Genomic DNA, 143,384 nt, shown 5'->3' on the forward strand with positions numbered 1-143,384 from the left:
AGGCGGTTGTAGACTGGGGAGGTATGTCACCAAGATCACCATGTTCGTCTCCCCGTATGAGTTCTAGACAAGAGAAGGGGAGGGGGTTGTAGAATTTTTATTGATAGAATGGCCTTTTCCCATTAAAAAAAATCTACATTCTGGAACGGTCATTTGGTAGGCTGGTACATCTTCAAATGTCTCCTACAGAATGTTTGATAATGTTGTCACGGAACTCTCCAGCAGTCGCTGTGTCGATCAAATGCTTCCAACTTTTCCGGGAAACAATTCTGTTGGTGACGTATATTCATGTCCACAGCGGGAGATCCTAGGAGCACATACCCCAAACGGTTTATATGACTCAGATCTATTGAAACAATGAGGGACACTGCACTGAGGCGTGTTGAAAAGACCAGAGCCTCAGCCAACGCAGGGAGTTTGACCCCAGAAACGGTTTATTGGAAGGTTGACACGTCATCACTTAACAACCGAATAGCAAAATCCAATGGGAGCCAGGAGGTTACCTCGCTACACTAAAGGCACTTCTATCCATTCACCGTCTGCGGGATGAGTTCTATGATGGATGGGAGGGTTGGGAGGGGGGGAGAATACCATAATTATAGATGCTTTAGGGTTCATTGGCTACTGAGCACATGGACCCTTAAAAAACTGGATTGGATTTTGCTCTTGGCTCTTTGTTAAGTCATGGGTGTGTGTGAAGTTTCCCATAATGCATCTGTCCTGCGTTAGCGCCAGAGGACCTGCCACGGCCTGTTCTTTCTCATTGATGCAACGCAGAGCTGAATAAACCTCTCCTAACTTCACAATATAAGCATTTTAAATGTGCCCGAGTGTACTTCCTGTTTGGCAGCGTTTGCTCATATCAATAGCGAACAAGGAAACTATAAAATAAGGAAGGGTCATCACGTCCTTGTGTAGCGTGTGAACGCACATTGGTGCCAAGTGTGGAAACTTTCAGTTCGGCCGACATTGAGTTGAATTGGATCTCCTTGTTTATGATCTGCCATTTAACCTTGGATGTCAGAATCACTTGCAATTGGTTGCCTTGTTAACTAGCTAACTTTTGATATATTGGTTGATGTATATTTCCTCAGATAGCTTGTATATTTTGAATTTCAATAGATTTTAATAAAAATGTGTAATAGAACTGTCACCAAAGTCTGGCACCAAGCAGAGCATAGAACACTAGTATTCTGACGTGATGACCCTTCCTTCTATTATAGTTTCCTTGATAGCTAACAGGAAATAAACTTTGGACCCAAGCTGTTAAATGTGTGGTGTATTGTGTCTCTAATGATCGACAGTGTAGCAGTTGCGCATCGCTGCATGCAGTGCATGTAGTCATAGTGGGAATAAAACGAAGGCACCAAGGTGAGATAACGAGGGACACTTCTGGACAAAGAAGAGGACTTTTGTATAGATTAATTATCACGGTTCTATAACAGAAACATAACAGAGATAATGAGAACCTCTGGTCAGCGACTAGAGGGATGTGAACGCAGGAATCTAGTGTTTGACTGGAGGATCACTGGGCTAAAGGCTAAATCAGGTTGACGGAAGTGTTCCCACTGACACAATGAGTGCTGTGTAAGACTACGTTCACATGGCAAGCTTTAGTACTCAATTCAGATTTATTGCTCATTATTTGTATTTATTTTTAATGTGGCCAATATCAGATTCCAGTCTGAACTGGTCACGCTCCTGAACTGAGCAGCATACGCAAATTAACAATAATAATGGACGTAAACATGGAGGACACTGAAGTCACAGTTTATGGTTTAATTTATAAGTTGAAATGCAGTGGAGGCCAGCTAATTAAAAGAAATCAGACCTGTATCTGATTTAGGATCACATATGAAAGTGGTCCAAATCAGAATTGAAAAGATCAGATTCCATGTAATTTGTACTGTTCACTGTTGTAAAAAAAACTGATCTGATTTGGACCACTTTTGCCTGCAGTGTGAATGTAGCCTAAATGTACATGCTAAGTTTAAACGATGCATGTTGATCTCAAGAAGAAGAGCTTCCGTATTCCTCTCTGCAGTCCTGTTTAATTTATATTCTGTTTATAATCTACTTTGTAATTATAAACATTATTAAACATCCTGAAACAGAATGAAAGGGAAGTATTTTTTTCATTTTCAAAATGTTAAATGTTCCATGTTTTGTATCTTTTCAACGATTTTACTCTTACCTTGAATCTATGGAACGTGTTTATGAAGATTTAGTTTTTGGTCTAAATCAAATTTTAGTTATTTATTTCCAAGAACATCTTCCCTGATTGGCTACCCCACACAAAAAAGTAAAAAAAGAATAATAATTTAAAAAACCGTTTACAAACTGGCCAGTAAATTAGACAGCAAATTGATTAGTCAAAGTGAATTGATTGTTTATGGTAAATGGACTGCATTTATAAAGCGGCTTTTATCCAAAGCGCTTTACAACTTGTTCCTCACATTCACCCATTCACTCACCCATTTACACACAGACAGCAGAGATGCCAACCTGTGCCTGGGGAGCAGTTAGGGGTTAATTTCCTTCCGATTACCAGTCGCTCTTGACCAAGGTACTGCCTGGCATTAATTTACAACTGGAGTTGGCCCCCGGGAACGGACTGTATGACTGCCCCACTGCTCCTAAATAGTTAGGATGGGTCAAATGCATATAATAGGACTAGTTTTCCCAAGGAGATGAATAAAGGTTCAAATTTACTTGACTTAAAGGGGAACTATTTTACTATTTCTTTCACTATTTGGGCACTTTTACACAATTCCTGTGAGTCTATGGAACACCTCTGTAATATATATATTTTTTTTATTCATTGTTTTGTATTTCTAATCAAGTCCTCAAAAACAGCATTTTTCTACCTCAAGATCTTAAGCCGTTTTGAGCCTGGGCAGCAGAACTGTGTGCAGCTCATCTTGTATCTCAACATTATCATGCAGCGGTGTCTTTCTGACATCACAAATCATCACATTTTCAAATGACTCAGTTCAGTGAGGGTGAATATTGTGAGAGGAGAATTGGAAGAATGCGCCAATATGAGAATTTTGAGACATAGATCATATTAATATAAGTTCACATAGCTAGGAAACAATGTTAAACACTCAAAAAGGCCATTTATAAGATAATTCCCCTTTAAGGCGAGACACCCCGGTGAATATGCAAAAAAAATATTTGAATATAGATATCACTACCTTTCCCAGTTTGTTATGTACATAACAACTAAGAAAAAATGTATTGCAAGTTTTCTGAGATCTTATGTGTATATTATGCAAAATAGGCGTTACCTGATTAAATATGCACTAATTTGCATATGACGTTTGGGTATAAATACCAACATTGGATGATGCCAGATTAAAGAAAAAAAAAATCCATTATGTTGACACATAACACAGTGAACTTTGTCCAGAGGGGATTGTGGATATGTCTTTTTATCATCCCATAAATCAGGAAATGCTGTCTACAGTCATAAAAAAAATCTATTTTCGCCCGGTTTTTGGTCTAAATGTAATATAAATCAGGCTATGAATGATATATCAACAAACCCCTCTGGACAAAGATGCAGGGTATATATAGGAAGAAATGTGGAAAGTATGGTGTGTGTAGGTGCTATGGAAATGGTAAATTTATACCCAAGTGTGTAAGAAAAACGCATAAAAACTCATTTTTGGGAAAACGCCTTCAAAGTTCTGTATCGTAAAATGCCATACTTTTTTTTTTAAACAGCTATTTACAAACACAATACCTAATCAAACCATTAGTAATAGACAACCTAAACACATGCCTGATAAGTGAATAACATAATAATAATGTTATTGGACTGAACAGAACTACACACAGGCTACAAGTGTAGTACCCCCTAATAGGCAAAACATATATTTGAATAGATATCACTATGAAACTTTCCCAGTTTGTTATGTACATATAAACTAAGAAAAAATATATTGCAAGTTTTCAGAATTGTATGTTTATATATGCAAATGAGGCACTTCCCCATTAAATATGTGCACATTTATGAATGCAATCAGGCAAAATTAAGTAAAATAAACAACTAAATGTGTGTTATTGACGTTTTATTGTCACTAGTTTCATAGAAGACATGTTTAGGAAGAAAATATAACAAAATCTCAAAATCAACCAAAAAAATTATATTTGCCTATTCACCTGGGGTGTCTCGCCTTAACTGTTACAGGAAATGTGATGCGCGTCAGCAGCGTCGGAACACGTCGGACTGTCGGAGCGGACAGAGACGTGCTGTTCAGACAGAGACACGCTGTTCAGACAGAGACTCTCCGCTCAAAGAGCCACTCTGTCCTTACGGTGGTGCGTGAATGACGTTGAGGTTTAAACACACATGAAGGAAGCCACACATCATGAATATACATGATACGCACACAGTAAATGTTACAAGTCAACCTGTGACTAATTAGAGGCGGTCAACGTGCTTATTTTTCATTAGATTTCTTCAGGCCTGTTGAAACGTTCACCACCATGCCTCTGCTCACTTGTTAATGTTAACACACACTTAATTTACGAATAAACAATAAAAGAAAAAATCAGCTAAGACAAGTCACACACAGTGGGTTGAATATCATACTTTTAAATGCAGCAAAAGAAGAAAGAACCTTCAACTTCAGACTCAGTTGGAGGGCATTCAAGGTGTTGGGACGCATCAAAGGTAAAGGCAGTTTTTCAGAGCAAACTGGAGGAATCCTAAGAACCAACCACCAGTCATTTGAACGTGTAGAATAGGTTCCAAGATTCCATTCCAACAGTGTTGTGATGTAAGAGGGAAGATTACCAATAAGGGCTTTAAAAATATAATTCCAATGATAGTTATGCCTTTCAACCAGAGAAGGCCATCCAACCTTTTCATAAAGGTTGGTATGTATTACTGTCACCAGTAATACATATGAGGGGTTATAGACCAAGTCCAGAGGTTTAACACACACACCAAACACAGGACCAATACACACTCACCTGATATAATAATAATAAACTGGACTTTTTGTCTTTATTTATCATGCAGTGACACACACATGCGATGGGCGGCACACACAGTAACACTTACGCAATCTTTTGCGCTTGACCCCCAAGGGCAGCCGGGAGTAGATAGGGCTGCGGCGTGGGCCGCGCCTCGGGGACCAATCCAAGTGCTCCTGTCCGTTTTCGTCAGGGATGCGATCTGTTGTGCATGTTTTCCCATGTGCAGTGGTGTGTGTGTGTGTGTAAGATAAGAAGATAAGATGATCCTTTATTAATCCCCTTGGGGAAATGCAGGTGTCAAAGCAGCATGGGGGGGGGGGGGGGGGTACAGAGCTTCACAGTCCGATAGATAGATATTAGGGATGTCCGATATTATCGGCCTACCGATATTGGCATTCAAATGTGATATCGGAAAATATCGGTATCGGTTTAAATTTTTTATTTTATTTTTTACATTTCTATAACCTTTATTTAACCAGGCAAGCAAGTAAGAACAAATTCTGATTTAATTTATTGTCAAAAGTATGCATAATGTTAATTCCACAACAAGAGATTTTTGGTGGGGGGGGAAACCCTGCATATATCGGTATCGGTTGATATCGGTATCGGAAATTAAGAGTTGGACAATATCGGTATATCGGTATCGGTAAAAAAGCCAATATCGAGCATCCCTAATAGATATATATAGATACAATATAAGTACAAAATGTGTGTGAGTATGTGTGTGTATTTGATTTGATTTGATTTGATTTTATTAGGGATCCCCATTAGCTGGTGCGATAGCAACCAGCTAGTCTTCCTGGGGTCCACACACAAAAAAACATACGAAAACAATCACTATTGCAAAAAACAAAATTATTAAAAGTCAGTACACACAATGCATAATGAACCTACTGTAACAATTAATATAGCTAAAATTACATTAGTGTAAAACAAAAACAAAAAATTACTTTACAGTGTTAAAAACAATTTAAAAACAATTTAAGATTCTTTTTAAAAGTGAATCTACTGTAAATGCAGCAGAGGTTCCGAGGCAGGCCATTCCAAAGAGTTAATGCTCTAAAAATAAAAGATCTCCCCAAAGCGCTGGTTCTAGGACCTGGCAATTCAAGCTGCCCACTACTGGATCCTCTAGTGTAATGCTCGTGCACAGTATTACTAAAAACAATCTGATTATGTATAAAAACAGGAGTTTTACTGCTCATGACCAACTTGAACAGCACAACAGTATATTAAAAGACAATCTATTTTCAACGTTAAGCCAAGAGAGGCGGGCATGCATACGGCTCACATTAGACCTTAGTGAGCAGCCCAGTACCAACCGTGCTGCCCTGTTCTGGACCACCTGGAGCTTCCTGAGGTCACCACTGGCAGCAGATGACCACATCGCAGAGCAATAGTCAAGATGACATAAAACTAAACTTTGCACTATCTGACATAAAAGGGGACGGGCAACAAAAGAAGCACATTTCCTGGAAATACCAATTGCTCTTCCCATTTTTAAAACAATATAATTAATATGCTGAGACCAAGACAGAGTGCAATCCAGCATCACTCCAAGGAGTTTAGTACTTTCAACTTGTTGAACTGCTGAATTACACAAGTTTAAATGAAGCTTTGGATTTGTAGATAACCTGTGCCTTGTTCCCAGCACAAGACATTTAGTCTTGGAGATATTAAGGACAAGTCTATTACATACTACCCAGTCATGCACAACTTTAAGTTCTCTACTCAAAACTTCATTAAGTACATTGCATGATGGTGCAGCGTAATACAATGTTGAATCATCTGCATAAAGAACTGTTGTAGCACATTTGGTAGCCCAAGATAGGTCATTAGTAAATACAGAGAAGAGCAAAGGTCCTAGGCAACTTCCTTGCGGCACGCCACACTCTAGACCTCTGCTACTGGACAGGCTGCCATTTAGATACACCTTCTGTGATCTAGAGGACAAATAACTTAGTATCCACTTTAAAGCAGAAGAGTTAAAACCATAACATTTAAGTTTATCAACTTAATCAGGAGACATTCCCAGTCAATGTGGAGACATTCCCAGTATAATACGTTACTATATAGCTAAGCCATATATACTGTGTGTGTGTGTGTATATATATATATATATATATATATATATATATATATATATATATATATATATATATATATATTGTATATTATTAATATAATTTATACCATATTATATTTATAGCTATATATAGTCAGTTAATTTCCTCATAGGGGCGTGTTTGTCACAGATGAATGAGAACAGTTTCATAAAATAATTGTAAGGTTGTTAGTTCAGTCACATTATCCCATTGTATCTTGTTCAAGTCTTCAACAAACACATTTTCAATGATTGTACATTCTCTTGTATATAACTTTAGGCCCAGCTTTTGGCACCTTCGTTTTCCTTGCTACTGCAATGATGTTGTGATCACTAAAGCCTACTGGCACAGATACTATTTTTTAACACATCTCCACAGAGTTTGTGAAAATGTGATCAATGCAAGTTGAAGATCTTCCTGTGCACCAGATGTTAACTCTGGTTGGTGCATTCACAATCTGTGATAGATTGCAAACATTGGCCACATCACTTAATTTCTTGTTAATACCGGTATACATGTTTTGAGAACCAGTCAATATTAAGGTATCCAACTAAATATATTTCTCCGTCAATATCAGTGACTGTTTGTAGCATCTTGCATATATCTTCAAGGTACTGTATGTTTGAGCCCGGTGGTCTGTAGCAGCAGCCTATAAGAATTGGTTTAACCCTCGAGTCACCCTTGTCGCAGTTCTGGTCAAAAAGCCTGTTTTTTGTTTGTTTTTTGTTTTACATGTGTTTGTGGATAGCGTTGGCTAGATTTTATGTATATGCCAAAAAAGTTGCTCAGTGTCACATCTTGGATTCACATTACAATAATCCATGTTTTTTTCTTTTTTTTTTAACAATTACTGCACATGAACAACAAGTGTCAAACCTTTCACCCTAGTCGCATAACTGGACAGGTTAGAGTTAGGGTTAGGGTAACCCTAGGGTAACCCTACAAGATACAAGAGTTTTATTTGTCACGGCATACAGGTATACAGTGAAATGCGGGGGGTCTTGCCCGCAACGATGTGCATAATACAATAGTAATAATATATAATAAGAATCCAACCAATAGAGCGACATTGTGCAATAAACAAGTAAACAAAGTAGGGCATATCGGTATCTGTACATGAGTTATTTACAGAGCATGGTAGGACATGCTAGGTCCTGTGGTAGTGCAGTACACTGTTAGCTACGGATGAAATGGTTAAAATCATGAAAATGAATAAATATTCGATATGTATGGTGAGGACTGAAGTTAATGATATTCATGAAAGAAAATTGGAAAAATACATGAAAAATATATGTTTTACTGAGATCACAGTTTCGGTCACTAGGGAGACAGGTAGTGTTTTTTTTTAAGGTTGACTCGAGGGTTAAGGTGAGGTAGATGAACCTGTAGCCATAGCATTTCCACACCAGGTGCACTTAGATCTATTCGTACTTTGACAGGTATATGTTCTTGAATATAAAAAGCAACACCTCCTCCATGCTTATTTCTATCAAGCCTGTATAAATTACACCCATGTATTCCAACTTGATTGTCATCTATTGATGTGTCTCAGATAGAGCTGTAACATGTAAAGCATTTTCAAATAGGACAGAACTCAGTTCTTGTACCTTGTTTTTTAGACTACAAATATTTAGATGGGCAATTCTTAGTCCCTTCTTCGGTAGTTGTAAAGTCATTATGGCACGTTCTCAATACAACCTAATGATACAGTCAATACATGGGTTGATTTCCATGTCTTCTAGGATGGATGATCTCTCTTCGGTCTTGAACCATGTGGAAAGCCCACTTGATCAGGGGCAGGGACCCCCAGAGTTGACTGGGTTGGCACTCTGTTCCTCTGATGTCGCCTGGGGCTTACGGAGTGCCCCTCCTGTCACACCATTTTCACCTGCTGGTGGGCTGCTGGCCATCTCTAGATGTTAGACTTTCTTTTGGCAATGGGAGTGGGTTTCTTCATTGAGCGCTTATCCTGATCATAAGGACACAAGTATATTGTGTTTTATTATAAATTAAAATATAAAGAGCTCAGTCAATGAAATAGAGAATTAAATCTTGTCTCCATCCTCATAACTTATTCTCATGTCTTATTCTCATGATTTATTCTCATGATTTATACTCATGTCTCCATCCTCATGTGTTATTCTCATGTCTTATTCCCATGCCGTATTCTTGGTGCTGGGGCTACTTGTTTGTTTGTGTCTGGCTCACATACTGGGCCTTTAATCCAGTAGAGATTATGTTCTATCTCTTTATTGATGTCCTTAGAAGCTTATTGCACATCTGTTATATTTGAATATGTGTGATATGATCTGCCAACTCAAATAATGCATTTAAAATGTGTGTTTGCATGCGTGTGGGTGCATTCTTCGAGCTATCTCAAACTAAGCAACAGCTGTGATTGGAGGATGGTTTTGCATCATACTACAAAATGGTTTGTGTAGCTATTTTTCAGGGTTACAAATGTGAATGATTTGTATTTAGTTATTATTTTAGTTATATTTTGGAGACTTAATTTGATAAGAATATAGGACAGGCATATACGCATTGTGCTTCTGTGAGGGCTGTGGGTGTGTGTGTGTGGGTCACGAGCAGATAACAGGGACTCCTAAAGTTATCCGTGAAACGAACAACCACTAGACTGCTTACGCAGATATTTTAGGAGAGGGAAAAAATTAAACAACACAAAACATCCTTTACAGGTGGAAGTCTCAAAGAGAGAAATTAAGAAAATAAATCAAGTCCAAAAAACAGGACTACTCTCGATAAAGAGGTATAGTATAAAAGTAAATAAGCCACAAGGGCACCTCCTAATAACGGAGTTTATATTGAAAAAAGTTAAACAATAAACCTCCACTAAGGGAGTTTTTGTATAGAATAAAGCAAGTAGCCTAAACTAAGAATGCCTACCATAAAAGCTAAACTCTGAATCAGAGATCAGACTAAACTTCAATATAATGAGCGTGACCAAAAGAACAGCCAACACTAGGAAATGAATTAGCAGTTGACACTGCGAGATCCAAATGTAAATAGACTCAAGGCATGGCCATAGGCACAGGTGCACTGGATCAGGTGCAATCAAGCCCACACACCTGCCGACCCATGAGGCAATCAACCACAGGGACCAGGGATTGACAGCTATCCCTCACAGAAAGGTGAAATAAAGCAAAAATAGACAGCTGTCCCTCACAGAAAGGTGAAATAAAGCAAAACCATGACAGCTTCAGCCTGTACCTTTTCAGTCACTGCCAGAATCAAAGAAGACCTCAAAGACCTTATTTACAGTCTGCACAGTATTGTTAGATATCAGTGTTTTCAGCCTGTAATCAACTCGTCACCTGTGGTTCCGTGAAGTTTCTGCGTTGTGTTTTTTTTTTTTTTTAATGATGGTTATCTTACTTGGAAATCGACCTCCCCCATACTGGCTGTAACACTGTTTCACCCCGTTAATGCATCCTCCGTACAAAGAATTAACTCGAAAACGTTGTCTCTTTCCTTGATGTTGATGTTTATTCCATAAACATAGACTCGTACAAGATGGAAAACGTTCTGAAAGTCTTTGAAAAGTCTATGCCTTCCCTGTTAGTCGAAGCTAGCTGTCTCGTGGCTCCGGAGGGTGGAGGGGCCTCCCATCCCCCACCCTCCAGCTACTGCAGTCTCTCTGTCAACCTGTCTACACATTTTCCTCGTCTCCTAGTCTGCCTCAAACCGGAAGAACTCACAGCTATAACGTCTTTCCCCTAGCAACGGCGGCCATCCCCGTAGCCACGCCCTTTATCTCGTTACTAAGTGACACAACGCCAGCCAGTGTTCTGCCCTACCCCCCCCCCCCCCCCCCATCTGGAGAGTCTGTGTGGTTCCAGAATGTTGATATAAAGCGCCTCTGTAGATGACCCTGGACAATGTCTTATCTTTGAGGCTTGGGAGCTCAGCTGATAGAGGCCCCTGTCTGCGCCGTCTGACTGGAGACACACACATACATACATGGCAGCTGTCCTCAGCGTTTATAGTTATAATATCTAATATCTATAGGTTATTTACATTATATACACATATGAAAAACAAGTGCTATCTCTCAGTCTGGAATGATGTGCATATTGTGTGTGATGACTGAATAAAGTTGCTGCTGCTGCTGCTGCTGCTGCTGATGCTACTGCTACTGCTACTACTACTACTATTACTACTACTACTACTGCTACTACTACTACTACTACTACTACTACTACTACTACTACTACTACTACTACTACTACTACTACTACTACAGTGCTATTCTGCCCTCATCATGCACCTCCCCATGTGATCCACCCTGGATGCCTACCACCAGCCAACATCTTATCAGCTCCCTCTCCAACTTCACCCCAGCATCGGAATACACCATCTCAGAACTCATCCGTAAAGCCAAAACCACCACCTGCTTTGAGGACATCAGGAGCTGGATGAGCATAAACTTCTTGAAGTTAAATGGCAGCAAAACTGAGGCCCTGGTCATGGGCTCCAAATCCACCCTCACCAAATCACAAAACACTCCAGTTCCTAACATCACCATCGACGGCTTCCCTGTACCCTTCTCCCCCCAAGTTAATTAAAAGCCTCTGTGTCATTCTGGACAGCTCCCTCTCCTTTGCACCACACATCAAAAACATCACCCGGTCTGCTTTCTTTCACCTTCGAAATATCTCCAGACTCATCTCTGTCCCAATCAAACACTGAAACCCTGGTCCACTCATTCGTCACATCCCGGATCGATTACTGAAAGACTCTCCTCACTGGACTTCCCTCCAAACTCCTCAACAGACTCCAAATTATCCAAAACTCTGCTGCCAGGATCATCACCCGCACCAACTCATCCGACCACATCACCCCCGTCCTCATTCAATTACACTGGCTCCCTGTGCACTACCGGATCGACTTCAAAAACCTCCTACTCACCTTCAAAGCCCTCCACAATCTAGCCTCCATCTACATCACTGACCTCCAAGAATACACCCCCTCCCACACCCTCCGCTCATCCTCTACTGGACTCCTATCCATCCCCAGCTCACGCCTCAGCACCATGGGTGCTCGAGCTTTCAGCTGCTCGGCTCCCAGACTCTGGAACTCCCTGACCCCACATGTCCGACAGTCTGACTCCCTATCATCATTTAAATCACAACTGAAAACCCACCTGTAAACTTAAACTTTTTTTGTGATCTACTTTTTCTCCCATTTTCAATTTTTCTCCCATCCCAATTTCGTATTGTCCAATTCTACCCTCCCCTGTCTCGAACACTGTTAGGCCATGCCTCCCACTGGCCGGCTGAAATGTGGACGAAGCCTTGCATCACGTGTCCCCCCCGGTACACGAGGAGGCAGCCGTCGCATCTTTTCACCTGCACAGCGCGATCTCTCAGCGGCGAGGGTCTGCGTGGGAGGGACACGCCGCCCACGTTGCTTCCTGATTCTGCTGCGCAGACGCACCAACCGACATGTAGGAGTCGCTGTACACAACGTCCGATCCCCACCCACCAGCTTCCCACCCCTAACACTGTCAATTGTGTTAGTATGAACGACCAGCCAAGCTGGTAGCAATGCCGAGAGCTGGGCTCGAACCCAGCATCTCCTGTATTAGTGGCGAGCGCCTTGCCCACTGCGCCACTTAGCCGCCCTGTAAACTTAAACTTATAAACTTGCAAGTGTCACTGTTCTATACCCCCTGCTGTTTGTTTGTTTTGTTATTTTAACTTCACTGTTTTATACTTCCTGTTGTTTTTATGATCTGTAAGGTGACCTTGGGTGTCATGAAAGGCGCCACCAAATCAAATGTATTATTATTATTCTCTACAGTCTTCTATTATTCTACGGCATACATAGTGCTTTTGTAGACAGGCAGGTGATATTTGACCGGTGACCTTGATGAGGAAAAACGGGACAGTAATGTAATACAGTCTTCAAGTTATTATTATTATTAAATTATTATTATTAAGTTCAACCCCAGGCTGAGAGACTTGGGAGGCTGAATAGAAGAGGCTGAATAATACTGTGAATTACTCTGGTCAGGCAGTCAGTGGCCGAGGGGAACACAGAGTGAATGAAACACTACCGCCTGTCTCCCCCTCTGTGAAGCAGACCTCTCTCACTCTCCTTCCACTATCTCTGGGATGGACAATGTCCATGTGATGATGAGTCAGGGCCATTTCATCATCCTAACCTCTGCTCAGAAGTCTACCCTCTTCTCCTGGACCAAGTCCCCTTCTCTCCTGGACCATGCCCTCTCCTCTCTAGCCTTCTAATACATTCTGCCACTTCGCACTCTAAAAACGCATCTCTTCACCTTAGCCTTCTAATACATTCTGCCACCTTACACTCATTACATCCGTATTGTGAATTAGATTAGATTAGATTAGATTAGTATGTATGTATGTCATACAACATATTGTCATTATACAGCACAAGTACAGCACAAGTAAAATAAGTTTGGCATCCAACCAAAGTGCAAATGTAGCAGTAAAGTGCAACAGCAATATATACAATGTACAGGTGGTTATATACAAATTAGTACTACTGAGTGTAGTGCTAATCAGATGTTAAAGTTTCAAGTTTCTTTATTAGTTGTCATACAGAAGTACAGAATACTTTTATACAAAATGCTTCTTTCTGTTACGCTCCAGACTGTGCTAGACAAAAATAGATAAGTATAAAATAAAATAAGTATAGCAAGTATAAAATAGAAGTCATGTACATATGCACAAGTGTTCAGTATGTACATATGTACAATGTTCAATGCAGAGTAGAAGTAACCGAGTTACCATACAATATACTATACAATATACTAATATACAATATACTATATAGTGCAAAGCAGAAATGGGATGAGGTACAATTTAGGTACAATTTACAGTAAGGTGTAATGAGGTATGGGTTGTAGTGCAAATTCTTTACCAATAAATATAAAGTGTGTTTAGGTGTTCTAAAGTGTGTAAAGTGGGTGCTGCAGTGAGTTGTTTGTTTAAGTAAGTGTGTGCGTGTGGATGTGTGTGCTGTGAGTGCATTTGTTACATAGTGTTATTGTTCGTTGAGCATCCTGATGGCCTGGGGATAGAAGCTTCTTCTGAGTCTTTCTGTGCTTGCCATGAGACTCCGGTATCGCTTGCCTGACCGCAGCAGTTCAAAGAGGCAGTTGTTTGGGTGGCTGGAGTCTTTGATAATTCTCTTAGCCTTACCCATGCACCGCTTGTTGTAAATGTATGTACAGAGTTGTATTATATAAATAGAGACAGTATGACTACTACTGGCCAGCAGCGCGTAACTAGTAAGATATGTACAGATATAGTAAGGGACTATGTGCAGGTAAGTACAGACAGGTGAGGATAGGTATATATGCAGTGAGAATACATATGGTATATATTTTTTTTTGATCCACTTTTTCTCCCATTTTTTCTATATTTTCTCCCATCCCAATTTCGTATCATCCAATTCAACCCTCCCCTGTCACGAACGCTGTTTCTTGCCTCCCACAAGCCGGCTGCAATGTGGACTAAGTCATACATAGCACAAGTCCCCTCCGGTACTTGAGGTAACAGCAGTCGCATCTTTTCACCTGCGCAGCTCGATCTCTCAGTGTCGAGGAGTAACGCGTGGGAGGCTCACGCTGCCCCCGACACTTCCTGATTCTACTGCGCAGGCGCACCAACCGACTTGTAGGAGTCGCTTGTTCACAACGCCCGATCCCCACCCTTCAGTTTCCCTCCCCGTAATACGGCCAATGTGTATTACTGCGGACGACCAGCTAAACTGAAAACAATGTGGAGAGCTGGATTCGAACATGCGAATCCTAGCGTCTCCACACTGGTGGCGAGTGCCTTGCCCACTACACCACCTAGCCGCCCCACATATGGTATATAATAATAATAATAATAATAATAATAATAATAATAATAATAATAATAATAATAATAATAATAATAATAATAATAATAATAATAATAATAATACATTCAATTTGTAGTGCACTCTACATCTGGAAACCAAATATCAGAGTGCTACAGGGTAAAACATAGGCTTTAAAAACATAGGCAATTAAAAAACAAGGCATACAATTTTTTTTTAAAGGGATAAAACACACAAAGGCATGTATAAAAAGGTTAAAACTAAGAGAAGGCTTTTGTGAAGAGAGGTGACGTTTTTAGTCCTCTTTTAAAAGAAACAGTGGTCTGTGGTGCTCTCAGGTAGGCAGGGAGGGCTTAAAGAACAGAGAGCTTAATGAATTTTACTGTAGGTTTGAGAAAGAGGTCCCCCCCGCCCTCTTCCTTCACCCACTCAGCCACAACCTCCATCCCCCCACCCCAGTGCCCCCCCCCCCCCCCCCCCACCCCCACACCCCCCCCCCCTCCCCTCTCTCTGTCAGTGTGAGAGAGGTGAAACGGCTGTTTTCTAGTCAGAATCCCCGGAAGGCGGCCGGCCCGGACTCTGTCTCCCCCTCTGCCCCTCTGCACTGTGCTGACCAGCTCGCACCGGTGTTTACCACCATTTTTAATGCCTCGCTGGAGCTGTGTCACGTCCCAGCATGCTTCAAGGCCTCAACCATCATCCCCGTCCCCAAGAAGGCCAAGGTCACGGGCCTTAATGACTACAGACCTGTCGCCCTGACCTCTGTGGTCATGAAGGTCCTGGAGCACTTTGTCCTGGCCTACCTGAAGCTCATTACTGATCCTGTGCTGGACCCGCTGCAGTTCGCGTACAGAGCCAACAGATCCACAGAGGATGCTGTGAACATGGCTCTGCACTACACGCTGGAACATCTGGACTGCGCGGGCAACTATGTCAGGATCCTGTATGTGGACTTCAGCTCGGCCTTCAACATTTCAACAATTCTGAGGACAACAGCAGAGAGGGTAGGATCTTTTAACTGAATAATACTGTGTACATCATTTTGAAGTGTGTGACTAAATTGTGTTGTGGAAATTGTTTGTAATTAGTTTCACCCAGCTGACAGAAACTGGAGGTGTGGCCTTTGTGCATGTAGTTAAGTGGGCACTTGTAACAGTTTTTCTGCTTAAATACCAGCTTTTTCTCTGTTGGATTCATTCTGAGGACAACAGCAGAGAGGGTAGGATCTTTTAACTGAATAATACTGTGTACATCATTTTGAAGTGTGTGACTAAATTGTGTTGTGGAAATTGTTTGTAATTAGTTTCACCCAGCTGAGAAACTGGAGGTGTGGCCTTTTGCTGCAGGTGTCACTCATCAGTAATTAGTGATAGTGATTTAAAGACTTGCTGGCGTAGCGTCAGCGAAGCGTCGAGAAACGAAGAGGGACAAAGAGGAGGAGTTTTCCTGGAGTTATCCGCCGAGGGATCCACCGATCCACCCAGTGCTAAGTACACCCTACTATCCCGCTTCCTCCCTACCCCCTTCAACTTCCTCCTACCACTCTTGACACCACAATGTGCCTCATACCTATATCCACAATCTGCTCCTCAAGAACAGAATCAACCCATCCACGCCAGTTTGCTAGCAACCCGGCTAATCTCTCCTACCCTCCTACAGCCACTAATACACCTGTCACAGTACAGGGAGGCTTATGGAATTGTCAATCAGCAGTCAAGAAAGCTGACTTCATTACTGCCTACGCCATAGTCTAAATCTGCAGCTCCTGGCTCTAACTGAGACCTGGATAACCCCCAATAACTCGTCAACACCTGCAGCATTATCTACAAACTACAACTTCACTCACACACCTCGACCCTCCAGACGGGGTGGAGGCACTGGCCTCATGACATCTCCTTCATGGGCTACAAACCTAACGCAACTCCCAGAACTGTCACTCTCCTCCCTCGAATATCATGCAGTATCTGTCTCTAATCCTTTCAATCTCACCATTGTTACACTCTATCGTCCTCCAGGTCCCCTCGATCACTTCACAGATGAGCTGGACATGCTTCTAAGCTCCTTACCGGAAGATGGTACCCCGCTCCTTCTATTGGGCGACTTCAACCTGCCTGACTCATCTCAGTCGGTCCCAGTGGTCTCCCTCCTACAACAATTTGACCTGACTCCCACTGCCATGCCTCCCACCCACAAAGCAGGCAACTCCTTGGATCTCATATTTTCCCGTAACTCCAGCATAATTAACACCACGGTAACTCCCCTACATGTATCTGACCATTCCTTCATATCCTTCTCACTAACTCTCATGCTTAACCGAAAAGTCTTCACCCCAACTCAAACCGTCTCACTCAGACGCAACCTGCCCTCCCTATCCCCCTCCACCCTCTCCTCTGACATAATATCCGCTCTACCTTTGAGTGACACCTTCTCTGCTCTCCCCACAGAGATGGCAGCCTCCACCCTCCTCTCAGCCCTTGCAACCTCCTTCGACAAGCTCTGTCCCCTCGTTGAGAAACCTGCCCGCCGTTCCACACCCAGTCCATGGCTGACGGATGCAGTGAGAGAACAAAGACAGGTCCTGAGAGCGGCTGAGAGGAAGTATAGAAAGTCACGCCTCACTGCTGACATCGACACATATCACAACCTCTTGTTAACATTCTCCAAAACCATTACTAATGCCAAAGCTTCTTTCTTTCACCATAGGATCGAGGCCTCTGCCAAGAATCTTCGCAAACTGCATGCTACCATGTCCTCCCTCCTCACTCCCCCCCCCCCACCTCCTCCTCCCTCATCTTTTTCTGCCGAAGACTTTGCGATCTTCTTTGAGGAAAAAGTGGAGAACATCCGCAGCTCCTTCTCCCAACCCCCACCCATTCCAAACGCTGAATCGAGAACCTCATCCTTCACTCTGTCATCTTTCTCTCCCATTACAGAAGCCGAGACCCTGACACTGGTAACGTCGAACCGTCCGACTACATGCCAGCTGGACCAGCTACCCTCCCCACTCCTCCAGACCATAGCACCGGACATCCTCCCATTCCTAACTGCAACCATCAACTCCTCACTCAACTCGGGGGTGGTCCCCACCTCCCTAAAACAAGCCAGAGTCACGCCCCTCATAAAAAAAACAACCCTGAACCCCACCGTCATAGCCAACTATCGTCCTGTCTCTCTTCTCTCCTTCCTTTCTAAAACACTTGAACGTGCTGTATCCAACCAACTTACTGCTTATCTCTTACAGAATGACCTCCTAGACCCCAATCAGTCTGGCTTCCGGACTGGCCACTCCACAGAAACGGCCCTCATTGCGGTCACAGAGGCACTTCACTTAGCAAAAGCGAAAGGCCTCTCCTCTGTCCTGATTCTCCTAGATCTATCTGCAGCCTTCGACACAGTCAACCATCAGATCCTCCTCGCGGCCCTCGCAGGAATGGGAGTGGCTGGATCTGCGCTGACATGGCTGACATCATACCTCAATGACCGCTCCTACCAAGTGTCATGGAGAGGGACTCTGTCGGCCACCCGCCCCCTCCGGATGGGTGTCCCCCAGGGCTCGGTCCTAGGACCCCTTCTCTTCTCCCTCTACACTAAATCACTGGGTAACATTATCACGTCTCATGGCTTCTCATATCATTGTTATGCCGATGATACTCAACTCTTCCTCTCCTTCCCTCCCTCAGATATCCACGTCTCTGAGCGGATCTCGGCCTGTCTGTCCGACATCTCCGCCTGGATGACGACCAACCACCTCAAACTGAACCTAAGCAAAACAGAATTGCTCCACCTGCCGGCCAAATCCTCCCCCCTGACCGACCTCTCCATCACAGTCGAGAATGCAGCTGTGACCGCGTCGCCGACCGCCAAGAATCTTGGTGTTGTCCTCGACGACCAGTTGAACTTCTCTGCTCACATCGCAGCGACAACCAGAACCTGCAGATTCCTCCTGAGCAACGTCAGAAGGATACGCCCCTTCCTGACAAAAGAAGCCACCCAACTCCTCGTCCAATCAACAGTCATCTCCCGCCTCGACTACTGCAACGCACTGCTAGCTGGCCTCCCGGCCACTGCCACCAAGCCTCTTCAACTCATTCAAAGCGCAGCGGCCCGCCTGATCTCAAACCTACCGAAGTCGGCCCATGTCACCCCACTTCTTAGGGACCTGCACTGGCTCCCCATTGCTGCACGTATCCGCTTCAAGGCCCTCGACCTAGCATACCGTGCGGCAAAGGGAACCGCTCCCGCCTACCTCCGGTCAATGGTCTCTAACTACACACCCTCAAGACCCCTACGCTCTGCATCTTCTGGCCGCCTCAGATCTACTCCTATCCAAGCTCCCGGAGGGTCATCAAAGAGAAGCCGCCTATTCTCAGTCCTTGCCCCACAATGGTGGAATGAACTACCCATCCCAGTTAGGACAGCCGAATCCCGTCCAATCTTTCGCCGTCGACTAAAGACTCACTTCTTCAACCATTATCTGAAATGATAATAAAAAAAAAAAAAAAAAGATCTAACCCCGACTAACCTTACTGTCATGGACTTGTCCTAATAAACTAACCTACACTGTAACACGCAACACTTTGATGAACATTGTTACTCAGCTGATAGAGTTATACCCTTCTTGCTGTCTTGTCGCACAGAACTTGTAAGTCGCTTTGGATAAAAGCGTCAGCTAAATGACTAAATGTAAATGTAAATGTAAACACCATCCTTCCACCCATCCTGGAGCACCAGCTATCCCTGCTGCAGGTGCCGGCCTCCACTCGCAGGTGGATTACCGACTTCCGGTCCAACAGGTCTCAGCGGGTGAGGCTGGGGAAGAGCATTTGCAGCTCTAGGTTCACCAGCACCGGTTCCCCGCAGGGCTGCGTCCTGTCCCCACTACTGTTCTCCCTGTACACCAACAGCTGTGCCTCTCTCCACCCCTCGGTCGAACTCCTGAAATTCGCTGACGACACCACCCTGGTGGGTTTCATCTCCAGGGGGGACGAGTCGGCCTATAGGAGGGAGATCGAGAGGCTGCAGAGCTGGTGCAGCTGCAACAACCTGGAGCTCAATGCTCAAAAGAGATGGAGATGGTAGTGGACTTCAGGAGGAAAGCAGCCCTGCCCGCTCCCATCATACTGGGAGGCACTCAGGTGGCCTCCGTGGAGTCATGCCGATTCCTTGGCATGACCATCTCCCGGGATTTGAAATGGGAGCTCAACATCACAGGCCTGCTCAAAAAGGCCCAGGGGAGGATGTTCTTCCTCCGGCAGTTGAAGAAATACAAACTGCCGAGGACCATGATGGCCCAATTCTACACGGCCATCATTGAGTCCATCCTCACCCACTCCATCATCTCCTGGTTCCCCGCTGCAGCGGCAAAAGATCTCGCCAAGCTGCAGCGGGTGATTCGCTCCGCGGAGAGGGTGATCGGCTGTCCCCTGCCCTCCCTCAGGTCCCTGCACGACTCCAGGGCGCTGAAGAGGGGCGAGGAAGATCATGGCCGACCCCTCCCACCCCGGTCACAGCCTCTTCACCCTGCTCCCCTCTGGGAGAAGGCTGAGGATCCCAAAGGTGGTGAAAGCTCATCACAGACTGAGCTTCTTCCCCTCAGCCGCCAGGCTGATCAATGCCTCAGGTCCCCCCCCCCCCCCCCTCTGTCCCCCCCCCCCATCCCCCCTCTGCCCCCAACAAGTGACACTGGCACAATGACACTGACTGCACTGCACTAGTCCTTACTGGAACTCTGCACTCTACACTTTATATATATATTTGTATTTAAATTGATTAATCCCCCACTGCACTGTTTTTTGTCCTGTGTCTGTGTTGGTGTTTGTCATTTACTGTGAAAAAAGAAAGGAAAAAACGCATACACTGTAACCGCTGAAACAATTACCAATGTGTTTTTATACAAATGGCTTAATAAAGGAATCTGAATCTGAATCTGAATTCCACAGGCAAGGAGCAGCCGAGCAGAAGGCCCGGTCGCCCATGGTGCGGAGCTTGGTCCTGGGGGGAAGGAGGCGGTTTGTGTTGGCGGAGCGAAGGTTACGAGTGGAGGGTTCTGGGGTGAGGAGATCTTTGAGGTAGGGGGGGGAGGGGGGCATTTCCGTGGATTCACTGATGGGTCAGAAGGGATATTTTGTATTCAGTCCGGGTGGTGATGGGGAGCCAGTGAAGTGAGGGGAGGATGGGTGTGATGTGGTCATGTTTACGCACTCTCATCAGGATCCTAGCAGCGCTGTTCTGGATGTATTGGAGCCTCTGGAGGTTCTTGCTAGGAATCCTGGTGAGAAGTGTGTTACAGTAATCCAGCCTGGAGGAGACAAAGGCGTGGACATGTTTTTCAGCATCTGAGAAGGTGAGTGTGGGACGGATTTTGGAAATGTTCCTGAGGTGGAAAAAGGAGGTTTTGCATAGGTGTTTGATGTGGGCCTCAAAGTTTAGGTGAGGGTACATTTTCACACCCAGGTTGGTGACGGTGGATGAGAGGGGAAGGTCATGGCCGCAGAAGGAGATGCTGGTTATGGGGGAAGATTGGACCTGGTGGGGGATGCCAATTAGGATGGCTTCGGTTTTTGAGCTGTTTAGTTGTAGGAAATTTGATTTAATCCACGACTTTATCTCCTCCAGGCAGGAAGTGCGGGTGGATGATGGGGATGATGATGGCAGGGCTGCAGATGATGGGGATGATGATGGCAGGGCTGCAGATCATGGGGATGGTGATGGCAGGGCTGCAGAGGGGGGTGAGTCAGTTTTAAGGTACAGTTGTGTGTCATCAGCGTAGCAATGGAAAGAGATTCCATGCTGGCTGATGACACAGCCGAGGGGGAGCAGGTAGAGGGTAAAGAGGACGGGCCGAGGCCGGATCCTTGGGGGACACCACAGGTGACAGGGAGGTGACATATACAGCATTATAGTACATTCTATCATACAGAGCTATGAGTTATGTGCAGGTGTACAAGCAAGTATATGAGGGGTTATATGCAGGTATATTCAGACAAATATGGGTGTATATATATATATATTCGGTAATATAAATATATAAATGTAAATATGCGGTATATTCAGCACTGTGGTACATGCTATCATACAGAGTATAATGGGTAGACAGTGAAAGCAGTAGGTAGGTATAAATTGAGTATAGGCAACAGAGTACAGATTTGTACAGTATGGGTAACAGAGCCTAGGGTGTAGGCAATGGAGTCAGAGTTCAGAGTTTATAGTGGGGGGGCTGTCAATGTGGCAGAGATCTATTTTATTGTTGTGTTTTTTATTAGATGCATTGTTTTTACCATTTTTCTTATTCTCTGCACTACTTTCATTCTATTTCTACTGCATATTACGTCTGCATTTTATGTCTATTTGTATGTCTATTTTTACTGCTGTGTAGCACTTTGGGCAATTCTTGTATGAAAGGTGCTACAAATAAAGTATATTGTTATTATTATCTACTCAGATTCAGAATACTTTAACTCATTCACGGCCAGCCGTTTAAGCCATCCTTGTACTCAATGGGCCACCGCTGTAAGAGATAGGGATTTTCACTGTGCGTCGGAGTGTTTGCAGGGCTATATCTATATTATATAGCTATGGAGACAATACTATGGCTCATTTGACATTAACTATCCATCGTTCAACATGTGGAAAATTATAAATGTTTTCATGTATACGTTCGCGTGTTATACCGTGGTGAATATTGTATAGTTTCAGAGTGATCCTGGCAAATTCCTGGTAACTGTGCTTGTTACGACCCTGGCTCAAAGGCACGCAACCTATGTGCAAACCAACACCAAAACCCCGTGCTCTAACTCAAAATGCTACTATATCAAAGAACTATTAGTGTAAACCAAAGGACAAGGACTGGAAGAACGTGACAGCTCTTCCTCTAAGCACAGACACTGCATGTGTGTTACCAGGGCTGGTTTTAAAGCTCCCAGCAGGTAACCAATCAGCACTAATTAGCTAATTGGCAGCCCTCAACCTGCATGCACAGTGACACAGGAGTGATCAGGCTCCTGGTACATAACAGTGCTATGGAGCGATATGTGAATTTTGCTAAAAGCGGTGGCGTTGCTCGCCTGGGCACGTTACTATTTCCAAATCAAAGGTATATAATAGGTATTATGTTTCATCATGAATGCATGAAAGGGGGGGGGGTCATTTTTTGATGCTTTGATCGTCAGCAACGGCATACGTTTTGGAGTATGTTACATATGATCCTTGCGATCGATATGAAATCATTGTTGGATCAAAGTAGGCTTGATGTCATATAGTCCTTACCTTTACTAGGAGGTATCCCAAAAAGAATATTCCAATTGTCTGAAGGGCAATTTCCAGTATTGATGTCGATCGGGTCCCTGACATGAAGTGGCACAAGATATGCCTCAAATGTGCTGAACGCGTTTCGAAGTGGTCGGATAAAGCGATTTACTTGGCTTGATCTAAATTCTCCGTCCGGACCATATATAATGTAACACACAGTGTTAAGGTTTCAAAGGGTGGGCGATACTGCCACCTAGCAGGATGCGACCGGTATTACACTCTAGGGATCTCAGAATGATTTCCTATGGTAACACCGAGGTCCGTGACATTGCATAGAATAAAAAAATTGAATAAAAGAAAAAACGATCGAAAACCCGACTATACTCGGGTATGGTGCTCAACCGCTGGCGAGATAACCCGACTTTACTCGGGTCTGGTGCCCAATGAGTTAATAGCCATATTATGTTTACAAAAAACACCTAGGATGGCGGCTAAGTGGCGCAGTGGGCAAGGCGCTCGCCACTAACGCAGGAGATGCTGGGTTCGAGCCCAGCTCTCGGCGTTGCTTCCGGCTTGGCTGGTCGTTCATACTAATACAATTGGCAGTATTAGGGGGTGGGAAAGCCGGTGGGTGGGGATCGGACGTTGTGGACAGCAACTCCTACAGGTCGGTTGGTGCACCTGTACAGCAGAATCAGGAAGCAACGGGGGCAGCGCCGCTGAGAGATCGCGCTGTACAGGTGAAAAGATGTGACAGCTGCCTCCTCGTGTAATGGAGGGGACACGTGATGCAAGGCTTGGTCCTCACTGCAGCCGACCAGTGGGCGGCATGGTCTAACAACGTTCGAGACAGGGGAGGGTAGAATTGGATAATACGAAATTGGGATGGGAGAAAAATTTAAAATGGGGAGAAAAAGTAGATATAAAAAATAAAAAAAACACCTAGGAACTTTTTTCACAGATAAAAATGAATGCAAAACAGGACAAAACAGTGATACAACGAGACAAGACAATAAAGTGCAATGGCTAAAGATCTGGTAAAATAGAGTTTACAGATCCAACCCCAGCAGCTCCCCATAGCGGGGGTGGGGGGTGGATCAGGGGGACATATGACTCATTTACCAGATGAGCTGCTGAGGGGAAGAAACTGAGTCTGTGGCAGGTTTTCAGTGTCTTGGGCAGCCGTAGCCGTCTGCCGTGGGGAAGCATGGTGAAAAGGTTGTGACCCGGGTGGGCGGGGTCTGCCATGATCTTCCTAGCCCTCCTCAAGGCCATGGTAGAATGTAGGGACTCGAGGGAGGGAAGGGAGAAGCCGATCACCCTCTCCGCCGAACGCATCACCTGCTGCAGCTTGGCCTTGTCCCTGACCGTGGCCGCAGGAAACCAGGTGATGATGGAGAGGGTGAGGATGGACTCGATGATGGAGGTGTAGAACGGAGCCATCATGGTCCTCGGCAGCCTGAACTGTTGCACAAAAACATTTGCACAAATCGAGGGCTTGGCGCAAAAGGGGCGTAAGTGACACCTCGGTCAAAAATGAGTTTTATTATAATAATAATAATAATAATAATAATAATAATAATAATAATAATAATAATAATAATAATAATAATAATAATAATAATAATAATAATATAATCTATCAAATGGTAAAAGGATGAGTTCACTATCATTTAACCTTTTCAAATAAAGGCCGAAAACATAAAGGCGTAAGTGGAAACCTTCAATTGAGTTTGGCGTATGTCTTTGCTCTCCTGTAAAATTCTGAAAATGTCACTTACGCCCCTTTTGCGCCAAGCCCTCGAAATACAGTCTGGATATATGATATAGCTTCATCAGATGGGCTGTGGAAGCACCGGTTTTCTGTCACCCACACTCCCAACCCACAACCTCCACTATAACTGTGAAAGGAAATACCTTGGCTAGGCTTAAAAGAGACCTGAGAGAGATGCTGAGTGGGACCAGGGAGAGACTGCAGAGTGGGACCAGGGAGAGACTACACAGTGCGACCAGTGAGAGACTGCAGAGTGTGACCAGGGAGAGACTGCAGAGTGGGACCAGGGAGAGACTGCAGAATGGGACCAGGGAGAGACTGCAGAGTGGGACCAGGGAGAGACTGCAGAGTGGGACCGGTGCTTGCTGGCAGAGGCCAGGGTGGATGCAGATGAGACTCCAGAGACAGCATGGCACAGAGCCATCCTGACTGGCTGTCCAGGTAAGGGAGGGGGGGCAGAGCCCAGCTGTTACAATGGGAGGTCTGTCTGGTATGGTTGGTTTGACCGGAGCAACAAAACTCTCCCTGTGCCCATGAAGGTCCCATAGTCCAGAGCAGGTTACCAGCCAGACAAACAGGATGTCAGTCTGTACTGTAGGTGCACTGTTTCTCAGTTTCCCATCTGAGATGAACTCTCTCTCTCTCTCTCTCTCTCTCTCTCTCTCTCTCTCTCTCTCTCCTCTCTCTCTCTCTCTCTCTCTCTCTCTCTCTCTCTCTCTCTCTCTCTCTCTCTCTCTCTCTCTCTCTCTCTCTCTCTCTCTCTCTCTCTCTCTCTCTCTCTCTCTCTCTCTCTCTCTCTCTCTCTCTCTCTCTCTCTCTCTCTCTCTCTCTCTCTCCTCTCTCTCTCTCTCCTCTCTCTCTCTCTCTCTCTATTGACATGGGAAACAATAGGTTTACAATGCACAAAGGCCAAACAAAACAATCAAACAGATAAATCAAAAGAAATCAATACATTACAGAAGGAATTTCTTGTATGATTGACAGTCTTTATGGTGGTTGTATTCCGTTGGATGTCCTTTTCTTGTCACAGCAGCTCACAAATCTTGCTGCTGTGTTTGCACATTGTTGTATTTCTCCCAGTAGGTACTAGGTATGGGAGTTCTGAGTTATTTTCCATGTTTTTCAAAGTCTCTTTGGGTGTTTGCAATTTGTGGTAAGTATATGTCTCTGATGTCTTGGTATAGTGGGCAGGTTGTTAAGAAGTGTAGCTCAGTTATATAGCATATTGGTTCATGCTCCGCTCACTAATGGAATGTTCCCCTATATCATATATGATTTTGAAAAGCTTTCAGCAACCATGCACCACATCCGTCCGCCCACGCCCCACATCCGCACATGAATATAAAGCGAGGGGCATGGCCGCACTCCTGCTCCTTCCCTTCTTTCAACACACGAAGTCCGTGACATGCACCTTCTTCAGCTGTTATTGAAATTAGTTAGTTAGTTAGTTAGTCATTTATGTTGCTGTCTTTTTCTTTTTGCCTTTAAAGAAAAAGTTAAGACTGTCATGGTTTTTGCCTTATTCATCTCTCTGTGAGGGATAGCTGTCAATCCCTGTTCCCTGTGGTTAATTGCCATGTGGAGTCTATTTAAGTTTGGAGATCGCAGTGTCAACTGCTTTTTCATTTCCTAGTGTTGGTTGTCCTTTTGGTCACGCTCATTATATTGAAGTGTAGTCTGATCTCTGATTCAGAATTGAGCTTTATGGTAGTCATTCTTATTTTAGGCTACTCACGTGATTCTACACATAAACTCCCTTAGTGGAGGTTTATTGTTTTACTTTTTCAAATATAAACTGTTAGGAGGTATCCTTGTGGCTTATTTACTTTTATACTATACCTCTTTATTGAGAGTAGTCCTGTTTTTTGGGACATGATTTATTTTCTTAATTACTCACTTTGAGATTTCCACCTGTAAAGGTTGTTTTCTGTTGTTTAATTTTTCCCCTCCTCCTAAAATATCTGCGTAAGCAGTCTAGTGGTTGTCCGTGTCACGGGATAACTTTAAGAGTCCCTGTTATCTGCTCATGATCCACACACACACACACACACACACACATGCCCTCACAGAATGAAAGGTAGGGGAGCAACCTTTTCTGTTGGGATGGTTTGTCTCCCCGGTGTGCCAGTAGCGGAGTCAACTCTCTGGTAGAGGCCGGGTTTGACCCAGGCTCCCGCGAGTATGCCCCCGCATGTTTATGATATCTGCCCAATTGTGTCAAACTCTTTCTCTGTAACCCTGCGGGATTAATAAATTGGCAGGGTCAGGGTTCGTGGTGAAGTCAGTTCACTGGCGGAGTCGGTTCATGGCCCCACGAGATTATGACATTGTGCACGGCATACCGAACACCCTTTCCGCCGGGATACTGTTCTTGCAGTTCTGCTCTTGTTACCTGTCCGGCCTGGATTATGGGATCAACCTCCTTGGAGTGTTGTCTCCCCGGTATGTCAGCTGACCCCCACCAGATTGTGGGGGGGAAGCCTCCTCGGAGAGCTTCGGAGTCCTCCCCTCCTCCCAGGGAGTGTCAGAGCAGCTTTTTTTTTATCCCGACCCCTCAGAATACCTCACAGGTAGCATCGGGGTCTAACGACCCCGACCCCACGAGGTGTGGGGGCTGTGACGCGGGCTTTTTGTTTTCACGTACGTTCCCTGGTAGCGTGCAGGGTACGGGACCCGGGTAGTCGCAGGCCCTTCTGTCCCACGGTCTGCTCACCCTGTGCGTTTGTTGGGTGCTGTTCCCTCTTCGCACAGTCGGTGTCCTGTCCCCCTCCCGCCCCTCACTAGGACCAGGACCCTCCCCGGTATTCTGATGGTTGTAGGGGGCCTCAGCGGGTACATTTGTCGAGCTATTGGAGCTCTGCTCTGTTCTTATTCCATATTCCATTATCTTTGTCTCTCTCTCCCCCTTTCTTTCTCCCCTCTCTCTTTCTCTCTCTATCTCTCTCTCCCTCTCTTTCTCCCTCATTCACACACCAACAGCGGAGGTGACTATGCAAGGTGCCAACCTATATACTGCTGTATATTTAAGCAATAATACACGAGAACCAGTGGTATGTCATGAATATTGCCACGGCTGTGAAGCGCCCGCAGCCACGAGAGCTTCGCAACGCAAACGAATGACGTAGTGTAATTTAACGTACCCGTTAACTATAAACGAGTGGATAGATATAGAGGACGGGCCTACATCTAACGGTATTCATAAAAACAGCATTATTAGACATGCCAATCCAACGAAAGATGAGCTGGACGCACTGGAGAAAACATTTTTCAGACTTTTTCCAACTTTCACTTGCATTAGACTCCTCATTATCTATCCACTTGTTTATAGTTAACGGGTACGTTAAATCAAACGTAATGTTGTCCACGGAGTAGGTCATGTTGACACAGTTTCCGTTTGATGAATGGCAGTTGAAACTTTCTACAACATTCTAAAGCCAGCGCAGTGGTATATTCATGGTGATTTAACCGTGAGTGTATCATGAATATACTCACGGCTTAGAACGCTCTCGACCAATCACAATGCGTGGTCGGACCTACCGGTTGTATAAACCGTATATACATTTATATTTACTGCATATATATATATATATATATATATATATATATATACAGTATATATACATATCTGTCTGAATATACCTGCATATAATACTTTTTACATACCTGTATACTATATCTACATCTGTACATATCCCTTACCTACTCTTACAAGTTATACCACTGGCCAGTATTACTTGTTACTACCATAGTGTGTTTAGTATTTATACCTGTATCACTGTACATAATAATACTATAACATTGTACATACATCTGATTATCATTATTACTCAGTAGTACTCATTTATATACTCCAGTTTAATCACCTGTACATTGTATATTACTATCGCACTTTACCGTTACATTTGCACTCTGGTTGGATGCCAACTTCTTTGCGTTGTACTGTACTTGTACTGTATGATGACAATACATTTGAATCTAATCTAATCTAATCCAATAATGCTGGCAACGGCATCATCAATCATAATCTATTTGAGTAATCAAATCAACTCAATTATCATCAAGTTATAATGTGAACTGTCTAGAGTCTAGACTTCCTCACTTGGGATTGTACATACACGCACGCAAACACACACACACACACACACACACACACACACACACACACACACACACACACACACACACACACACACACACACACACACACACACACACACACACACACACACACACACACACACACACACACACACACACACACACACACACACACACACACACACACACACACACACATTTAGAATATTTTATTTATGTCCACATAAAAACAAGGTTTAAAGGACACAAATATTAACAGTGCACTTGTACATTGTGGGATTATTCGGATACAATCGTGCCACAGTGGCAATCAAAGTTACAGACTCACACGGATGATGAACCTGACAATCAACACACAGCTCATGGGTACAGATAGCAGCGTCTTCTCCAAATTGCCCGGCTGCCAATAATTGCTGACACTGAGCAATATTTAGCTAATTGTTTGGCTTTTCTCTTCGGAAGACCGGCCAACTGAAGGCCTCTAACACCCAATTTATGGGGCATGACCCAGGCTTCCAAATATGAAGACTAAAAGTTTACAGTTGTAGCCGAGTTGTGAAATGGTATGGTCTAACAGTTGATATTTTAACATTTTGGTTGTAAATGCTTCCTCTAGACTGTAGTCAAACGTGCAACCAACTTCCAGGATGAGAACCTCTCTGTTATTCTCATTAACAATAACACACACACACACACACACACACACACACACACACAGTGAGTCTAATCAGTGGATTGTCAATCTGGTGTTGCACTGCCCCCTACTGCCGGCAGCTACACATTGCATTCAACTCAACTTAATCATAACATTTATATAGAATTAGATCAATATAAAATTACTATAGTTCTACCAATCCAAACTAAATATCAACATTCTTTGACAAATGTCTCAAAAAAGAAAACAAATACAATCCTTTATCAAAAGATAACATTACTAAATGTCCTTGTTCGTATGCCACCAGAAAAAAGGTGTTTTCAGTTTGTATTATACATGATGTAGAATGGTATAAAGGATGTATAGTGGTATAAAGGATGTAGAGTGGTATACAAGATGTAGAGTGGTATAAATTATATAGTGGTATAAAGGATGTAGAGTGGTATACAAGATGTAGAGTGGTATAAATTATGTAGAGTGGTATAAATGATATAGTGGTATAAAGGATGTAGAGTGGTATAAATGATATAGTGGTATAAAGGATGTAGAGTGGTATAAAGGATGTAGAGTGGTATAAATGATATAGTGGTATAAAGGATGTAGAGTGGTATAAATGATGTAGAGTTATAAAGGATGTAGAGTTATAAAGGATGTAGAGTTATACATGATGTAGAGTGGTATAAATGATGTAGAGTTATAAAGGATGTAGAGTTATAAAGGATGTAGAGTTATACATGATGTAGAGTGGTATAAAGGATGTAGAGTTATAAAGGATGTAGAGTTATAAAGGATGTAGAGTGGTATAAAGGATGTAGAGTTATAAATGATGTAGAGTGGTATAAAGGATGTAGAGTTATAAATGATGTAGAGTGGTATAAAGGATGTAGAGTGGTATAAAGGATGTAGAGTTATAAAGGATGTAGAGTGGTATAAAGGATGTATAGTTATAAAGGATGTAGAGTGGTATAAAGGATGTAGAGTTATAAATGATGTAGAGTGGTATAAAGGATGTAGAGTTATAAATGATGTAGAGTGGTATAAATGATGTAGAGTGGTATACATGATGTAGAGTGGTATAAAGGATGTAGAGTGGTATAAAGGATGTAGAGTTATAAAGGATGTAGAGTGGTATAAATGATGTAGAGTGGTATAAATTATGTAGATTTATAAAGGATGTAGAGTGGTATAAAGGATGTAGAGTTATAAATGATGTAGAGTGGTATAAATGATGTAGAGTGGTATACATGATGTAGAGTGGTATAAAGGATGTAGAGTGGTATAAAGGATGTAGAGTTATAAAGGATGTAGAGTGGTATAAATGATGTAGAGTGGTATAAATTATGTAGATTTATAAAGGATGTAGAGTGGTATAAAGGATGTAGAGTGGTATAAAGGATGTAGAGTTATAAAGGATGTAGAGTGGTATAAAGGATGTAGAGTGGTATAAATGATGTAGATTTATAAAGGATGTAGAGTGGTATAAATGATGTAGAGTGGTATAAATGATGTAGATTTATAAAGGATGTAGAGTGGTATAAATGATGTAGAGTGGTATAAATGATGTAGATTTATAAAGGATGTAGAGTTATAAATGATGATGTAGAGTGGTATAAAGGATGTAGAGTTATAAATGATGTAGAGTGGTATAAAGGATGTAGAGTTATAAATGATGTAGAGTGGTATAAAGGATGTAGAGTTATAAATTATGTAGAGTGGTATAAATGATGTAGAGTGGTATAAAGGATGTAGAGTGGTATAAATGATGTAGAGTTATAAAGGATGTAGAGTGGTATAAAGGATGTAGAGTTATAAATTATGTAGAGTGGTATAAATGATGTAGAGTGGTATAAAGGATGTAGAGTTATAAATGATGTAGAGTGGTATAAATGATATAGAGTGGTATAAAGGATGTAGAGGTATAAATGATGTAGTTATAAAGGATGTAGAGTGGTATAAAGGATGTAGAGGTATAAATGATGTAGGTATAAAGGATGTAGAGTGGTATAAAGTATGTAGAGTGGTATAAAGGATGTAGAGTTATAAATGATGTAGAGTTATAAAGGATGTAGAGTTATAAATGATGTAGAGTGGTATAAATGATGTAGAGTGGTATAAAGTATGTAGAGTGGTATAAAGGATGTAGAGTGGTATAAAGGATGTAGTGGTATAAATGATGTAGAGTTATAAAGGATGTAGAGTTATAAATGATGTAGAGTGGTATAAATGATGTAGAGTGGTATAAAGGATGTAGAGTGGTATAAAGGATGTAGAGTGGTATAAATGATGTAGAGTGGTATAAAGGATGTAGAGTGGTATAAATGATGTAGAGTGGTATAAATAATGTAGAGTGGTATAAATAATGTAAAGTGGTATACAGGATGTAGAGTTATAAAGGATGTAGAGTGGTATAAATGATGTAAAGTGGTATAAAGGATGTAGAGTTATAAATTATGTAGAGTGGTATAAAGGATGTAGAGTTATAAAGGATGTAGAGTGGTATAAAGGATGTAGAGTTATAAATGATGTAGAGTGTTATAAAGGATGTAGAGTTATAAATTATGTGGTTATAAAGGATGTAGAGTTATAAAGGATGTAGAGTGGTATAAAGGATGTAGAGTTATAAAGGATGTAGAGTGGTATAAATGATGTAGAGTGGTATAAATTATGTAGAATGGTATAAAGGATGTAGAGTGGTATAAATGATGTAGAGTGGTATAAATGATGTAGAGTGGTATAAATGATGTAAAGTGGTATACAGGATGTAGAGTTATAAAGGATGTAGAGTGGTATAAAGGATGTAGAGTGGTATAAATGATGTAAAGTGGTATAAAGGATGTAGAGTTATAAATGATGTAGAGTGGTATAAAGGATGTAGAGTTATAAAGGATGTAGAGTGGTATAAAGGATGTATAGTTATAAATGATGTAGAGCGTTATAAAGGATGTAGAGTTATAAATTATGTAGAGTGGTATAAATGATATAGAGTGGTATAAAGGATGTAGAGGTATAAATGATGTAGTTATAAAGGATGTAGAGTGGTATAAAGGATGTAGAGGTATAAATGATGTAGAGTGGTATAAATGATGTAGAGTGGTATAAAGGATGTAGAGTTATAAATGATGTAGAGTGGTATAAATGATATAGAGTGGTATAAAGGATGTAGAGGTATAAATGATGTAGTTATAAAGGATGTAGAGTGGTATAAAGGATGTAGAGGTATAAATGATGTAGGTATAAAGGATGTAGAGTGGTATAAAGTATGTAGAGTGGTATAAAGGATGTAGAGTTATAAATGATGTAGAGTTATAAAGGATGTAGAGTTATAAATGATGTAGAGTGGTATAAATGATGTAGAGTGGTATAAAGTATGTAGAGTGGTATAAAGGATGTAGAGTGGTATAAAGGATGTAGTGGTATAAATGATGTAGAGTTATAAAGGATGTAGAGTTATAAATGATGTAGAGTGGTATAAATGATGTAGAGTGGTATAAAGGATGTAGAGTGGTATAAAGGATGTAGAGTGGTATAAATTATGTAGAGTGGTATAAATGATGTAGAGTGGTATAAATGATGTAGAGTTATAAAGGATGTAGAGTGGTATAAATGATGTAAAGTGGTATAAAGGATGTAGAGTTATAAATTATGTAGAGTGGTATAAAGGATGTAGAGTGGTATAAATGATGTAGAGTGGTATAAATAATGTAGAGTGGTATAAATGATGTAAAGTGGTATACAGGATGTAGAGTTATAAAGGATGTAGAGTGGTATAAATGATGTAAAGTGGTATAAAGGATGTAGAGTTATAAATTATGTAGAGTGGTATAAAGGATGTAGAGTTATAAAGGATGTAGAGTGGTATAAAGGATGTAGAGTTATAAATGATGTAGAGTGTTATAAAGGATGTAGAGTTATAAATTATGTGGTTATAAAGGATGTAGAGTGGTATAAAGGATGTAGAGTTATAAAGGATGTAGAGTGGTATAAATGATGTAGAGTGGTATAAATGATGTAGAATGGTATAAAGGATGTAGAGTGGTATAAATGATGTAGAGTGGTATAAATGATGTAGAGTGGTATAAATGATGTAAAGTGGTATACAGGATGTAGAGTTATAAAGGATGTAGAGTGGTATAAAGGATGTAGAGTGGTATAAATGATGTAAAGTGGTATAAAGGATGTAGAGTTATAAATGATGTAGAGTGGTATAAAGGATGTAGAGTTATAAAGGATGTAGAGTGGTATAAAGGATGTAGAGTTATAAATGATGTAGAGCGTTATAAAGGATGTAGAGTTATAAATTATGTAGTTATAAAGGATGTAGAATGGTATAAAGGATGTATCCAGCAGTACTTCCAATGAACACATTGTAAAACCATCAACTATTTTAAACTATTTTGGTGCGATTTCAACCATAAAGCTGATGAGCCAAAGATGGCAGTAATTGCTTCATTCCACTATAGATGCTAGAGGCAGCTAGTATCAATGTAGCAGGCTAACCTGTAGTAACCAGTCAAAATGTTGATGGCAAGAACAGAAAATCCATGTTGGTAATTGCATTTCCTTCTTCCTAAATAAAACAACTTCAGTGTGTGAAAGTTTGAGTGAGTACCACACTGTAGTTTAGGAGCTACATTGTAAGTTTCATGTCAAGACCTCGATGCAGGAAGTTGTGTTTTTGCCCCCATCTGTCTGTTTGTCTGTCTGTGAACAAGACATCTCAAAAAGTACCGTAAAGGCCGGATTGCCACAATTTGTGGTGAACATTCAAGACCACTAATGGAAAACACCTATTGATTTTGGTGATGACCATGACCTTTTACACTAGTGCCACCATCAGGCCATAGAAAGCTATGGCCAGATTGCTATGAAATGTTCTGTGTAGCAGCCAGGGACCAACATCTTTAATGTGTTATTTTTGTAGTTGATAGGCCATCTGACCACCACATCTAATTGAATTTTGGATAAATGCCTGCAGAACAGAATGTGATGCGCTACTTGAACACGTCGTCCTATTTGCACCAAGCTTGACAAATGTATTTGTTCTACTACAGCGAGGAGCCCTGTGACGTTTTGAGTAATTTGACCTCATGGTGGCGCTATTCTCATGGAACAAAAAACATCAACTCAAACAGCTTGTCTGATAATGATGGCATTTGAAATAAAAATCTCTTGAAATTGGGATGGGTAAACTTAGAGTAGCTGCGCTATACCGTACTAATGCCTTGTCTCCATTGGCTATGTTTAGCCTGGCTGGGGCTAGCCACGGTCTAGCACGGTATGGTATGGTTGTGTTTGTGTCTCCATTATCTATGTTCAGCCTGGCTGTGGCTAGCCATGGTCTAGCATGGTATGATATGTTTGGGTTTGTGTCTCCATTTCTTGTAAACTCTCCGGTTGCTAGGCAACCTTTCACAGCACGGCAAAACCCTGGCTAGTGGAGACAAGGCAATAGATTGCACCACCCGTTGTTATTATCTGACTGGAGACAATTAGCTTGCAGCCAGGTCTATTGTTTTGGCAGCAGATTAACAAGGAACACCATTTGTTAATCAACTCTACAGAATGTAATCTCATAGCACCTCCCTGCATCAACAACCATGAAAAGCAGGACAAAGGAATGAACTTTTGTCTGGATTCACACCTAATATTTATAATATGTATAATATTATCTGTGTATCAGAGACCTCTCCTAGTGGTGTCAAAGACAACATTATCTTCAGATGTTTCTTCTTCCTGTTTCTTTGTCCACTTAGGCCTCAGGGTCAAAGGGTGAGGAGGTAATGCAGTGTGAAGCCCAGAGGTCGTCCTATAAGGGCTTCATCCTATAATTCAGTGGTTCCCAAACTTTTTCAATCAGGCCCCAATTGGGTAGTTGGAAATATTTTCGAGCCCTACATAATCTGGTCCCCACCACAGGGGTGTAAAGTACTTGAGTAATTGTACTTTGTTACAATACTTAAGTACTGTTTTGGGGGATTTGTACTTTACTCGAGTATTATTAGGTTTGTATACTTTGTACTTTTACTCCATTACATTTCAGAAAAAAAAATACTTTTTACTCCTTACATTTAAAATGCAGACCTACAAAGTACAAAGTACAAAGTACAAATCTCGCAGGTCCAACCATTTTAATTAGTATATTTGAATTGTTTATCTGGCCAAACTAACGTTAATGTTATTAATCCAGGTAAACAGCCAATCAAATCCCCATCAATGGAAAATGAACCCGCCCATACCCATGCTGATTGGTCCTTGAAAGCGGGGATCTTTGATTAAACACCTGCTATCAGAAGAATAGACAGTCAGAGTGACAAGCCATAGAAGATGGCAACAATGAGTGATGAAGAGGACGAAACGGTCGGCAACGGCGTGGATGGACAAGACGAGCATCCATGGCCCTATCTACATAAAAAATACATAGTTCAAGGACTCCAACCTTATAGTGTTGTTGAGTTGCTATCATTCAAAAACCTGATAAATGGTTTGCGACCAAGCACTAACGTCATTACGAGGCCCACTGTCCGCTCGAAGATCAGCAAAGCTGCTCAAACCATGAAAGAGAGTCACTGCTGCTATGAGTGAAGCTGAATGGATCACGACAACAACAGATTGCTGGACAGCCCGACAAAGAAGTTTCATTGGGGTAACCGCTCACTGGATCGACACTGAAAGCTTTGAAAGGTGTTCTGCTGCACTTGCCTGCAGAAGACTGAAGGGCTCCCATACTTTCAATGTTTTGGCCAGTGCCTTAAACGACATCCACTTGGAGTACAAAATCCGCATTATGCTGTGGTTAATATTGTGATATTATTCAGGGTACTCCAGTATTCTGTCTTTAATATTGTGATATTATTCAGGATATACTCCAGTATTCTGTCTTTAATATTGTGATATTATTCAGGGTACTCTAGTATTCTGCATTTAATATTGTGATATTATTCAGGGTACTCCAGTATTCTGCCTTTAATATTGTGATATTATTCAGGGTACTCCACTATTCTGCCTTTAATATTGTGATATTATTCAGAGATATACTCCAGTATTCTGTCTTTAATATTGTGATATTATTCAGGGTATACTCCAGTATTCTGCTTTTAATATTGTGATATTATTCAGGGTATACTCCAGTATTCTGTCTTTAATATTGTGATATTATTCAGGGTACTCTACTATTCTGCTTTTAATATTGTGATATTATTCAGGATAATCCAGTATGCTGTGGTTAATATTGTGATATTATTCAGGATACACCATTCTGTTTTTAATATTGTCATATTATTCAGGATACTACAGTATGCGGTCTTTAATATTGTGATATTATTCATGCTGTGATGTGAATGCCGTCCATGTTAGTTTACCTTCAATGGAGAAGTGCATTAAATAATTTTAATGCAAAAAAAAGTGTCCTGTTCTTTCATTTCAGCATTGTCTATCGCAGATTATACAACGGCATGCAAATTTCTCGATTCTGATTGGCTGAAACAGTCATTTTACACGTCTTTATTGGCAACAATCCACGCTGCTGGCCCAGGACCCGCCCACAACCGACCCACATCACATCACTCCGCCGGATCACAAGAAGGTGGCCAATAATATTTACAAATGGATATGTTAATGGCGACTAAACGACTAAATATGAAGCGATTCTGTCAAGGGGAATGTGTTAGCCCTTTAAACAATGTTGGATGATGTAATTGATGGGTCTTGAGGCAATCTAGAACAAAAGAAAAATCGCGGTTTGATTGATAGATTAATTGATTGATTTAAATTTCTACTTCCTTCTTGCTACTGACTGCAGCGTTCTCTCTCACTGTCCGACGCTGGCGTACCCACAAACACACACACACACATACACACACACACACACACACACACACACACACACACATACACACACACACGCACACACACACTGTGACACACACACACACACACACACACGCACACACACACACACACACTCCTGTCTGCAACAGCGGGGGAGTCAGACTGAGAGAGAAGCAGCGCTGTTTTAAGTGAGCATGGTCTATTGAATTGATTGATTGGTTGATTGCTAATTTTATTACTGTACCCCTGGTTTCCAACTGGTTAAGTTTAGGCTAAAAGAAATAAATAAAAAAATAGGGCGAAGAAAACGTTTTTTTCCTATGCATTCCCTTAACAATTGTGTGTATTGAGCCGTACTGTATTGTACCCATTCTGCATCTGGTAATAAAATTTTCAATCAATCATTCCAATAATACACAGTTGGATGTGTTAGTTGGTTGGATGCACTTCAAGCTGCTTCCACATGAGGCAACTTCTCTCAATCATTCCAATAATACACAGTTGGATGTGTTAGTTTGGTTGGATGCACTTCAAGCTGCTTCCACATGGAGTTGTGGGAACTACTTTTTCTGGCGGATGGTTTTTTCAATAAATCTTCGATTAATGTGTGTTTATTGTATAGAAATAAGGTTGGATGAATCTGGCAGTTGTATAAAAGCTTTACACCACGTGCAGTCGTGATTTGTGACCAATAAACCATGCCTAGGGGGGTCTAACGACCCTCGGCTGCGCCTCGGGCCTAACAACCACCCCTAGGCATGGTTTATTGGTCACAAACCACTCCTGCGTGTGATGTAATGCTTAAACACATTCCATTGTGGTTGTGGGCAGAGTGTATGCTTGGTTTCATTCCAGCCTTGCCTAAACACCAGCTGATGATTTCACTAATTGGCTCACCTCTTCAACTAACTCACCTGGTGCAATGTATATAGTTAAAATGAAAGTTGGCCCACGATGGAATGAGTTTGAGACCCCTGGTCTATCCCTTTCCAAAAAAGAAAAATTTACTTGTACATTTAAAAGTAGGACTTTTTTTTGTTACTTTTACTCAAGTGTGTTTTTAGCCAGATACTTTGACTTTTACTTGAGTCAGATTTTGAGACAGTACCCATACTTTCACTTAAGTATAATTTCTGGGTACTTTTTACACCCGTAGGCTAGAATAGATGTTTGGCTACAAGCATGCCATTTCCTCTACTACTAACAAGACAAGATTAACATAACAAGACACAAAGTGAAGAAAATGAACAAAAGCTTGGCAAATTATCCTGTGCCACTGTGAAATAATTAGGCCTAATTAAGAATGTAGTTGTAGGCCTACAGTAGGCTACTTCCCATTCAAATAATAATAATTTGCCTGCAGTACTTCCCTGAATAGGCTAGTAGATTTATTTACATTCAAATAATAACTGCAGTACTTCCCTGAGTAGTATATTTCATTAAATTAAAATAATAGAAACTTAAATAATATGAATCAAGATTAGGCCTACTAATAACTACTGCAGGTTGCAAATAAATCACTTTTCATATTCCCATTCTAGCCTACATTCAGTGACTTGTGTGTGCTTGCTTTCCCTTGCAATTGCAAATCTTAGTAGGGTAGTTGTTTTGAGATTGCCACTCTCAAAAGTTGTAGCTGGAGTACTTGTGGGCTCTGCTGCTTGTCTTTTAGCTGTTACCAGAAACGTCTCCTTTTTTGTTCGATTCCTCTCACAAATTCCTCTCATGCAGGCTAGCGTAACGTTACATCTCACTCTCTCTTCGATTCCCATTCATTCACTCATTCAATTGGACAATATCTAACTAGCCTGCCCTGAGACACAAACTTACAATGCTTTTACAAAACGTTTTCAGTTTTGGTAGGCTAAATTTAAAAAGATCCGCGCCCCACCGGCAGTACCTCCACGCCCCACTAAGGGGTCACGCCCCCACACTTTGGGAACCACTGCTATAAGCTCTTCTCATCAGTGTCTTTGTGATATCCAATTGATGGTATTAATATGTATATATTTGTTTAACCTTTATTTACGCAGGTAAAGGTATGTAGGTTCTCTGAGCACAGATGCTCTTTTTCAGCAATGCCCTGCTTCACATTCACACAGTTCCATTCACACTTGAGAGCTGCCCCCAGTACAACCACATTCTGACACTGTTGACCACTAGGAGCTTCCCAGTACAACCACAGTCTGACACGGTTGACACTAGATACCGGTAGTTGAAAAGCCAATCAAATCATATGACTCCCAGATCCAATCAAATAATAAATAAATTAGCCTCGAAGGCGAGAACAGCCACAGCTATAATAACTGATTGAATTGATTGATTGATTGAAAACTTGAATTAACATATTGCAGAATGGGTACAGTACAGTACAGCTCAATACACACAATTGTTAAGGGGATGCAGACTAGAGAAAGACTTTCGTCTTGTTTACATCAGGGTCCCCCATTTTCAATTCATAATGACATTTATGACATACACAACATTCAGATATACAGATATAATAATCTAATCATCTAATCTAATCATGACATTTATGTCATACATGACATCAGACCAGGCTGCAGAAACAAATTAGTGGGGGGGCATAAAATGTTCTCGGGGGGGCACAATGGTTTTTCAACACCGGTTCCCTTTTATACGTTTCAGCTGGGACAACCGCTGTGGCTTGCTTGGCGCTGCCCACGGTGCTGAACTAAACAGCAGAGAGGCAATTGAAAAATCTAATTTCTCTCTATCTTAAGAACATTCACTTATACAAAAACAGACTGAACGGATATATATAACAGACCTGCTGGGGCAGCGGACTGAGAGCAGGGGACACAAACAGGCTGGATAAGATGGTCAGGAAGGCCAGTAGCGTGGTTGGGGTGGAGCTGGACTCTAGCGAGGGTGGCGGAGAGGAGGAACCTTGCTAAGCTCCAGGCCATCAGGGAAAACCCCTCCCACCCACTATACACAGACTTGGCTGACAGGAGGAGCATGTTATAGGCTCACACTACCTAAATGCAGCACTGAACGGCACAGGAAGTCCTTCATTCCGACAGCCATCAGACTATACAATGCATCACTGTGCCTCACTGCATCACTGAGCACAGAGTGACAGTTACCATCTTCCTGGACTCTTACTTTTTAAACAGCACTGTGCAATATTACATCTACTGTAGACTTCATTATATTTTTACTGTATTCATTTACTATATCTTTTATTCTATTTTTATTCTATTTCATTTTATTCTATTCTTAGGCCATTTGTTTTGTTATTCTTATTCGTGACTTGTTCTGTCTAAATGTTTAATGTTGAGTGATTTGCAGTGTCAAATTTCCCTCAGGATAATACATTTCTATTCTATTCTATTCTATATCTTTGAAAAGTCTACACTTCTGAATTCACTGACAAACTGAACTGAACTGACAAAAATAAGGTGCATAAAAAATCAAACAAAATTCCTCCACAGGCTACTCACCATCATTAGTAGAACGGCAAGCGGCGTTTGGGGACAGAGTGACATCTTCTTAAAACACTGCCCACTCATTCCTGAACTTTTTTGTTAAAGGGGAACTATCTTATAAATGGCCTTTTTCAGTGTTTAGCATTGTTTCCTAGCTATGTGGACTTATATTAATAGGATCTATTTCTCTAATTCTCATATTGGCCCATTCTTCCAATTCTCCTCTCACAATATTCACCCTCACTGAACTGAGTCATCTGAAAATTTGCATATCTGTGATGTCAGAGATTTCTCAGCTGCATAATAATGTGGCAGTTGATGTGGCAGTTGGCACCAGGCCACACAGTGGTTGGAGCCCAGCCTCAAAACGGCTTAAGATCTTGAGGTAGAAAAATGCTGTTTTTGAGTACTTGATTAGAAATACAAAACAATGAATACATTTAAAAAATAAAAAAAATAAAACTTACAGAGGTGTTCCATAGACTCACAGGAATTGTGTAAAATTGCCCTAATAGTGAAAGAAATAGTAAAATAGTTCCCCTTTAAGTCCTTCTCAAATGCCAATTGAATTAAATTGGCCTTGCGTCGATGAAGCATACTAAGGCGATGTTCTGTAAAGACGTTCTTGAGGGTAGAAAACGAATTCTCGGGGAGCTCCAGTAGCTCACCGCGTACCTCGAGCGCTATTTCGGCGCCGGGGACAACCGTGCTCGTCACGGATCTGGGGTTAGCAAGTTCGATTCCCGGACTGCAGCCGTATCTTTCTCAGAGTGTCTTCCCCCCATCTGTACCCATTCAAACCTGTTTCTGTCGGTCATTCTTGACCAGAGAAAAATGCGATAAATGCAAAAAAGAGCCAGCGGAATGGCCAAAGTTTAAAAAAAAAAGAAAACGAATTCTCACAGAGTGCCGTGCTAGCTTCAGTAGTGTTGTTGTTGACATCAGTGCCCACTAGGGCTGTCCCCGACTAAGGATTTGGATAGTTGACTTTGATTGACAAAAAAAATAAAAAGGGGGGTTCAGACATTTACAGGGGCCAGTTTCGAATTGCAGCCTCTCGTAGGTGCTCTTTGAGAGCGGTTTTGAAGGTGGGTAGGGATTCAAATTTTTTTACGGCTGTGGGTAGGGCGTTCCACATTGATGTGGCATAATTACAGAATGTGTTTAGTCCCTTGTTTGAGCCAAATCTGGGTTGGACATGATTTGTGGAACTCCCTCGGGTGTTGTGGTCGTGGTATTCACTGACCTTTGGGAAGTATTTACATGTACATGGGTACCTGGGTGGTGTAGTGTATCTTGTAGACCAGGCCCATTGCAAGTTGCTGTACTCTGTCGTCTACTCTAAGCCATCCTAGGTTGTCAAAATGGGCAGGGGTGAGGTGGGTTCTAGGAGTAAGGTCAAACTGGCTACCAACAGCCAACAGTTGGATGTGAAATGTACCAACAGAGTTTATTCAGGGGGAAAAGCCATTGTGTGATTCTGCATCCAGAATCACTCTTCTCCAGTTGTAGTAAGGTATAGGTCAACCTGTCTGAATCAGTGGAGCATTCATTCACGGTTCAAAACACAAAACATGCGAGCAGGGAAGAACGTTACTTAGCGTTGGGAGGGGTAGTAGAGGTGATTCTCAAACCAAGGAGTCACGCTGGTTTCTGCTTTGTAGTGGTTGAGTTGGAGAAAGTTGGAACGGTGTTGTAGACGCTGGAAGAACTGGGACAGGTGATGTGAAGAGCTGCAGAAAGAAATACTATACCTAGTGTTATGCCCAAGAAAGAGACCACTCTTGATACACAGCAAACAAAAAGAGCCATGAGGGCTATGCTAGTGCTAACAAGCAGGCTGACACACTCAATGGCCTGTAGGTTGTAGTTCAACATGCAACAGTTACTATACGCTAAGTGGGCTGTCTAGGGCAGGGGGATAGAACTGCTTCGGAACCACCCTTTCACCACTAATGGAGCACCTTGGGGGACGGTGCACCCCAAGTTGGGTAAAAAAGGGGAGTGGGAAGGTGAGGTACAAACATGGGGCAGTAGGTGGGTTGAAGATAATGGATGTCAGCCTGCAGGTGGTGAAGAACCCAACGGTGTAGATAGCAGGTGAAACGGACACTGAATTATTGTGTTTTTGTTGATATAGACCTGTTCGCTGTATACAAACATACCATTTGATTTGATTTTATTTTATTAGGGATCCCCATTAGCTGGTGCGATAGCAACCAGCTAGTCTTCCTGGGGTCCACACACAAAAAAACACAAAAACAATCACTATTGCAAAAAACAAAATTATTAAAAGTCAGTACACACAATGCATAATGAACCTACTGTAACAATTAATATAGCTAAAATTACATTAGTGTAAAACAAAAACAAAAAATTACTTTACAGTGTTAAAAACAATTTAAGATTCTTTTTAAAAGTGAATCTACTGTAAATGCAGCAGAGGTTCCGAGGCAGGCCATTCCACAGAGTTAATGCTCTAAAAATAAAAGATCTCCCCAAAGCGCTGGTTCTAGGACCTGGGCCTAACAAAAATAATAGTTGGTTTCAGGTTGGTTGTCAGTTTGGCCATGGGTAGGTAGGGAATTTATTTTATTTTATTTTTTTATTTTATTCTTTCCCACGGCGACTATGGATAGGGAATTTCTTTATTTAATTAAAATGTTCACAACAACATGGATGCATGTACTCTGCCAGCATGTTTAATATCCATAATATTAAATGTTTGACTAAGATTTCTATGAAACTTTATTCTAAAAAAAAAAAAAAAAAAAAAAAAAAAATCGGATTTTTTTTTTTTTTTTTTTTATATATAATTTTTTTTTTAAAACTCATAAAATATATTGGGTCGCACCTAAATCGGCAGGGTCGGTCGGCAACCTGAAACCAACCATTATTTTTGTTAGGCCCTGGCAATTCAAGCTGCCCACTACTGGAACCTCTAGTGTAATGCTTGTGCACAGTATTACTAAAAACAATCTGATTATGTATAAAAACAGGAGTTTTACTGCTCATGACCAACTTGAACAGCACAAGTATATTAAAAGACAATCTATTTTCAACGTTAAGCCAAGAGAGGCGGGCATGCATACGGCTCACATTAGACCTTAGTGAGCAGCCCAGTACCAACCGTGCTGCCCTGTTCTGGACCACCTGGAGCTTCCTGAGGTCACCACTGGCAGCAGATGACCACATCGCAGAGCAATAGTCAAGATGACATAAAACTAAACTTTGCACTATCTGACATAAAAGGGGACGGGCAACAAAAGAAGCACATTTCCTGGAAATACCAATTGCTCTTCCCATTTTTAAAACAATATAATTAATATGCTGAGACCAAGACAGAGTGCAATCCAGCATCACTCCAAGGAGTTTAGTACTTTCAACTTGTTGAACTGCTGAATTACCATGTTCGAGCCAATCAGCAATACCAACTCATGTCATGTGACTAAGTTGCCTCAGACCTGCGCGAGCTGCTGTGCTAAAAGTTGTTTCAAACTAAAACAGCTGGATGTCATTTAGCCAAATCAGCATGGCTGTGAGTGTGAGTCTTTCACCTTTTACATATCTAGCTTTGGCATGGATTGATTGTTTAGATCGCTACTATTCGCTAGCATGGCTAGCAAATATTGTAGTCTGCCCCTGATGTTCCTTTCTGCTCCGGTGATGCGCGCACACACTGAGTCTCATTAGTTTGCGTTACCAAGCTTGTTGATAGCCTACTCCATTTTAAATTCCATAGCAATGAGACATCTTTAGGAGAAAAAAAATCTACGCCAAGTTCACTGAAATGGGTATAAAATACCCTAGAATTGTCTGTATTCATCCTAGAATTTTCCCGACGGTGCAACCTTCTGTATAAAAGCAATAATACACTCGAAGCTGTGGTATGTCAATATTGCCACGGCATCAGCATCGGCGGCCGAGGGATCGGCTATATTAGATGGGCACGCCCTGAAAAACCGTTGCCATCTAGCTGTGTCTAGCACGCTCTCCGGTTACTCCCCCCCGCTACACTACGGGACTCAAGGCTCTGATTTGTCCCCTTTGGCTGCGGGCCGCGTTCTTCCAGTGAAGCGCAAGCGGCCCCACATATCGCTTCTCATGGAGACAGGGGCTGACACCCAGTTGCTAGCTAGGCCTGGGTCTGTCTATGAGAATGCTGTGCTGTCAGGAGGCTCCCACGCCACACGTCCTGCATCTGTGTTTGGTGAGCCTGGTGTTGTATCTGTCGACGGAGCAGGGTTCCCAGGAGGTCGCATCGTGGGTTCCCCCAGCCCCGCCCTCGCCAGGCCGGGTATTACGTTAGTGCCTCCCCCGGCCGGACGTCCGGCGGTGGTCAGTCAGGCACTCGTAATTTGGGTGGTAGTAATATCACTACAGGGCTACGATGTGTAGGGACTCACCCTATCGGGCAGTGTGGGGACCACACACCATGCATGTCCAGCTGCAGAGCAGGCTGTCCCCAGCAAGCTAAGCCGGGAAGATGCTCAGCGAACCGGCGCCAGTTGGCGGCGGGGGCGCTTTGGGATTTTTACCACGTATGGCTACAGTAGTGCCATATGTCGGTGTGGATGGAGAGAACGCTGAGGGCGGGGCTTGTGTTACAGTTTGCACACCCCCGCCCTCCGTTTTGGGTTTGGTACGGACTCTATTGTCAGACTCCGCGGCAGTGACAGCCCTGGCCGAAGAGATTCGTTCTCTGGTGGCGAAGCAGGCCATCATCGTGGTCCCATGGGAGGACGTGATGAGTGGCGTTTACTCCCGATATTCTCTGGTGGGGGGGGGGGGGGGGGGGGGTGTCAGACCCATACTGGACCTGTCCCATGGAAGGTCCAGAATGTGACCGTCAACCACCTATTAAGCGCTGTCAGAGTGGGAGACTGGTTCACCTCCATAGACCTGAAGGATGCGTATTTCACATCCCGATATTCCCTCCTAGGACATACCTACGCTTCCTATTCAGGGCTTAGCGTACGAGTACCAGAGGCTGCCGTTCGGCTACTCTCTGGCTCCTCGCATCTTCACCAAGTGCGTGGAGACCGTGCTGGGGCCTCTGCGTCGTCAGGGGATACGAATTTATTCTACCCTAGACGACGTTCTGGTCCTCAGCCGGTCAGAGGAGATCACCAGGTCTCATACCAGGCAGGTGGTGGAATTCCTCACCAGCCTGGGTTTTGCTGTAAACTGGAAGAAGAGTACTCCTCTTCCCAGTCAACGGGTGGAGTACTTGGGCTTAATTCTAAGCTCAAGGTCTATGTGGGCATCCCTCTCAGCACTGGCCGTGACGCGCCTGCTCTGTATTATGGCATCTGCTCAAGCTGTGGTCCCTCTTGGCCTCCTCTTCATGAGGAGGATACAGAGGTGGGTTTTTCAGTATGAAAATAGACCCTGTGAGAGTCAAGTGGAAGCAGCTGAAGGTTCCCATGTCAGTACTGGGGGACCTCGCCCACTGGGGGGGGGCCTGGGGCCCTCACCAGCGGGTCCCCATGGGCAGCAGGCTGTCACACATCACGGCCTTCACCGACGCCTCCCTCACGGGATGGGGGGGGACGTGTCGGACCATGCTGCCCGGTCTGCACTACACAGGCAGTGCTTCTAGTCCTCGGACATGTTCTGATCAGGACGGGCAGCACGACGTCGGCGTTGTATATCAACAGACAGAGAGGAGTACGCTCCCCCCGGTCCGCCGGGCGGCGGCCGTTTCGGTCCGTGGCCGCCCCGGGATTCTATACACGTTCCCCCCCATACTCCTGATAGTTCAGCTGTTGCGGTGGGTACGTCAGGAGCGCAGGACTTTGATCCTGGTCACGCCGGACCGGGGCACAGCTGTGTGGTTCCCGGCCCTGATTCAGCTCTTGGTGGCCCCGCCGCGGCCTGTTCCGTGGTCACCGCGGGCCCTCTCTCAGGCACGCAGAACACTGTTTCTGCCTCCTGTCCTGGGGCAGCCTCTAATGGCTTGGCTGCTGAAAGGGTGAATCTGGAGGGGATGCGTCTTAACTCTACTGTGGTTAACGCCATCCGGAACAACGCGCTCCGTCCACTACCGCGGTTTACGCAGGGAGGTGGCGTATGGTTCGAGAGTGGTGTGAGGGGACTCGGTTCTGTCCTTTCTCCAGTCTATCCTGGATAGGCGGTCGGCCTTGACAGTGAAGCTATACGCCGCAGCTATATCTTCTTATCATGTGGGCTTTGAGGGCAGAACACTGTTCTGCGACCCTCTCGTGGGACGTTCCTGCTTGGCGCACGGCATCTCAAGCCTGTGGAACGTGCTCTGTCTCCGAGTCGGGACCTCCAACTGTTCCTGGAAAGGCTGTTGGGGGCCCCGTTTGAGCCTCTTGAGCAGGCACCATTGGATCGTCTGTCTTTAAGACCGCGTTCCTTTGGCCGTCACCTCCACTAAACGTGTGGGTGAGCTGTGTGCTCTCTCGGTGCGGTCAGAGTACCTGTCTATTCGAGCTGATAGCTGGCGACTCTGTGGCCTGATCCGGCCTTCGTGCCAAAGAATATCCGGAGCTTTATCGCTCCAGGGATATTGTGCTTCAGGCGTTTCACCCTCCTCCTTACACTAGTGAGTTGGAGGTGAGCCTTCACCTGTTGTGTAATGTCCGTGCACTGAAGGTTTACCTTAGTCGCACGCAGGATCTCAGGGCTACCGATCGACTGTTGTTTGTTACGGTGGCTCTCACGCGGGTAAGGCGCTGTCCAAGCAACGCCTGTCACATAGGTTATGCGAGGGCATTGCCCTCTGCTACACTTTGGCCAGACAGGTTTCCCCCGCAGGCGTCAGGGCGCACTCCACTCGTGGAGTGGCGGCCTCCGCTGCCCTGTTGCGGGGGCCTCGGTGGAGGACATCTGCACTGCGGCCTCCTGGTCCTCCCCGGGTCCTTTCGTTAGGTTTTACCTCATGGACATGACTGAGGGTTCTGTCTCCCAGGCAGTCCTGAGGTCCGGGACCTCTCCTGCATCCCGCCATCAGGTGGGCTAGCAGGTGTGTGTGGGTGTGGACCGCGGGGTGCTGTGTCACACATGGTCCCGCTTGCACTGTGCGTTCTGGGGTGCCTGGTTCCCTTTTTCGCACATTGGTTGTAGTTGACTGCCTCCCCCCCTTCGTTAGGACGGGCGGGTGGACAGGACTCCCCTCCTCCCTGGCGGGGGCTTACGGGCCCTCAGGGGGTGCATTTGACGTGGCCACGCGTCCGCTCTGCCCCTTTTGATCTCATAATGGCAGAGCGAGACGTGATTGGCCAGTATGCTATATAACGAAGGTTATCCTATAACCCTAGTTATATGAATACTGGCTGAGCGTCTCGCTCTTCAGCGCCCTGAGGTCCCTTGGATGTTTTCCACGTATGGAATTCAAACTTGGAAGGGCGTGGACGTGACCACTTCCGGTGTCTTGTAGAGGCACGCACGGGAGTAGGCGTTGTCATGTGCAAGTGAGGTGCATGTAAACATTTTCCACAGGCACAGTAGGTGATGGAGAGATGATATCTCATAATGGCAGAGCGAGACGCTGAGCCAGTATTCATATAACTAGGGTTATAGGATAACCTTCGTTATATGGTATCAAACTATTTATGTGGTATCAAACTAGTTTTCTGGTATCAAACTAGTTATGTGGTATCAAACTAGTTCTGTGGTATCAAATTAGTTATCTGGTATCAAACTAGTTCTCTGGTATCAAACTAGCTATCTGGTATCACACTAGTTCTGTGGTGAATGAATGAATGAATGAATGAATGAATGAATGAAAACTTTATTTAACAGATTGCAGAATGGGTACAATACAGTACGGCTCAATACATACAATTGTTAAGGGGATGCAGACCTGAGAAAGACGTTTGTCTTGTTTCCATCAGGGTCCCCCATTTTCAATTCATATAAACATTTATGACATACACAACATACATGACATTTATGGCATAGGGACATATAGGTATTTAGTACTGATACATTTGTGACATAAACGGTATTCAAATATACAGTACTGTTACCCCTAGATCCTGACAGAGTATGATGGGGAGGGGACTGTACATTAGGAGGGGGTGGGTGGGTGGGAGAGAAATATACATACGGTGGGGAGGGAATATATACATGCGGTGGGGAGGAGACTGTCTATTAGGAGGTGGTGGGGGTTTTGGGCATTTACGGTGGCCAGTTTCGAATTGCAGCCTCCCGTAGGTGCTCTTTAAGAGCGGTTTTGAATGTGGGCAGGGATTCACATTCCTTTACAGCTTTGGGTTGGGCGTTCCACATTGTTGTGGCATAATTGCGAAACGTGTTTAGTCCCTTGTTTGAGCCGAATCTGGGTTTAACATGATTTGTTGAGCTTCCTCTGGTGTAGTGGTTGTGGTATTCACTGACCTTTGGGAAGTATTTTGACATGTACATGGGCACCCCGGTCGTATAGTGTATCTTGTAGACCAGGCCCATTGCAAGTTGCTGTACTCTGTCGTCTACTCTAAGCCATCCTAGGTTGTCAAAGTAGTATCAAACTAGTTGTGTGGTATCAAATTAGTTATCTGGTATGAAATCACTTCTGTGGTATCAAATTAGTTATGTGGTATCAGATGTGTCCATCCTGCAGTAACGAGGCTGCAGAGAAGTAGCTCCTCCTACCTGACCATCCTAAACCAGATCCAACTCCCAAAACCTCAACACTGGATGCAACTTTGGGGAAAACTTCAGAGTGGGTGAGTTAACTTGACCCTTTTAGCTCGTATAAAGTGCGTTTATTTAGCCAGGCCTATTGTTAAGCCAATGCACAAACCGTATAACATGCTAACTTTTAACAACCTCATCATGTTCGTGTTGTTCTTTTTTTTACTTGTTTTGCTTCAGCCAGTCGGCTAACGTTAGCTATCTAGTTAGCTAACGGAACGTTAGCGAGTTAAAGATTAATTTGCTACCTTCTCATCTTTATCATGAATGATGCAGTGCGCTATAGAGACATCATCATGCTGGCTGTTGATTAGGAGTTATCGATACCTGGCAATGTCGTATATAGGACCGACTGATATGTTCACTTGAACGTTAACTGACGAGTTTAACCTAATTTAACCTCAAAAAATGCTCAGAGTTTCGTAAAAGTCAGTCAAAGCTTACCATAAGCACGAGCAGTGAACTCCAAGCCCACGTGACTGAACTCAAACTGGAAAGAAACAGACTAAGAAATGATGTAAACTCCATGATCAAAACAGCAAAAAAAAATCATCAATGACAAAACCGAGGAAAACAAAAACAAACCACGTGAACTTTGGAAATTACTCAATAACCAACTAGGCTGCAGTAAAAAACTTAAAACCAGATTCTCAAACATAAAGACAGACAACACGCTCATCACAGAAAAGCTGGATGTAGCCAATTACTTAAATAGTTTCTTCACAAACATAGCCACAACACTGGTAAACAAACTACCCTCCCACTCAGGGCATTATGGGGTAGAACACATAGTAGCATACTACAAGAACCTAGGGGTCCACAAAGACGACTTCAAACTGGAAATGGTAACAACAGATGAGGTACTCAAAAAACTGAGCGCCCTCCAACCCAACAAGGCCACTGGCCATGACAACATCCCCTCCAAATTCCTCAGAGACTCAGCAGCCGCCATCACCCCAGTCATCACACACATAATAAACCTCTCCATAAAACAGGGACACGTCCCCAAGGACTTCAAAATTGCGAGAGTGACCCCTCTGCACAAAAAAGGCAGTAAATTAGACCCAGGCAACTACCGCCCTGTTTCTATCCTTACCTCCATCTCGAAAGTCATGGAAAAAATTGTATACGAACAGGTCGAAAAATACCGTGTGGAAAAAAATCTAATCTACGAATTCCAATCTGGCTTCAGAACATCCCACTCCACTGACACACATGCCTTCTCTATTTAAACGACCACATCAAACAAGAGGTGGACGCGGGCAAATACTGCGGCATGGTCATGCTGGACCTACAAAAGGCCTTCGACACTGTCAATCACACCATTCTGATTGACAAGCTAAAAGCAATTGGTTGATAGTCTATCAGTGAGCTGGATGCAATCCTACCTGGAGGGGAGAGAGCAGATGGTGGAGGTAAACGGTACCCTATCCCCCCCCCCTCACAGTAAGCTGTGGTGTTCCACAAGGAAGCATACTAGGTCCGCTACTGTTCCTAATTTATGCAAATGACATGTCGTCAGCTTGTGACTGCAACTTGTTCCTGTTTGCGGACGACTCAGCCCTGCTGGTCTCTGACAAGAACAAGTTACAGGTTGAAAAAACCCTCAGCTCAGAACTAGGCAAAATCTGCATATGGCTCGCTGATGATAACAAACTATCATTACACATGGGCAAAACAGAGTCCATTCTCTTCGGTTCAAATAACAAACTCAGCAAGACCGACGGCTTCTCAGTTACAGTGGGTGACAATATTGTCACAAGGAAAGAAGATATTACCTACCTGGGTTCCATCCTAGAGGCAAATCTTTCCTGTGACAAAATGGCATCCAATGTAATAATAAAAGTCAACCAACGAACTCGATTCTTGTACCGGATCTCCTCACTGGTAAACAAGAATACCCTGAAGACTCTAGCAGGAGCACTCATTCAAGGGTACTACGACTATGCTTGTACCTAAAATTGTACCTCATCCCATTTCTGCTTTGCACTAGATAGTACTGTACATTAGTACACTGCATAGTATTGTGTATTGTATATTATATGGTAACTCAGAACATTGTACATATGTCTATACCGAACACTGTGACCTCATTTTCTTCTTCTAAATTCATGCTATATTATGTTATTATGTTATTTGATACTATCTTGTCTAGCACAGTCTCTGGAGCGTAACAGTAAGAAGCATTTTGTATGAAAGTATTCTGTACTTCTGTATGACAACTATTAAAGAACTTGAACTTGAACTTGAACCTCATGGTACCAAAGCACCTCAAAGGCGCTAAAAACAAAATTACAAACATCTCAAAACAAACTGGTCAGACTACTGCTTGACCTTACTCCTAGAACCCACCTCACCCCTGCCCACTTTGACAACCTAGGATGGCTTAGAGTAGACGACAGAGTACAGCAACTTGCAATGGGCCTGGTCTACAAGATACACTACACGACCAAGGTACCCATCATGTACATGACAAAATACTTCCCAAAGGTCAGTGAATACCACGATCACAACACCAGAGGGAGCTCCACAAATCATGTTAAACCCAGATTCGGCTCAAACAAGGGACTAAACACGTTTCGCAATTATGCCACATCAATGTGGAACGCCCTACCCAAAGCTGTAAAGGAATGTGAATCACTACCCACTTTCAAAAACACTCTCAAAAAACACCTAAGGGAGACTGCAACTCGAAACTGGCCCCTGTAAATGTCCGAACACAACCCCCTCCAATGTACAGTAAATTACCAAGTATGGTCTTGTCAATAATCCAATGTACAGTGTTTGTACAGTTGTACAGTGTCCCCCACCCACCCCTCCTACCCAACCCCCCCCCCCCACTCCTACCCAACCCCCCCCCCCCCCCCACCCACCCATCCACCTCCAATGTACATTCCACCCCCACCCCCACCTACCCAATCCAATGTACAGTTTCTACGTCTAATGTATATACTCTTTTCTTTCTGGACTCTTGTTTTTGTATCACAAACAGTACTGTAATTGCAAATCTGGTATGTCATAAATGTATAGATGTAGCAGTACTGTCTATCGGAATGTCATGTATGTCACATATGTTACGATTAATTGAAAATGGGGGACCCTGATGTAAACAAGACGAAAGTCTTTCTCTGGTCTGCATCCCCTTAACAATTGTATGTATTGAGCTGTACTGTACTGTACCCGTTCTGCAATCTGTTAATAAAGTTTTCAATCAATCAATCAATCAATCGGGAGGGCTAATGCTAACTAACGGTGCGTGTGCGTTAATGCTACCATAATAATAGTAAAGCATGATGCAGTAGGTGACGTTAGATTATTTTGAACTATAATTACTTGTATAGTCAACAGTGACACAGACCGTAACAATTATTATGTATGCTTATTTTTACGTCTGCACTTTATGCATTGCTCTTATTCTGCCAATTATATGCTCATTGTATGTATTTGACCGATATGAAGCACTTTGGGCTGCAATTCCTTTATGTAAAGTGCTATTATTTATATATATTTGTTTATTATTATTATTATCTTCGAATAACGTTTTGAGTTGCAGTAGCCTCAGCCTGTCGTTACAGGTTGCAGCAGCAAAGGTGTGATTTGCGCATTACTAAAAAATAAAAGCAGTGTACAGGGGGGGGGGGGGGGGGGGGGATAACGCATGATAGGATAAGAAGTTGAGTTTTGTTATACTTGAGGAGGGAATTCATTGTTTTCGTGCTGTTGCAGAGTGAAATGGGTATGGGTATAAAGTGCATTTTGGTCGGAATAGATGGGTGTCAGTGAGAACACCACCAGGTGGGTCTGTCTGGGTGATAATGAAGTTAGCTGGTTCATTGCACACAAAATCATTTTTGCAATGAAGATTAGCCAAGATGGATAATTTTTGTATAGTTTCTGGGCCCTAGAATGTTTAGACATACACTGCCAAGTCAGCAGCCAGTCACCCTCTTTATTTATAAAAACAATTATTAGGCTAGATTCCATTCGATTAAAATGTATTGTCATCATACAGCACATGCATGTACAGTAAAGTGCAATTGTTGTTATATACAATGTACAGGTGATTAAACTGGATATTAAGTACTACTGAGCAATAGTGCTAATCAGATATACAGTACAGTATGTACACAGAGTAGTATTATGTACAGTGATACCAGTATAAATACAATTATACATTACCCTCTTTAGTTATTTATATACTGTATATAATAATATATTATTATTAATAATATAATATGTATATATATATATATATAATTATTATAGGCCAATATGTATAATATATATATTAGCCTATACATAAACAACTGTCTGCTGATGACGATGCCCTTCTTCTCTAGTGGTTCAGAGATGACTTGCACACATGAGAAGAAGGAAGAAGAGTCCTGACAGAGCTCTGACTGCGTCCAGGTGGACATGTCTCCCAAGGTGCCAGGCGGTCAGGGCAGAGGGGAGGACACGGCGGTCCAGGTTGCTGTCCGGGTCCGTCCCCTGCTCCCCAAAGAGCTGCTCCACAGCCACGAGAGCTGCATCACTGTGGACCTCGACCAGTGCCGGGTCACTCTGGGCCACGACCGCCACTTCCTGTGTGACTTCCTGTTTGAGGAAGCGTGCTGCCAGGAGGACGTGTATACAGTGTCCGTCCAGCCGCTCATAGAAGCGTTCTTCCAGGGGTTCAACGCTACAGTCTTTGCCTACGGACAGACGGGCTCGGGAAAGACATATTCGATTGGCGAAGCCAATATCTGTGAGTTGATTAATTTCTATCTTGTGTGAACGATATTAATCGATACTAATCAGCCGCTCTCCTCTATTATAATAATAATAACTGGACTTTTGAAGAAGTCTTTAATCATCATGCAGTGAGTCCACACATGTGATGGGCGGCACACACAGGCAGGGGTGTAGCTCCAGATTCTGGGCCCCATGAAAGAATTTTTGTGTTCCATTTTTTTATTGATGAAAACGCATTATATGGTTTTTACCTATACATTCGGATCAGCAGTTCAGCACCTGCACTGTTGGTGGGTGAGCCTAGTAAAGGATGTCGCATTGCGTTCATCTTCAATGAATGCAATAGTCTACCAAAGCCCCCCCCCTCTCTCTATATATCTCACACACACACACACACACACACACACACACACACACACACACACACACACACACACACACACACACACACACACACACACACACACACACACACACACTCCAGAAACAAACATAGTATCAATGAGAGCATCAATAATACACCTGAGTGATGTCTAGTAAAAAAAAAATTGCCCCCCCCCCCCAGTGCTGGGCCCTTGGAATCATCCTAAGCTACCCCCCCCCCAGCTACGCCCCTGCACACAGGAACACACACATGCAATTTTTTTCTTTGGATCGCCAATGAAATCGAATCTCTGCGCTTGTCTGTTTTGCTATTTTAGTCGCAAATGTGAGTGAAACGCTCGCACTGACTTTAGGCACATAACGCACATTTATGCATATAACGTAGCATATTTGCGGTCACAAAATGGTTAGGAAAAAGGGGTGGCTAAGTGGTGCAGTGGGCAAGGCGCTCGCCACTAACGCAGGATATGCTGGGTTCGAGCTCAGCTCTCGGTGTTGCTTCCGGCTTGGCTGGTCATTCATACTAATACAATTGGCAGTATTAGGGGGTGGGAAGCTGGTGGGTGGGGATCGGACGTTGTGGACAGCGACGACTCCTACAGGTCGGTTGGTGCGCCTGTACAGCAGAATCAGGAAGCAACGGGGGCAGCGTGAGCCTCCCACGCGTACCGGAGGGGACACGTGATGCAAGGCTTGGTCCATTTACATTTACATTTAGTCATTTAGCTGACGCTTTTATCCAAAGCGACTTACAAGTTCTGTGCGACAAGACAGCAAGAAGGGTATAACTCTATCAGCTGAGTAACAATGTTCATCAAAGTGTTGCGTGTTACAGTGTAGGTTAGTTTATTAGGACAAGTGCATGACATTAAGGTTAGTCGGGGTTAGATTTTTTTTTTTTTTTTTATCATTTCAGATAATGGTTGAAGAAGTGAGTCTTTAGTCGACGGCGAAAGATTGGACGGGATTCGGCTGTCCTAACTAGGATGGGTAGTTCATTCCACCATTGTGGGGCAAGGACTGAGAATAGGCGGCTTCTCTTTGATGACCCTCCGGGAGCTTGGATAGGAGTAGATCTGAGGCGGCCAGAAGACGCAGAGCGTAGGGGTCTTGAGGGTGTGTAGTTAGAGACCATTGACCGGAGGTAGGCGGGAGCGGTTCCCTTTGCCGCACGGTATGCTAGGTCGAGGGCCTTGAAGCGGATACGTGCAGCAATGGGGAGCCAGTGCAGGTCCCTAAGAAGTGGGGTGACATGGGCTGACTTCGGTAGGTTTGAGATCAGGCGGGCCGCTGCATTTTGAATGAGTTGAAGAGGCTTGGTGGCAGTGGCCGGGAGGCCAGCTAGCAGTGCGTTGCAGTAGTCGAGGCGGGAGATGACTGTTGATTGGACGAGGAGTTGGGTGGCTTCTTTTGTCAGGAAGGGGCGTATCCTTCTGACGTTGCTCAGGAGGAATCTGCAGGTTCTGGTTGTCGCTGCGATGTGAGCAGAGAAGTTCAACTGGTCGTCGAGGACAACACCAAGGTTCTTGGCGGTCGGCGACGCGGTCACAGCTGCATTCTCGACTGTGATGGAGAGGTCGGTCAGGGGGGTGGATTTGGCCGGCAGGTGGAGCAATTCTGTTTTGCTTAGGTTCAGTTTGAGGTGGTTGGTCGTCATCCAGGCGGAGATGTCGGACAGACAGGCCGAGATCCGCTCAGAGACGTGGATATCTGAGGGAGGGAAGGAGAGGAAGAGTTGAGTATCATCGGCATAACAATGATATGAGAAGCCATGAGATGTGATAATGTTACCCAGTGATTTAGTGTGGTCCACATTGCAGGCGACCAGTGGGAGGCATGGTCTAACAACGTTTGAGACAGGGGAGGGTAGAATTGGATAATACGAAAATGGGATGGGAGAAAAATAGAAAATGGGGAGAAAAAGTAGATAAAAAAAAATAAAAAATACAAAATGGTTAGGAAATGTTAGGTGTACGTAGTAGTTAGGGCTGCACGATTCTTGCTAAAATGTGAATCACGATTTTTCTCTAAGAATTGAGATCACGATTCTCTCGCATGATTCATATTTTTTTTCATTTAAAAAAGTTAAGTAATAATAAAAAAAGTGAATCGTCATAATTTAGAAATTAGATCGCATAGGTCTATGAATAGAGATCGCAATTTTTTTTCGATTAATCATGCAGCCCTAGTATGTAGTACCTACGTGCTGGTCACAGGAGTCTTCAATAACATTTGGATGGTAATCCATTTTGTGAATCGATTTGTTGAAACAACATCTTTGTTGGCAGACAGCTTAACGTTAGCAAGCTAAACATGCGTAGTGCGACCTGTGTAACGTTAAGTAACTTGGGTATCTACTTTTAGGCGAATTTTCTGAGAATATAGCTAGGGGTTAAGAGATTAAACAAGCACTTCATACTTCAAAAAAGTCTTCTTGCATGTCTCCACGGTGACCGTAGAATCTAAAAAACAGTAGAAAGATTTGTTTCCCAGATAACAGAAACCCCGGTCCTTTACACTGTTGTGTAAAACCTCTGGATTGAATTGATTCTGTATTCGGGACTCACCATCTAGGACTCATAATCTGTGTTTTTGGCAGTGAAAAGTAGTATTTCCACATCCTCGGTTTTAACAGTGCAAAGACAACTTTGTCTATTGATGATATGAGCCGAGCCCTGTGTGTGTCTCTGTTTGTCTGTATGTCTTTCTCTCTTTCTCTCTTTCATTGTCTCTCTCTGTCTCTTTTACTGTCTCTGTCTCTGTCTCTGTGTGTGTAGCTTCCTTTAGGGATGAGGAGCAGGGCATCATTCCCAGAGCAGTTGCAGAGATCTTCAAGCTGCTGGATGAGAACGACCTGACAGACTTCTCAGTCCGGGTCTCCTACCTGGAAGTCTACAAGGAGGAGTTCAGGGACCTGCTGGAGGTGGAGACGGCCAGCAAGGACATCCACATCAGAGAGGACAAGGGCAACATCGGTACAGAGCGGAGTCTTCATCTGGTCGTATACTGTATAACCCTTCATATTCTGTATAACTCTACTCTTCATCTGGTCGTATACTGTATAACCCTTCATATTCTGTATAACTCTACTCTTCATCTGGTCGTATACTGTATAACCCTTCATATTCTGTATAACTCCTCACTGAAGGCTTCAGATGCAAAGCACCTCTTAAGACCATCAATGACACTCACTCAACATAAGATAAGATATTCCTTTATTCATATATAATACCTTTAGGAATATTCAGGCATCATAGCAGCATGGGGGAGGGGAGGTACAGGTATGGGCAGGTGTAATAGTAGCAAGATGTAAATATAGGCAATAAAGTTATTTATCAGTTATATTATACGTTACAATAAATATAGGCAATTCAAGTTTTGGCTACTTTTCTTTACCATGGTATGTTTGGTATCATTCTTTTCAGCACAGTCTCACCTATATGACCTGACCGTTTTTCAAAAATAATATGACAGCCCTACTAGGGATGGGGCGGGCATCGATTTTCAAATATTCAATTACATTTTATAAAATCTAATAGTTTGATAGTTTATGGAAACGTTTTGTACATTTGCCATGTTTTTTCACTAAGTTCACACATTTCAAGCAATAACACACACACACACACCACTCTGCCCTCCGTGGAGGCAGCAGCTCACAGACGGCATGCGTTGTGGCCAACCCATTAGCTTCACATCTATGATGATGCGTGTCTTTTGTCCTCCGCAGTGCTGTGTGGGGTGAAGGAGTGTGAGGTGGAGGGTCTGGATGAGGTGCTCAGTCTGCTGGAGTCTGGGAACACAGCCAGACACACCGGAGCTACGCTGATGAACCCTCACTCCAGCCGCTCTCACACCATCTTTACCATGCTGATGGAGCAGCGGAGAGGAGGCCTCCGGCTGTACGGCAGCAACGCCGCCACCGTCCTCTCCTCCAAGTTCCACTTCGTAGACCTGGCTGGATCGGAGCGCATCCTGCGGACGGGGAACACCGGGGAGAGGCTGAAGGAGAGCATCCAGATCAACAGCGGCCTACTGGCGCTGGGCAACGTCATCGGCGCCCTGGGGGACCCCAAGAGGAGGGGCACCCACATACCCTACAGAGATTCCAAAATCACCAGGTACATATACGTACTTAATTGAAAACTATTAGGAATGTCTGTCGTCAGCTCCGGCATAATCCCAACAACCTAGACCGTGCCGCGTCACATATCTTATGCCGGTTACAGGTACATACCCTCACCTGCACCTTGTGTATACTGTTTACTTTGACTCATAGTATATATTCAGGTTACATTTTCGTTTCCCTTTTTTTTGTATCTATGTTTATTTATTTTATTGTAATATTATATAATAATATTATAACCGATAGGGCATACAGACCCTCATCTGCACCTTTGCATACACCGTTTATTTTTCCTCATATTTCTATATTCAGATCAAATTTTATTGCCTATATTTATGTCTTTCTTCTATTACTCATACCTGTACCCACCCCCATGCCGCTATGAAACCTGAATTTCCCCCAATGAGATCAATAAATGAATCTTATCTTATTTGATCTCATCGCATCTTATTATCTTTTATCTTATGTTATTTTATCTCATCCTATCTTATTTTATCTCATCTTAATTTATGACATCTTATCATATCAGTTTGATCTTTACAACAACTCGTCTAGGATCCTAAAAGACTCTCTGGGAGGAAACTCCAAGACTCTGATGATGGCCTGCATCAGCCCGTCCTCCGCGGACTTCGACGAGAGCCTGAACACGCTGAACTACGCGGCTCGCGCCCGGAACATTCAGAACCGAGCCACCGTCAACTGCCAGGGTGAGCTGGACCGGGTGGAGGGTCTGGAGCAGCAGATCAGGGCCCTGCGCAGAGCCCTGGAGAACCGCCAGCGCTCCGAGACCCGGATCATCGCTCACTCTGACTCAAACAGGAGGCCTCGGCTCGGAGAGGCAGAGATGAGTAGACTGCAGGCTCACAGCGCCCACTACAGGACATGCACCGACACCGCATACCGGTAGAGCCCTATGTAATCCGTTTTTATCTTTTCCTGTTTTCGGATATGAATATTCCTGTTTTCTGTTTTTTTTATTTTCCTGTTTTTGGATTTATCTGATTTAATATTTTTTCCTTTGGATTTAACCAAAAGAAAACTATACAAAATTATGTTTTTAACTAACTTTAATAACAGTACATCTGCAAACAGTGCCAGTGCAGTTCAGTGTTCAGTGCCAGTTCAGTTATGATTATTTTTTTCTTTTCAATTCAGTTCAGTTCAATGCAGTTCAACTGCCAGTGCAGTGCAATAACTAAATAATAATTAAATAGTTAATTCGGCATAATTATCCAAAATGGCCGTCTGGAGGCTCTAGTCAAAACAAATTACTTTTCCGGCTTATTCTACCCTATCCCTTTCTTGTTGCGATCAGCCCCCGCATGGGAGGTGACTGGTCCGTTTAGGACTGTTCATAACTGGACGTGGTCACTTGTCCGACTGGCTTGTCAAATGAAGCTTGTCGGATGTTTCGTCATATAACTCAAGACTGAAAGCATGCAATAGGTCGAGAGTGCTGGCGATTGAACGGCTGGAAGTTTAACTTTCCAACAATGTATTGAATGATCGGGAGAAACGCAGCCCAGAGCCGGCAGACGAGCGCAAAGTGCAGCGACGTGCGTGAGCATGCGTGACGGGCCGTCCGATGTTTAAGAGGTTAAAAGCTCTGGATGTATTATAATTTTTTTTATAAAGAGATAACTCTACATAAAATGTTATCTATAGCACCTTTTAATATGAAAATATTGTGATATGGTCTTCGCAAATCTTTGTAAAGAGAGTTGAAGAAGTCTGTGAAACTCATTGGTCTGGTGGAGATATTGCTCTGACCAACTCAAGAGCGCACTTTTGATTCGTATTAGCACTGCTGCCTTTCATTCTGTCAAGTGCAGGACTCCTTGTCTGAAACTGGGCAGAGGCCTTAAACAGAGGGGAAGCTATAGTCCTTGCAAGCGTGAAACTTTGAACATTGCAGATTTGTCAATTAAATAAACAAATAAATGTGTGGATCTGTCAAGGAACAGCCCTACTGACGAATGGTTGTAATCTGTGCTGCTCTCTCACCCTCCAGGTTGCTAGGTGATTTACAGAGCGAGGGAGCTCTGAGTTCAGAGCAGGGTCTGAGAGTGAAGGAGTGGCTGTGCTCCGTGGAGGAGGAGAGGAGCGTCCTGACCACCGCCTCGGGACCAGACAGCGGCATCGACAACAGCTCTACAGAGGACAGTGGCGTGTCGAGGAGGGGCAGGCCTGCTATTAAGAACCAGGTAAGACATGATACCTACACTAATAAACGTTAGCTCCATAAAGGACAGTGGCACGTTGAGGAGGGGCAGACCTGCTATTAAGAACCAGGTAAGACATGATACCAACACTAATAAACATTTTCCTTCTAAAATGCATAACTTTAGCTACTTGTGCCTAGCGTCCACACTATTCTGGAGTTTTCGGGCCCCTAAAATGGTAACTATTGAAGATGCTGCAGTGCTGGCCCTGTTTTCGTTTGAAGAATCCAGGGTTGCATTTTAGTGATGGACGGAGACTTTCGAAAACGATGATGCGGACAAAACACAGTCCCTGGACCACAGACAGCTACACCTAGGTGCTGCTACTGAACCTCAGTGCCTGGAGGACAGACGGCTACACCTAGGTGCTGCTACTGAACCTCAGTGCCTGGAGGACAGACGGCTACACCTAGGTGCTGCTACTGAACCTCAGTGCCTGGAGGACAGACAGCTACACCTAGGTGCTGCTACTGAACCTCAGTGCCTGGAGGACAGACAGCTACACCTAGGTGCTGCTACTGAACCTCAGTGCCTGGAGGACAGACAGCTACACCTAGGTGCTGCTACTGAACCTCAGTGCCTGGAGGACAGACGGCTACACCTAGGTGCTGCTACTGAACCTCAGTGCCTGGAGGACAGACGGCTACACCTAGGTGCTGCTGTACTGGAAGTAAACAAGAATGACATCATGAACAATGCTTAGAAACAATAGAACATATTGTTCTTCTGACATGACCATGGATAATCCATGATCGCCAGCCTGTTGATTCTTCTACTTTGGCCTGCAAGGGTCCAACTGGTTTGAAAAGCTCAACAAATACCATCGTCTCTTGAAGGAATGAGAACCAAGGCACTCGACTTATATTGGAAAAAAAACATAAAATGCCTTTATTTCATTGACAAGCTCTTAAATACAGAAATGTTTAATCATCTTCTGTCGAGGTGTCCTTGTGAAAGCGGCGTTTGTTGATTGCTGCAAAGGTGAACCAAGGTTGACGCACACAGGTGGTTATTATAAGATCGAGACAGTCAGATTTCAGAATATAACAAAGGATGGTTTATTCTAGTCACACAAGTAAAGGATTCCACCGCACGTGGTCTCATGCAGGAGAGGTATGCAGATGGAATGATGAGCAGCGGCCGACAGCAGGTTTTATACAAGTAAACTCCTTCCATAAAGTAGTTTCACTTTTGATACGTACTGACTACTGATTGATCAATTTAGTGATGAGGTAATGGTTGTTCACACCCAAAAGGCAGTTACCGTTGTGTCTGTAAAGGCTCAATCTCATCCAGTCAAACGTCCCTGAGATCCAGTTTGTTCTGGTATAGAATAAGATACATTTAAAACTGTTCTCAGGCCTTTTAGAGCCTTGAGGAACAATGCAGCTTTATATGGCCTGTACTCCCATCACAACAGATAGCAGCTACTTGTGATGGGAGCGCAGGTGTTCTGCACTCCCAGAATGAGGTATCTAGAATAATCACAGATAAGGTGTTCCAATGACTTCCAATGAGTGAGATTCATCCAAAACTGCTTTAAGGCACTATGAGGCCTGCACTCCCAGGATAGAGTGTTCTTCATTAAATCTTTACTGGGTGAGATTCACTCAGGTCGACTCCAGACTGAGGAATTCATGTCAATACCTTCACTTGAGCAAGACACTTAACCTCCTAACTGCTCCTGATGAGCAGCTCGGCACCTTGCATGGTCGCCTCCGCCGTCGGTATGTGAATGTGTGAGTGAATGTGAGACATAAGTCGATAATAGCTGTTATATAAATGCAGTCTATTCATAAGAGCCACTCTTTGACTCAATTTAACTTGAAACGCTGCTCTTTTATTTTGTATCCACCTTTTCTACTGTTTTTCTCTGATTTTCTCCCATCCCAATTTAGTCGTTATGCCAATTCCCCCCTCCCCTTCCTGGTCGTTGCTCGCATGTGCCCCCTACTGGTCGGTCTAGGGAGTCCTGAAGTCTATCGGATGCTTCCTCCGTCACATAGGAGACAGCCAGCAACCTCTTTTCACCTGCCAGCGCGGACTCTCATTGGTCAGAAATGCTGCTCTTCTCAAACATAATCTTCTCAATACGTTGAGAGGTGTCTACCTGTTTGACTCTATGGAATATAGCACACTACTACACAGCCTTCCTGTATAGACAATAACATACAGTATGTATTCCACGCTTCCCAGTCCTACAACTCACCTCTTAACTCATTCAGTGCCAGGGGTCGCTGTTTACCTTACCGTTGAAATGCCATCGCCTTTTAACATGGGGATACGTGGCTGTGTTTGCAGGCCTAAAGCTATATTATATATTATAGCTATGGATCTAATAATATAGTCGATTTGTTTGAGTTTCTTCTGGTCAAGATGCAAAAAACAGATAATTTTTTCATTCATACATTCCTGTTTTATACCGTCGTGAATATGAGTGTAGTTCCAAAATGCTCCGTAATGGCCGGCAACGTGTATTCGTGTAAAAGTGTTATCGTTTCTTCCCTGGACTAGCTACTGTTCTCAAATCAAATTTAGGTTATCTGTATTATGTTTAATCATGGATGCATGAAAGGGGGGGGGGGGGGGGGCCCTCTGTGCTTTGATCGCAACCAACGGAACACACCACACACACGCACGCCCCGATCAGCATGAAGGAATTTTTGGATCAACGCAATATTGATACCATATAGTCCTTACCTTGACCAGGATCTGTCCCGAAAAGAATATTCCAATTATCTGATCGCCATTCCAAGTACTGATGTCGATTGTGTTGCCAACGTAATCCAGCACTGAACATGATCCGGGGGGGCCCGACCCTCGTCGATGCATGCGTTATAAGCGCTTGCCCTGCTTGAGTAGTTAGACCCCGCCCGCAAGCCGCAGAACGGCCCACACACCAAGCCACATAGTATCAAATGGAGTGCAATAGCGGCCGCAAGGCGTTAGGCGGCGGTATTGGACTTTTGCAATCTCAGACCCATCCCCAGTGATAACACACAGCTGTCTGCATGTTTATGAATGGAAATAGCGAATAAAAGAAATAACGATCATAATAACGAGTATACTCGTTGTTGGCGTCCAACGATTGGCGGGCTATAACGAGTATACTCGTCATTGGCAATTAACCGTCGTCAACTCGTCATTCCTCGCCATGCTTAATCTGCCAATGACGGATTACGACGTCATCGAGATCAATATTTCAAAAATCTGTCATGGCATTCATATTTCACCGACTGATCATTGACGGGTGCTGGGGATCTCCACTCAACTCTCCAACGGTTCAATATCGCCACCTGGTGGCCGATCGCCAAACCGGAAGTGGGGAAGTGGGGCAGGAAGTGCTTGGTGTCCCCCCTATTCCGTCCGCCACTTGCGATCGCTCGCGGGACGCCATCTTGACACACTGGATAATCGGTCGGTTGCCATAACTCAATAAACAACGTTATTTGGACGTATATATTATTATACAACCCGGAAATGGTTAGTCTAGATCAACATCCCATAATAGCGATCTTTCTGCTCCACGCTGATCACCCAACGGTCAGAGGAAGCTGCAGTGAGTTTCAGCGTGTTTGATTATTATTATCCATACAAACTGCTATGATCAACATATCACCCATACTACATGATTAATTTAATGTCGGACATTGCATTATAAACGACCCCCCTCACCAGCAGATGATGAGTCATGACGTTTAGGACCTTGTACAATTGAAATTTTTAATCTGACGTCAATCGTTAGAGAAAAAGAAACTTGAAGAACTTGAAACTTGAAGAAACTTGACTTGAATCGCTAGCAAACTGCATTTGATGATGTAATATATGCATAAATGGCTATATCTCACGTTCTATGAATTACTGCAGAAAACGATAAAAACATATTTATACTCTAGACCAGTGGTTCCCAACCTTTTTCCCCCCAGGGACCCCCAAACATCTCTGATGAAATTCGCGGACCCCCTCCTAATAAGATACCATAAAATACTTTTTTTTTTTTCATTTTAATAACAAACTGCTTATACACAGGCATATGCATCACAATTAGACCCACTATGCTTCTTTAACTTGTGCCTTCAATCAACAAATCTCATCTTGCACCATATGCATTTCAAAATGTTTGGCCAATATTCAAATCCAGTATTCATCCTCTCAAATCAGTCCCTAATGGTGAACGGTTTGCATTTATGGAACAAATCAATGCAACAAATTAAACTAAATATGAGACAGGAAATTCCAATCAGTAGCAGAGAGAATCTGTCCTAGCTGGGTTTAATACTTTTTTTTTGTCATTTTAATAACAAACTGCTTATACACAGGCATATGCATCATAATTAGACCCACTATGCTTCTTTGACTTGTGCCTTCAATCAACAAATCTAATCTTGCACCATATGTATTTCAAAATTTTGGCCAATATTCAAATCCTGTATTCATCCTCTCAAATCAGGCCCTAATGGTGAACGGTTTGCATTTATGTTGAATGAAGTAAGAATCCACTGCAGTAAAAATATCCTCACCTCGAGTGGTGGTAGTAAGGTTGACTGACATGAGAATGTCCTGCTTCAGATCCTCATTTTCGATATATTGCACATAAACGATGAGCACAGCCTCGTCTGCGACAGTTGTAGTTTCATCAAGTTGTATGGCAAATGGACCCTTTCTAAGCTTTTCTGACAGCTGCTGCTCGCAATCACTTGACATCTTATCAATTCGGTCTTTCACTACATTGTTCGAGAGTGGTACTGATTTTAGTTTATCCGCCACCTGTGGGCCGCACAGTTTCTAAACCATTTTGATGCAGGCTGGTTTGATGAGCTGCTCGCCAATATTGTGCGGTTTCTTTGCTTTTGCAATTAAAAGCGAACACTCAAAGGAGGCTTCGGTAGCCTTCTGTAAATCACTGCCACCCCTGCTCCACGCTACTCTAACATCAACAGGCTTGTTCGCCTTGAGAGACTGTTCTTTCCTCCGAAAAAAGTCCGGATCCTTCCCAACGGTTTCTGGGTGCTTAGACGCCTGATGTCTCTTCAGCTTGCTGGGCTTCAGGCTCGAGTTTGCCAACTTTTCTCCACAAATCACACACTCAGGTCGTTTGTCTGGTCCCTCAGTGAAGCCCATGGTGATGTAATTTTCGCGATTGCTGTAGGTCCTAACTTTTTTTGCAGATGAGCTGCCGTCATCTCCTTTTCGTGTGTCACACATTTTCGCCTCTGGCGGCTGACTGCAGACGAGCCGAGAAAGTTAACTAGCGTGCTAGGCTAGCTACAGAAAGTGATAGTCAACTGATTCGCGTTTTAGCGGCTACCCGGTAGCCTACTGTTAACGTTCAAAAATCATGTCTAGATGTTTATTTATTTATCTTTATTTTTTATTGTAGTGGAGAGACTATTCATGCTTCTGATGATAAAAATATGCTAATTAAATATTTCTCTGGAAAAAAAAAAGAAAAAATACCTCAAATCATCTGTGGTCTGGCGGACCCCCTGCGCCCCCTGGCGGACCCCCAGGGAGTCCGCGGACCCCAGGTTGGGAATCACTGCTCTAGACAGTATTTTTATATAAATGTGTGAATGAAAAAGTAAAACGTTCCTACACCCTGAACAATAGCTAATCGATGTTGAATGGGCCATAGTAATGTCAATTTAGCAATACAATTTAAAAAGTTATAGCCCTGCAAAGTAGGTGAACATATCCATAGACAAATAAAATACAGCTGGCAGAGAAGGGATTAGGACGAATCAAAGTGGTGGCGGAGAATGGGTTAAAGAGTTCATAATAAAACACAAGATACTCGTGTCCTAGCGGTGGCTGGGTGGCGCAGCGGACATTGCGCTCGTCACCAACGCAAGGGACACCGGGTTCGAATCCGGCTGTCGGCGTTGCCTCCGGCTTGGGCCGGCCGTCATACTAACTCAATTGGCAGAGTTAGCGGGTGGAAGTCGATGGGTGGTAATCTGGACGTTGTGGACAGCGACTCCTACAGGTTGGTTGGGGGACGCCTGCACAGCAGAGACAGGAAATGGCGGGGGGAGTGTGAGCCTCCCACACGTTACACCTCGCCAATGAGAGTCCGCGCTGGCAGGTGAAAAGATGTGACAGGCTGCCTCCTCGTGTATCGGAGGGGACACATGATGCAAGGCTAGTACAACCGGCCAGTTACGTAACCATTGACTACAGGAAGGCTCGTTATCTGGTCAATGTTACACAATAAGGAGACGGCAGCCAAAGTATCTAAATAAATAATATTTAATTTATAGTTACCATGGTTTCGTAACAAAAATGAACATCAAATAATAAACAAACAAACACAGAACTACACAGACCGGATCAGCACCAGACGGAAGGGATGACAGACTACTTATACACAAGGGAATGACGAGACAACACACACCTGGGGTAATGGTAATTGGGTACACCTGGGGGGAGAACAATAGGGACAGTTGTACAGTAAATGACCAAGTAAGGCTTTGTCAATATTCCAATGTACAGTGTAAAATGTGTGTGTGTCCCCTTCCCAACCCCCCCCCCCCCCCCCCCCCCACCTCCAATGTACAGCCCTCACCCAACCCACCCAACCCCACCCCACCCAACCAACCTCCTCCAATGTACAGTTTCTATGCCAAATGTATATACACTCCTTTTCTGGACACTTTTGTATCACAAACAGTACTGTATTTGCAAATCTGATATGTCATAAATGTATAGATGTAGCAGTACTGTCTATCTGTATGTCATGTATGTCATATATGTTATGATGAATTGAAAATGGGGGACCCTGATGTAAACAAGACGAAAGTCTTTCTCTGGTCTGCATCCCCTTAACAATTGTATGTATTGAGCTGTACTGTACTGTACCCATTCTGCAATCTGTTAATAAACTTTTCAATCAATCAATCAATCAAACTACACACCATGACAGATGACTACATCTAGACATGACAACTCACATTAGGAGCGCCTGATCAGGGCACAAACATACCCCCACATAACAGGGGGGCATATGTGAGCAACGTTCAAGACAGGGGAGGGGAGAATTGGCACAGCGAAATTGGGATGGGATAAAAATAGAGAAAAAGTGGATACAAAAAAGATACTTGTGTCCTAATGATGAGGATAAACGCTCAATGAAGAAACCCACTGCCTTCACCAAAAGAAAGTCTAACATGCCTATAAATACTTACTATGGAACTACACACTAATGACACCACAACCCAACGTGTAGATAGATGGATGCTACATATCCTACCACTTGACCCCTAATGGCACCACAACCCAACATGTAGATAGATAGATAATAATAACTTTATTTTTTTATAGGCATAAGAGAAAAAAGATAGAGGTAGCAAGGTAAGGTAAATCAGTGTTTCACATTAGGATCTAGCATCCTAATAGGCCTCTCTGTTTACAGTTTCATTCAGTAATACAAATAATACAAATAGAATAGACATAGTTTAAGAATAGGCTACAAATAATAAAATAGAACGGACATAAAATAGTTCATACAACAGGGTATTTAACATACAACAGAGCAGTGCATCAGAGCAGTGCATAGATGCTACATATCCTACCACTTTACCCCTAATGGCACCACAACCCAACATGTAGATAGATAGGCAGTGGGATGCCCACCACACCTTGAGAAGGCTCAACAGTTAGTTCCAGCATCCCAGAACCACCCCCTCCATGCTAGCTTCCACTTTTCCATGATATCCACCCACTAAACCTCCCTATGTTATCCTATGTAAAAAAATAAAACCATTCCTGATACCAATATCACACATGAAACGGCAACAACAGAGAAGAAAAGGAATACTCTTACCCATTGTTTACTTTGTCCCACAGCTGACATTATTTCTCCTCAACCAAATACACGTCCTTTCAATGCCTCTCCTGACATCTCATTTACCGCTTTTACCTGACAGGAGCCAGAGGCTGCAGGGGAGCGGTGGACCCATGGTAATGAGAACAAGAAGGACGGAGACAAGGAGGAGAGCATCTCTCAGCTTCAAGCTCAGGTCCAGCAGCTGGAGATGGAGAACACAGACTTCTTAGCAGCGCTGGAGGATGCTATGGAGCAGTACAAACAGCAGGTCAGACCAGCATCTCAATGTTAACATCCACCGTTCATCGGTTATCCATTCAAACTAAGGCTGGACGGTATAAATGGTGGAGAAAATACTTACCGTCTATCCTTCAAATGATACTGTGATATAAAGTTTAGACCATACCGTCCAGACAGCTGAAACCATCACAGTCAGGACAGACAGCTGAAACCATCACAGTCAGGACAGCTGAAACCACCACAGTCAGGACAGCTGAAACCACCACAGTCAGGACAGCTGAAACCACCAGTCAGGACAGATGAAACCACCACAGTCAGGACCGCTGAAACCATCACAGTCAGGACAGATGAAACCACCACAGTCAGGACAGCTGAAACCATCACAGTCGGGACAGCTGACACCACCACAGTCAGGACAGCTGAAACCACCACAGTCAGGACAGACAGCTGAAACCATCACAGTCAGGACAGCTAAAACCACCACAGTCAGGACAGCTGAAACCACCACAGTCAGGACAGCTGAAACCACCACAGTCAGGACCGCTGAAACCATCACAGTCAGGACAGATGAAACCACCACAGTCGGGACAGCTGAAATCACCACAGTCAGGACAGCTGAAACCACCACAGTCAGGACAGATGAAACCACCACAGTCAGGACCGCTGAAACCACCACAGTCAGGACAGATGAAACCACCACAGTCAGGACCGCTGAAACCATCACAGTCAGGACAGATGAAACCACCACAGTCAGGACCGCTGAAACCATCACAGTCAGGACAGCTGAAACCACCACAGTCAGGACAGCTGAAACCACCACAGTCAGGACAGATGAAACCACCACAGTCAGGACCGCTGAAACCATCACAGTCAGGACAGATGAAACCATCACAGTCAGGACAGCTGAAACCATCATAGTCAGGACAGATGAAACCACCACAGTCAGGACAGCTGAAACCATCATAGTCAGGACAGATGAAACCACCACAGTCAGGACAGCTGAAACCATCACAGTCAGGACGGATGAAACCACCACAGCCAGGACAGCTGAAACCATCACAGTCAGGACAGATGAAACCACCACAGTCAGGACAGCTGAAACCACCACAGTCAGGACAGCTGAAACCATCACAGTCAGGACAGATGAAACCACCACAGTCAGAAGAGCTGAAACCATCACAGTCAGGACAGATGAAACCACCACAGTCAGGACAGCTGAACCCAGGCATCACAGTCAGGACAGCTGAAACCACCACAGTCAGGACAGCTGAAACCTTCCCAATATTCCACTGTTGACTTCAATCAATATCTGAAATAAAAAAAAGACATGATGTAATCTACATTATGTAATCTACTGTGCCTATATTACTAACTACTATGCTAATATGTGACCCGGCACGGTCTAACCCGACTTGTTAAGGAGCTCACGATTCTCCAGAAAACCCCAAAATGTCGCGCTATTCAGAAAATGGTTGAAATTGATATATTGGCCATTTTAAGTGCTTTGTACATTTGTAAATACGTTAATTATTGTTCGATTGTAAGGCTGTTTTTCCATGCACTCTATTCAAAGAACTACAATGTCGAGGGGAGGGGCTGAGTTATGTTTCGGCGGGCGCAGTATCGATGAAATGAGTGGAGAGGAAACACACCATCAAAATCCATTCAGAAACAACGCGCCCAGTAATTTGTTGGGGGTGTGAAAATATGCCGAGAAACATTCATATCTTTGGAACCGTTTGTGTTCAATTGTATCTGAATCGGGAGATGATCTTTTCTTCGTCACAATTGAAATTGTATTTCTCGGTCGCACAAAAGCTGGCTGGCAGTCGCATTGAATAATCTACTCCAGTACGCGCTCCGAAAGTCTGTAAACTTGCGCATAACGGAGTATAGAGAGAAGGCTCTATAGCAGAGGTCCCCAACCATCGGGTCGCGGACCGGTACCTGGCCGTGGATCATTTGGTACCGGGCCGCAAAGAAAGAATAAAGTTGTTTTAAAGGAAATGTATTTTATTTTCATTGGTCTTCCAGGTATCTTACTTTGAAAAATGTCCACTTCCGCCTGTGCCTCACTCTTTTTTGTCAAATAAGTCTCCTGCCATAATGCTCCCCTTCGCGTAATTCACTCACAGCTCGCGCTGTGGTTGAGACGTGATTATAATCCGGTTTTTATGCACCTGAGTCTCTTTGGATAAAGGGTCAGCTAAATGAATAAATGTAAATCATTCTTCCTCTCAGAGTGATAAACTACAGGAGCAGCAGGAGCTGATATCTGAACTGCAGTGTCTGCTGTCAACACCAGGGGGCGCAGTGGGGCTGGGCCTCCACCTGAGACAACGGCCTCACACCGCCCCTCTGGGCTCCACGCGCATCACCCAGAACGGAGGCACGGCCAGACGGGTAAGGATAGCTAGAGTGCCTGTTCCCATACAGCAGGGCTATTCAACTAAATTGTTCAGGGGGCCACATTGTCAGAAACCCAAGGGGCCAGGGGCCAGACTGCCACGGCGCCTCCCCGTGCTATGAATATATGTACACTTGACACAACACGCAACCACATTTTCACAACTTTTATTTAAAGGGGAACTATTTTACTATTTCTTTCACTATTTGGGCACTTTTACACAATTCATGTGGGTTTATGGAACACATGTAATTTTCTTTTTTTTTAATTCATTGTTTTGTATTTCTAATCAAGTACTCAAAAACAGCATTTTTCTACCTCAAGATCTTAAGCGTTTTGAGCCTGGGCTCCAACCACAGTGGGAACTGTGTGGAAACTCAGCTGATTATCATGCAGCGGTGTCTCTCTGACATCACAAATCAGCACATTTTCAGATGACTCAGTTCAGTGAGGGAGAATATTGTGAGAGGAGAATTGGAAGAATGCGCCAATATGAGAATTAGAGACATAGATCATATTAATATAAGTCCACATAGCTAGGAAACAATGCTAAACACTGAAAAAGGCCATTTATAAGATAGTTCCCCTTTAACTACATTGCAAAAGTAGTATACTTTTCAAAAAAAAGTGCTTCATTTATGTGCCACATCTGCAACATCTCCTGCAAAAAGTGCTTCATTTATGACTGTGCAACAACTGCAACATCTCCTCTTCAACATTTCAATATAAAAATAAAATAAAAAACAAACAAGTGCATGATGTGCATCTGAACATTCTAACATCAACACTTGAACAAAAAAACACATTTATAGTGCAGCTGAGCTTATGAAAAAGTGCTTCATGTCTGTGCAACAACAGCAAATCACAGCATCTTATTAGCACTTATTGTCGACTCTTAACTCTCAAACATCAGGGGGGTGGGGGGCAGACAGGCCTAGCCTACATACACACATCTAATGAGAGCGATTGCACTTCTTTGACTGGGCAATGGCAGAGAAAGAGGGTTCATAGGAAGTGAGGGCTACCCGCAAACAGTGATGCAAATGCTCATTTGTCAAGGAGGCACGTTGCTTGTTTTAATGACATTCATGTGAGAGAAACTGGATTCACAGGTGTATGTTGAGCCAAACATTGTTAGCACAGATATTGCCAGCGTTTTTATGTTGGGGAATGTCTTGACATGAATACACTTTATCCAAAATGTTGTGGTGGATTCATTCTCAAGTGCCTGCTGCAGAGCAGATGATGCTTGCATGTCAATTATTTCAAGTTGCAGGAGACCTTCATCAATGTGAAGTGATGCAAGGAACTCTTGTCCTTTTGTGGAAATAGCAGCTACATTGGCAAATGGGTTGCTCACAAAATGCATCAATTCTCTGGACATGTCAAATTCATCAAATCGACTTGCAAAGTTTTCCCTCAATTTATCAATGAAATCTGTAATTAATTGAGTGACTTTTGGCTCAATTGTGCGTGTTAACGTTGACATGAAAAGAAAAAAGTAAAAAAAAAAAAAAAAATTAAATTTTTTTTTTTTTATTTTATTTTTATTATCATGTAATCTTTGGCGGGCCGGTCAGAATCATCCCGCGGGCCGGATCTGGCCCGCGGGCCGCCAGTTGAATAGCCCTGCCATACAGTCTTCATGTGGAATACTCTTACTAGTTACGGTGCTTGCCAGTATGACTTACTACCATAGTGTCTTTATACATGTATCATTGTACATATTAATACTACAACTCTGTACATACATCTGATTAGCACTATTAATCAGTAGTACTCATTCATATATTTTATACCCAGTTTAATCACCTGTACATTGTATATTGCTATTGCATTTTACTGTTACATTTGCGCTCTGGTTTGATGCCAAACTTCTTTTTGTTGTACTGTAATCTAATCTAATATCTTCTTTACACACTTGAGATATTGTGAAATTTATTCACAAAGTAAATCACAGGAATATTCCAATCAGATTTTGCTAGCATCTTTCTTGATAGATTAAGAAGGGTATATGATTGTCCATTTTGAGATAATGTGTCTGTCTGTGGATCCAGGCCAGTCCGGTGGGTTTTCTGGGTAACGGATCGTGTGATCACATGGAGCAGTATGATCATGGTCACAGTGACGACGTCCTGGCAGGAGATGAGATGAAAGACTCGGAGGAAGAAGACCTCTGTCATACCAGCCTGAACCTGGGAAGACGCAGGTATGCTACAGAATTTAACCACCTTGCCTTTCACTTCATGTTTAGAGAGATGTTTAACACGAGCAAGGCTGAATATATTGAGCCGTATACCTTGATTGACAATATAAAACCATTTTCTATGTGTCCATCAATAAATCTTCATAAGCATTCAAGACGGATCCATGAAGCAAAGAGCTGAGTGCTTAATGACACTGTGATGACTACATTATTCATTACCGTATCCCTGATGGCCTAAAGTCAACAAGTTATATATCTTTACGTGGTCTGTCAAATTGTCTTTAATTTCAAACCTTTATTTAAACTCTAAAGGCAGGTTTCCCTTCCCTTGAAATAAGCATAAAAGCATATAAAATCACACAGCATATAAAACACAACAATAATCCAACATGATGAGGCAAAAAGCAAGGATAACAACAGAGGGGAGAACCTGTTGGAGTTCATTCCATGAGCTAGAGGGGCATCATAGCTAAATGCAGATTTACCCTGTTCAAAGCAAACTTAGGCGACCTTAACCCTTTCAGTTCCACACTAGTACTACTACTACCAAAGGGTTAACCCGTTCACTGCGACAATACATACGCTTAACCCTTTCACTGCCACACGACAAATGGTTAACCCTTTCACAACCACACTACAGAAGGTTAACCCTTTCACTACCACACTACAGATGGTTAACCGTCTGTAGTGTGGTAGTGAAAGGTTAACCTTCTGTAGTGTGGTAGTGAAAGGGTTCAGGACCAGCCAGTCACTAGAACGGGTTCCATAGGTACCAAAATTCCATTCCAATACTGATGTAGTATAAGGAGGTAGCTTACCAGTAATGATGTAGTATAAGGAGGTAGCTCACCAGTAATGATGTAGTATAAGGAGGTAGCGTACCAGTAATGATGTAGTATAAGGAGGTAGCTCACCAGTAATGATGTAGTATAAGGAGGTAGCTTACCAGTAATGATGTAGTATAAGGAGATAGCTCACCAGTAATGATGTAGTATAAGGAGGTAGCGTACCAGTAATGATGTAGTATAAGGAGGTAGCTCACCAGTAATGATGTAGTATAAGGAGGTAGCTTACCAGTAATGATGTAGTATAAGGAGGTAGCCTACCAGTAAGGGCCTTAAAAATAGCCCCGTCAGAGAGGGCCAACCAACCTTCTCATAAAGGACATGATGTGTGAGTGTCGTATCTATCTATCTAATAGTGGTGAATCTGAGGGTGGTGTCTATACATTACATCACCATAGTCCAAGACTGATAGAAAACTGCTTTGACAACTAAACTTAAACCAAATCTTAACATTTGGTAATTTGGTAAAAACAACAGTTTGATTTGTATTGTTGAATATAGGCGTGGCCTACAGCATGATGCCTAGTTATAACTCACGGTAGGCTTGGATTGTCTTATAAAACTCAGTATGCAGCATGTCAGCGCCTCTATTCTGAACATGCATAGCGTATTTCCTCTAATGAGTTACAAGGAGTTGACCAGCTCGGGCTGGTTTGTTTCTACTTGTGTATGTAAGGCTCCTAATGTTGGCATCTCTCTCTCTCTCAGGCATGTGAATCTGTCTTGGACCAGAAGGGACATGCTGTTGGGAAGACCAACGGCTGGGGGCAGAGGGCTGCTGTCTCAACTGCCTGCTTCAGACCAGTTCTCTACGTCATTCTGCACCAGACAAGCATGTGAGTTAGGGATGGGCATGAGTAATCCATTACTCCAGTGCTCGCTGTTTCAACTCAAGTCCAGTGGTTTTTGAGGGTGCTCAATCTTTTTATTTAGTTCCCACCAAGTACGTCCACCAAAAGTGCTTGTTTTTTCCACTGAAACATAAAACTCGCTCTGAAATTCCACGAGGCGTGAGTTGTTGCAGGAAGTTGGAAGCTGTGGAGCATGGGTAGTACACTTAACGTTAGTGCAAAAAGTTTGTTAGCTTAGCGTTATCTAAAAGATAAAAACATGTTTGAGCATTTCCAAAATGTTGCCCACTTTGTGTAGTGTTCATAGACTAGTATTGATATGGACATGCCGTTCCATGAGCAGAGAGGCCTATTGCAGACAGTGGCGAATTCTCCTGGAAGCCAAGGGAAGCCTGGCTTGCCTAGAATTAAAAAATAATAAAAAAAAAAATTATAAAAAATTATTATTTATTTTCTTTTTTTAATAATTTACAATAATAAACAAATCATTATTTTTCATCTCTGTGTTATAATAATTTTCTCCCTCCTGGAGAAATTAACCAAACGAGCGAAACTGTGCCCACTCTCTCTAACACTTGGCACTGAGGCAGCCATCCTGCCCTGGAGGCTCACGAGATAAAGCTGTGAACGAGGTTAGGAGTAGGATGCCAGGCTGTTTTTTTTTGGTTTATTCATCCTATTACCTCATTATTAGCCAATAAGATTCGAGCTGGGTTGGGCTTAGCTCCTTAACACGCCCCCAGCTTGGTTCTCTAGGTAGGGGCAGAGTGACGCAGTCTGCGTAGGGGAATATATGCTAATTTCGCGTCTGGCCATAGTGGCCAATCAAATCACATTAACACTTTCAGTGCCACGAGGTGGCGCCAGAGTTAGCGCTTGAATGCCACCATCGGCGCCAATGTTATCGTTAATATCGCCTAATCTATGTTTTAAATTATGGCTATGTGTCTAATCTGCCCGTCGCTTATCAAAGAATCCTTTTCCAGTTAGTGCTGTCAAGGCAGATTGGTTTTTTATCGCTTCATTTCAGCTCAGAGGCTCCAGAATGAACTCTGTTAACCCCATCCATTTTTTATTGAGTCCATTCCAAAATCCCTTATGTCATCTGGGAGACGATAGGGGGCGCTTTTTTCCACATCTGATTGCCGGCGGCGCTCGGGTAGACTAGGGTAGGCTCGCGTGATGCAATATGATTTCAGATCGCTAAAAAAAAAAAATCTGAGAAATCTCGTGAGTGGCTTTCAACGAGATATTAATAATTCAGAGAAAACTCGTGAGTGGCATAGAACACCACAATTGTACACCACAGATACCACAAATTCTTCTATGAAAGAGAGACATCAAGAGGTTTTGTTTCAGATTTTTATCATCAATTACTAACGTCCTCGTATGAAACCCTCCATCTAGACTCAGTCTGGAGGAGGGATATACCAGACCTGGAGATAGATTTTGACTGGCAAGAAGCCTGGGCAAATGTTCGACTTGCATCAAGGAACCCGGACCATCAACAAATCAATCTTAACTATATTCACAGGACATACTTAACTCCTATAAGACTGAACAAAATGGGTCTTAAACAAGACCCCAAATGCTCCTTATGTACAAATGGGGACGAGGGGACATTTATGCACATGTACTGGGACTGCCCACCAGTTAAGATATTCTGGAAAGAAGTGACCCAGCAATTATCAAATCTCTTAACTCTGAATATACCTGTACACCCCTCTGTATTACTGCTGAATGATGTCTTTGAGTGTGCAGTACCTCCACAGCTAAAGAGATTGGTTTTATCTGGTATCACAGTGGCTAAAAAGCTGATAGCATCACGATGGTTTCAACCGGAAAAAATTTGCCGGAAGGTCTGGATTCTTACATATCTCGATGTGATTTATCAAGAAATATCTACAGCAAGAATTTTGGGTCTCAATGAATCCAAAATGACAATGTGGTTAGAAGTGGTGGAGAGAATAAAAGCTAGCATATAATGGTAGTGTCTGGTTAGGAACAAGTTATAATGGATGGATTATCCAATGGGGGGTCCGGGAGGGGGGGGTACGAGCTAGAGCATATGTGTGTAGGGTATTAGATAGCAGGTATTAGGGGTATATCCTGTATAAGACAATTAACTAAATGGTGATTTCATTGGATGTGCACTGTTAAGTAATGCTTGTATATCTTATCGTGTGTTGTCATGTTTGTTTATGTGTTTGTTTAAAAAATAATAAAAAAATAAAATACAAAAAAAGAAAGTGTTAAAAGCAAACGTGACCAAACGTCTTGGCCTCGCGAGATGAAGCACCACTTTGGCATAATTATGCAATGAAGCATATAGCACTTTATTAGCACTTATTTTTCGACCTTTACTGAGGACCAGCAGCCAGCACAGCACACCACTGTGGATATTATGATTTAACAAATCTATCTGTCCAAGAGGAGGACCACATTATTGACCAGGTAAGCACTGAGCAGCCTGACTAACTAACTTTCTAACTAACGTTGGTTATCAGGCAAGCTTGTAGACCCTTTCATGACTGCAATGCAAGCCAGGGGCTGGAATACGCAGTCACTTATTCCTCCATAGTAGCCAGGTTAATGTGCACCATCAAGCACTGCTTAAAAGCTAGCGGTGGGTCCAAAATATATCGGATATAAATGTCAAAGGTACCCAGCATTCCATTAGGGTTTCACACACACATGTGGTGGGGTTTGAAAGCTCGGTGTTGCTAATAAACATTTTAAATCATTTTTATAAACGAGTAAAACTGAGGCTGAGCTAGCCTTCGCTAAAATGGCTGCTTCCGCATTTTACAGTAGGAGCGCTCTGATGGCTGGGCACGCCGCGCACCAGACACGTGAAGAATGAATGAATGAATGAAAACTTTATTTAACAGATTGCAGAATGGGTACAAATTACAATACAGTACGGCTCAATACACACAATTATTAAGGGGATGCAGACTAGAGAAAGACGTTTGTCTTGTCTTGTTTGTCTAATAGACAGTCTCCTCCCCACCGCATGTATATATTCTCTCCCGGCCGTATGTATATTTCTCTCCCACCCACCCACCCCCTCCTAATGTACAGTCACCTCCCCATCATATATACTCTGTCAGGATCTATGGGTAACAGTACTGTATATTTGAATATCGTATATGTCACAAATGTAACAGTACTAAATACCTGTATGTCATGTATGTCCCTATGCCATAAATGTCATGATGTCTTGTATGTCATAAATGTCACTATGAATTGAAAATGGGGGACCCTGATGTAAACACGACAAACGTCTTTCTCTGGTCTGCATCCCCTTATAAAATTGTTTGTATTGAGCCGTACTGTATTGTACCCATTCTGCAATCTGTTAAATAAATAAAAATAAAGTTTGACTGGCCGCCGAGCCATACTGTACATGGTGACTGCTTGACTTAAATATAAAATAGATATATATAATAAAAAAAAATATTAATAAAAATATTTAACCCATTCTCTGCCACCACTTTGACCATCCTAAACCATCCTCTGCCAGCGCTATTTGTCTATGGAGATGTTCACCTTCTTTGCAGGGCTATAACTTTTTTAATTGTATTGCTAAATTGACATTACTATGGCCCATTCAACATCAATTATCTATCGTTCAGGATGTAGGAACGTTTTACTTTTTCATTCACACATTCATACTAAAATACCGTCTAGAGTATAAATATGTTTTTATCGTTTTCTGCAGTATTTCATAGAACGTGAGATATAGGCATAAATGCATATATTAGATTATCAAATGCAGTTTGATACCGATCCATGCTATATTAAAAATGTCAACTGTACATGGTCCTAAACGTCATGACTGATCATCTGCGGGTGAACGGGGGGGGGGGGGGGGGGGTCGTTTATAATTCAATGACCGACGTTAAATGATTTATGTAGTATGGGTGATATATTGATCAGAGCAGTTTGTATCGAAAATGATAAAGAAAAACGCTGAAACTCACGTCATTCTCCTCATAGCGTTGGGCGATGAGAGTGGAGCAAACAGATCCCAATTATGTGATGTTGATCGATGCGATCCATTTCCGGTTTGTATATTACTAATACACGTCCAAATCATGTTGATTATTGAGTTATGGCAAAGATCCATATCCACGGTGTCTGTATTGAGCCCCGGGACGATAAACGAGTGGCCGGACGAAATTAGGGGACGGACCGAGCTCCATCGGGCACTTCCGGTTTGGCAACTCGCCGATCGGCCACCAGGTGGCAGTATTGAAGTGTTGCAGAGTTGTGCTGGCTCAGACAGCATCAGCCAAGACTCCGTGGGTGAAATATGAATACCATGACGAAAATATGAAATATTGATCTCAAACACGCCTTACGGCATGGCGGCGAAACCGGCCTTAACACGTGATTGGCGGAGAATGGGTTAATAATTGTTTAAAAAAAAAAATACAAAAAATTGGCATCCCCTGTTATTTTACCCACGCCACGCCACTGCTTGCAGACAGAGTGGAGGTAGTGTAATTATTACAAATGGTAACTGACTGTTTTGACTGACAATTAAGCAATAATACACGAGAACCGGTGGAATATCATGAATATTGCCACGGGTGTGATGCGCCCGTAGAAAAAATATAGGATGAATACAGACAATTCTAGGGTATTTTATATCGATTTCAGTGAACTTTGCGTAGAAAAATAGTTGCTATGGAATTTCAAATGGAGTAGGCTATCAACCAGCTTGGCAACGCAATTGCTATGGAATTTCAAATGGAGTAGGCTATCAACCAGCTTGGCAACGCAAACGAATGACGTATTAGTCTAATCTAACGTACCCGTTAACTATAAACAAGTGGATAGATGTAGAGGACGGGCCTACATGTAACAGTATTCATAAAAACAGCATTATTAGACATGCCAATCCAACGAAAGATGAGTTGGATGCGCTGGAGGAAAGCCGCAATTAATCCTTCAACACCACCAATTCGATGGCCGCATTGAACTGGAACTGTCCGAGGTGCTGATGACTTTTTCCGACTTTCGCTTGCATTAGACTCCTCTATATCTATCCACTCATTTATAGTTAACGGGTAAGTTAAATCAAACGTAATGTTGTCCACGGAGTAGGTCATGTTGACAGTTTCCGTTTGATTAATGGCAGTTGAAACTTTCTACAACATTCTAAAGCCAGCGCAGTGGTATATTCATGGTGATTTAACCGTGAGTGTATCATGAATATACTCACGGCTTAGAATGCTCTCGACCAATCACAATGCTTGGTCGGACCTACATGTTGTATAATACGCATTAAGCATTGGGGATTCTCAAGCACTACTCAAGTAATTTATGCCCATCCCTAATGTGAGTCTGGGCCCTTTCTCACTCACTGCTCTGTGTCGAATCAGACCCGGCTCGCATCAGAAAAGGGTGTGTCTGTCTGAGTGAGAACGCTGTCCCCCGTCCCCGCCCCCCGCTGATTCGTCCCCGGGGGCGCTGAACCTGGACCGCTGAAATAGGTGGTCTCAGGCGCGCACTAGTGGGGGCGGTTAGGCCTGGCAATTTTGTTTGCCATTGCTATGTCTATACATTGTTCGAATGCATTTATTTCTATTAGACCAGTGGTGCCCAACCAGTCGGCCGTGGTCGACCAGTAGATCAATGACATGTAATATAATTGCCACAAGCGATGGGATAATGTTAGCTTCTGAACAGGCTAGCTAACTAGCGTTAGCCGTTAGCCATTGCTGTATACTATACTTTCTTGTTCGAATGCATTTATTTCTATTAGACCAGTGGTGCCCAACCAGTCGGCCGTGGTCGACCAGTAGATCAATGACATGTAATATAATTGCCACAAGCGATGGGATAATGTTAGCTGGGTTATATTGACAAAGCTTGACAACAGAGGTTCAAATATAACTTCATATGTATTGGCAATTTGTTCATTATATCAGCATCCAGAGTCCGCAGTCGTGTTACTGTTAAGACATTCCTGTTTACATTTTCGAACGTGACATCATCGCCTACGGCAAGCGTAAACGCTCAAAAGGCAAACCGTAAACAGAACCCGAAGCGAACCAAGACTGCAGTGTGTACACAAACTAGAGGGGGGAGAGGGGGGGGGGGTTCGCACTCTGACCCGGAAGGAGGGCGGTACGCGACCGGAACGGACAGAATGAGTGAGTGAGAAAGGGCCCTAACAGCCTGATGAAGTTCTCAGAGTGGCTAAACTATTGGCTCTGTAAACCCACTAACTGAGTATATAAACCCCCCACATGTTGAGTTAGAGGTGGTTGCTGTCACTCCACCCTACAAACCTCTCCACCAGCACTCTATATTTGTCCTCATTGTTGTCTGTGATATTACTTACAATGGAGGAGTCATCTGAGAACTTCTGTTGTATCCCTAATGATCTGTTATCTCATCATTGTCATCTCTCTCTCATCTCTTTCTCTATCCACACAGCCAACTCCAGTGTTGGGGAGAGCTCTGCGAGGGAGAGCCTGATGGGCTTTGAGGCGGGTTCAGAGTGGGGCCTTCACCAGGCCCAGCAGAAGATCAGGGAGCTGTCCGTTACCATTCGCATGAAGGAGGAGCTCATCAAAGAGCTCATCAAGACCGGTAAACAACCCTAATCATCTCTTCAGATAACAGTACTATCATTTTGATCTTCTCTACAATCTCTTTGATCTTCTCTACTGTCTCTTTGATCTTCTCTCCAGATATCAGTACTATCACTTTGATCTTATCTACAATCTCTTTGATCTTCTCTACTATCTCTTTGATCTTCTCTCCAGATATCAGTACTATCACTTTGATCTTATCTACAATCTCTTTGATCTTCTCTACTATCTCTTTGATCTTCTCTCCAATCTCTTTGATCTTCTCTCCAGATATCAGTACTATCTCTTTGATCTTCTCTACTATCTATTTGTAAAAAAAAAAAAAAAAAAAAGCTTTCTTGTTGTTGATAGCATGTGTCCTGTGTCTGTAGGGAAGGACGCTCAGGCCCTGAACCGGCAGTACAGCCATAAGATCTCTGCCCTGGAGGCGGAGGCGGTTCAGGCGCGGCAGGAGCTGCAAGAGGCGCAGCGGCAGCTGCAGGACCTGGAGAGACAAGAGAGAGAGACCAGCGCTCCGGACAGGACCAGGACTCAGGAGTGTCGCAGGAAGATAGCCGCTGCCCAGAGCAAAGTCCAGGTCTGACTCCCCAGTGGATAAACGGCTTCAAGGGAATTGCATTGCTATGGGAACAGCTTGGGCTGCAGTTGATTTCCTGTTAACCCTTTTAAGCCCGATCGGAAACCGGGCCGAGATTTATTTAACCTCTTCCGCCCGTGTGGTCCGGGAGGGGACTGTCTGACAAAATTATTGTTTTTTTTTATTCAAGTATAAACATCATAACCATGTCACAACAGCAGTTATAATGTATATTATCATCAATACGTTAGTTTACCAATAGGTTTAAGTGTTATTAGATCGATTTTAGTTTTAGTTTTTGTGTTTTGATCGTGAGAGTTGGCCATTTTGAAAAGTTTACCGTCGGTAATTGTAGTAATTTTGGGGCCTTTTTGAAGCGGACATCCATAGCTTTCAATGAGTGTTGAAATTTTTCAAAACGACACTTCCCAAAGGCCTCTATGGGGCTTCAAGCAAATTACTTCTGTATGAATTTTTTTTATATCTCTTATTACTTGGGATAATATACCACAAAACTGAACACTATTGGCATATATTGGACCGCAGTTAGTTTGTCTTCCCTATTTTGAGCATTTAGCAACAATCAGATTTGAAATCAATTTCAAAATGGCGGCACTCTGGCAGGAAGAAGAAACCTACTGTACATACAGTAGATTTCATTATCTGTTCTTATGCACGCCTGGTGATACTAAATCCAAATTGAACTCGGTCATTTGAAAGATAAGATTTGGCACAATCCATAAATGTGTGAATTGGCTATAATAAGGTAATTTATAAGCCTGCTATTCTATATTCTATAATAATATTTCAAATTGCATTGGTCCGGATGGGACAATTCAGTACTGTATCTACAAAACCTTCTGTTTAATCTTCTTCCCTTCATTCATTTCCTTAGATTTGTACACGTGATCTCAAGAAGGTACTGAACGAGCTCAGTGGCAGTTTTTCATGTCTGGTAATTTTTAGCATGGTGTTATTCACTCAAAGATGCAAAGAAAAATCATAATTCATATTCTCCTTTGTTTCATCACAATTTAAGCAAGCCTAGTAATAGACACAATATCTCTGACACTGGGAATACATTCACTGAGGTCCATAGATGTCCCTAGATACCAAGAACATCAAATGGACCTTGTAGAAGTGGAGCAATATTCCATTTACTTAGGTATGTATTTTAGGCGGATTTTCAGAAAATAGGGCTCCGGGCTTAAGAGGTTAACCTTGTACTAATAGATCAATACAGTCTAACCCCATCAAAACAGCAGTCGAAGTGTATATTTTCAGCACTACTTTGTTTAGCAATGATTTTAAGAGCTATTAGCTAAATATGAGCTTATAAAAATCTCTGCGCATTGCATCGGAAATCGGATGATTTAGACTGTAGAACAGGAAGCACTCATGAAATAGTTTTTTGTATTTAATTTTTTTATTATTTTTTAAACAAACAAATAAACAAACATGACAACATAAAATTAGATATACAAGCATTAATTAACAGTGCACATCCAGTTAAATCACAATTTTTTAATAAATGTCTTATACAAGATATACACCTAATACCTGCTATCTAATACCCTACACACATATGCTCTCGCTCGCTCCCCCCCCCCGGGCCCCCCCTTGGATAATCCATCCATTGTCATTCGCTCCTAACCAGGGCGCGTGAATATTAAAGGCAACCAACTTGTGTTCGGCTTTTCTCTGATTGGCCCCGCCCCCACGCGCAGGCAAGCGCAGTCGTCCCACGTCCCAAATGAAATCCAAGGAGCGCAAGCGAGCGGCAGCGCGGGCAACCAACTTGTGTCAACCAACTTGTGTTCAGCTGCGGTAGCAGTGGAGCGCTATGAAATGCGCTGAACTAGAAAGCGTAACGTTATTATGTTTCGCGTCACTGTACACCAGATTCACTCGTGTATAAACAAAGCCCATACAGTTATGAAATGCGCTGAACTAGAAAGCGTAACATTATTATGTTTCGCGTCACTGTACATCACTTCAGCTCCAGCAGCAGCAGCAGCAGCAGCACCGTTGTACTACCAGATTCACTAGTGTATAAACAAAGCCCATACAGTTATGAAATGCGCTGAACTAGAAAGCGTAACATTATTATGTTTCGCGTCACTGTACATCACTTCAGCTCCAGCAGCAGCAGCACCGTTGTACTACCAGATTCACTAGTGTATAAACAAAGCCCATACAGTTATGAAATGCGCTGAACTAGAAAGCCTAACATTATTATGTTTCGCGTCACTGTACACCACTTCAGCTCCAGCAGCAGCAGCAGCAGCACCGTTGTACTACCAGATTCACTAGTGTATAAACAAAGCCCATACAGTTATGAAATGCGCTGAACTAGAAGCGTAACATTATGTTTCGCGTCACTGTACATCACTTCAGCTCCAGCAGCAGCAGCAGCACCGTTGTACTACCAGATTCACTAGTGTATAAACAAAGCCCATACAGTTATGAAATGCGCTGAACTAGAAAGCGTAACATTATTATGTTTTTCGCGTCACTGTACATCACTTCAGCTCCAGCAGCAGCAGCACCGTTGTACTACCAGATTCACTCGTGTATAAAAAAAAAAGCCCATACAGTTATGCTCATATTTTGGGCATATTTTCCCCGTACCTGGTTCAACTAAGTCGATCAAGAATCCCATTATCCAGATTCAATTAACCCGATGTTTGAATCCGGGATTTTCCTGTTCCTCGAAGGTGGATTCAGTCTCGTTCATTTGAACCAGACTTGAGACTCAGGATAATTGCGCGCGCCCGCCTCAGCTGAAAAGACAGCAAGTGTCGATAGCAGAAATCCTGATCTTCTAACGGCATTGATTGATTGATTTAAAACTTTATTAACAGATTGCAGAATGGGCGTGCCTGCTGGCAGTATAGGCTTATGGAATGAATAATCAAATGAGATCTTGCTAGCGAAAATAATTAGTTCAGCTCTTTCAGAATAACGATAAACAAGCCCAAATAGTATATCTAATTGATACGAATTATATCATGAGGATATCTGTATGTGCTTAGGTATTATGTACTATATAAATACATGGTTTCCAAAGAGAGGCTTGGAGGGAGGCTTGCAGTTACACTATTAATCAGGTTTTAATCTGTTTCAGGTCTAATCCATACATGCATTGAATTGATTACCATTTGGTTTATACCAGTGACACCTCATGTTCATCATCAGATAACAGTGCTTGAAAAGATAAATGCATTTTCTCAAATTCATTCATCAAAAACGTCAAAGGCTCATTCAATTTATCAAGTCACGTCATCAAATCCATCAAACAGCGCATCTCCTCATATATTTTAATCCCAGTTACAATATCACAATAACGTGTGACACTGTCACAGTGATACAATTAAATACTCCACAGATTCAGATTCCTCATAATTCATATCCACAATCCGCGCATAGACGCTTCAGCTTGAATGAAACGCATCCGGGTGCTCCGTTAAGCAAATACACAGCGAAGAATATTAAACTAATCAGAGCCAAACACCCGATAGGTTTCATTCATTAAAAATATCCCAGCGGGATTCACATTTGCAATGATCCGTTTAGTCCGTTAAATAACTGTCGCGACTCGCGAGCGCCGTATCCGTATAAATATGACGTGCATTATATAGGACAAAGTAAATTCATAGTGTAACTGAGGGGTACAATTCCCTGACTGTATTGATAAGTATGGTATCATTAAACCACTACCGCTTTATGTACTTTAACTACTGGCCATACAGTACACGATATCTAAATATGATGAACACTTTCCACAATGAAATCGGTTCCAGTCAAAGGTAATAATCAAATATTTAATGGAGCAAAAGGTACATAGAATATTTATCTTACATTTATCATTTGAATGCACTTGTAAGGCAAATGAGTACTCGTAGGCAAATCAACACTGAATGTCCAATCTCTGGTTCCGCAGGAAGCAAGTATACAACCTGGCTCTTAGGGAATTATAGCTATGGTACACTTAATGATATAGCGGGATATTCTGGAGGGGGTCCTCCCGGTTGTAAGCCGGTAGGGGGGGTAGGAGAGCCGTCGGTAGTAGACCGTCTGGTCAACGATATCTATGGAGACTTCAAGTACAGAAGACAGTGCAATAGACTCTTGATCCGCAGATGAATACACCTTGGTTCTCTTGTAGGCTGTAGCTCCACAATGAAGAAGAAGCTAGGCGACCTCAGTCTCTCTGAGCGCCGACTCAACTTGACTCCTCTCGGGGGTAAATCCAACACTCACAGGCGTCGGCGATTATCCGCTCCACAAATCACAGTACCAAAGCAAATATATATTCCAGCCGCATAGGGCTCAGCAGTCGTCGGGTAGGTAATCCAGTGTACATGTCCCTCGGTCCTCGCCTAGATCTCCTCGGATGAAAGCGCCATGTGGTCGGCCCAACCTGGATAAGACTCTAGATAACACGAGGAAGCGTTGGAGATGCTGGTCACTTTAGAACTCTAACCGCACGATGCACCATACACGATAGACTATTATTACTTGATAGAAATACGTCGCACTCGACGGTACAGTGCCAAACTCTGACAATTCAGTTATTAATTCGCACGAGGTCTCAATGCTATTCTAAGGCCAAACAGGCCATACTTCACCGCACGTCGTATCGTGGGTGAGGCTTCATGTTCTGTTACTAAGTTGGGAAGAAGGGTAAGGGACTTCTACATTTACTTGCGCCATATTTATATGCACGGTGAACAAATAGTGCCACTCTCATTTCGGTAGCCGTATCCCTGAGCGGAGCCGGGGCTAGTACGGACATGTCTTGTCGGTACCTTTGAACTTGACGCCAGGGGCTGGTCCCCTGGCGCCTGGTCCTTTGTCCAATAAGAGAATGAACTATTATGGGCTATAGTAGGCTAAAGGGATATTCCGTGTATATGTACAAGGAATATACAAGGGATATCAACGATATACAAATACTATTCAATATATATCCATAAATAAATATATATATTCGGTTTAATCTGATCCTTCGTAACAGCCGCCCCTAATTAGTCCCACCTAATTAGCTAAGCAGAGACAGATTAACCGCACTGTCCACTACTCAATGTCCGCTGTGAGGGTCAGTCAGTTCACAAAGTCATGGGGTCATGGTCGTCATCGATAGTATCGGGGAGCCTTGGCAGTTCTATTAGCCTCGCCACGGGTCGGGTGTAGGTCCGCCCTTGGACGAGCACTTCAGCTGCTCGGACCTTTCCGTCGGCACCGGTGATCACTTTGCTTACGCGGCCAGCCGGCCACATAGCTCGGGGTAGTGACTGGTCGATAATCATGACGACTGTTCCTTCTGTCAAATTGTCTCTCTCTTTTACCCATTTCTGGCGGGTCTGTAGAGACGGTAGGTAGTGGAGTAGGAAGCTTTTCCAAAACTTGTCGGCCAATACTTGACTGTACCTCCACATTCTTCGGCCGTTCGCTTCTTCAGGCCTGTACATTGTCTGTGGTAGCGCGGGGTCCAGCCGCCCCATCAAGAGTGTGTTGGGGGTGACTGGGTCGACATCTGCTACATCACTTGAGACGTAACCGAGGGGCTTTGAGTTCAATACTCCCTCGATCTCCGTGAGGACTGTCATTAAGACTTCTTCCGCCACGGTCTGGGCCCCAAGCACGGCGTACAGGGCTGTCTTTATAGAACGTACTTCTCGTTCCCAAGTTCCACCGAAGTGAGGTGCGTTCGGGGGATTAAACTGGAAGTCAATCTGGGATGGAGCGAGGTGGGTCTTAAGTTCTGGGCCCATAGCTTGGAAGCTCTCTCTCAGCTCTCTTTCTCCGCCTTTGAAGTTTGTCCCGTGATCAGACAATAATGTAGACGGTTTTCCTTTCCGTGATGTGAATTTTCGGAAGGCCATAAGGAATGAGTCTGTGCTCATGGTTGGAAGGAGTTCGATATGTATCGCTCTGGTGGTCATGCATTTGAATACAATACCCCACCGCTTCTCGGTTCCTCTTCCTTTCTTTATATACAGCGGGCCGAAACAGTCCATACCGGTGGAGTGAAAAGGCTTGTCGCCGAGTCGGAGGCGACAGGGAGGTAGGTCAGCCATCCGGGGTATACTGGGCTGGGCTCGCCACTTACGACAGTCTAGACAGGTTCGCTGGAAGCGCCGCACTGCTTCTCTCCCTTGCAGTATCCAATAACGACGTCTGATCTCCGCGAAGACTCTCTCTGCCCCTGCGTGGTGCACATCCTCGTCGTATTTCTTTATGATCAGTTCTGTGACCTTGTGTCGGCTGTTCAAGACTATCGGGTACTTGACGTCATCCGGTAAGTCTGGGGCTCTCCGCAGACGACCACCCACTCTGATGAGACTATGGGCGTCGCTCTCGGGGGCTAGGTGGAGCAGTCTGCTGTCTGATGGGACAGGCTTTGCTCCCTGTAGACAGCTCATCGGGGAACGAGTCTCTCTGGGCTCGTTGTAGTAGAAGAAGTTCTGCTTCTTCGTAGTCAGCTGCTGAAATGTCAGTCGTGGGCTGAACCTCTGGGTGGTGCCACAGAAATGTCTTTAGCTGCGCACTCTGTAGGGTGAGGCAATCGTCTATGTCGGGGTCTGTGGAGACGAGTGTGTTCAATCCACAGAACATAGGTTTCTTGTTTTCGGCCTCCTCTTTACTCGCCTCCCGTGGGGTGGGTGTAGGCCACTCTTCTTCGGGGAGCTTGAGAAACTCTGGTCCGTCACTGTAGAGGTTGTGACGGGTGAGGTCATCCAGGGACATTCCCCGGGTGATGACGTCAGCTGGGTTGTGTTTGGTGTCCACATACCTCCAGCTCGCTACTTCTGTTAACTCTTGAATCTCGGTGACTCTGACTCCCACGAAGACCTTGTATCTGCACGAATCAGACCGGATCCATGTGAGTACTGTCGTGGAGTCTGACCACAAGATTGTTCTTTGCACCGGGATGGTGAGTTCACGTTGGATTAACGTGGCGAGCTGCGCTCCTGCTAGGGCTGCGCAGAGCTCTAGACGCGGGATAGATTGTTGCTTTCGTGGGGCTATTCTTGAGCGAGCCAGGATGAAAGCAGTATGTATTTCTCCTCCCTCCTCTCGGGCACGCAAGTAGGCCACCGAACCGTAGGCTACTTCGGAGGCGTCGCTGAATACGTGCAGGTCCATCTTGCATGTCTCTGGCCTCACTGTGGGTGGGAAGTAGCTGCGGCGTATGTTAACACCTGGGAGTGAGCGGAGTTCCGTCTCCCACTCTCTCCATGTGGATGCAAGGTGTTCGGGTATGGGATCGTCCCAGCCCTGGTCCTTGTCCCATAGCGCTCTTACAATCATCTTTGCCCTGGTGGTGTAAGGTAGAATACATCCCAACGGGTCATATTGTCTGGCGAGTGTTCTGTATACACTCCGTCTGGTGGTCGGTATTGCCGTCGACCTTCCCTGCTCCTTGGTCAGGGGTTTGTGTCTATAATGGAGCGAGTCTGTTTTGAAGCGCCAGACTAGTCCTAGTGTCATTTCTTGGGCTTCTCCTGGGATGGTCGCCATCCAGGTGTCGCTGCCTTGTCCTCGGGGGAGAGGCTGCGCAATACTTGCGGGTCGCTGCTGGCCCACTGCCTGAGATCAAAGCCGCCTTTGATCAGGGAGGCGCGGAGCTTGAGTAGAAGAGCCTCGGCTTCTTCTGGCGTCGAGACGCTTTGTAAACAGTTGTCCACGTAGAAACTATTTGTCACACTTTGTCGGACCTCTTCATCTGCTGCTGGGTCCTCTGCGACGTGTTTTTGTAGTGCAAACGTAGCACAGCATGGGCTGCATGTGGTTCCGAAAGGGAGGACTTCCCATTGATAGATGGCTAGGTGCTCATCTCCGATCCTCTCTCTCCATAGGAACCGCAGCAGGGGCTTGTCCTCCTCCACTAGTCTCACCTGCAGGAACATCCCTTTGATGTCGCCGCTGATAGCCACCTTGTCCTGGCGGAAGCGTAGTAGCACGCCTAGTAGAGAGGGGCCGAGTGTTGGGCCGGGCAAGAGCTCTTTATTCAGATTTTGTGATCCGATCTGGTAGCTGCAGTTAAACACAATACGATCCTTGCCGTTGTGGTGGACCTTGTGGTGCGGCACGTACCATGATTCGGTCGTCTGATCGGCCTCTTTAATGTCAATTTTCCCTACCAGGGATTGTACTTTGATAGACAGGTCGTCTAGTGAGCGATTGTCCGTTGCTGGGGGTAGGCGGTCAATATGCCTTATCTCTTGTATTACGTAATCCCATATACGTCCATATCTTTGGTCTAGTGCTGCTAGAGCCGCGGTGTATGGGGTCGTAGAGGTGGCATAAGCTAGCGCTATGTTGTGCGCTCTGGGCACTTTCAGGTGCTTCAATAGGATAGCATACTTGTGGCGTTCATCAGCTACATCCACCATCATTGTCTCTAAGCACATCCGTAGCTCCGTGTACTGTGCTCGGTTCTCATGGGTGAAGTCTGGAAACGTCGGTGTGCCAATGTAGGACGCCGTGGATGGCTGGCACATCGGTGAGCGTTGGAAGAGAGGCCTCCTAGGCGAGTCTCCTCTTACGCCTCTCGGTGGGCTGGTACCGGCAGGGTACCATGGCCCGCTGGTCCAGGTGCTATTCCTCGGGACTGGTCGTGCGTCATGCTCACCCGTGAATAGAGTCGGGGGTCTGTAGCGCAGAGCCGCGGGGGTATAGCCTGGGCTGTACTGGACCTCCTGGTCCTGTGGAGTAATGTGCTGCTGTCGGGCTTGACTCTCCTCCTCTCCCTCTTCTTCCTCTGTCAGGTCATCTAGATCCTGTAGTCGTCTATTTAGCCTCTCCGCGGTGTACGCCGTTCCTTCCTTGTAGCTGGGTCTCACTGGGACCAGTCGGGGAAGGAGTTCGGAGGGGGGTATAGGCTCTCTCTGGTGGTCGGGCTCAGGGTCGCTTAATCGGTTAGGGGAGGGTGCCCTTGACCCGTGTCTTGACGAGGCCCTGGAACCCCTTGTGGAGGGAGGGGGTGTTGCCCTGGCGATCAGCTGCTCCATTAGCTGCGCTTGTAATCGGTCGCGCTCGGCTTCGCGCTTGGTGAGAGCGATGTCGCGCTCTGCTTCTCTTTGGGCACCGGCAGCGGCACGCTGGGTGTCGGCCCGGTCTCTTGCCATATTCTCTTCCGTCTGAAGGCGTCTCATCTCCAGACGTATACGCTCTTCGTCGCTCCGTTGCTGCGCTTGAATGCGTTCTCTTTCCATGGTAGAATGTTCGCGCTCACTAAGCGTCTGTGCTTGGAGCCGATCGCGCTCTGTGGAGGCTGCTAGGCTGGCGAGGAACGCCTGTGCCAGCATCTTGTCCGCCTCGCTGGGGGAAGACGCTGGTTGAGGTGATCCGCTCCTGGCAGTACTCGTTGGGGATGCGTTCTCCTGCGGGGAGTCCTGGAGCTCTATCTCCTCGGCGCTCTCCTCATCTTGTTCCGTGCAGAGTTCCATCTCTGGAGGGTTGTCTTCCTCCCGGAGCTCTCCGGAGACTACTTCTTCGGTCTTGGCGGGGGGTAAAGTCGTGTCAGTTCCCTCCTGGTCCCCACCGTGAGCTTGGTCAGTTACATTAGAACCCACTAGGGCCTCTGTGGTCGGGGTATCTTGGTTGATAGGGTCGGACATAATTTTACTTTCTACTTTTACCGCGTTTACCGTTTGTAGAAGGCTAGGTAGTATACTGGCAGCGTAATCCTCTAAGTACTGAGGTGGCTGCCGTCTACGCTGCGGGCGTTCTACTTTAGGAGGACCGTTTTGTGGAGTGTTCATCATAGGCCATTTCAATATTAATACCACTATATTAATATTACACTAATTACCCTCCGGCTCGAAGGACCAATTGTAACTGAGGGGTACAATTCCCTGACTGTATTGATAAGTATGGTATCATTAAACCACTACCGCTTTATGTACTTTAACTACTGGCCATACAGTACACGATATCTAAATATGATGAACACTTTCCACAATGAAATCGGTTCCAGTCAAAGGTAATAATCAAATATTTAATGGAGCAAAAGGTACATAGAATATTTATCTTACATTTATCATTTGAATGCACTTGTAAGGCAAATGAGTACTCGTAGGCAAATCAACACTGAATGTCCAATCTCTGGTTACGCAGGAAGCAAGTATACAACCTGGCTCTTAGGGAATTATAGCTATGGTACATTGTTACTCAGCTGATAGAGTTATACCCTTCTTGCTGTCTTGTCGCACAGAACTTGTAAGTCGCTTTGGATAAAAGCGTCAGCTAAATGACTAAATGTAAATGTACACTTAATGATATAGCGGGATATTCTGGAGGGGGTCCTCCCGGTTGTAAGCCGGTAGGGGGGGTAGGAGAGCCGTCGGTAGTAGACCGTCTGGTCAACGATATCTATGGAGACTTCAAGTACAGAAGACAGTGCAATAGACTCTTGATCCGCAGATGAATACACCTTGGTTCTCTTGTAGGCTGTAGCTCCACAATGAAGAAGAAGCTAGGCGACCTCAGTCTCTCTGAGCGCCGACTCAACTTGACTCCTCTCGGGGGTAAATCCAACACTCACAGGCGTCGGCGATTATCCGCTCCACAAATCACAGTACCAAAGCAAATATATATTCCAGCCGCATAGGGCTCAGCAGTCGTCGGGTAGGTAATCCAGTGTACATGTCCCTCGGTCCTCGCCTAGATCTCCTCGGATGAAAGCGCCATGTGGTCGGCCCAACCTGGATAAGACTCTAGATAACACGAGGAAGCGTTGGAGATGCTGGTCACTTTAGAACTCTAACCGCACGATGCACCATACACGATAGACTATTATTACTTGATAGAAATACGTCGCACTCGACGGTACAGTGCCAAACTCTGACAATTCAGTTATTAATTCGCACGAGGTCTCAATGCTATTCTAAGGCCAAACAGGCCATACTTCACCGCACGTCGTATCGTGGGTGAGGCTTCACGTTCTGTTACTAAGTTGGGAAGAAGGGTAAGGGACTTCTACATTTACTTGCGCCATATTTATATGCACGGTGAACAAATAGTGCCACTCTCATTTCGGTAGCCGTATCCCTGAGCGGAGCCGGGGCTAGTACGGACATGTCTCGTCGGTACCTTTGAACTTGACGCCAGGGGCTGGTCCCCTGGCGCCTGGTCCTTTGTCCAATAAGAGAATGAACTATTATGGGCTATAGTAGGCTAAAGGGATATTCCGTGTATATGTACAAGGAATATACAAGGGATATCAACGATATACAAATACTATTCAATATATATCCATAAATAAATATATATATTCGGTTTAATCTGATCCTTCGTAACACATAGGCTGAATATGATTTATTGTGAAAAATCAACATGCACTCTCTCAAAAAATATTGTTGTGCTGGGAATTGCTCCCCTTAATTGTCATCAGATCGTGCCACTGTCCTGATGAAGGCTGAATAGCCGAAACGTTGACGACAATAAAAGCAGAGAAAAAGTGAGTGCGGGAATTGTAAATTTTTTCATCTGATGAATATGATTTATTATCAGCGTTACTGCAGACCTATTATTTTACATTTCAAACGAAGCACAAAGACATAATTCAGAATGGCATAATGGGATCTAGACTGTGAGAAATATTTCAGGAAGGGAGCTGGGATTTCTTTGCGGGGGCGTGGCCATAGTTCATCCAGCTAACTGAACTTAACCCTGCCCTCGACCAGGTTCAAACTTTTTGATCTGTTGTCATAGTGATTTAGACAATCGAGCGTCGGGGAATGGAAATGTCTGGCTTAAGTCAAGCTATGCTGAAAATTATCCGGCTAACTCAGTTAGCCAGGTACGGGGAACGGGGCCCAGGCATTACAATTATATGCTAGCTTTTATTCTCTCCACCACTTCTGACCACAATGTAATTTTGGATTCACTGAGACCCAAAATTCTTGCTGTGGATATTTCTAGATAAATCACATCGAGATATGTAAGAATCCAGACCTTCCGGCAAATTTTTTCCGGTTGAAACCATCGTGATGCTATCAGCTTTTTAGCCGCTGTGATACCAGATAAAACCAATCTCTTTAGCTGTATAGGTACTGCACACTCAAAAACATCATTCAACAGTAATACAGAGGGGTGTACAGGTATATTCAGAGTTAAGAGACTCATGAAATTGTTGTAGTCCTAAGAAATAGGAGACCCAGGGCTTTCGATGGACGTCTAAATTTCATAAAACTACACTACCGAGCTCACACCAGCCATCGACAAAAAATATTTCTTACAAGCAATGACTGGAATATCGTGTCTATCTCACGGGTCGAACAAACCTCAACATTATTGCCATAAAATACAACGTATATTGTTTCTTTACCTTTCTGTGAAAAAACGCATCTCAATCCGGTGATTTTTGATGCAGCTATCACCATTATACAAAAGTAACTACTTAAAGTAGATTTCATTCACCGTCTTTGCTGCCCTCTATCGGGCGCCTGGTGGTACTAAAACCAGATTTATCTCGGTCAGGTTCTCATTCAGCGTCATCATGTTTTAATATCTCTGTCAGCTTCTCATTCAGCGTCATCATGTTTTAATATCTCTGTCAGGTTCTCATTCAGCGTCATCATGTTTTAATATCTCTCAGGTTCTCATTCAGCGTCATGTTTTAATATCTCTCAGGTTCTCATTCAGCGTCATCATGTTTTAATATCTCTGTCAGGTTCTCATTCAGCGTCATCATGTTTTAATATCTCTGTCAGGTTCTCATTCAGCGTCATCATGTTTTAATATCTCTGTCAGCTTCTCATTCAGCGTCATCATGTTTTAATATCTCTCAGGTTCTCATTCAGCGTCATCATGTTTTAATATCTCTGTCAGGTTCTCATTCAGCGTCATCATGTTTTAATATCTCTGTCAGGTTCTCATTCAGCGTCATCATGTTTTAATATCTCTCAGGTTCTCATTCAGCGTCATCATGTTTTAATATCTCTGTCAGGTTCTCATTCAGCGTCATCATGTTTTAATATCTCTGTCAGGTTCTCATTCAGCGTCATCATGTTTTAATATCTCTCAGGTTCTCATTCAGCGTCATCATGTTTTAATATCTCTCAGGTTCTCATTCAGCGTCATCATGTTTTAATATCTCTGTCAGGTTCTCATTCAGCGTCATCATGTTTTAATATCTCTCAGGTTCTCATTCAGCGTCATCATGTTTTAATATCTCTCAGGTTCTCATTCAGCGTCATCATGTTTTAATATCTCTCAGGTTCTCATTCAGCGTCATCATGTTTTAATATCTCTCAGGTTCTCATTCAGCGTCATCATGTTTTAATATCTCTCAGGTTCTCAGTCAGCGTCAGAGGGACACGGCCCGCCTTGCGTCTCTGTCTGCGCTGAGCGAGCGCCGCGTGTCTGAGTTGGAGCGCAGCGTTCAGAACATGAGGCAGCAGCAGGAGCAGCTGCAGAGACGTCTGCGTCAGGAGAGCCAGCAGAAACGACGCCTGGAGACAGAGATGCAGCGGAGGACGCACCGAGTCAAGGTGACGCGGCTGAGGAGACCATAGTAGTGCTGCTGGTGTGGTAACATCTAGGGGTGGACACGAGTCATGTCTTCTGAGCTTGAGTGCACGCATGAATTACTCGAGTAAGTGCTTGAGTAATTGTTTAGGGGAATCTATTTTTAGAATGCATCTTAAAGCACAAGGCAGCAGCAATAACGAGATACACACACGCTACCGATTTGATTGTGTCTCTGGCTGCCGGGCTCGGCTGGTTCTGGTGTGTAGGTGGAGGTTCTGTTTGATTGTGTCTCTGGGTGCCGTGCTCGGCTGGTTCTGGTGTGTAGGTGGAGGTTCTGTTTGATTGTGTCTCTGGCTGCCGGGCTCGGCTGGTTCTGGTGTGTAGCTGGAGGTTCTGTTGTGTCTCTGGGTGCTGGGCTCGGCTGGTTCTGGTGTGTAGGTGGAGGTTCTGTTGTGTCTCTGGGTGCCGGGCTCGGCTGGTTCTGTTTGAAGTTCTGTTTAACTCATGGTCTTCCCCGTTGCAGGAGCTGGAGATCAAGAACGAGCAGCAGCAGAAGATCCTGAGGATCAAGACGGAGGAGATCGCTGCCTTCCAGAAACAGAGACGTAGCGGCAGCAACGGTTCCCTCATCTCCCTGGAGGAGCAGCAGGTCCCACTCACTCTTTATCTTGACTCTTTACGCCAAGGGACAACCCTCTTTTACAGTGTGGTCCAGAATCACAGTCATCATTAAATCAGTCAATATATACAAAGTAAAAATAAATAAAACACGTGAAACAAGTAGGCAACATGTGAAATCTATAGTTAGTTACATATTTAGTAATGAAGCTAAAGAATCATCTAAATCTAGTTCCCAAATTCACTGCCCATGTTGAAGCATATCTCCCAATGTTATTGCCCCGTAAACAAAAGGGTATTTTAAATAATACGAGTAGTTGTAATAATAATTATAACAATAATAGTAATGATAATGGGGAATATATCTTCACTTAACACATTCCCGGCCATTCGGATCCGTCTAATCTCACTCTATGAGGCCAGCTTTTGTGCGTGAGGTTGTTTGTAGAGCTAAATCTATATTTTATATTATTGCTATGTGTCTATTGTCATTGTCAATTGACAGTATAAACCTTCCCTTCAATATACCATAAAGAAATAATTTTTTCATCAATACGTTCCCATTTTATAGCGTCGTGAATATGAACTATATACCAGATTGGTCTAGGGTAATTCCTGCAAAGCTAGTTATAGGGCGCTAAGCTAATAACGTTAAATCGATTGGCGTTTTGGCCCTACACAAGCTACAGTTAAAAATCTAAATGCATATGATTTGTATCATTGTCCACCATGAATGCATGAAGGGGGGGCGGGGGAAGTCGTTTCTGATTATTGATTACCAATAACGGCATTCGTTATTACAACAACATGCGCTGACGAGGCCTGGTCAGGCTGAAATTTATGTCAAATCGCTCTTACCTGTGGCCGGTTGGATTCCAAAAAGAATTTCCCAGTTATTGATTGCCATCTGGTAGATCGATATGTCCATTGGCTGATGCTATATTCCTTTACTGCATACTGAATTCGGCGTCTCAATAAGTATTCCAGGCGATCGGTTGAAGCCATAGCTTCAGGCTAACAGAAAAATTAACCCTGAATGGAAAAAAAGTGACACCAGGCCTGAAACTAGGGATGGGTACCTTTCACATTTGAACCGGTACCGGTACCTGTGAATCGATACCGGTACCCAACGGTACCTTTTTTCGGTACTTTAGTCTCTAAAAATTGTATCTACCTACCTCAGTTGTAAAAAAAATTATCCAAACTTCATATTTAATAAATAAATAATGTATTATTATTACTTTATTATTATTTACATCTTACTAATGTAAAGTATTTTACAACTGATTAAACAAACAAACAATCTAGCAGCAATGAACTACTCTGCTGCTGATTGAGTATTCTAGCAGTTATTTTTGCTCCACCCCCGCTTTGGAGAAGAGTAGACCCGCTCTGCGGTGTGTGTGGCTTGTTTACCGACGTCACATCCTCTACTCTTCTGTGAGTTGTGCCGGCTTGCACTGTAGCCCTAGGAGCTAACGTTATGTCCGACGGTTAGCTTAGCTAACGTCAGCTTAAGAACGTCAAATGGGTTACAAATATGTGAAACTATGGAAGGAGTAAGCCGACCGCTAAAAATAAAACTCACCGTGGCAGCGCGAGCACCAGCGTTTCCGTTAGAACATATTCGTGCCGGTCTGGGTGTCCTGCAAGATTTCTATCCCCGGACATATTCGAGAAATTCCGGTCAGAGTTTTAAACAGCGGTCTGTTATAATCACATTTTTATGAGCTAACGAATTCCGTTATATTGGACATTTGTATTAATTACATCAAGCGAAGAATGAGAAATTGATTTGCAGAATCAAATTATTATCTAAGTTAGTACGATACGCTAATCCAGCATCAAGCTCCCGCCCCGCAGGCTCACGCTGCAGCAACTGTCACACGCACCCCCAAATGAATCTCGAGTCGACATCGCTTCACCTCGTTGTATCGGACACGTCACACATATCATAATGTTCAACTTCACACACAGCAAACTGTAGTTGATCATCACATTGCCTCGTTTGCTAGCTCGTCGCCACATGCAGAGAGGACGAGCCACATGCGCGTAACGCATTTGTTGATTTCATTATAGCCTACATTTAGTTATAATCAATAATATGCATTACTATGTGAAACGGCAGTCAACCAACAGTTGCATATGATTAAAAAATGTCAACACCGTCTCTCGTTGTGCCTATCCGTTTTGTACCGGCTGCGAGAACAGCGGGTCGTGACTCGTCTGGTAACGGTTGGTTCGACTTTGATATCCCCATTGGAACAGGTGGACGTCTGCGAGGCTCGCAACGGTAGCAGCAGACTGGGGATGCTCTTTGTGGTTCAATCAATAAAGTGTACTTTGTGTACGTTCAATCAATGTTATCTCTCGTACATCATAGAGGCTAGACTATAATATCGCACCTCAACCAGGAGAATTTTACTTTCCACTCGGGCCTGAACGCTAGACATTTCTGTTTCTTTTCCGCGGGAGCCACCACCGGCATCAGCGGCCTCTGTGACTTCAAGTTCAGAAGACTCATCTTCGTTGTCATTATTATTAGACCTGCTTGTGCTTTGTTTCATGAAATATTTGTTAAGCTTAGCTTGTTTTGGCCATCTCTCTCTCTCTCTCGCTCGTATACCTGTTTGTCGTTATGGTGGCTGGCCAGACAGGCTCAAAAAAAGAAAGAAAAAAAATATTCACATCTGAGCGGCGCCATCCGCGCTTTATCAGAGTGAAGCAACAATGGCTGCGGTTACATGGTGACTTTTAATTCCGAATTATAACTTCGGAATCAAATCGGATGTAAAAAAAAATCATGCGAGTTTACATGTCAAATCTTAAGGCGAGACACGGCAGGTGAAAGACGTTATGAGGTACAGCCGTCTCGCGCTGAGAGCTTGTCACAAGCACCGAGCTCTCATTGGGCTGGTGCAGATTTCTGATAGCGTGATTGGTTCAGGTGCATCACATGCTCTGACATCCTGTTGCTGCGTTTACATGGACAGTTTATTTCCCTTTTCATTCGGAATTAATCAAATGTAATGATTGTTTCGTTCGTCGCATAGGCTATTTAATTTTAGCCTATTTTAATACAATTCAAATAATAAAATTGTGCTTAGAGGAATTATTTTCACCGGACATTAAGACCGGAGAGATTTAAATATTCGGACTTCAACATATTTTGCCGGTCAAATACCGGTAATTACCGGCTAACGGAAACGCTGGCGAGCACATAGCAAAAGAACGTTTTGAGATAGTGGTGTTTCAAGAGACTGGCTACAGTAATATGATGCTGGGCTGTAGTGATCAGTTGTTCCGTGTGGCGCAAGTATGTAAAAAAGAAAAACAGAAACAACACGTTTGTTATCTGTAGTAAATAAATGAAGCTGGAATCCATTTGTGACCATGAACAGAGCCAGTGTCCCAGATTCAATCTCCTCTCTAAAGACGCTCTGTGGCTAGGCTAACAGCCATGTCAGACAGAGCAGATGTGGAAATTGAGCTACACTTTCTAACAACCTGCCCACTACCAAGATAGATATCAGAGACATATACTCCCCAGTCCCCATGAATTGCAAACACCCAAAGAGAGTTTGAAAACATGTATTGTGCCTTAACGTGCGGTCAACAAAACGTGACATCATCGGATTAAAAAAAAAAAATTGCGCATAGTACCGAAAGTTGGCACCGGTGGATCTCACGTGAATCGATACTCTATAGTACCGACGTGTTTCGGTAGGTACCTTTTTTCATCGGATTTAAAAAAAAAAATTGCGCATAGTACCGAAAGTTGGCACCGGTGGATCTCACGTGAATCGATACTCTGTAGTACCGACGTGTTTCGGTAGGTACCTTTTTAAAAGTACCGAATTCGGTACCCATCCCTACCTGAAACAAGGATTGCTCCATTCTCGAGACAGCGCCACTACCAGGATCTGGCTGGTAATGCACTTTTCCGAATCCCAAAGGCATTTTCCAGCCAACATACAGCTCTGTGACATTGAGTAGGCTATTAAAATGGAATAAAAGCAAAAACGAGTCAATAACATATATATACGTGGTTGGCCCTTTAACACATTGAGTGCCGACCACGAGATTAGTCTGGTTAACTCGCCATGCGTTGAGTGCCAAGGCCCGAGAAAACTCTGGTTTTAATCGTTATTTATTTGATTAGCAATATCCATAAATTTTTCATCCATCCAGCCTGACGTTATCATTGGGAATGGGTCTGAGCTCGAAAAGGGCAAATACCGCCGCCTATCGTCTCCCAGATGGTATGGCACATCATTGGATTGGATTGGGTGGGGCTGTGCATCAGAAAAAAAGTCCGGTCCGGGGTTTTCCCTTCTCTGGCAAGCAGTATCTGTTACCACATTCACTGGGGAGGCTCGGAGCAGCTTTCGATTATGTGTTTTGGACTATAACGTTGGATCAATAAACGCGATCAATATTTGGAATGGCGATCAGGAATTGGATTAATCTTTTTGCAGAACATCTGATGTGAGGTAAGGACTCTTATGTTACCAGTTTTGGGTTAATCAGATGTTTTTTTCACAGCGATCACAACGTGTGTGTGTGCGTAACGTTAGCGCTAAGCACAGCATGGATAATCGATTTTTCAGCCCGCTTCTCTAGCGTGCATAAGTACACATATACTATCGATAATCTAGCATTTATTTGAAATTATTCATAAATCAGCCGAAAAATTACAACGTGTTTTGTGTATTCCACTAAAGAGCTATTATCGCGGCATTTCTCTGGAATTACTAGAAATCTCAAACTATACTCGTATTCAAAACGGTATAAAACGGAAATGTACCAATGAAAAAACAATCCGTTTTGTACATGTTGACTGCAAGCAAGTCATTGATAAGCGAGGGGTGTTTTAGACCCATAGCCATAATTTAAGATATAGTTTAAGCCTTCGCAAATTTCCCCGACCTCCCATTGACTTCCTTATTGGCACGGTAGCCCTAATATGGTCAAAGGGGCGTGGCACTGAATGTATTAACACATTAACTGCCACGGAGTTTGATCAGCTTATACCATTCTCTGCCAGCACTGTAAGTCTATGGAGATGTTCACCTTCTTTGCAGGGCTATAACCTTTTAAATTGTATTGCTAAATTGACATTACTATGGCCCATTCAACATCAATTATCTATCGTTCAGGATGTAGGAACGTTTTACTTTTTCATTCACACATTCATACTAAAATACCGTCCAGAGTATAAATATGTTTTTATCGTTTTCTGCTGTATTTCATAGAACGTGAGATATAGCCATAAATGCATATATTAGATGATCAAATGCAGTTTGATACCGATCAACGTTATATTAAAAATTTCACATGTACATGATCCTAAACGTCATGACTGGTCATCTGCTGGTGACCGGAGGGGGGGGGGGGGGGGGGGTCGTTTATAATGCAATGACCGACGTTAAATGATTCATGTAGTATGGGTGATATATAGATCAGAGCAGTTTGTATGGTTAATAATAATCAAAAACGCTGAAACTCACGGCAGCTTCCTCGTAGCGATGGGGGATGATACTGGAGCAAAAAGATCGCTATTATGGGATGTTGATCTAGGATTCTAGGTGATCCAGTTCCGGTTTGTATAATACTAATATACGTCCAATCATGTTGTTTATTGAGTTATGGCAACGGATCGATATGCACAGTGTCTGGATAGAGTCCCGCGAGCGATAGCGAGTGGCCGGACGGAATAGCGGACGGATGTAGGAACGTTTAACTTTTTCATTCACACATTCATACGAAAATACAGAGTATAAATATGTTTTTATCGTTTTCTGCAGTAATTCCTAGAACGTGAGATATAGGCATAAATGCATATATAGATTATCAAATGCCGTTTGGTTCCGATCCATGCTATATTAAAAATGTCAACTGTACATGGTCCTAAACGTTATGACTGATCATGCGCAGGGGGGGGGGGGGGTCGTTTATAATTCCGTGATCGTCGTTAAATGCTTCATGTAGTATGGGTGATATATAGATCAGAGCAGTTTGTATGGATAATAATAAACACTCACACTGAAAATAACGTTAGCCTCCTCTTACCGTTGGGCGATGACACTGGAGCAAAAAGATCCCAGTTATTTGATGGGGATCGAGTAGATCCATTTGCGGTTTGTATAATACTAATACACGCCCAAATCATGTAGATTATTGAGTTATGGCAGCGATCCATATCCACAGTGTGTGTCTTGAGTCCTGCGACTATGTGAGTGGCCGGACGGATTTAGGAGACGCACCGATATCCAACCGGCCACTTCCGGTTTGGCAACTCGCCGATCATCCACCAGGTGGCAGTATTGAAGCGTTGCAGAGTTGTGCCGAGTCCCACAGCATCAGACAACGCTCCGTGAGGGAAATATGAATACCATGGCGAAAATATGAAATATGATCAAAATAACGTTGTACGCCGTGATCTGGCAGAATTAGCATGAACTTGAAACCCGTCGTACGACGTTTTTGGCGCAGGAAGTGTTAAGCATGGAGCCCAATAACGTATATATACGTGGTTGGCCATGAAAGTGTTAATAAAATGTTTGTTTTGGATATTTAAATCCTTTATAATTTATTCATATTTTGAAGTTTTTTATTTTCAGTTTGGATGAGGCCTGTTGGTCATGATTATTACAAGCCTTCAATGTCACTGGTTAGATAAAAAAGTATGTACTTCATGGTGTGTGTGTGTCGCCTGTGAGTAGAAGATTGAGGAGCAGAAGCGTTGGTTGGATGAGGAGATGGAGAAGGTGCTGGACCAGAGGAAAGGCCTGGAGGACCTGGAGGGAGAGCTGACCAAACGAGAGGAGATCCTGGCCAAGAAGGAGGACCTCCTGCAGGAGCGCAGTGGACTTGAGACAAAGAGGCTTCGCTCCAGTCAGGTAATATAATAACACTATAATAACCCTCCAGTCAGGTAATAACACTATAATAACCCTCCAGTCAGGTAATAATACTATAATAACCCTCCAGTCAGGTAATAACACTATAATAACCCTCCAGTTGGGTAAAAACACTATAATAACCCTATAGTCAGGTAATAACCCTCCAGTTGGGTAATAACCCTCCAGTTGGGTAATAACTAGGGATGTCGGATATTATCGGCCTACCGATATTATCGGACGATATTGGCCTTAAAATGTGATATCGGAAATTATCTCTGTTTTCAAAAAAAAAAAAAAATTATTTAACCTTTATTTACCCAGGCAAGCAAGTAAGAACAAATTCTGATTGTATCTATTGTCAAAAGTATGCATAATGTTGTATTAATTCCACAACAAGAGATATGTAAGGGATAATGTATAGCTATACTCTGTCATTGTCGCAAAATAATTGACCGACACAGAGTTTAGAACACTGAGGCGCCTCGCCGAGGTGTTCTTTAAACGTAGTGAAGGTCAATTATTTTGCGACAATGACAGAGTATAGCTATACATTATCCCGCTTATTACATGGCTAACTTACTAACAATATACCTAATTCATTTTACACCATCGACAAGACGAGATCAAATGCAGACGCAGTTCTGTTCTGTCGCTCCGCTGTCATCGCCGGCAGCTTCGCCAGCAGCGGGCAGGTGTGTCTGATTGGCTGCACTGATGCAGTGTGTGTCAGTGGGCTTGATTGCTACAGCTGCGCACAGCGGTCATTATTGCTCTGCAGAGGTCCGTTATCGAGTAATAACGGACCTCTGACGAGCGCTATTGATACAATCAAGCATTTTGGCGAATGTTAAGACACCATGTAATAAGTAATGTTAATTACCTGAAATTACCCTGCATATATCGGTATCTGTTGATATCGGTATCGGAAATTAAGAGTAGGACTATATCGGTATCGGTAAAAAAAGCCAATATCGAACATCCCTAGTAATAACCCTCCAGTTTGGTAATACCGTATACTCTAGTCAGGTAATTATACTCTAGTCAGGTAATAATACTCTAGTCAGGTAATTATACTCTAGTCGGGTAATAATACTCTAGTCAGGTAATAATACTCTAGTCAGGTAATAATACTCTAGTCAGGTAATTATACTCTAGTCAGGTAATTATACTCTAGTCTGGTAATAATACTGTAGTCAGGTAATTATACTCTAGTCTGGTAATAACACTCCAGTCAAGTGTAGTATAGACATATTAGTAAGATAGGCAGTAGTGTAGTATAGACATATTAGTAAGATAGGCAGTAGTATAGTATATACATTAGTAAGTAGGCAGTAGTGTAGTATAGACATATTAGTAAGATAGGCAGTAGTATAGTATATACATTAGTAAGTAGGCAGTAGTGTAGTATAGACATTAGTAAGTAGGCAGTAGTGTAGTATATACATATTAGTAAGATAGGTAGTAGTGTAGTATAGACACTAGTAAGATAGGTAGTAGTGTAGTATAGACATTAGTAAGATAGGCAGTAGTGTAGTATATACATTAGTAAGATAGGTAGTAGTGTAGTATATACATTAGTAAGTAGGCAGTAGTGTAGTATATACATTAGTAAGTAGGCAGTAGTGTAGTATAGACATATTAGTAAGATAGGTAGTAGTGTAGTATAGACATTAGTAAGTAGGCAGTAGTGTAGTATATACATATTAGTAAGATAGGTAGTAGTGTAGTATAGACATTAGTAAGATAGGTAGTAGTGTAGTATATACATATTAGTAAGATAGGTAGTAGTGTAGTATATACATTAGTAAGATAGGCAGTAGTGTAGTATATACATATTAGTAAGATAGGTAGTAGTGTAGTATAGACATTAGTAAGATAGGCAGTAGTGTAGTATATACATATTAGTAAGATAGGCAGTAGTGTAGTATAGACATATTAGTAAGATAGGTAGTAGTGTAGTATATACATTAGTAAGATAGGCAGTAGTGTAGTATATACATATTAGTAAGATAGGTAGTAGTGTAGTATAGACATTAGTAAGATAGGCAGTAGTGTAGTATAGACATATTAGTAAGATAGACAGTAGTGTAGTATATACATTAGTAAGATAGACAGTAGTGTAGTATAGACATTAGTAAGATAGGCAGTAGTGTAGTATATACATTAGTAAGATAGGTAGTAGTGTAGTATAGACATATTAGTAAGATAGACAGTAGTGTAGTATAGACATTAGTAAGATAGGCAGTAGTGTAGTATAGACACTAGTAAGATAGGCAGCCCATGTCACCCCACTTCTTAGGGACCTGCACTGGCTCCCCATTGCTGCACGAATCCGCTTCAAGGCCCTTGACCTAGCATACCGTGCGGCAAAGGGAACTGCTCCCGCCTACCTCCGGTCAATGGTCTCTAACTACACACCCTCAAGACCCCTACGCTCTGCATCTTCTGGCCGCCTCAGACCTACTCCTATCCAAGCTCCGGGAGGGTCATCAAAGAGAAGTCGCCTATTCTCAGTCCTTGCCCCACAATGGTGGAATGAACTACCCACCCCAGTTAGGACAGCCGAAACACGTCCAATCTTTCGCCGTCGACTAAAGACTCACTTCTTCAACCATTATCTGAATTAAAAAAAAAAAAAAAAAATCTAACCCTAACTAACCATACTGTCATGCACTTGTCCTAATAAACTAACCTACACTGTAGCACTCAACAACTTTGATGAACATTGTTACTCAGCTGATAGAGTTGTGCTCTTCCTGATGGCTTGTCGTACAGAACTTGTAAGTCGCTTTGGATAAAAGCGTCAGCTAAATGACTAAATGTAAATGTAAATGTAGGCAGTAGTGTAGTACATATTAATACTACAACTATGTACTTGCATCTGATTAGCACTATTACTCAGTATATATTTTATATCCAGTTTAAGGGTGCGGTTACACCTTTCGTATCATTTTCGTATCGTCGTCATATGCGTTTCGCCGCGACGTCGTGCGCCTCGAGTCACACTTTCGTTTTCTTTTTCGTTTTTGTCACCCGAGCACACTGATGTAGTACACTGCCAAAGCAGTAGGTGGCAGTAGGTGGCAAACATGAAGGCAATTTCAACCAATCAGAACTTGAATGTGCCTGCAAAGCAAATGTCAACAAGGCGGCCACCATCTTTTGCCTAGTTACCCAATGCAGCAATTCTTTTTCAGCAAAGCCTAATAAAAGTGCAATAAACAAAACGGATACATTCACTGTGTGTTCTGCCTGTCATTTGTTGATGAAACAAAACTAACATCAACACAAGTGACCACCAAGAGCGGATAGTTTAGTCTAAAAAAAGATCGGTAGCATTATTAGCTGCATGCTAACGTCAATGGAGTATGCCATTATAACAATATAGCATTGTGGCTAGAAGCTAACGTTAGCTCACGCTACTTAGCCAGCACCAAACTGATGATATCGCGAGCTATCAGTAGTTAGATAACATTAGAGACAACGCTGTGTGTATTAAACAAAGGTGAATAGATGACTGGGCCATTTTGTTTAATGCTTGTTAAGTTGAAAGAGGAGCTCTGAGCTAACATGGTCTGAATCCTGATAGCTCACGTTAGCCAGCTGCTCATGCAATCGGTAATGCTAGCAGAATGAATGGATGTAAACTTTATTTAACATATTGCATATGGGTACAATACAATACGGCTCAATACAAACAATTGTTAAGGGAATGCAGACTGTTGTAGCTTGGACTGGGGTCCTTATAACAATAACTTGACAACACATGGTAGCTGAAGCTATTTGGGACACGGAGCTATGTCCCAAACACAAACACACACACACACTGTTGTCACCGGAAGGGCACGCAGATGGTATCTACTGCGCATGGGCGTTTTCGCAACAACGGCTCCGTGCAGACTACACGCTGTTGTCGACGCGTTTTTTTTGCGTTTCTCCAAAACGCAAACACAATTTTGCGTTTCAGCCGTATCCACAAAAAAAAGCCAAAAAAACGCATTTCTGTGTAATAGGGACATGAAACGTATTCAAAAACGTATAAAAAAAAACGCCAGGAATACACTAGTCTAACCATGGCCTAAATCACCTGTATCTAATCTGTATTTTATCTAATCTAATATAGAGAAACCCCTCTATTGTTATTCAATGTTACCCCCTCCCCCTCAACAACCCCCGGCCATCTCCTACAGGTAACCATCTGCATACCTGTCTCTCTGGTAGTAGCTCAGTGGGCTAATGCATGGGGTCTGTGATCAGATTATCGCGGGTTTCAAACCCCACTCTGGACAAATGTGTGTAATGAAAATGTATTGTGTGACTGGTGTGATCAGAGCCGGTGTCTGTCAGACCATAGACACATGTTTATACCACACCACAGAGCAGCAGGAGTGTGGAAGAGACTCGGACCACGTCAGCAGAGTGGCTGGACCAACATCAACTCCTACATTATAATGTTACTTACAATTTACTCATTTAGCTGAACGCTTTTATCCAAAGCCACTTAGAGATTGTGAACAACATGTCAACAGGAAGGGTACATCTCTGGCAGTCAGTGGTGGTGTTCATCAAATAATATAGAGCTTGGAGTGTTACACTCTGAGTGCATAGTAGTATAGACATATTAGTAAGATAGGCAGTAGTATAGACATATTAGTAAGATAGCCAGTAGTATAGACATATTAGTAAGATAGGCAGTAGTATAGACATTAGTAAGATGGGTAGTAGTGTAGTATAGACATTAGTAAGATAGGTAGTAGTGTAGTATAGACATTAGTAAGATGGGTAGTAGTGTAGTATAGACATTAGTAAGATAGGTAGTAGTGTAGTATAGACATTAGTAAGATAGGTAGTAGTGTAGTATACAGGCATTAAAGCGTTCGGTCTTGAGACTGAGTTCCGTCAATTTGATCCGGAGTTCCGTCAATTTGATTCGGAGTCTGACGGATTTGCCGTCAATTGGCTACCTGGTATAATATGATTTGTAGATGCATACAGATTGAAACTAAATTGAGCCAATCAGAGGCGTCAAATATCATGAAAAGGGCATTTTCTTCCTACCGCGGCTGTGCCAAGCAGAGTCATGGCGAGCAATAATGGCAGAACGCACGCAGCGACTCGAGAGACAGGATTGCGTTAATAGTTTGTCGTCGGAAATGTATAATAATCGCAATATACATTCAGACTGTTGGATCTAAATAAATGGATTTATGGACACATTTATGCCCGGACCACAAAGTTTATTGAAGGGTTAGCGGAGGCGTGACTGCTGTACCGGAGTCCGTCAGCCTGTTATATGGAAATGTAATAGTAGAAACGCATGTCTTATGACAGTCGCCTTTTTTGCAGCCCTCACGCGTCAATTCTCTCCTTGTTTACCGACGTAACATCCACCACCTGCTTGCACTAACGTTACGCATGCCTGCTATACCGATTAGCTAACGTTAGCATAATAACGTTAATGGAAGGAGTAAGCCGGCCACTAAAAGAAAACCCACCACGGTGTTCTCAGACGAAAAGGATGAGCGGCACCACCCAACAAAAGAAAGTTTCAAGAGCAATGGAAGTTTGAAGATAGCGGTGTTTCAAGAGACTGGCAGGCTACTGGGGGCTGTAGTGGTGAGTTAACTTGTTCCGTGTTCCGCAACTATGTCAAAAAGAAAAACAGAAACAACACGTTTGTCATTGTCGTGTTACTTCACAGTTCAAATACGTGAGTCCTCTGCTGTGGTTGTGAGTATCCTTTATTAGCTTAACTCCGTAGCAACATCACACAGGTGTATCTGTAGACAGTCTCCTCCCCACCATACATATATTTTCTCCCCGCCGTATGTATATTTTTTCTCCCACCCACCCACCCCCCCTAATGTACAGTCTCCTCCCCATCATATGTATATAATCTCTGTTAGGATCTATGGGTAACAGTACTGTATATTTGCATATCGTATATGTCACAAATGTAACATTACTATATACCTGTAGTATGTCATGTATGTCCCTATGCCATAAATGTTGTGTATGTCATAAATGTCACTATGAATTGAAAATGGGGGACCCTGATGTAAACAAGACAAACGTTTTTCTCTGGTCTGCATCCCCTTAACAATTGTGTGTATTGAGCCGTACTGTATTGTACCCATTCTGCAATCTGTTAAATATTGATTGATTGATTGATTGATTGTTATTAACAGATTGCAGAATGGGTACAATACAGTACAGCTCCATACGCACAATTGTTAAGGGGATGCAGACCAGAGAAAGACTTTCGTCTTGTTTACATCAGGGTCCCCCATTTTCAATTCATCATAACATATATGACACACATGACATGCAGATAGACAATACTGCTACATATATACATTCATGACATACCAGATTTACAAATACAGTATTGTTTGTGATACAATAAGAGTCTAAAAAAGAGAGTATATACATTTGACGAAGAAACTGTACATTGGAGGAGGTTGGGTAGGTTGGGTGGAGGGGGGCGGGGACTGTACATTGGAGGTGGTTGGGTAGGTGGGGGGGGGGGTAACTGTACATTGGATTATCGACGAAACCGAAACAAGTAGGCTCCCTTAAAACACTAACGCTAGTAAAAAAAAATTAAAAATACAGTGGAGGTTAAAATAAGAATGACTTGGCCTGAAAAAAGTTCAATCAGGAGATTTTCTTTTGCTTTAATCCCTGAGTATAGACATTAGTAAGATAGGTAGTAGTGTAGTATAGACATTAGTAAGATAGGTAGTAGTGTAGTATAGACATTAGTAAGTAGGCAGTAGTGTAGTATAGACATTAGTAAGATAGGCAGTAGTGTAGTATAGACATTAGTGTAGTATAGACATTAGTAAGTAGGCAGTAGTGTAGTATAGACATTAGTAAGTAGGCAGTAGTGTATAACTAATAATGCTCCAGTCAGGTGATAACTCTCTAGTCATGTGATAACTCTCTAGTCGGTTGATAACGCTCCAGTCAGGTGATCAGTGTTAATTTTGTCAGCTATTTTCATTTGAGTTTTAGTCTTGTAGACATGTGTCAAATGCTCCTTTTTCGTTTTCATCATATTTAGTCACCTTTTTATTTTTTGTTTATTCAGTTTTAGTCAACTATAGGTCTGAGCATTTTAGTCTTTGTTTAGTCTTTGTTTAGTCTTTTTGTAGTAAAGAATCTTGAATTTTGAATCTGTGAAAAGTTAACTTTTTAGTTACTTAATTTTTTTTATTTAATTGCTCCAAATAAATGCCCTGCTGCTCTAGTCGGGAGATACCTCTCTAGTCGGGAGATACCTCTCTAGTAGGGAGATACCTCTCTAGTAGGGAGATACCGCTCTAGTCGGGAGATACCGCTCTAGTCGGGAGATGAGATACCTCTCTAGTAGGGAGATACCGCTCTAGTCGGGAGATACCGCTCTAGTCGGGAGATACCTCTCTAGTAGGGAGATACCGCTCTAGTCGGGAGATACCGCTCTAGTCGGGAGATACCGCTCTAGTCGGGAGATGCCTCTCTAGTTGGGAGATGCCGCTCTAGTTGGGAGATACCGCTCTAGTCGGGAGATACCGCTCTAGTCGGGAGACAGGGAGCGAAATTAACTTTTTGACTCACCGGCCAGTGGCGGGTAGATGGGAAGAGTCTACCCGCCAAGCATATTTCTTACCTGCCAAATTTTTTTTGATTAAAAAAAAATATATATATATTTTATATAATTTTTTTTTTTTTAAATAAAATATATATTATATAATCATACTTGTAGTTGTATTATCTGCGAGACATCGCCACCACGCAATAAGTCAAAATGCTTGCTATCTGCAAACAGCTCCACTGTCTGTGTGTATACTTGAGTAGCCTCCAGCTCCAGCAAGGATTCTCCGGCCCTGCAGCTAGACCCTATATTCAGCTAGACCCTACATTCAGCATGCAAGGATTCTCCGGCGATGCAGCTGGACCCTATTTAACGTTACGGTTCTTTTGTCAAATCACATTCAACATGCCCTCAGCTAGAATACGCATTCAATCAATGTTATAAGACATTGATATCAGGAGCTATCTGTAGCTACTGCTAGCCCGGTAGATAACGTTAAGACAATTTAGTTTACTGGGACAGATGGATCTCGTGAGCTAGCTAAGCTAGCTAACGAGGGAACGGAGCACTCGAGTCGACTATTGCTGGAGCATTTGTTGATATCAGCAGCTATCAGTAGCTAGCCAGCTAGATACCGTTAGACAATGCCTCGTCATGTATTAAACTAAAAGTGAATAGTTGACTGGGTCATTGTTTAAACAGTAACGTTAGCTCATGGAGGTCCGATATAGACTAGAGCAGACAGAAGTAAACAAGCCAAATGAGAGCTTCCGATTAGTCATTTGCTTTCTTTCTCGTGAAACCAGTCACGTCACTCTACTGTGATTGGACCGTTGACTTGAGTGCAATGTGGGACTTGTAGTTTTTTAACGATCTCGCGGCGGAGAAAAAAAAGACGAGCGGCTATAATCTGTACTCTCACAAGAGTATCGTTATGAACTACACGTCTACACGCCACACGGCGGGCAGCCCTCTAAGTGTCATGCGCCAAAGGTAAAAACAGACCGCCCCTGGCGGGCGGCGGGCTTTAGTTTCGGTCCCTGTCGGGAGATACCGCTCTAGTCGGGAGATACCGCTCTAGTTGGGAGATACCTCTCTAGTCGGGAGATACCGCTCTAGTTGGGAGATACCTCTAGTCGGGAGATACCGCTCTAGTCGGGAGATACCGCTCTAATCGGGAGATACCGCTCTAGTTGGGAGATACTGCTCTAGTCGGGAGATACCACTCTAGTTGGGAGATACCGCTCTAGTCGGGAGATATCGCTCTAGTCGGGAGATACCGCTCTAGTTGGGAGATACCGCTCTAGTCGGGAGATACCGCTCTAGTTGGGAGATACCGCTCTAGTTGGGAGATACCGCTCTAGTTGGGAGATACCGCTCTAGTTGGGAGATACCGCTCTAGTCGGGAGATACCGCTCTAATCGGGAGATACCGCTCTAGTTGGGAGATACCGCTCTAGTCGGGAGATACCGCTCTAGTTGGGAGATACCGCTCTAGTTGGGAGATACCGCTCTAGTTGGGAGATACCGCTCTAATCGGGAGATACTGCTCTAGTCGGGTAATAACGCAGTGAGTTCATTTCACACCAGTGTGTATAGGAGCAGACGATGACCAACATGTCCTGGTCCCTCTACTGCAGGCCCTGAGCAAAGACCTGGTGACCCTGACGGGCCGCATCGACACTCTAGAGCAGGAGCTGAGTGAGAGGAACGGCCTGCTGCGCAGCGGAAGTGCCCAGGACTCCCAGCAGATCCGACAGGAGATCTCCAACCTGCGGCAGGAGAAGGACACGCTGCTCAAACAGAGAGTGGAGCTGGATGATAAACTGCGGCAGGGCAGCCTGCTCTCCCCTGAGGTCAGACGCGCGAGGCCAGGGCTTCATTTAGCAGCTTGTCCACCTGGAAACTCTCTTATTATGCTCATAGGAATTTAGTGTTTTCAGCGTTTTTTTGCAAAAGTGTTTCAAAACAGGTTTTCAATACTTCATTGTCTACCAACAGCAGGAACCACAACTAGCACTTTACTTGTATCTATTAACTGTCTAAGCAGTCAGGTGCTGCTGGGCAACAGAGAGCTGCTAGGTGGGCAGACTGCTTGATATTGTTAGTGAGATTGTGTAAGTAAATGAACCTTAGTTGTTATTGTTGGTGAGAATGTGTGAGTAAAGTAATCCTAGTTGTTATTGTTGGTGAGATTGTGTAAGTACATTAATCTTAGTTGTTATTGTTGGGGAGATTGTTCATTTTAGTTCTAATATATATTTACCCTTGCTCTTCTCTTTAATTTGAGTTATTATTATTGTTAGTAACTAAATACATTTGAGTTCTAATACATATTAACCCTTGCTCTTGGATGCTGTGCCACCAGGAGGAGCGGACCCTGTTCCAGCTGGACGAGGCCATCGAGGCTTTGGACGCAGCTATAGAGTACAAGAACGAGGCCATCACCCAGCGGCAGAGGCAGCTCAGGGCCTCCGCCAGCATGCTGTCCCAGTGGGAGATGAACCTCATGGCCAAACTCAGCTACTTGTCCGCCTCGGAAACCAGAGCTCTTCTGTGCAAGTACTTTGACAAGGTCCGTCCACTCGACGTCCTGGTGAATCTCTGCGTCACACTGTGTCTTCTAAAATGTCCGTGTCAGAGACACTTCCGTGCAAAAACGTATCGCGCAACATTCCCACTACTAAATGGCACCTTCCTAACGTTGCTGTTATACTATTATAAACACTGTGCTTTGTGTGCAGGTGGTGTGTCTGCGTGAGGAGGAGCGTAAGCTGCAGCTGGCCCTGGCGGACCTAGAGATGCGAGGAGAGGAGCAGGAGAGGCTGGTCCAGTGGCTGGAGAACGCTCTGGACCGAACGCAGCTGGACACAGACCGCCGGCTCACCCAGCAGCAGAAGGAGCACGAGCAGAGCGTCCAGCTGCTGCTACAGCAGTGTCGAGGTGGGCTTCATCGATAAAACACAGCCACGCAGACATGTTGTTTGTGGTTTGTATAGTATATAAACTGGACTTTTATCATGCAGTGACACACGCATGCGATGGGCGGCACACACAGGAACATACACATGCAATTTTTTGGGGTCGCCGATGAAATTGAGTCTCTGCGCTTGACCCATCCCGTTGTCCTTCCCCCCCAGGGGCAGCCGGGAGCAGATAAGGGCTGCGGCATGGGGCCGCGCCCCGCGGACCAACAAATTCTCCTGTCCGTCTTCGTCAGGGACGCGATAGCGTTAGCGATCTGTTGTGCATGTTTTTCCATTGGGTTTATCTTATCGGGAGGGGAAACCCTTGCGAGCACGGGAGAACTAGGGTGGCCAGACGTCACGCATTGCGCGTGATTGTACAGCATTTCTGTCTCTTTTCACGCGTCACGCAAATTGAGACCATATCCCGCATGATTGGTTGTCATCCGCGCTAACGTCCCCGCCCCCCCAGCCAATGTGAAGATCCTCTATGCGTCGCATAACGTTACTAGTATCTGGCCGCGAGTGACACCGCATCCTATGACAACAACAAGTCCCAACGCTGTCGCGCGCGGCGGGTCCGTTTCAGAGCCAGTTGTCCTTCCGCGCAACTTGGGATAAACAGATCAGTTCCATGCGCTGTTGTTATCTCCGCTGCTCGGCACGAGAGAAGACCGCTCGCTTGGTCGAAATTTGAAAAGGGGAAAACAATCCCAAACGGTTTAGATTGAAAACGAATAATAACAATAAAAAAGATGCAAGTAGCCGTTTGGTAACCTAACCACCCCCCGCACAAATCAGTGCAGGTGGAAGATAATCATATTCTTTATTATTGTGCCATTACTGCGGGGGGGGGGGGGGGTGTTCTTAGTCCAGGTTCTGTGGCGGCAGAGTAGAGGAGGGGAGAGGCTAGAGCTGGAAGAGAGTTCAGCTTCCTGACAGCCTGGTGTATGAAGCTGTCTTTCAGTCTGCTGGTCCTGCAGCTCGGAGGCTCCTCATTCTCCTCCCGGAGGGCAGGAGAGTGAAAAAGCGTTGTGAGGGTGGTCATTATTATACATTGTGTAGTCTGGGTGGTCATTTTATTTATTATTTATTTATTTTGAGTACTTAACACCCATTAGAGACAAAGGGAAAATAAAATAAATGAATAAGGGCAAAACATATTAGGCTTGTGGTCATTTGAATGAGGACAGTGGCGGATGAGCCTTGATTGAGGGGACAGGGACAGTCCACCAAAAAAAAGGAGGGGGGGGGGGTAGTCCCACATTGTCTCTCACAAACAGACCATTTGTCCCACATTTGGTTTATTGGGATCTGGTCACCCTAGGGAGAACATGCAAACTCCATACAGAAAGGCCCGGGAGATACCCCACCTGGGTACCTGGCAACGTGGAAACCAGGTCCCCAAGCGGTGAGGTGACAGTGTTAACCACTAGGGGTGGGACAATACATCGATCCAGATCGATATATCGATCTATTATCAATAATCAAATAGGATCGACGCAACGTAAAAAGATCGATTCATATTGCGATACTCTTATTTTGAAAATCCCCGCGAGTCATATCCGCCGGCGCCCAGTATTGTGAAACTCCGTGTAGACATTACAGCAGTGTTTGCGTCTGCTGTAAAGCACTCAGAGCGTCTATTTTGCGAGCCGATATAAGTCTGTGCAGTTTTTTCCCCGCAACGGGTCAAATGCATATAACAGGCGTTGCATCGTCGCCATTCCTTTATGCCAACGTCGCGTTAAATATCTAAATGAACGTCGCGTTGGCTGCTTAAAAGCTAAGCAGCTAACCGTGAGAGAGAACAGGAGAGGAGAGAGGGGACTTGGAAGGAGGAGGGGTGGGGGCTGTGGGGGACTGTGTGTGTGTGTGTCTGTGTGTGACGTTAAAGCTCAATATATAAAAACAAAAGTGAACAGGAGGTCTATTTGTATTAAAAACAATAGATTGTTTTTCATTTAAATGTCTGGAAGAGCTCAAAAATAAATACATCAATTGATATTTCCGTAGCCTTTTTTTAGTTGATCTAAATGTGACTGATTGTGTTAAATGGGCACATAATATCGCCTCATATCGATCGCAGGCACCTGAATTGAATCGTATCGTATCGTATCGTGGCAGACTTTGTGATATCGGCAAATATCGTATCGTTGTCCAAAGAATCGATATCGTATCGTATCGTGATGAAACTGGTGATTCCCACCCCTATTAACCACTACACCACCGTGCCGCCTGGGTAGTGTAGAGGTCTAAGCTGCTCCCCAAACTGACAGAGGAGACATGTGGTAGTCTACACCCTCATAAGACAAAGCGGGGCTCGCAACTCATTAGTAGTTCCAAGGTGTTTATTTGACAAAAAGGCAGATGCAACGTTTCGACCCTTCTGGTCTTCTTCAAGCATCTAGTAGTCTACACCCTCCCCAGACCAACAGAGGAGACATGTGGTAGTCTACACCCTCCCCAGACTGACAGAGGAGACATGTGGTAGTCTACACCCTCCCCAGACAGACAGAGGAGACATGTGGTAGTCTACACCCTCCCCAGACCCACAGAGGAGACATGTGGTAGTCTACACCCTCCCCAGACCCACAGAAGAGACATGTGGTAGTCTACACCCTCCCCAGACAGACAGAGGAGACATGTGGTAGTCTACACCCTCCCCAGACCCACAGAAGAGACATGTGGTAGTCTACACTAGGGCTGGGCGATATGACCAAAAACGTTATCGCGATAAAATTATAAAATTATTTTCATATAATTCGATATCGATAATTATCGTCGATATAATGTCCGTCAAGTTTAATTAACTTCTTATGCTGCTGCGAATGTCTCAAGTCGAGTTGATGTCGTCATCAGTCTGCGCACGTTAGCCGACAAGCGGAGTATCTCATGACAATAAATATGACACTAAAATACTCTCTTCCGCCACAATATATTGAAACGACGTCCACTGTATATCCCACACTACCATAAACGTGGCCTCAGAATTCAAAACACACACATACTCGGCACATAAATATATAAAACAGTGCCGTGCAAGCTAGTTATCCTAGCCAGCCTGTTGGTTCTAAGCGATGTATTCCATGACAATGTGCTAAATATGACACTAAAATACTCTCTTCCGCCACAATATATTGAAACGGCGTCCACTGTATATCCCACACTACCATACACGTGGCCTCAGAATTCAAAACACACACATACTCGGCACGTAAATATATAAAACAACGCCGTGCAAGCTAATTAGCCTAGCAAGCCTTGTTGTTGAGTGAGTCCTACCTCCTTCCGGGTCTCGGCCATCTCCTTCACTGATTGGTTGTTAGCTGTTGTGCGTAAGCACGTCATCACGTAACGCTGGTTGTTGTTAGTGAGTGTGTTGAGCCGAGGCTGAACGGAGCCAAGCTTGGAAAATCGATATATCGAAACTTTGCGACCACGTTTCATGTTTATTTCGAGGAAATAATTTATCGCGATAGTTATCGTTATCGTTTTATCGCCCAGCCCTAGTCTACACCCTCCCCAGACCAACAGAGGAGACATGTGGTAGTCTACACCCTCCCCAGACCAACAGAGGAGACATGCGGTAGTCTACACCCTCCCCAGACCCACAGGGGAGACATGTGGTAGTCTACACCCTCCCCAGACCAACAGGGGAGACATGTGGTAGTCTACACCCTCCCCAGACCCACAGGGGAGACATGTGGTAGTCTACACCCTCCCCAGACCAACAGAGGAGACATGTGGTAGTCTACACCCTCCCCAGACCCACAGAAGAGACATGTGGTAGTCTACACCCTCCCCAGACCAACAGAGGAGACATGTGGTCGTCTACACCCTCCCCAGACCCACAGAAGAGACATGTGGTAGTCTACACCCTCCCCAGACCAACAGAGGAGACATGTGGTAGTCTACACCCTCCCCAGACCCACAGGGGAGACATGTGGTAGTCTACACCCTCCCCAGACCCACAGAAGAGACATGTGGTAGTCTACACCCTCCCCAGACCCACAGAAGAGACATGTGGTAGTCTACACCCTCCCCAGACCAACAGAGGAGACATGTGGTAGTCTACACCCTCCCCAGACCCACAGGGGAGACATGTGGTAGTCTACACCCTCCCCAGACCCACAGAAGAGACATGTGGTAGTCTACACCAGCAGTAGTTGTATTCTCTCCTGATGTGTGTCCTTCCCTCACAGAGCAAATGGACGAGGGTCCAGCAGTAGTTGTATTCTCTCCTGATGTGTGTCCTTCCCTCACAGAGCAAATGGACGAGGGTCCAGCAGTAGTTGTATTCTCTCCTGAAGTGTGTCCTTCCCTCACAGAGCAAATGGACGAGGGTCTAGCAGTAGTTGTATTCTCTCCTGATGTGTGTGTCCTTCCCTCACAGAGCAAATGGACGAGGGTCTAGCAGGAAGACAGAGGCAGTATGAAGGATGGATACATAACCTCAGTACGGAGTTGAACCACTACAAGGCTGCCAACCTGGAGCTGAGCAACAGACTCAGGGAGCTGTTTGGCCAACCTGTGGAGCATGGCAAAGGTAATCATTGTAAGATAAGATATTCCTTTATTGATCCCTTGGGGGAATTCAGGCATCATAGCAGCATGGGGGGGGGGGGGGGTATGAGTCAGTGGCTGAATGTGCTCCTCATCTTGGATAGCTCCTCAGAAGGGGTGATAGGGGTTCTCCAGGATAGCAGCCAGCCTCCTTCTCATCCTCCTCTCTGCCACAACCTCTAGTTTGACCAGCTCGACTCCCACCACGGAGGTAGTCTTCCTCACCAGCTTGTTCAGTTGTGTATATTTTACTGATACCGTCTTAAAGGGGACATAATTATTATTTGAATGATACTGTCTGTCTTAACCTCTTAAGCCCTAGCTATATTTTCATAAGATTAGCCTAAAATACATAAGTAAATGGAAGATTGCTCCACTTCTACAAGGTCCATTTGCATGTACTTGGTATCTAGGGACATCTATGGATCTCAGGGAATCTATTCCCAGTGTCAGAAATGTTGTGTCTGTTACTAGGCTTGAGTAAATTGTAATGAACCAAAGGAGAATATAATTTTTCTATTAATTGTTTTACCTTTGACGGTGAATAACACCATGCTAACATTGACCATATGTGAACATTGACCACTGAGCTCATTCAGCACCTTCCTGAGGTCGTGTGTACAGAAGATCTAAGCAAATTAATAAAGGGCAGATGATTTACAGGGGGTTTTGTAGATACAGTACTGAATTTTGCCATCCGGACACATGCAATTTGAAATATGAATATAGAATATCAGGCCTATAAATTACCTTATACAAAAGGTAAGTCCGACCACGCATTGTGATTGGTCGAGAGCGTTCTAAGCCGTGAGTATATTCATGATACACTCACAGTTAAATCACCATGAATATACCACTGCGCTGGCTTTAGAATGTTGTAGAAAGTTTCAACTGCCATCAAAATGGTAACTGTCTGCATGTAACTGCAAAACGGTAACTTGACTGTCAACATGACCTACTCCACCGACAATAAATTCCATAGCAACGATACATCTTTAGGAACAATTTTTCTATGCCAAGTTCACTGAAATCAATATAAAAGACCCTAGAATTGTCTGTATTCATCCTATATTTTCCTGACGGTGCAACTTGCTATATAAAAGCAATAATACACTTGAACCAGTGGAATATCAGGAATATTGCCACTCTGTGATGTCTACGCCACTCGCCACTCGAGCTTCGCTCTCGTGGCTGCGGGCGCATCACAGCCGTGGCAATATTCCTGATATTCCACTTAATTATTATGGCCAAGTCACACATCTATGGATCGGGTCAAATCTCCCCTTTCCAATGGCAGAGTTCAATCTGGATTTAGTACCACCAGGTGCCCCTGACAGGGCAGCAAAAACCGTGAATGAAATCTACTGTAAGTACAGTTACCTTTTTATAATGTAAATATCTCCGCCATATCCTATTCCCTACCCCCTTTTCCTTTTTATTTGACCACTATGGGTAGTATAGATGTTTGTTAAGGGGATTGGGTTTCTTCAGTGATCACTTATCTTTATCATTAGGGCACAAGCATATTGTGTTTTATTATAAATATAATGTGTGCATATATCCCCTCTCTACTTCCCCATGTGGAATGCACCTGATTCCCTAAATGACATGCTGGTGCTCTAGTGTGACACCTAGTGGCTGAATGTTATCTATAGCACCTTTAAAACTCAAATGGTTGAAATGATAATGAACTGTCCTTCTGATCCGTGTCGTCTGACAGTGTTGCCACCTGAGAGCAGACCGGCGGGCGCCGGCAGCGTGGAGAGGCTGAGCCGAGGCCCGGAGGAGAACCAAGGAGGTCGAGGAGCAGGAGAACTGGAGAAGGCCCCCAGGTCCCGGGAGGAGATGAGGGAGCTGGTGAACACTCCCCTCCCGTCCACCTGGAGGCGCTCCTCTCTGCCCACAGAGGACCCCTGTGTCGTGGAGACGGGGGCGGGGCCCTGGGGAGGCACGCCCTCTCTGCCCTCTGTCAGGTCACGCAGAGAGTCCCGTCGATCCAGCCTTAACGTCGGACCACTAACCTCGAACAATGCGCTGATTGATGTGCGGAAAAACCCTCTTTAAAAGGAAATGTTTTGTTAATTGAAGTATTGTGTATTTGTTTTTATCGTCTGTATTCAGCTTTTGTATTTCTAGCTTTTATTTGACTTGCATATGCAGTTTTATGAATAAATATTGCCGGCCACTCATCTTTCTCACAAAGCACTTTTACACAGTCAGTCTGTACTGTATGTTCCCCATTTCCACAACAATGGATGTAGAATGTCCAGCTTTTGCTAAGCCATTGATTCTTATTTATTAATTAATCAAGGATTAGGTTTTCATCAAGTTGTATCATTCTGTTTTGATAATGTGTTTTATTTCTTCTGTAATCATGTATAGTTGACTAATGACCAACGTTTTATTCAAGTGTTAATCTACTGCTGTATTATTTCATGGTAACCTGCCCAAACAAAGAAAACACTTCTAATTGCATTGATCTGGCTTTTGTTGCAACTAGCAAGTATATCATTGCTGTTTTCCAGAGCATAAAATGTACTCAGCATTTTTAAGCTCTTTCAAATGTAGAATTTGTATTGCTGTCAAAAGTGGCCTCATGGTATAAGAGCCTGCTTGGTTTACATTTTTTCTTTTGGTGTGGTTTGGATTTGAGGGGTTGGTATTCCTGGCCACACCTCAGGTTCATAGAGGTCTAGAAATTCACAGTATAATGTATCGTCCCCACTAGCCAGGGTTTAGCTGTGTTGTGGTTTTGTCTCCACTAGCCAGGGTTTAGCTGTGTTGTGGTTTTGTCTCCACTAGCCAGGGTTTAGCCGTGCTGTGGCCTTGTCTCCACTAGCCAGGGTTTAGCCGTGCTGTGGCCTTGTCTCCACTAGCCAGGGTTTAGTCGTGCTGTGGCCTTGTCTCCACTAGCCAGGGTTTAGCCGTGCTGTGACCTTGTCTCCACTAGCCAGGGTTTAGCCGTGCTGTGGCCTTGTCTCCTCTAGCCAGGGTTTAGTCGTGCTGTGGCCTTGTCTCCACTAGCCAGGGTTTAGCCGTGCTGTGACCTTGTCTCCACTAGCCAGGGTTTAGCCGTGCTGTGGCCTTGTCTCCTCTAGCCAGGGTTTAGTCGTGCTGTGGCCTTGTCTCCAACCTGTCTGACACACAGTGAGTGTCTCCATTGTCTTTAGAACCTGGACAAACCTGGGTGGACACTGGCTGAGACAGTCTGTTCACAATCTGGCCAGACCTGTTTTAGCTTGTGTACCACAGCTGTTAACTTTGAAAGGTTGCCTACCAACTGGAGAGTTTACAAGAAACGCAATGGAGACACGAACCCAACCCCAGCCATGCTGAATATGGCTAATGGAGACACAAACCCAACCATACCATATACCATGCTAGACCTTCCTCCTTTCATAGTTTCCTTAGTTCTGATGGGACAACCCTTCCTTCTTTTATAGTTTCCTTGTTGTAGAACACTGGTATTCTGACGTGATGATGACCCTACCTTTTATATAATTTCCTTGGTGTAGAACGCTGGTGTTCTGACGTGATGAACCAATGATCTTGGTTCTGGCGTGATGAATCTTCCTTCTGTTATAGTTTCATTGTTATAGAACACTGGTATTCTGACGTGATGACCCTTCCTTCTGTTATAGTTTCATTGTTATAGAACACTGGTATTCTGACGTGATGACCCTTCCTCCTTTTATAGTTTCATTGTTATAGAACACTGGTATTCTGACGTGATGACCCTTCCTTCTTTTATAGTTTCATTGTTATAGAACACTGGTATTCTGACGTGATGATCCTTCCTTCCTTTTATAGTTTCCTTGGTTTCTGACGTGATGACCCTTCCTTCGTTTATAGTTGCCTTGGTTCTGACGTGATGACCCTTCCTTCTTTTATAGTTGCCTTGGTTCTGACGTGATGACCATTCCTTCTTTTATAGTTGCCTTGGTTCTGACGTGATGACCATTCCTTCTTTTATAGTTGCCTTGGTTCTGACGTGATGACCATTCCTTCTTTTATAGTTTCCTTGGTTCTGACGTGATGACCCTTCCTTCTTCATACTTTAATATCTAAACTCATGCCGATAGACTGATTTTTAAAAGTCTACACGTTAGCAGGAAACTTTACTCCACATAGATCCCTCCCTCGTATTATGTAGATGCCTCCCTTGTTACATAATGTAGATCCCTCCCTCTACTGGAGTTACATGGAGTAGGAATGTTTTCTAACTCTGATTTTAAAGGAAAAGTCTGCTTTTGGCCGTTTCCAATTGTTTTGTTTTCATGGTCTGAGGTGAGATCTTTTTAATGAAAGATCTGACATGAGTACACAGTGTATCTAAACACCTTGTTGAAAAAAAACAGCAAGTTTGATATACTGTACTAGATATACTAGATATGCATTAAATGCATTGACTGCAGTCAAATGTAACTATTACATCACCAATAATGTTTTAGTCGCAGGTGCAGTCATAGATTATTATGCTGCTTGTATCATACAAGATGTCCACTAGATGGCACCAGAAGACGGCTATACCAAGGACTAGTTACAGTACTAGCTCCACAGGGAGGAAGAAGCTGATGGGCTTCCACTGATCACCTGACAATAATAGCACTAAATACCAATAGGTGCTCATTTAGTGATAATCACCTGTATTTTATTACAATCATCCTTTCTCTTGAACTGTGACCTAATATGAATGTGAGTGGATAGTCCCGGTCAATTACAGCTGTCTTTCCCAAGCGTCCATTATCACCACATGACTGATCATTTAACTCGTATTGGTTAATAATAAATATAAATGATTGCTTTATGAGCAGCACGAGCGATAAGCACGAATGACATCCTCCTCACCTCTATCGCAAGGTAAAACACGGCCACTGGCAACCATAGCAACTCATCTGATCAAATGTCCCTGGAAGAATCAAATCAGCACTAGATGAGATGAATACCCTGCTAACATCGAAAAGGGCATAGATTGTACAGACGCTGCCATACCATCTCTCAGAATATAGCCGGAATCTTAACCAGCCAATGGCATGGTAAAAGCTATAAACACACCATCAAATAGGCCTACACCGCGTGCTGTTTAAAAATATTTTTATTGGGTTTTACAGTACACAAGTCAGGTTTTCATTGCAGTCAATTATTTTTAGTTCCTTTTCTCCACAAGTGTACACAAGTATACCCACATATCCCCTCCACTTTTCTCTCTCAGCATCTTTAAGCCCACTTTGACTGTTATCATATATAAATAATACATACATTCAATGGTACCTCCAGTAAGATAACTCGTACATAGATCAAAATAAGTGAATTAATTTTTTTAATAAATGACATCTTTACAACACCTTCAATGGCGTGCCTCTGCTCTTCCCCGCGTGCTGTTAACCTCAAAGTTATCAAGGTCAGCCAAAGCAGATCTCTCATGACGTAGAAGTCCAACAAAAAAAAAATTTGCCCTCCTAAATGTCAGATCTCTGTATAATAAAACCTTTTAAGTTAACACAATAATGGGTGGCGCAGCGGATATTGCGCTCGTCACCAATGCAAGAGACACCGGGTTCGAATCCGGCTGTCGGCGTTGCCTCAGGCTTGGGCCGGCCATCATACTAACTCAATTGGCAGAGGTAGCGGGTGGGAAGTCGAAGGGTGGTAGTCTGGTCGTTGTGAACAGCGACTCCTACAGGTCGGTTGGGGCGCCTGCACAGCAAAGTCAGGAAAATGGCAGGGGGCAGTGTGAGCCTCCTACACGTTACTCCTCACCAAATGAGAGTCCGCGCTGGCAGGTGAAAATATGTGACAGGCTGCCTCCACATGTATCGGAGGGACATGTGATGCAAGGCTTCTATCCTCCCTACAACCGGCCAGTGGGGGGCATATGCGAGCAACGATCAGGGGAGGGAGAATTGGCACGAGAGGTAAATTGGGATGGGGAGAAAAAAATCACAGAAAAAGGAGGAGAAAAAGTAGGTAAAAAAAGGTTAACACAATAATTGCCAAAAACGAGTATACTTGTTATTGCCCACCATGCGAATATCGCCAAAAACGAGTTAACTCATTTTTGGGATCGTTATTTCGTTTATTCGCTATATCTATTCATAATTCATGTCTGTAGACCCTGGTGAATGTGTCTGAGCTGGCAGACTGTCAACACCGCCCTCTACTGCCTTGAGGAGCTATTGCATTCCATTGGAAATTGGCTGGTGTGTTTTTTGAGCCGTGCGAGCGGGGTTTAAATACTCGCTACGAGGGCCATTTCATGTATCCACGACAAGATATAATAATGATAATCTAGCGTTGATTTCAGGATGATTAGATAATCAGCCGAAAAATTAAAACGTGATGACTGGATTACACTAAAATGCCTTTTTCTCATCTTTTTCCTGGAATTACACCCAAACCATACTCTATTCAAAACGGTATAAAACGGAAAAGTACGGATGAAAAAACTATCTGTTTTGGGCATGTTGACTGGAAGTAACTCACTCCAGTCGACGCCGTTATTAGACCCATAGATATAATATAAGATATATTTTAAGCACTCGCAAATGTCAGTCTAAAACTATATCCATTGAATAAGTCAATGTGTTAATGATCTGAAAAGAAAATTACTTTGCATCTGCTTAGTGGAGGCATGGCTACATCAACGACACAGCTATCAATAATGATAGAGACCTGTCCACCAGACCAGACTCGCTTTCATCAATTGAGGAGGAGGGGTTTCAGCCATTTTCTCCTCAAATCCTTTGTTTAGAATCACAGAACTAGGTGAGTTCATGTTGATGGAATATCTTGCCATTGAACTCAACCAAATTTACCATAATAGTCACAATATATCGCCCGCCTTGACACTCACCAATATTTATAGAGGAGTTCTCTGAACTGATCTCACTATGTGTTACCAGATACGATAAGGTGATCCTAAACGGAGACCTGAATATTCACTTTAATAGAAAAGCAGACTCCAAAACTATAGAGCTTACAAATCTAGTGGATAGCTTTGATCTAACGCAGCATATAACAAATGCAACTCACCGGCATGGAAATACATTCGATTTAGTGATAACAACTGGGCTAAGCATAAAACATTTCTCTAACTGAATTACCTCTCTCCGACCATCACTGCATATTCTTTGATGCTCAAATAACCTTTACTGTCTAAAACTAAAAAAGAAGTTATAGTTCAAAAGAGGCTCCTAAATGACGAAGCTGAATCAAAGTTCACTGATCTTATCAGACTATATGAACCACACAATCATGACAGCTTTTTAAATGAAATCCAGAATCCCCTTTTCCACCATCGATCTACTGCTCAACACTACCCCCACTCCTCTGCAGTCTTCAACAGTTAAATGTGAAGAACTTGCAAAAATGTCAGAAGCCCGCTTCAACCAGTGTGCTTTGGCAGAGCTGCTCTAATAGTTCGAACAACTGTTCTGTAAAGTAATTTAGAACTGGACTTTGTAAAGAAACGCAAAATATTAAGGGGCTACTCTAATAGTTTGAATAACTGTTCTATAAAGTAATTTAGAACTGAACTTTTGTTTTGTGCAAAATGGGGGGTAAGCTTAAGGGGTTAACAACAAAATAACTTCCAGCATTACTCATGATGGAAATAAAGCTGATTACAGCAAACCGCACCATGTAACCATGAGAAGATTCACATGAGCTTAGCTAAACTCACATTAGATGAGCGTTGCAAGAATGTAACTCATCCATCTCAGACATTGATCCTGTACCTACCGCATTTTTTTCCGACAGCAGTTGTAAAACCCTTATTAAAAAAGACCTAACTTAGATGGTAATGTACTGACAAACTATAGACCCATATCCAACCTCCCATTCATTAGTAAAGTACTTGAAAAGATAGTTTCAGTTCAAATAAATTATTTTCTTGAAGAAAACAACATCTTAGAAGAATTTCAGTCGGGGTTCAGAAAATATATAGCACTGAAACTCACCAAAATAATCAGCGACCTCAGACTAAACTGACGAGAATAAGGTCTCCATCCTTATCCTGCCAGATCCCAGTGCAGCTTTCGATACAATTGATCATGATATTCTAATCAATCATCTTGAAAACCTTGTCGGTTTCTCAGACTATGTGCTAAACTGGTTCAAAACATACATCAGACGGAGGAAGTTCCATGTTAAAATAGGAGGCCATATGTCTGAGATATATGACAACAACTGGGTTGCACAAGGGAGTTGCCTAGGTCCTCTACTCTTTTCCCTTTACATGTTACCACTGGGTCGCAGGGAACAAACTTAACTTTTTGACTTACCAGCCATTTGGCTGGTAGATTTAAAAAACTACCAGCCAGGCAGATTTTTTACCAGCCAAAAATTATAAATAGCTTTTTAGTATATCGCCATGTGTTGTTATTACTATAATACTCTCATATGCTATTTTCAATTAATATCATAAACAACATAAGGAATTTTAGCATAATTTTGAGTGGACTGAAGGAATGAGTCAGCGTTAATAGTTTTAAATGCAAATAATTTATTGAAACATAGAAGTGGGGTCGGTTGGGACACACACACACACAATGGGGGACCCTGATGTAAACAAGACAAACGTCTTTCTCTGGTCTGCATCCTCTTAACAATTGTGTGTATTGAGCCGTACTGTATTGTACCCATTCTGCAATCTGTTAAATAAAGTTTTCATTCATTCACACACTGTTTCAACTCACCACCCCTGCATCATATTGTAGTCTAGTCTGTCTTCAAACTTCCAATCCCTCTCGAAACTTTTTTATATTTGAATATCAACATTATCTGTCCATCCTCAGTAATCCTCAGTTTACTATAATATACTCCTGACTGACTTCATCGTCTTTCCAAACGCACGCACACACACACACCCTTTCCCCAGTCCACACTGTCTGCTGTTCTCTGGCTCTGCCTCTGATCAGGATTAGCTTGTTAGCTTACGCTAATGTAGCGTTCATTTTGGGCGATGTGGGCATAAAGGAATGGCGACGATGCAAAGCGTGTTAGATGCATTTGACCCGTTGTGAGAAAAAAAAACACCACAGACTTATTTCGGATCGCAAAATAGCCGCACTGCTGTGTAGCCCTGCTCCTCTGCTTAATGCAGACAGCACGGACTGGGGAGGATATGACTCGTCGAGTTGCCACGGGTTTTTTTCAAAATAAGAGTATCATATGAACCGAACGTTGCTAGCTGACAGAGCCATAGATATTATGACTGGAGCTGCGGTTGGGGCGGAAATGAGACCCGCACAGGATTTTCAAAATAAGAGTATCGATATGAACTACACGCCAGGTGGCGGGCAGACCTCTCATTGTTAGTCGCCAAACCTTAAATCTGCCCGCCATTGGCGGTTGGCGGGCACTTATTTTGTTCCCTGACTGGGTGATATCAGAGAATATAATGTTGGTTTCCACAGCTATGCAGATGATACACAATTGTACATATCTGTTGAACTAAATGATACAGCTATCAACTCCATTACCGACTGCTTATTGGCAATAAATAAATGGATGAGTAAAAACGTCCTGAAACTAAATGAGAATAAAACTGAAATTCTAATTATCGGCCCCAAAACAAAAATAATAAACATTCATTAAGAACTTGGGAGGATGAACCCCTTGTATCAAATCTGAGATCACAAGTCTTGGGGTTATATCTATTCAAAACTGAACTTCAATTCTCATAATTAACAAAGTAACCAAAACATTGTTCTTTCATCTCAGAAACACAACCATTTATTAATCAAAACGATTCTGAGAAGCATGCATTCATATCTGGTTACTACTGTAATGTAATAAAACCACAGAGAGGCTTCAGCTCATCCAAAACTCTGCAGCCCGACTATACTAACCAAAAAGAAGAGAGCACATTAGTCCAGTCTTAGCTTTACACTGGCTTCCTGTAACATTTAGAATTGACTTCAAGGTCTTACATACAAAGCCCTAAATGGACAGGGACCTAACTACAATGCCAACACTCTAATTGCATGCCAGCAAGAACGCTGCGATCATCAGCTGCTGGACTACTAGAGGCTCCCAGAAACAGTCAAAAGAAGATCGGTGATGCAGCCTTTGTCAATTAAACCCCCAAAACTGCCCAAAAACATCAGGGAAGCCAACTCGCTAAAAATCTTCAAAAGACAGCTTAAAACCTATCTCTTTGCTCAGGCATTTAAATGAGACAACAGGCAGACTTGATATCTTGACACAAATTGTATTTTACCTGCACTATTTTTATTCTGCCTATGCACTTCCTGTCAAATTCATGTCAGTTCTATGCTGATTTTATCTTACTACCTCTCATGCACTGTAATCTGCCTATAGGCTCATTACATCAACACTGTTAAATTAATATACTACCGTGTGCTTTGGCAGAGCTGCTCTAATAGTTCAAACAACTGTTCTGTAAAATAATTCAGAACTGTTCTATAAAGTAATTTAGAACTGGACTTTGTAAAGAAACTCAAAGTATTAAGGGGCTACTCAAATAGTTTGAACAACTGTTCTGTAAAGTAATTCAGAACTGTTCTATAAAACATCTATAGGACTGAACTTTGTAAAGAAACTCAAAGTAAGAAGGAGCTGCCCTGTTTGGACTGTTCTATAAAGTAATTTAGAACAGACCTTTTTTTTATCCACTTTTTCTCCTTCTGTTTTTCTGTATTTTCCTCCCATCCCAATTTAGTCATTATGCCAATTCCCCCCTCCCCTTCCTGGTCATTGCGAGCATGTGCCCCCTACTGGTCGGTCTAGGGAGCCCTGAAGTCTATCACATGCTTCCTCCGATACATAGGAGACAGCCAGCAGCCTCTTTTCACCTGACAGCGCGGACTCTCATTGGTGAAGTAACGCATCGGAGGTCACACTACCTTCACCATTTCCATCCCTCGCTGTGCAGGCGCCCTGACCGACCTGTAGGAGTCGCTGTTTACAACGACCAAATTACCACCCACCGGCTTCCCTCCCGCTGACACCGCCAATTGTGTCAGTATGACGGCCGGCCAAGCCGGAGGCACCGCCAGGGGTGCTGTCGTAATATCAGAACTGCCTGGACGCCACGTGCACGCGCATACATGTTCCCTCGCGTGTGCACAGACCAGCTCAAGCAAACCCCCCACAGGGCTTGTATTTTGGTCTTGCACTTCTCTTTCTTTGTTATGCTATGCAAAGACTAGGTGATAAGTGCCGGGTACTTGGCGCACGGCGCGACATAGAGTGAAAGTTGTGAACGCATTTTTGTGTGCGCGCGTGCACATCCATGCGCACACTTCTACTCAGCGAACTGCTAGGACGGCGTGGTACCGAGTGGTACCACCACTGCATCACTGGGCACCGCTGACAGCCGGATTCGATACCAGTGTCTCTGCGGTGGTAGACAGACGCTTAGTCCGCTGTGCTACCCGGCCGCCCCTAGAACGGACCTTTGTAAAGAAACTCAAAGTGAGTTGAGCTGCTCTGTTCTGTAAAGTAACCCAGAACCATATAGTGCGGTGGCTTAGCACCAGATTTGAGAAGGATGTGGACACGCCGGACAAAAGCACCAAATTTTCCCCACGTGTTCCTCATCATCATAGCTTTCATTTTGGGGTAGGGGCCACGTCATCATGAAGGATTTCAAGATGGCCGCTATGTAAAATCAAGGTTCTGCCCATTAATAAATATCTTGGTCCATAGCGCACTCTATATTTGAGCGAACACAAAGGTATTGGTATCCCTGTAAACTAGAAAAGCTAAGCTTTCCATTGGTATCATTTTCATTAAGCCTAACTGTTGGGAAGGGGGTTTTAATAGGCAATGATTCAAAATTATGTTAAATTTTCGCCTAGAAAAAACTGCCATGCTCATCTTCCAAAAGGTCCCTTGGCTGTTCACATGAATATATCAGAGTGCACATTGGTTTTATAGGTACCCACAAGCCTCTTCTTTCCAGACATACCCACTTTGTCCAACTTGCATGCTATTTGGGGCAATAATCAAGCAGGTTTGTGCATGTGGTACAAATGTGTCGAACATTCTAACAACTGCCAAAAATTTGAATGTTGGGTTAGGGTTTGTTGTTAGAATGTTGAACATAGAAGATCAATTTGGGTGTCAAACTATACATTTTCTGGGTCAATAAATGTGTTAATGCTATGAAGAATGTCACCAGATGAATATTTGTACCATTCTAACAACATATTTACATAATTTTTTACTTGTTTAACAGTCAGACATGCATGAATCGAATAGACATTTTATTAGGATCACTCGTTACATTTATTATTATTATCATAACTCTTTAGCCCGTATAGGCGTATTTAACTGTTATGGAGATATTTTCGCGGGTCTTGTGCAGTGGTCTCGTGCCCGTGAAAATATAAGAATGTGTGAGGATTCGCCTGTTCCCTGGACCTTTATTCCCTGTCTCCTCACCAGCCCCCACCTTTGGACTTTCCCTGTCTACTCTCCTCAACAGCCCCCACCCTTGCGATGTTTTACTCTCCTCTACTCTTCAACAGCCCCCACCCTTTCGCAGCTGTCATAGTTTATGATTAGCGCCCCAGAGGGCTTTAAATACCTGGACCTCCCTCCAGTCCTGGTCGGGTCGTTCTTGTTACTACAATCTACTGCTGCGTCTCCGGCGTGAGACGTCGTGCCACCCTGGTACATCACCACCTGTCGCCGTTTGCCTGGAGTGGGACGCCGTCTACGCTCTCTAATTCTCTACGGGAGGTTTCCCAGTGTTCCCACTCCAGACGTCAAGCCGGCGCGCATCGCTTCCTTTTTCCACGGGAGGATGCGTCTCTTCGCCCCGGTCCCCTGGGACCCCTGTGTTCTGCGCTGCCCGTCTTCAGCATCCGAGGAGGATCTCCGTGCCAGGCCTGGAGTGGTGTTCCCACTCCAGACGTCAAGCCGGCGCGCATCGCTTCCTATTTCCACGGGAGGATGCGTCTCTTCGCCCGGTCCCCTGGGACCCCTGTGTTCTGCGCTGCCCGTCTGCAGCATCCGAGGAAGATCTCCGTGCCAGGCCTCCGCCGTCGGGCCCCTGGTTCCCGTGCCAGGCCTCCGCCGTCGGGCCCCTGTTCCCGTGCCAGGCCTCCGCCGTCGGAACCCTTTCCTCATCCCTGTAAGCAGCCCTGTCCAAGGCCTTACCCTGTTCTCTGTCCCTGTCTCCAGCCCGCCTCTCCGGGCCTCTGTCCCTGTTCCCCCTCTCCAGTGCCCCTGGTCCTGGTCCTTGACATTTTGCCCTGGCCCTGTCCCTTAGCCTTAGTCCCTTAGCCTGTTCGCCTCTTAAAGGCACAGTGCCGCATTTTCCATATTCTTTGACCCTTGTGTTTTTTGTGTTCTCCCTTAAAGGGACAGTGCCGCCTTTTGTTATGTAAGAAATAAATGCCCTGTTTTGGCTTACTCTCATACCGCGTCTCGTGACAGCTGTCATGGCTTAAGCGCAGCCAGAGGACAGCGTGATAAGGGACATGTTTAAAAAGGCAAAACATAATATAACAGGTAAGTCAAGTGTCATTACTTTAGTTATCAATGGTGGAATCTCTGGACATAAGCATTATAGGGATGGGTACCGTTCACATTTGAACCGATACACTGGTACCTGTGAATCGATACCGGTACCCTTTTTCGGTACTTTAGTCTCTAAAAATGTAATCTACCTACCTCAGTCGTAAAAAAAATAAATCCAAACTTCAAATAACTACACTTTCGACCGTTTTCGGCTTGCCATTGCCCAGACTGCTTTGTTGTTGAATCAAGTCTAATCCTAGGTAAGTGTATTGTAGAGGAGCCAAAGCTATATATTTAGGTTATTGTATTATATGAATGTTTATATGTTTATTTTTATAACCTTACATTGAAACGGCATTAGGAATATTGATTGGATTTAGATAGTCATTGAACCGTATTATTTGTCATAATAGAACCTTCTAGAACATTCGTGATGTCACAGTATGATGTCATAGTCAAACATTCTAGAACATTTGTGATGTCACAGTATGATGTCATAATGGAACATTCTAGACCATTCGTGACGTCACAGTATGATGTCATAATCAAACATTCTAGAACATTTGTGTATCTATATATATATTCAACAATTCTCTTGAACAATTCTCTACACTGCCGGAAATTCAAATAAGAAGAAGAAGAAGAAGAAGAAGAAGAGCTCATTGTGCATCTTGAAACAGTGCTGAGCAGTACTGAACAGATAGACTAAACAACATAGATTGAAGCCTTCATCTCTCAACCAAGGTGCCTTGCCGACCGTTTCGCTGTGGAAAGAGCCGGCAAGTTGATTTACGGCTTTCAGGTGAGGAGGAATTTTCATGTGTCGAGTCGGCGGTGATTTTGGAGACTGGGAAAATACAGTTTTCTTACCTTGTAGTGACGTGAATATTTAGGAAAATAGCTTTAGGATCACTTCTGTAAAGAAAGACTTCGCTGTGGAAGAGAAATAAACCATTTGGATAGCTTTGTTTTACACCAGAGCGGCTGTGGACCTTATTTTTCTTTATCAACGAACGTACTACTCACAAGTAAGCAACTTCAACCAGTAGAGTGGAACGTCGGCCCTGATACGTATATTGTGCGTGTGAACGTTGACATGAAAAGAAAAAAGGTTAAAAAAAAGTGCAAACTATTTATTTTTTCTTTCTTTTACGGTATCTCACATGAATGATACTCGGTAGTACCGATGTGTTTCGGTAAGTACCTTTAAAAGTACCGAATTCGGTACCCATCCCTAATAAGCAATACGTTATAGTTTAAAGCTAAACTATATGTTTTTCTCTCTTAGAAGAGGGATAACTTCTTCAGTTAGATTTGATTTGATCTTTATTTATCTCGAACATTTTCAACCTTAAACACACATTTGTAATAACAAAAAATAAATAAAAACGAAATAAAATACAAATACATTTAAATATATCTTCCTATGGAGGGTATAATCAACATAGCTCAAGACAAATGGTTTTGTTCGAGAAGGGACAGAAAGAAGCAAAGCTTATCTGGTCCTGCCCCTTACAATATCATATTAATATGTAATAAGTTATCTATCAATACATAGTTAACTAACGGAATAGATAGTTAACTAATCAAAGTATCAGAATGTTTATAGAAATTCCTGCGGCCTGCGGGCCATCCTCTGTACGAGAGCACTCGCAAATTATGCTGCATGCATGCATATCATTGTCAAATGGTGCACGTCTCGAGTCGTGCCACTGTCGGTCGCTTGGTTGACAGTGGCACGCACGAGACCACTGCACAAGACCTGCGAAAATATCAGAATGTTTCATAAAAATTCCTGCGGTGGCCATACTCTCAGTGCACGTCTCATGACAGCTGTCGGTGGCTATACCGGTCATCAACACCGTAATGACCAAACTACCAGGATATTCTTCATAGCATTAACACATTTATTGACCCAGAAAATGTGTAGTACACTGTAAACCCGAATAAGTTTCCAGAACTTAAAAAAATTGAGGCCATACCATGCCTCAATTTTTTTAAGTTGATAAACTCAAATGTTTTCAGTTGGCTAAGACTTACAATTCTCAGTTAAGGCAACTCAAATATGGTCTGTTACTGTGACTTAAGGTTCTCAGTTAAGTCAAATCAAATATGGTCAGTTACTCTGACTTACAGTTCTCAAGTAGAGTCAACTCAAATATGTTCAGTTACTGTGACTTACAGTTCTCAGTTAAGGCAATTCAAATATATTCAGTTACTGTGACTTAAGGTTCTCAAGTGGTGTCAACTCAAATATGTTCAGTTACTGTGACTTACAGTTCTCAGTTAAGGCAATTCAAATATATTCAGTTACTGTGACTTAAGGTTCTCAAGTGGTGTCAACTCAAATATGTTCAGTTACTGTGACTTACAGTTCTCAGTTAAGGCAGTTCAAATATGTTCAGTTACTGTGACTTAAGGTTCTCAAGTGGTGTCAACTCAAATATGTTCAGTTACTGTGACTTACAGTTCTCAGTTAAGGCAATGCAAATATATTCAGTTACTGTGACTTAAGGTTCTCAAGTGGTGTCAACTCAAATATGTTCAGTTACTGTGACTTACAGTTCTCAGTTAAGGCAGTTCAAATATGTTCAGTTACTGTGACTTAAGGTTCTCAAGTGGTGTCAACTCAAATATGTTCAGTTACTGTGACTTACAGTTCTCAGTTAAGGCAGTTCAAATATGTTCAGTTACTGTGACTTAAGGTTCTCAAGTGGTGTCAACTCAAATATGTTCAGTTACTGTGACTTACAGTTCTCAGTTAAGGCAATTCAAATATATTCAGTTACTGTGACTTAAGGTTCTCAAGTGGTGTCAACTGAAATATGTTCAGTTACTGTGACTTACAGTTCTCAGTTAAGGCAGTTCAAATATGTTCAGTTACTGTGACTTAAGGTTCTCAAGTGGAGGCAACTCAAATATGTTCAGTTACTGTGACTTAAGGTTCAACCTTAAATCCATGTGATTAAGTTAACAGAACTCAACGACATTGAGGCCATCCCATGCCTCATTTTTTAAAAGTTAATCAACTAAAAAATTTTAAGTTAATCAACTCAAATATTTGCAGTTACTATAACTTAAGGTTCAGTTTTAAAATCCATGTGAAAAAGTTAACAGAAAAATAACTACACAAGCACATTATATCAACTTCAAACAACTCTTTTATTTTTTTCTATTCAAAGAGTATAAAAGAGTATACATATATAATCTGTAGGCAATGTACAATAACACTGTAAACACAGTACACTGTTTTTGGACTATATATGTTAACAATACCGACCAGGTATTAGTGCCTTGCAAAGTGCAGATATGAAGTTTTCCCCTTTTTTTGTATGCATTTAGGAGGTTTTGTTCTTCATCGAAACTATTTATCTTACAAAAACATTGTGTTACAACTTCAAACTCTTTATATTTATTTCTATTCAAAGAGTATACATCTATTTATCTTACAAAAACATTGTGTTGCCCTCTCCAACATTATGGCAATGTTAAAATTGAAAATATATATATATAGAAAATATATATAGAAAATAAATACATGCATGTTATAACATGTACATACAATGTAATGTATATTACACATTTAATCCCTCTGGTCACAATAGTGTAATAATGTTTGTTATAAGGCTCTGAAAATGTTACTGAATGATGTATCAATGTATTTCCAGCAAATATTGAAATAATAAAGGGTCTCAATATGTGCAGTGCACATGACCAGAGCCGTTTACATCCTGGCTGAATTACTCAAATTTGTATAGTGTCGTCATAGAATGAGCAAACATGTTGACGGCAACTATTGTGACCGTTGGGATAACACAGTGTATCTATGTACAGTACAGAATAAAATGTATAGATTATCTGAAAATTGTCAATCCGCTTGGCACATGTAAAATTCACAAACGTTGTGCTGTATATTGGGTCCTGCCAATGTGGAACCAAAATACCAATCCACATTACATGCTATACAGCTGGCAATACTGTTAATAGTGCACATACCTACATATGGAAATGCAGCTGCATGTATTTGCTCCATGATGTATCATGGAACAAGATGGTGTTTTCATTGAAAGAGTTAGTCAGAATGTCAGAGGCACCATCCGTCATTTAGAGCAGGCTATGTTTGCAGAATGATAACTAGAACACTACAGTACTCTGTACTAAGAACACTATACAGTACACTAACTATACTGCCCTGTCAAGGCAGACCGCAGTAACTTCCAAACAGTGAAACTGAGAAAAATGGCTTTAAAGTTTTTTGACTTGCCATCCAAAATGTGTTATAGGTAGATAGATGATAGTACCCAGATTTAACATGTATTAATGAAGTAATCTTTAGGCATACAAAAATATGACGTAGTTATTTTAATTAACCCCAAAAAAGCAGATACTGCACTCTACTGCACGATTTCCTTAAATAATTATACAGGTAATGTACAGGGAAAGTGCAGTAACTTCAAATGCAATGTTGTTTTCCCTCCAGCTTTCATAACTTCACCTAGCCATTTTATTTGGATCATCATCATTCCAATATATTCAGGTATTAAATTTCATTTTCAAAATGGCTAGGTTAAGTTATGAAAGCTGGAGGGAAAACAACATTGTATTTGAAGTTACTGCACTTTGCCTGTACATTACCTGTATAATTATTTAAGGAAATCGTGCACAGAGTGCAATATCTGCTTTTTTGGGGTTAATTAAAATAATTATGTCATATTTTTGTATGCCTAAAGATTACTTCATTAATACATGTTAAATCTGGGTACTATCATCTATTTACCTATAACACATTTTGGATGGCAAGTCAAAACACTTTAAAGCCATTTTTCACTGTTTGGAAGTTACTGCGGTCTGCCTGGGTTTTGAGTGTGATTTTGTTGTTACTGCAGTTTTTAAAACCCCATATCTCCAAAACTGAGCGACATTAACATCTGAAACTTGGTCACAAGATAAAACATTTATTGACAAGGTCAATTTCACTCATAACTAAATTTTTACTTTTTTCAAGTTACTGCGGTTAGCCCTTGACAGGGCAGTATACTACTGCCTACAAGGTCTCAAGGATACAGTCCCACTCTCAGCATACAAGATCGATGGTCTGCTGCTGCTGACTCCCAAGCGATTCATTCAAGTGAAACGGAACTGAGTCCAGCTAATGGTGAATAGTTATTTTATTAATCAATTATTGTGTCTTTATTCACTCTAGTTGTGTAATTGACCAGTTCATATTCTGTATAAGTTCATATTCTGTATATGTTAATAATAACGCTTCTGTGTTGCGTTTATGGCTCCTGGTATATCGCCTTGTACTCTGTACTGAGAACACTAACTCTACCACTGCCTACAAGCAATGGAAGCAGTCAGAGCAGAGTGGCATTTATGCCCATTGCCTCCTATTGTTCCTCGAGAAACAAACATTTGGGACTTGGATGTTGCCTTTGAGATTCTGATAAACTCTTTCAACTCTAAAACTTACTTGGATGAAATTACAATAATGCCAGCTATAGACGGTTAAGAAAATTCGAACTGTAAAACTCTCAAATGTAAACATATTACATAAAAAATAAAGAACAAGGTACATTGAGTAGTTTGGACCTATTTGGCTGAACATCTGCAAAGTAGTACAGCAACTTTTGAAGGTATTATTTTGACATGACAAGACATTTCAGATGAGTTTCTATAGACACACTTTTGAGGTGTTGGTAAGTGCTTTGGGGTAGTGCATAGATTAGTCCAAACATTACAGGAAGGAATCACCAAATCTGGGGAAGCTGATCATGATATGACTTTCAATGACAATAGAGATTGTCACAGGCTGGTAGTGAACTGGACTTGTGTTATGATCACTGATTACAGTAAGGAATAGAAACTCATCTGAAAGAAGGATGTGGGGTGAGGTATTAATTTCCTTGTCATGTCAAAATAATACCTTCAAAAGTTTAATGCAAGAGCGGTCAGGTGACGTAGCGGAAATTGCGTTCGTCACCAACGCTGGAGACACTGGATTCGCGTGTTCGAATCCAACTCCCTGCGTTGTCACCAGCTTGGCTGGCCGTTCACACTAATACAATTCGGCAGTATTAGGGGGTGGGGAAGCTGGCGGGTGGGAATCTGGCGTTGTGGACAGCGACGCCTACAGGTCAGGTCTCGGCGCTTGCTAAGCGGGGCAGGACTTGGTGGAGATAGCGTGCCCTCCCACACGTTACACTTCACCAATGAGAGCCCTCGCTGCCAAGTGAAAAGACATCACTGGCTGTCGGCGCATGTCTCGGGGGAAGCGTGCGATCGACTCGGGACGCCCTTATACCGACTCGTAGGAGAACATGCATACAGCACCAGGTAGGGGGGGGGGGGATTGGCACAACGACTAATTGGGACGGGGAGAAAATCCATTGAAAAATCAGAAGAAAAAAAAATTATTGCATCATCAAGTCATTCTTGAGAGTCTGCAACCTGGGCGACAGTTTACCAGCTTCTAGACCTAGTAAAATCTTCTGAATGAATTCAAAAGTGTTGGTAAGTCCCTTGGGGTAGCTGAGGTGTAGTGCATAGATTAGTCCAAACATTACCAGGAAGGAATCACCAAATCTGGGGAGGCTGATCATGATGTGACTTTCAATGACAACAGAGATTGTCACAGGCTGGTAGTGAACTGGACTTGTGTCATGGTCGTCACTGATGAAAGTAAGGAGGGCCACTGCAACACCCTGAAGCTCTGGCTCATCAGACGTGTCCTGAAGGAATGAAAGTGACATAATAATCACAAATAAATCCATGGTTTCTACAAAGTGCAGCACAACGCTAAGTATATGGAGTTGTGTTTGTAAGTTGTTTATATTTTAGTTAGAAAATTTTTTTTGGTGAGAAGGTTATTTTTATTTAACCAGGTTAGTCCCGTCGAGATCAAATATCTCTTTCACAAGGGAGACCTGGAAGGAAGGAAGACTGATACTTAGCATTTTGATTAACTGTTCACTTAATATACAGTTGTACTGTAAATTATTTTTACTCGGACTCACTGTGCAGGTTTTGAAAAATCCAGCGACTTCCTCATGCAGATACACAGGCAGGGCATGGAGAACAGTGGTACGCCTGGTGTGAACATCATGGATTTCCTATTAAGATGTAAGATTAAGAAGAAGAAAAATAATTGTATTATATGGAAATGTTTACTGAACAAAGCTGATTTTAAACAGTCCAATCAGATATGTCCACAAATAACATGTTCACATCTTTAATGCAATCAGAAAAATGGCAAACACAATGGTGGACTAATTGTAAAATTCAAATGCTCATTTGAATCATTGAACCTGTTCAATGTTACAGAGGTTCGACCTATGACATGTATAATAATCTATTCACCTGTTCATCGTGGATTTTTAAAATGTGAGCCAAAGCATCTGCTGTGTTCCCAGTTTTGGACGCCTTCTGTCTGAATAACGTCATCAGTCGAGGAAGATGGCGGTCAAGCTCAGCGTAGAATGTGTTGGGCAGGTTCTGGTTGGTAATCAGCTGGAACTCTGCATACACCTATATTTAAAAACAGCAGGACAATATAGTATATCAACATCAATTAGTCACTTCAACTTGGTGGATCTCTTACTTTGTTTGGTTTGGGCTTCAGAGCATGACGGCGGGATTTCTGGTCAACCATGTCATTACATGCTTTGCGGAATCGGTCGCTGATGACTAGCTCGCGGGGGCGCACAGAACACACGCAGATGCGCCGCTAGAGTATATAAACCAGGCTTAAGAATCACAAGTTTCACTTTAAAACACACAGAATGTGCCAAATGTTAACACAGGAAAGAGAGAGCTGATCTATATTACCTCAGACTCCATTTTGAGAGCAGGCCAGAGGTCCATGAGCTCTTTCACTGGTGGTCTGGACTTTACTATGGTCTGTCGGCGCAGGGCAAATGTGGTCTGCATCAGCTTTCTAATGAGGGGCAGGTTCTTCTCAGTCTTCTTGACTTCTTCAGCAATTGTCTGCCTCAACTGCTCAAGCCTCAAGGAATCCTCTCCTTGGGGATAGTTGGGTAGGAAGTTTACTTCTGCTCGCTTGGGTCTTTTAATGTTGGAATGTGAAGGTTCGCCATCAGGATTGCTTCTACCTCTTTTTCCAGCATTTACAGTGACCTCCTCACATCCTGCCCGTCTCAGCTTGTTCCTGAAATTGCCCATCTTGAATTTGATGCTGTTCTTCCATCCATTGCAGCCGGTCTCAGATCCTGCTTCCTTCAAGCAGGGATGTTTGGCGACAAGAGCCGCAGAAGCCACTGCTATCTCTTTATCATTTGGATAAGCCTTGAAAGCATACATTGTAGATGCAAGCTTTTCTAAGATGTCGTGCTTTAGGTCTCTTGTCAACTTAAGGTGTCTCTTGTTCTTCTCAAATTCGTTGTTTCCGTCTCTAAGTTTCAGCTCAACATCGAATGCAAATGTAGGAACTGGAAAAGGACCTGGAGGCCATCTGCTTAGACGTTCTGGAGATGATATATCTGAAAGTATATCAGTAGATGCGAGAGAGCTGGAGTCGAGCAAAAGTGAAATGTGCACAACAGCTTTTTGTGGCAATTCCGTAATGTCATCAAGGGAAGTAAGTTTCCCATCAAAGTCTGGATCTTCATACAGCAAACTGAAGTCAAGGTCTATTTCCAACTGTTCTTTTATAATCGTGATCAGTGCATCAACAGAGGCGGGTCGTGAACTGAGTTTTAATTTTCTAGCCCGGTCTGGCTCAACAACACGAAGGATCATGGGTTGTGGGGAGGCAGCTGCCATTGTGCTATGGAAACTTGAATGAATCGCTTGGGAGTCAGCAGCAGCAGCAGCAGACCATCGATCTTGTATGCTGAGAGTGGGACTGTTTCGTTGTGACCAGACTGCAGGTAGATGGACAGTGGACAGATGTGGTCCGGTCGACAGACAGCAGCTCAAGGACCTAAGGAGTAATCATAAACACAACACAGAAAGCGTCATTATTAACATATACAGAATATGAACTTATACAGAATATAAACTGGTCAATTACACAACGAGTGAATAAAGACACAATAATTGATTAATAAAATAACTATTCACCATTAGCTGGACTCAGTTCCGTTTCACTTGAATGAATCGCTTGGGAGTCAGCAGCAGCAGACCATCGATCTTGTATGCTGAGAGTGGGACTGTATCATTGAGACCAGACTGTAGGTAGATGGACAGATGTGGTTGTGTGGTTGACAGCTCATAGGACCTAAGATGTTCTATATACCAGGAGTCATAGTCTCGACACAGAAAAGAAACCTCGTTATTCACAAGGTAGATCTGTTCTATTTGGCTAAATGTAGACAGTCCACCACTGACTCTGACGGAGAGAAACATTCCACAGACATAGTCTGTGCCATCAATGGTTACCTTTGATGTCTGGTAGATTGTGTCACTAACTGTGTGTCCTCTAATGTGTACCTGAGCTACTGCTGGTAGAGATGAAACCAGAACAGAGTCAACCCTGGATGCCTGGGTTTTTGGCTTGAAATATGATGGTGAAGCAAGATGATATGCCATCATGTGTTGGTGTCTGATTGCCATCGTCTTCAAGATATTTTTGAAGTTTTGAGTGTCATGCACCACTCTGTCAAGCACTTAACTAGAGCGGGATAATGCTCCACATAGTGATGTTTAGGACGGAGTTTAACTGCAGGGAAAACCTCTAATAGTACCTGTCTATGATCACTGATTTTGCACTGAAAATAGTCTAAGGTTTCATCAGTATATGATGGGCACAATGCTAACTCTAGCACCTCTTTCAACTCCATCAAAACTGCCCATGCTGCATCACCCACTGGTACTACACTGCCTACAAGTAATGGAAGCAGTCGGAGCAGAGTGGCATTTTCATGCCCATTGCCTCCTATTGTTCCTCGAGAAACAAATGTTTGGGGAATTGGGTGAGGTCTATCCACTTTATCAGCGTGCTGATACGGGAATGATGCAATCTTTTTGTTCAAATACTCTAAAGTGAAGTACTTTCGCCGAATCATCTCTTTAACACAGAGAGAAAGCTCCACAGGAACCATACCTTCCAGAAGATCGTGAAGTATATCTGGAGGAAATCCTGTGATTGTATGAAAGTAATTCAGGGATTCACGTAAGACACAGCCACCTTTAACACCAAAATGGCTGCTCGAAGTGTCATGTGCAGTTTGTACATGCAGGTCATGGCTGACTTTGGTTCTCAGAGAAAACTCTCCCTCTCTGACTTCAGTTGTTTGAAACTGTTCACTTGTGGCCAGACAGAATCTGCAAACATAGCCTGCTCTAAATGACTCCACAAAGCCACCGAATCCATGAGCGCCCAGATTGTCGGCAGAAACACACCAGATTGTGCCTTTGACATTCTGACCAACTCTTTCAATGAAAACACCATCTTGTTCCAGAGTATGAACATCACGCAGCAATGGAGCAAGTACAGCTGCATATCCATACCTACGGAGGTCTGTCACTTTTACCAGCATTGCCAGCTGTATAGCGTGTAATGCTGATCGGTATTTTGGTGGCACATTGGCAAGGACCCAATATATAGCACAAAGTTTGTGAATTTTACGTGATGTGCCAAGCGGATTGGCAATTTCCAGATCATCTATATATAGCTGAAGTGGTAGGATGAGATTCCCTGTTGACAGTAACTCATTTTCAAGGAAATGGGAGCCATCAGAGCATGACACATATTGACCAGATGTAGTATTTGGTTCTGTAATCTTGTCAAGGATGTCTGTGTTTTTAAACAACTCTTGAATCATTGAAAGGATGGGAACATACATGCTGGTATGTCCTGGTTGCTCCAACTGATACTCTACTGGCATTACACATGGATAGTTGCGCTCCATAAAGCTTTTTCTGCGCTTGGTTGAACACAACTCTGCACCTTCAGAGGTAGATGTAGACAGAACATTGCAGTTCATGACAGCGCCAACAACTTCATCCAGTGTAGGTTCTGCAATATTGTGACCATTTCTCTGCAATATGTCATTAACTGACTCCTTGATCAATGGCTGAGATAAGGAGAAGACCTGATTCAAGTGGTCTACT

At 43.3% G+C, this 143,384-nt stretch overlaps 2 protein-coding genes across 4 annotated transcripts in view; both read left to right on the forward strand.

Moving 5' to 3' along the window:
- LOC311222820 (fibulin-7) overlaps positions 1-562 on the forward strand; it is a 49,883-nt gene extending 49,321 nt beyond the window's left edge. Inside the window, exon 8 of the mRNA XM_084307450.1 lies at positions 1-562. This exon is cut by the window's left edge and continues 377 nt beyond it. The gene's annotated coding sequence lies outside the window, so the exon portion shown is untranslated.
- Positions 563-49,648: 49,086 nt separating this feature from the next.
- Positions 49,649-121,292, forward strand: kif7 (kinesin family member 7). Of its 3 annotated transcripts, none has more exons than XM_084307572.1 (20): positions 49,649-49,709; positions 54,018-54,424; positions 57,573-57,770; positions 58,523-58,913; positions 59,474-59,821; positions 60,930-61,122; positions 69,066-69,233; positions 71,447-71,608; positions 73,670-73,821; positions 75,372-75,499; positions 81,968-82,123; positions 82,497-82,702; positions 96,010-96,207; positions 96,711-96,836; positions 103,531-103,707; positions 112,926-113,141; positions 113,654-113,860; positions 114,030-114,228; positions 118,648-118,800; positions 120,538-121,292. In XM_084307572.1, the coding sequence occupies exons 2-20, from the start codon at positions 54,094-54,096 to the stop codon at positions 120,879-120,881; spliced, it is 4,053 nt and encodes a 1,350-aa protein (XP_084163698.1). In that variant the 5' UTR covers positions 49,649-49,709; positions 54,018-54,093; the 3' UTR covers positions 120,882-121,292. The 3 variants fall into 3 exon arrangements, with proteins under 3 accessions (XP_084163698.1, XP_084163700.1, XP_084163699.1); XM_084307574.1 differs by having other exon boundaries at positions 103,534-103,707; XM_084307573.1 differs by having other exon boundaries at positions 49,687-49,705.
- Positions 121,293-143,384: the final 22,092 nt, after the last annotated feature.

Source organism: Notolepis coatsorum (genome assembly GCF_963971535.1).
Source record: "Notolepis coatsorum genome assembly, chromosome: 2".
In the NCBI taxonomy this organism is placed as follows: Eukaryota; Metazoa; Chordata; class Actinopteri; order Aulopiformes; family Paralepididae; genus Notolepis; species Notolepis coatsorum.

What these genes read in the sequence shown, in the direction of transcription:
- kif7 (XM_084307572.1), top strand. Translation starts at nt 54,094, where the DNA reads ATGTCTCCCAAGGTGCCAGGCGGTCAGGGCAGAGGGGAGGACACGGCG. An exon ending in ACGGAGGCACGGCCAGACGG is followed by an intron (nt 71,609 to 73,669) that starts GTAAGGATAGCT and finishes CTGTGGATCCAG; the next exon opens with GCCAGTCCGGTGGGTTTTCT. An exon ending in GGAGGACGCACCGAGTCAAG is followed by an intron (nt 96,208 to 96,710) that starts GTGACGCGGCTG and finishes TCCCCGTTGCAG; the next exon opens with GAGCTGGAGATCAAGAACGA.